This window comes from Neopelma chrysocephalum, unplaced genomic scaffold (genome assembly GCF_003984885.1).
Source record: "Neopelma chrysocephalum unplaced genomic scaffold, ASM398488v2 Primary Assembly neopelma1_96545, whole genome shotgun sequence".
NCBI classification, from domain to species: Eukaryota; Metazoa; Chordata; class Aves; order Passeriformes; family Pipridae; genus Neopelma; species Neopelma chrysocephalum.
The window spans coordinates 752,346-896,524 of NW_020925190.1; the positions used below are offsets into that span (position 1 = coordinate 752,346).

At 39.8% G+C, this 144,179-nt stretch overlaps 1 protein-coding gene and 3 long non-coding RNA genes across 4 annotated transcripts in view; 1 reads left to right on the plus strand and 3 right to left on the minus strand.

Annotated features, from left to right (window-relative positions):
* LOC113981450 overlaps nt 1–1,148 on the minus strand; it is an 8,936-nt gene extending 7,788 nt beyond the window's left edge. The window contains exons 1-2 of the long non-coding RNA XR_003538420.1: nt 1,135–1,148; nt 396–466 (exon numbers count right to left, since the gene is read on the minus strand). This is a non-coding gene — a long non-coding RNA (uncharacterized LOC113981450). The remainder of the gene's footprint in view (nt 1–395; nt 467–1,134) is intronic.
* A 3,410-nt stretch (nt 1,149–4,558) lies between these two features.
* Nucleotides 4,559–98,551, minus strand: DAPK1 (death associated protein kinase 1). Its single transcript, XM_027708835.1, has 26 exons — nt 98,514–98,551; nt 97,965–98,111; nt 53,653–53,874; nt 43,652–43,790; nt 41,634–41,763; nt 41,304–41,352; nt 41,134–41,160; nt 40,558–40,710; nt 40,365–40,410; nt 38,613–38,702; nt 38,109–38,201; nt 36,411–36,530; nt 35,226–35,324; nt 34,321–34,419; nt 33,108–33,206; nt 31,632–31,829; nt 29,337–29,534; nt 27,557–27,655; nt 19,720–19,797; nt 17,419–17,641; nt 14,982–15,170; nt 12,988–13,185; nt 10,569–10,707; nt 9,176–9,296; nt 7,571–7,759; nt 4,559–6,950 (listed from the first exon to the last, which is right to left on the minus strand). Exons 2-26 carry the CDS (start codon nt 98,024–98,026, stop codon nt 5,718–5,720), a joined length of 4,293 nt encoding a protein of 1,430 aa, XP_027564636.1. The 5' UTR covers nt 98,027–98,111; nt 98,514–98,551; the 3' UTR covers nt 4,559–5,717.
* Nucleotides 98,552–140,676: 42,125 nt separating this feature from the next.
* LOC113981446 lies at nt 140,677–143,993 on the minus strand. Its single transcript, XR_003538417.1, has 3 exons — nt 143,866–143,993; nt 141,493–141,646; nt 140,677–141,093 (listed from the first exon to the last, which is right to left on the minus strand). It is a non-coding gene; the product is annotated as an uncharacterized LOC113981446 (long non-coding RNA).
* Nucleotides 143,994–144,078: 85 nt separating this feature from the next.
* Nucleotides 144,079–144,179, plus strand: part of LOC113981447 — a 28,622-nt gene continuing 28,521 nt past the window's right edge. Inside the window, exon 1 of the long non-coding RNA XR_003538418.1 lies at nt 144,079–144,179. This exon is cut by the window's right edge and continues 54 nt beyond it. This is a non-coding gene — a long non-coding RNA (uncharacterized LOC113981447).

A 144,179-nucleotide genomic window follows, 5' to 3' on the forward strand; every position in this document is an offset into this window, starting at 1 on the left:
TTTAAGTAACTAAATATCCTTACTGAAGAAGAATGTATAAAACAAGCTAGAATTTCTCACCTGATATGCTTTTCTTTGGTGGCCATGGGAATTCCTATAGCACTTTCCTAGCTATGATAGTAACAAATAGGATAACTGCATGGTGCTAAATCACAACTGTCGAAGTACTTCTTCCTGTAACACTCCTGAAAGTTACTCTCCCTATTTTGCTAGGTACAAACTAACACTGGGTCTTGGAGAATGAACGGCAAATGGGAAGTCATGTGGTTACTTTGTATTCTGTCTTTATATCTGTCCTGTACACCCAAATTGACAGCAGTAGATTAGGTTTCATATTTTCCTGGGAAGGCAGCAACAAGTGCTTTGCAAAACACTTCTCAGCTGTGTCTTATTACCTGGGGTAAAATGGGATGGAAATCCTTGTTTTCCCAGTAGCACTTGCAAGCTCTAGGCCTTGATTCAGTTCCTGGTCAGTTCCTGAAACATACATAGAAACTGTGTTAATCCATCAGTTTAAATATTCATGCAGCTGCTTTCTAAACCTCTATAATCAGACTGATACTGCAGGTCATCCTTAAGCTTCCTCCAGAATCTTTACTGGCACTTGACTACCAGGTGTAGCAGCTGCAAGTGGTATTTCCTTCTGACCATGAATAACTGAGGAAATTTATCCTATCTGATGCTAAGTTGGTTATGGTGACTCACCTCCTTCCATGTTTTCCAGGCTAAGTTGCTACAACATTCTCCAGCTGCCAACGCAGTCCCAGGGGCAGCAGAGTTTGCAATGCAATGAGCAGCTTAGCTCAAAAAGTCAAGCCCAAGGTGACTCAAAGAGTCATACACACACCATCTTTTAACATCAGCAGTCTAACTCCCCTAATGCAAGAGTCCTCCCCTCTTTCCCATGTTTCCCTGACAGAAGTTTTGAACAGTGCAACTTTACCCTCCTCTCCCTGTGCACAACATGCTGGTGTCTCACACAGCATGCAAATTCCGATCCTCCCTCCCCCCCCAATCTGCGGAGGTGCAGCAGAAGCATCCTGACTATATTTCCAACACATAAGGCCCAGAGCTTCTGCCGGTTTGTTACACTTAGCTATGACCTAGCCCAAGCCCACAGGGAAGATGCCTCACCAAGCTGCACTCTGGATCCTGTGCAGATACAACAGAATGCATATTCATGAGTCTTGACACATAGCCACCAGAAATGTCTTCACCATTGCAGCAGGTGTTACACATTTCTGCAGGAGAAGTAAGTGTGGGCCCAGGCTGTCAGCATCTATTTGCCAAGAAATCCATGTAAGATGCAGCGTGTCAATGCATTTACTCCTGTTTGAAACCCCTTATCACCCTGCCTTAGATTCATCTTAGTCTTCCTCTCTGCCGAGGTGATGCAGTGTAGGTGTCCTAGGCTTGGTGACAGCAGGACCCAGAGTTTGGACAAGATGGTCCCGGTTTGCCCTGTCTCGTGGTAGGCCTGTGATTTTTAAGGTACAACCAACTGATTCAGCAGCATTCTGAAGAACAATCTTTAAATATGCATGTGTTGTATTTGGACCTCACCCAGAGTACTCTGGCTGGTGCAGAAACGCTTGGTCAGTTTGGCTGATGCAAAACTGAACCAGGTCCACCAAGATCTTCATCTGGATTTGAGGCAGTATTAGTCCCACTGTTCCTGTAGAGCTTGTTATGATAAATGGTATAGCCACACAGAGGAACACAATCAGTCCTCTTCTATATACAGCTCATCTGACTCTTGGAGACCCAAACACTTCTACATGAAAAGTCTGAATGGCTTGGCAGGAACGCTTTTGGAAACCAAGTACCTTAGGCACTGTTAGAAATTGATTTTCTTCCTCTCTTCTATCCACTACCTTGACTTCCGAGTCAGACAATGACTGAAAAGAAAGGTGAGTGAATTTCTGATCCTGGTGTTTTTTTGTGACCTGCTGGAATAAGTTTAACAACAAAAAGTTGAATAGAAATAAATTTTCATATTGTGCAGAGTGCTTTCAGGCTACCTTCAAAGAAGGTACTGCACTGCTCCATTTCCTCTGACTTAAAGAGAGGTTTCAGCCAGCAGCATGCTTCATTTACTTTCTCTGGAGTTACAGCTTGGGGATTACTCCTCCATTTCATTGGCAAACCTGAAATAGTGATGTGATTCAAGTTGAGGCACCCGTTTTAAACAATGATGTAGCAACACAGCATCTCTGCAATAAAAGGTTGCATTGAATTAACTCCTTAGAGTGAGGAATGCAGACAACAGAGTTTAGGACCTGGAATTGGTTCCAGCACAGCTTCACTGTTGCTCTCTGTAAAGACCTGACCATTTAGGAAACTGTGCTCTGGCTCCTTTCTAAGTCTCCTGGCTCTGTCAATCTCTTGACATTTGAGTGTTTCTATATTGCCATAGTCTCATAATTCTTTCTCAGTCACTTGAATCCCAAAGATTTTAAAACCTGTGGCTGTCTCCAGTTTACACCCTTTTAAGGTGACAAGAATCGTATATATCTACCTCTACCCAAGGCCACCCCTGGATGCCCTTGTCCCACCCTCAAAATCATTTGCCACCAATCTCTCATTTCTTTCCAAACTCAGCAGTCTGGTCAGCAGCAGAACTCCCAGAGACACTACAACAAGTAAAATGCAACACAAATAGCAATATTTTCCTATCCTATGCATGCTGCTGCATGCCAGGGAGAAAACACTGGAAAACTGATTTGCACCAAAATGCTTGCTCCCTCCCTATCTTCTTCAGAAAATTTCTTCAGAATTTGAGTGTAGGTGTCAATAGAATATATTTCTAAACTGCAAGACCACTTGTAATGCACCTTGGCCTCGAGCAGCTGTGTTGCAAGCTTGAGTTTGTCTGTATTATGGATTTTGAAGACAAAATGAAAGTTAGGCCTCATCTGCTTTATGCTCAGAGTTGTGTTTCAGCAGCTCTGCTCTGAAGCTACAAGGATGATAAGTATCTAGCTTCAGTTATTTCACTGTCAGGAGCTGAGCTTAGCATCTTCCTTGCATGAACTATACATTCTGTACATTTATGGCTAAACTTTTTGATTTTGCAAAGACCTGCATTTTCTCCATTTCTGGAGAAGTCAGGGAGGATCAGTGTATTTTTTAAACACAGTCCTGGAATGCAGCTCTGCTCCTAGCTGCATTCACAAAACAAAACAGAGAATCAATGAAAGTGAAGCAACTGAAGGGATGCCCACTTGTATCACTTTGCCAGCCTTTTTTTTTATTTAACTGTAATTTAGGAAACAAAATTTTTTTTTTAGTCAGTGGCACAGGATTTATAACAAAGCAATCCAAAGCTATCCTATGACTATGACTCACTTTCCTGAGCCAATTACCATGAAAACTGGAAATGATGCAAGAGGCTGTTACTGCTGGTCAAAGATCCATCATAGCATCCACTAAGTCATTTATACTCCCAGAGCTGCATTTTACAGTAAATGAAAGCAGAGAACTGTCAGGAACATGCTGTTGGGAGGGGTAATACAAACAAACAAACAAACAAAAGTAAAAGAAGTAATGAATCAGTGTTGGTAAGTCAACCATGCATCTTGAGCACACATAAAGCATCTGGGGAGGCAGGCAGGGGAGGAAAACTTTTCTGATTGAAAAGTAGAAAGTTTTATGACATGAAGAAGAACCCATCACGTACCAGAATCTGACAGAAGTACAGAACATGTCCACAGCTGGAAGGGGAAGCATGGTTGTGGCCATGAATTGACAGGCAAATATGGGCTACATAGAGCTGGGCTCTGCCCAGAACCACTTTGAGCAGCAGTGGAAGATGCTGAATGCAGTTTGTCAGAGGCAGAATATCAATGCACAGACACCTCAGGGTAGGACTTCTCATTAACCATACCTCTTACTGAGGACTAGACTTTAAAAAAAATGTTTAACTAAGGAGCCTAGTGATGCCCAGAAAAGTATTTAATAAAGCAAGGGTACAATATGCAAAGAAAGGCACTGGGAAACAGCAACTGGGATTTTAAGAAGGGCCCACTTAATTTCTTTGCATCATACACAGGGTAGAGGTATTGTGCAAAGCTGCCTGCACAAAGTGCCATATCGAAACTGTGCAGCTATCAGGGAGTGATGCTGGGAGTTTAAATAAGCGGCAGCAGCACAGTTCCTTGTGTGATGAGGGGCTCTTTAATGTAAAGGACTATTACTGCAGCACAGGCTCTAATGCAGTGTTCTCTCCCTCTGCAGCACAGCATAATCTGGAGGATTCCCGATGACAATGTCACATCTGCTGTTTTAATTTCCTTTGTAAAAAAAACACAAAGAAAAAGGCTATGTACCAATCTGCTTTGCCTTGCCATTTGTCAAAATGAATGCAAATCCCTATGCTGCACGGGGACCACCTCTGCAGTTAAAAAATAAATAAATATTGCTGCAGTGTACTAAGATATCCCTCTGAAGTGAAACAGGAGGTTCCCAGAGCTTCCGAAGGCACGCACTGCCTCTCCACAAGCGTGACTCTAAGGAAAAAAGAAGGTTCGGTACTCTTCAGCAACAGAATATGATGAACTAAGATGCAACAAGCAACAGTTTATTTGTAGAAAAATCCTTTAAAATTTTACTACATTGTAAGATTAAGGAAAAAATAGTCTTAATGTATGTACATACAATATATATAAACAAACACATATCGCACCATGAAAATTACATGCTTTTTAGAACAGAGAATGGGTCATATTCCCTCATATCAATTTTAAAGTTATCACTGCAAGAAACCTTGCTTCCTTTTTTTTTATCCCCATCAAAGTTTTCAAGTACAGGAAGTAAGTAATGCAGGATCTAATAGTAGAAAACCTTTGTTATACACAAATTACAACTGACAGCTAGATAATATTATTCTGCAGTATCCAACACTTGTGTTTTTTGAACTCTGTAATGATATGAACTTTTACCTGAGGTGCATGGAAATAATGAAGCATGATAATTGGCAAGTTTAAGAGATTTTCACATTATGATCTGACTGTAATTGAATTTGATTAGGTATCACATGTCTATACCCATAGTACTGGCACAGGAATGCTCTGTGTGAGTCATCACCAATGTCTTAGAAGTGCAGGAAAAATTAACAGGCAAGCACCACTTGCAATGATAAGCATGCAGACAATTTAAGTGAAACAGAGGTAGCATGTTCTTGTAACTCCAGCAGGGTCATTCAAATCAACCGCACCCTGCCTTCTACAAAAGGCACTCGCTTTTTGAGCTAAAAACAATGCGCTTAAATTTGGTCAGATTGATCACAAATGGTGGATTTTGCTCCTTAAAAATATAAAAAAATTTCAAGCAGGGGACACAGTGAAAAGAAAAAAAGGGTGTAAGAAATACACATTTAAGGTAATATGTGCTATTATTCTCCCCCTACCTTTTATGGGGAGATTTATATAAAACAGTTGCAGTGTATAATCCAAAAGTTAAGACTTTCCAGTTGAAATGGCAGTATTAAGCAGCACATTCTGTATCAGGAATAGTTTTAAACCACCAGAAGTACAACAGTCTTTTTAATAAAGAGCAACAATTCACGTTAGAAGCAGAAAGGTTATGCGCATAAAAGGTGGCACTAGAGAAGGATCCTTTGATGTAAAATCTCATAAATTAGTATGCACTGTAACTCTTATACTGTATCTTTGATCCTTTCAGCAGTTTAAAAGGACGTCCATGCAAAACACTTCTTCTTACCGTGACACTACAGAGCTAATTGAGTTATAAGATGTGCCACTGTTGCAACTGGAAGCATAAGCCTCTTGACCGTTAGCATCTAAATTAATTTTGAATACAGAAGATGCCTTCAGTAAAAAATCTGCTGCATCTCTGCGACCTAGTTCCCTCAGCTTAGACATCAGGATACCTACAGTACTCTCAGATGCATTACTCCATTCCTGCAGAAGGGCATGAACTGGACTTGAAAGAAAGTAATTTTGTATTCCATTATTTGTATTGTACTTTGCAACAAGATCAGGGAGGCCCAGGTTCATGGCCAGAAGGCACCAATCTTTGCCCATAGGATCAGGTGGATCCAGAAGTCGACTTAATTTTCTCCTGGTAAGTAGATTCAGATCAGAAACATGAATATCCATTCCTAGACTTCCCTGGGAGTAGACATCAAGACACCCAAAACATAGTATACTGCTAAAGCTCTCTTTATATCCCCCCATAGTGTTAGTTAGTGATGTCTCCTTTTGACTCTGTGCACGGAAAAAGTCTCTAGGCTGGTAGACCATTACCGGCTCATGATGTTCCCTCAGCTGCTGAGGACTAAGGTAGTATTTCCCAGTCAGAAGACCTGGTAAGGTTGTGGCTATTAAGTTATCAATGGTGCTGCACACAGAATCCAGAAGTAAACAACACTTGATCTTCTCTGTTTCCAGTCCTCTAACTTGGACCTCTATACCCTGACCATGATTGACCAGCAGCACTAAAATCTCAGTTCCGCGATTCATAATCTTTGATCCGTTTACCCACAAACGTATATCAGCATCTCCCTCTGTGCTCTGCTGATGAATCCACCTGCAGAGATTCACCTGAACTTTATGAAAAATTCCACAAGGAAATGGGGTAAGATGTTCCACAGGAACGATTCTAACACCACCATAAATCAGCACTTCATCTTCCTCATCTGTCCAAGACCTATGGAGATTGTCAGTCTTTATGAGAGCAGGAATATCCACCATTGTTCCACTACTAAGGTCCCTTGCACAAATATCCATGGCATCCAAAATCTGTATCAGTTCTTCCACGTCACTATCTGTCACCAGACGCTGGATGTCCTCTATAGTGTATCGGCCTCTATAGTGATGGAGGGCTTTTGGGTTCTCCACTGACAAGATTTTTCCAAGGACATTTGAACAGAGCCAGCGAGGATCCAGAAGCACAACATCTTGGACAGTTTCACTCTGCATAATGTTTATCTGTTTATAAATATGAAAGTTACTGTTTACATCTGTATTACATACTGTATTACAAGGTGATAGCCCACATTCTCTCCTTCCTGACATTCCTAACGTAACCAAATAATTTGATTAACACTGCTCACAGGAGAAAAACAAACACTGCATTTTAATATCTGGCAAGTGCTCAGAAAAAAAAACGATTTGGTTCTTGATTTCCACTAGTAATGGAATCATTAGAGCCCAACAGCTGGAAAGCCTAGACATGCACTGCAAGCTGTTTATGCAAAGGTGTTATTCTATGATTCAATTTCTAATGGACATATATAAATTTCTCATATGCAGTGAACACTTCATTGAAGGTGATGGTATATGGATCCTTTCTGGGCATTTTATATTCTTACAGCTGTAGCTATAAACTGTAATTCTTCCTATCTCAAAGAGATTATGTTGAATGAAATAGAAGCCAGAAGACAATAATAATAACAAAAAGCATTAATAACCAGTCTCTACTTCTTATGATGTCTTAAGAGGGAGAGAAAAAACCCCAACTTTAGACATTTGAGTAAACTCATAAAGCAATATTCTACCAGAAGAGTACCTTGCTATTGAAGAGATTCAATTTAGATAAAAACACTTACCTCTCCTATACTATGCAACTGCTGTGCAATATGCCGTAGGTCGTTTTCACTTGCTAGGGGATTAAGATGTTCCTGTACATCATACACAAACTGCTGCAAGGACATCAGCTGGTTGGGTCCATTAATTTTTCTCCATGAAGGCAGTGTGGAGATTATTTTTTCACAGAGATGAGTCATAGGTGGGCAAGTCTTAAATGAAGCACAGAAAACATCCATTTGAGAAAAATGGTACTATTGTTTTGGTGCTGATGGTTTTGTTGTTGATGCTGCTGCTGTTGTTTTTGGTTTTGGTTTTTTTATGGTAGTCTAATGCATTCATAATGTATATTTAGACCTAAGGAGTTCCCCTTGTGCTGGACCTTTATCATCTGGCATTCACTTTCCATAAGATCAATTTACTTCTTCTTAAAAAAATGAATTTCAGAAACCACTTTTTCACTGAAATAAGCAAACTTTCCTAATATCACCATGACTTGCCTTCATGCATTTTTAAGTTGCTCTTATTTCTGAAATTATCAAAATTTATTTAAAATCTGTAGCCATAAATACCTCTGCAGGACCAATTTACTTCAAAAGGTGAGAAAGCACGGTACCAGACAAGAAGCAAAAATGGTACTTTCATGTATTGACTGTCTTAGACTTCACTGGTACCTTCTTCCTACACTCTCAAGCCACAGCATGCACTTCTTATGCAGCAAAACCCTTCAGATTTCAAGCCAGTGATCACAACTATATCAATAAAGTTTTTTCAGAGAAGGAAAGTCTATTAAATCAAGAGACCATTGGGAATGTAAAGTAGGCTGAATTTTGCATAAAACTAAATATTTTCCTCAACCCACAGAATGAACTCAGTAATACATTCATTTTTAATTAACTTTAAAAAATACCTATCAGAAGTAGCTGCAGAAAATCTTCTTAGTGTGTAACACAACTAAGAGGGCCCTTGGTATGAAGAAATAGAAATCCATTTAGCACAGGCTACATAAAAATTTGACTTGGTTACCCTTAGTATGGAAGTCTCTGTGGATTCATGACGCTAACAGCAAACCATGGTTACTTTACCTTTGGTCTCATATACATATACCTACACATACATATACAACTGCAATATTTTTCAGTTTAAAAAGGCAGTTAAAAGTTAATACATATTCATTATCTTTATAACAGTTGAGGAAACTGTCCTACTCTGATGTTTAATTTAAGAAAAATGTATTTGCCTGAAATATATTTATAATATATTTCTCTGTTTCTCTGTAATATAATGCTGATTAAAAAGAAAGAACAAAAAAGGGCCAATGCTGGAATCCAATCACTGCCAATCAAAATACAAAACTATGACTTTGAATTGAAAATCTCAAATTGTTTTCTTTCAGTAGAGAGCATTTTGGTGACCTGCTCAAAACAGCTACAATTTTTAAAATAATGACTGAATCTTTGATGTCAGGAGTTTGTTTATCACCTGACCTGTAAAGCATGCTGCTAAAAATATTGGAACAGCACTTATTTCTAGATGCTTCAGAATGTAAGTTCAAAATTTACAGTAAATTATTAAACATGACGTTCACATTTTGGCTGATCCAACACAGGACATAAGACATTACTTACAGAAATTATCTGGCTTCTTATTTCTTGCAAGTGATTTCGGAGAAGCTTCATATCTTTAGACCCTGATGCTCCAGCATCCAAGACAAATAACTTTTCTGAAATTTGCAAATCATTTCCAAATCTAAAAGACAAAAATTATTGTTTACTTAGTCCCAAATCCAGTTTATTTCTTAATACAGTTGTACTTCAGTCTTAAATTTCACAAGAAATATTTTTCTTCAAGGAATGATAAAGTAATGATTGTGCTAAGATATTTTATAATAACAGACACCATAGCTGCTCTCTAATTGTCTTGAAAATAAGCAGATATTGAGAGAAAATTGTTTTCTCTCGGGATGATGGCTGAAGATGTGGAAGAAAATTATAACTGCATCACATGACTTGGAAATACAAACCAAAACATTTTACTAGAGAAGGGATTACAAGAATTAATTATTTTTAAGGTCTTAGTGTTTGTTGCTTTCTTTTTTCTTACTTTAAATAGTCCAGTTGTCATTGCTGTTGACACCAGCTCTCTTTCTCACTTGCTTTTGACTTTTCAACCACACAAATCTGTTTTCTGAGCTCTGGAGAGCTTTGCATTTAAAAGAATTCCAACACCAAAGACTACACACAGGTATTTTCTACCCATTTATTTCAATAGATCAAGATACTGCCCTACCAGTATTGTGCTGGAATTCCTACATCTGTTTGTTGTACAGTCCAGACAAGTGTCTGTGCTCACAGGTATGAATGGTTTCTCATAGCACGTGCTACCCACTTGTGTGCTTACTGTGAACACAAGTTATTGTTACTTTAAACAACAGCATGTTAATGAAAAATTCCCTATTTCCATCTACCATTAGTACGTGCTCTAGATATTAGCTGAAGAATGCTAGAAGTTTCTCTAACTTCTAGGTACCTCTTGGATGACCTTGTCACCTATGTGACTCTATAATGTCCAGCTTTTTGCAAACCATGTAGGGAGTACCTCCAGGCCTCATTTAGGTTGTTTTCATACCTATCCCTAAATCACTTCAGAGCAAAGCGTGGTCCTCTTGTAAAGTTGCCTCTTTTGCATCCAGAATTTTTAGCTGAGAACTGCTCACTTTTCTGAGACTGTGCAAAACCTGAACACCAGCACATTAGAAAGGAAAGCTGAAATGGGCCTTTGGATGGACCATAGTGTTTACAGGGTGAGACTTCCTAAGCCACAATTCATTTTGACAACACTTGGCTCATTTTAGTGGTAAATATTTCAATTTTAGCACAATACAGGCTTCCTGAACATATTCAAAATATCATAATATCATAAAGCTTAAGCCATATAAAAACCTTTTACATATGTATTTTGGTATTTTTTCTTTCCAATTAACATGTTTAAACACTACATATAAATGCATTCCCCACTTACCTGTTTCTGATTTCTTTCAACAATGACACGTCTTTGTCATAGTAGAACTCTCCCCCAATAGGCCGAGGAAGATTCACTATGTCAGCATGTGTGGCAACCAAAACAACATGCAGGGGTCTTTTCAGCTTTCCACCAAATGCTAGAAGAGAAATAAGAGGACTCCCTCACTGTGAGACATGCCTATAGAGCTGGCTGTCTTACTGAGCCAGAAAAGCAGAAATACATTTTACATTCTTCATATCAAGCACTTTTATGGTGGATTTACCAACTCTAAGCACAGCCATTAATAGTGTAACCGCTGGTGCTTTGGCTATTATCTGCTTATAGGACTGTCTATATATTAATAGCTAGACTATTTGAATAACATCAGATACAGTTATATTACGTTAGTTGTTTTTTTTCCACAAAACCAGTAATCAATAGCACTAATGATACATTTATTAACTACAAACTATGATAGTGTAAGGAAAAACTATTCAGAAATAACAGTTTTTTGAAAGGCTTTTGCATAATCTTTGGATGGTCCTTAATACTACAGTTGTAGAGTAGAGGATTGTAAGTAGAACACAAAATGTCTACAACATTCATATGTTGATATGAATGCTACTTTGCAGTACTTACACAAACAATGACCTCTTACTTAAGAGTTAAGTAGGAAAGTCTGGCAGAAACCATGAAAAAGAATGAGAAAGAAAGATACAAATGGAATGAATGAGGTGACAGTACGGAACACAGAGTTTTAAATCTTTTCTCAAACTGATTTTCCAAAAAAGAGAAGACATCATTAGACTATTTTTAAAAGAGACAATACACCCAATCCTGCTGTTTCAGCCTGAAATAAACTTCACATGGGAGAAATATGGTTACATCACTGCTCAGTTCTCATCAATTAAGAGCTACATAATCTTGAGTCTTTCTTAAAAAGCTGCATTTCCCCAAATCTCTGCATAGCACTTCCAGGTGAGTATTTTGTAGTTATCTTTTTTTTTTTGGCAGCTAAAGGACTTAGACAAAATAATTAGAAAATTCCAAAGGTTTTAACTTTTCTGCTAACATCAGTTAATAGATATTACTTGAGAGATCTGTAAAAATACAAAGCTGCATGGGTACCCAAATTGAGCTGATCAGAACACAGATTTAAGCAAAGTATCTAAATAATCTTGATAATCAGATCAGCAAGAAGAAAAAATTAACTGAAATTCTGACTCTGAAGAACTAAGTTTCCCTGCTAGACTGAGGAGCCATGAAAAACTTTCAGCAACTGCAAATCAACTGTACTTGCAGCTCTGACACTTTTCTGCAAATTTCTGAGCTTTTACTTCCAGAGTCAATTGATTCCTGGTTAGATCCAAATGCTCATATTGTGAACCTTGGATTTGATCTAAAAGAGAAAATAAAAGAATATAGTGCCTGAACTGAAAACTGAAGGTTGAACTTGGCTCATTATCATTATCTGGCTGAGATAATGCATACAGCTTCAAGCAGAACACAGAAAGAGAGAGGAAATACTCTTTGCACTATGTAAGTATTTAATACACTTGTCTGGTGAATCCCTAGCAGTGTTACAAATGTCCATGAGTGCTGAGTTAGGTCCACTGTCTGGAATAATCTTTCAGATCACAGAGCCAAGATGCATGTCAGAGCTTGGTTAATCCGTGAAACTGTCAAAGTCTGCTGACCAATACTCAGCTTCAAACAAGTTACTTAGTATATATACGCCTAGACTAACAGATGTTTTAAGAAAAAAATTAATTGGTTTGCCTGCCAAGTGATGTTCAGTATGTTAGAAAGCCTGACTATAAACCAAGTAAAATTACTTAAACCCCACGCAAAATTGGAGAATAGGTGAAGTTGAAATTTACAAGAAATATTTATTACTGTACATCCTGATGCACCAAGAAGTTATCATATTTGAAGTCCAAATACAATTCTAGTTAAACACATTAAAGTTGCACATACTGAGGGGTAATGCTGTTTTACAATACTGTTCTGTCCTGTTCTCACTGACAAGAGTCACTAATTTATGCTGAAAACACTGTTAACTGGGGCCAGATAGAAGCAGAATTTAAGTAATGTGTTGCTTTAAATGGTTCCAACCCTCTGAAACACTCTTCCATACAGCTTATCTGATATAAAACTTGATCTCCTATGTACAGGTCTAAATTCCAGTGCCACAAGAGGTTGCACTGAACCTCATGACCCTTTATAATTGGACTAAGTGGGGTGTACAACTCTTCCAGCTTCTTCCACAGACAAAATTAGCTTTTTGTAAGAAACCTTGTGTAAAGTTTGTTTGAATACATGGGGGTGAAGACACAAAACAGCAACTCAACATGGATGATGTACAAAGTTGCAGAGAAATACAAGAAGCTTTATTCTACAGTCATTTAATACCTCATTATCAGGCAGAAGAACATACCTATTGGCTCCTCAACTGGGACCAATGATTTCAGGAAACTGAGCCAAAAGGTCACTTGGTTTAATTGGATTTCATAAGGCTCCTCAAGACTAAAAAGCACTATGTGAATTGCAGTGTGATCATTTGCAGCAAAATAATCGTAACAGCAGAAGTACACAGGATTCCCAGAGAATTCCCAGATGCTGAAATCACCAACTCCTGAAAAACAGACAAAGATAAAGAGATCACATTTCATCAACAAGAAACATCTTCTAGCCAGGGAAAGACAAACAAGAGTTAACCTGATTTAAACTTTCACAAAGATAAACCCTATGCATGTGAGAAGACAAGACTGCAAAAGCAATCATGAACAAAGGGAGCAGAGTTTCAGAGGCTTAGAAGTTGGGTCCTCACAATCTGTTCCTCTCTCACATTCACTTCTCTAGGACATTCAGCTGGATGCCACATGGAAGCACCTGTGTTATATGCATGCAGTCATGCATTAAATCAGGCTTTGCCTTGCACAACAGCAACAGATGTTATAATTGCCTTGAAAATCAAGAATAACAGTTCCCATTCTTTTCCTGCTCACCTCCAAAAAGCTTAATATTTTTATTAATTTTTCTTCTTAACATGACACTGCTGATGTTAAAAACAGCTAAAGCACATTCTCAATGAAGCCACTTTGCTTTACAGAATTGTACTATTCTCAGTCCATTGGTAAATCAGGACTGAATAATCACCATGCTAAGAATCCTAAAAGCCCCATGCTTCTTTTTGCCATTTCCTTTAGCTTCATGTGATAAACGTATTAGTGTGTTCCACTGTATGGCACTTCCCAGATACACTTCACATCATGGTAAAGTCTGATGCACTTGTACTACTTCTAGTTAAATAAATGCTCATTAAGATGTGCCTCAAACTTCTAGAGGGAAAGAAGCCACCAATGTACTGTTATGAGTACAGATATTCAGAGTTCACCCTATGTGTACTCTTTCATTCTACATCAAGATAGCACAGAGAAAGAGATAAGAAAACCCTTCTGACAGTCCGTCACAACTCTGTTCCCCTGCAGAATTTGACATGGTTTCAAATTATACCAAAAGAAGAAATTAGCCTGGACAAAGAAAAAGCTTTAGCTACATGGCAAACTACTCAGCAGCTAGGATAAATGTTTTTTGTCACTGCATTTGTTACTGTGCATATATTGCATTCATAAATAGGTTTCTCTCTCCAAAATAAAAATCTTGATTAATACTAACTTAGCCTCAAAATTGTAGCTGCTATGACACGCATTTTCTTCATGAGAAGAGATCCTACTGGGGGAGATATTACCACCTATATAAATAACAATTGGTATGGCTGGTGGAGGATAAGCACCATTTGTGTGGTCAGAGTCAAAAGCCATATAAGTACTTACGACAACTTCTTTGACTGATCTCTCTTTAGTTGAAACCTGCTAACTGGTTTCAACTGCAAAGCAGTTAGCTTCCTTGGAAAAAACAAATGAAATCAGAAGCTCCACTCACCATGATTGATGAGCTTCAGGGCTCACCAAACATGCTCTAGCCCTGTCACAGGGTGAGAACAGTAGGTCCTTTGTATAGCTGGGAACCACTTAAATGGTGAGGACACTTGGCTTTACAGGATCAGATTAAATCTGATAAAATTCCGAAAGGACATAGAGGTGAAGGAGCCTTCACACTAGCAGTCACCTTGCCAACCTGCTCCTGTTATACCAAATCCCTCCTTTCTTTTCCCCCACTTACTCATGTCAAAAATGTTTCTACGTGATACTATAAAGATTACGACATGAGAGATTACTATGTATATTAGAGCTACAGAATATCAGGCAGATTTACTTTCTCCCTAAACAAATCAAATCCTTACAGTGTTGCATTGTCAAACACTACTATACCAGGTCAGATTTTTTTCCACTTTTATTTTTAAAAACAAGCAAAATGGCATAAACTATTTTGCAGCATGAAGGCACCCCAGCCCAGGACTCTGCTTACCATGCAAGCACGCATTTTGAATGTCAATCGCCTTGGTGGACTGGTCATCAGCAGAGAAGTGAGAGTGATGAGCAGGTGAAACGAAAGTTCCTAATACTCCTTTGGTCAGGCCTGGCTCAAACATCATACTACGGCTTCTCACGCTGACATTTTCACAACCAGGATAAAGATTCGTAATACTTACTGAAACTGGGTCAGGGAAAGGAAAATGTGATTACAAACCATGTGAAAATCACTACCAGATCACTTCAAAACAAGTATGTACGACATAAAAGCAGATTAAAAACCCCAAGGTGCTCTTCAAAGAAAGGAGATGACTGTGAAGCTGTGAGCATACACAACTACATCCTTATTCTGAATGATTAAAATACTAGAATGATCCCATACACTACTTACATCCATTAGCATATATACCACTGAGTGGTATATAGAGAAACCTCAATTATATGTGTATGAATGGTTTCAATAGTTAAAGTTCTATATTGCAAAAATATACTGGTGGGGTTTTTTTAGCTAAGGGCTGCAATTTCATAGCATGGACTATTATTATTGACATGGAAATGTTACGTATTCATATAGTTGATTCCTGTAAGTAATGATAAAAAATATCACTGTGTAACAACTGTTTCTGGGAACGTGGGGAAGAAAAGCAGGCCCCTAACCAAAATTGTTTTACTAATAAGCAATATTTTTAGTTCATGCTTAGTTCAGATTCCCAGAGTGGAAATGAGAAGTGAAAGGGCTTTTTAACTGACCTGCACCATCTAGTGGATAAGGTAAAGATTTCTTTCCTCCACTAGACGGCAAATTCTAATATTTGGGTTTTACTATAGAAAGAAATTACCTGTTAGCAGTAAAACTATACTTTCATATTTGATCTCCTACTGTAATATTTAAAATATTTGGGCTCTCGTAAATAAATACAGGGTAAGTACACTTATTTTTACACAATTTAAACAAACACATAAACAAATAAATAATGTGATCAAGTATAGACCAAGTTGTGCTGATTTAAATATTTATCTGATTAGGTCATTCAACACATAATATCATTTACATGTTATGTAATTATTTATATCCAAAAAGAACATCTGTAAAAAGTAAAAAAGAAACTTCCAAATGTTAAAATAACACCATAGTAGCTTTGTTTGTATAGAACTGCAAAACTTTCTGGCTTTATATCCAGGTAAGCTATTTTCAAGTCCATGCTTAAAACTGACCATTATTTCTACCTTGATTTGCCAATGTGACTGGCAGTCTTTCTGATTTTATGATGGTGTGAGCACACAACACCTCTCCTTTGGTTCTGTTACCAATCAACGTTTAACAAAAAAAAAATCTTCAGTCAAAACCTTCCTGCAAGTTCTTTATTCTGGTGTCACAGATGTGAGCCCCTTGTGTTAAGTAAACAACAAATGCAATAGCAATCTCTGTGCCAAGGATCTTGTCTTGTTAAGTTACTCTGTGAATGCCTTATAGCTTCCTTAGGTGACTAGAGAGAAAGTAGAGATGAAATCTACTGCTAGTACTGTTCTAACATGACTTAAAAATGATGAATGAAACCCAAACTTACAAGTATTATCCAGAAGTTGTTTTTTTTTTTTTAAAGGCAACTAAACTAACACTTATATAATAAGACTACTAAATATCAGTTTAAATTTGAGCTCCTTGACGTGCTTAGCTTGTATACATTGCGCAGCCTCTCAGATTAGAAAACGGACCTGGACAAATAGTTCACTGCCCTTTCCACTGTCTTTCTGTGGGTTTTTCCAAAGCTGGGTACATGCTTAAGTGCAAACCTAGCTAGTTCCTCCTCATCTTGTAGGTCTCCCCACTTAGCACAGGCCAACTGGTGCTACACTGGTAATATATTTCCCTAATATTTGCATTTATTTCAGTTTAGAAAATGTTCATCTTCACCTTGTTTGGAGATAACTTTAGACACCTCTAACCAGGCTAATTCAATCCTGTACCTTATGGAAAAGCACTCCAAAGCATCAGAGGAAGTTCTGAATTCTATTATTACTTAAAAATCACCAAGATGTAACAATTGATCAATTTTGCACACCATTTATTGAAGCTCCTCCAGCAGAAAAGAATCTGGTTATGACACAGGTGGTTACAGCCTAGGACTTTTTGTGAAAAATAAACACCATGTTTACATGTCCTGTCCTCCACTCTCCGAGTTCACTTACACAGCGTGTAAGCAAACAAAACCTTAACTGCTCGTGTACCCTACACGCTTGCTGGTCCTCTCCCTCTTATTTTAGGTACAAGCCTATGCAGAGAAGTCAGTCCCTCTCTGCTTTGTTTTGGTTTCTTACATACTTACGCTGTCCTGTCTTTTGCAGTGCAGCCAACAGTTCTTCCTTAGGAGTTACAAGAGGCTAAGAGGAAAATGTTTTCTCATGCAAATGTTTTCTCATCAAAAACATACCTGAAGGTTTGGAAGACAAAGGAGATGGGGGGAATCTGCTTGAGCTTGTGGAGGAAAGCCTCGGCCTACGTCTTCGGAAAAAGCTTCGTATCAGGCCACACTTGAGAGACTCCACAAGAGTGGTTTTCCCAGCACCAGAGTGTCCAAACAACTTCAGTTTGATTCGAGGCTGTGGATTCTGTGTGTGCCTCAACTGCTGGATAAAAAGCCCCCGGTGTGTATCCTAAAATTTAACATAAAGACGAAATCAGAACATGTGGCAGGGAACTTCTGCCTCCATGAAACTCAAAACACAGGGTTTAGGTACATTCTTGCCAGACTGATGTTAATCTGGTTCATCATGTAAGCAATCAGTTACTGGCAGAAGGGCAACAACAGGTAGACAAGACACAGCTCAATGGTCTCTCTCAAGAACCACCTTGAGGTTTCATGAAAATCACATAGTTTTCATGAAAATCTCATGGAGAGGTCAAAGGAGGAAAAACTAGCATCTTTCAGTACCCAGCCTCCTTACCATCAGTCTCAGCATAACCAATATCCATAATCTTATATAATATACATGCAGCACTGAAGAATTTTTCTGGGACTTCTACCACCTGAGTAATCTGAAAACCTGATGTGCATTTCTCCTCTTCTATACCTTTTTCTATTCTTCTCATATTTGGGAGAATTTTAAGGAAACACGGAGAAAGAAGAAACGTGGAAGAGCAAAGGAACTAGCTTCATCTGTCCTTTCTTCACTCCCCCATTGGGAGCTGAGAGAGAAGCTTTGTTGCTCTGCATTTGTACTGAATTTAACAGGTAGGATGAATCATTAAATGAGAGCCTATAGCCCCCCTGAATTACAAGCGTGCTGCAACTGAGATGAGGAATTTGACAGAAACAGTAGTGCATACAATTTAGTTTGTTAATGCAAACTAAATGCAAATACTGCACCCTCACAGCTAATACTGAATCCTCCACAAGAGCCACTACGACAGTAGGTTCCTGATGTGTGTGCTAGTAGAGACAAAACTCTTCACAAGCACTGAAAATTAAATAAGTGTCAGGTATACTCTGTACATTGTATATTGACCATTCTGTGTAGTACTATAATATTTTTGGTGGTTTGATCTAATCCATTAATTTCAATTGATCAGATTCTCTGTTGCAAAGTATAGTCTAATGAAGTATATGGTTACCATACATTTTTCCCACATATATATAGACAGGCCTTCAATAATATACTCCGCTATAATATAATATAATCTTATTTTATCAAGAAGAGAATTACAGTTAGTAATGTCTCTTTCAAAAGAGATTTAACTGATCTTCTCCCTTCGTTCTAGGTCAATTTGTAGTATTTCCGTATTTACACCACGACTAAACCACAAATTTACCCCCCTGCATGCAGGCACAGGTAAATATTTGGTGTGAGGATACAACTATGCAAAATGGAGTCTGTTACAACAAACCTTTACAGAAGTTATCATTGCAAAGGAAGTCTGAACTTTGCACTTTCTCATACCTTCACGGATATATATTTTACAATCCTAGCAAGTATAGATTTGCTGGCAGCCATAAGAGATTCTACTTCCGCCTTGGCAATGCCTGGTGCACACCATCTTCTATTACTACTTTGAAATGGTTATTTATTTCAGTTTTCCACAGATCCATCAGCATCATTATAACACGATTATTTTAATTGGTCTGGCTTTTGCCTGTAATCTCGAGGTAAGTAGTCTCTGAACCTTTCCAGCATGAATGATGCCACCTATCCAAATATTCAATGCATGTCAGATGTGGCAGATATACTGCCTGACAACAAGCCCAGGTCAGCTTTCTGTTCTAGTTGTCAGGAGATTTGGATATACTGAAACTGCAGAATTAAAACATGACATTGGGAACTTATGCAACTATTCATATGAGATTAGAGTTTTCATAAAGGGCACAAACCCTTATGCTTCATAAGCTTCATCTAAGTGAAATGGTGATGGTGGGGAAATAAGTCATCTTGTGGGATGTGCTAATTCTTAATAGTTTATTTTCTGCTAAACACCTTAGATGCTTTACTAGGCACTGTCAGAGACAGATATAGATCAGTGGTGCAGACTTGCTTAGCCACCTTCTTTAATACATACACACTTCAACTATTAAAAATATGAAAAGGATTAAAAAAAAAGACACAATTCCAGTAAGGAATTTTGCAACAGCTTTTTAGAATGGCTTTGATGAATATTTATTGTATGATTTCCCACAATCAAATTTTCATTAGTACTTTAAAAACATGAAAACTTCAGTTAAAATTCATGCATTCCCAACCTTTTTAAGTCTTGCAAGCAGATTGGCTACATGTTCATGCTGCTCTGCTCTGGCGAGATCTTCTGCTGTTTTCCCATCCTGTTAAAACACAAATTATTAGTAGCAGTTCCTTCCTTTTGCCCACGATAAAAAAAATTGTGTACAACATCCTGTAGCTGCTCAACACAGTAACAGAATTGCTGTCAGATGCAGATGAAATAGGGAGAAGAAAAAAAACCTCGGTCAACAACCAGTAATAATTAAGCCCCACCAGAACCCCTTGTGTTTTTTTAATTTATCAAAAAAACCTGGGTGCAATGCAGAACGATAACATTTCTTTTACAGATTGGAATCTGGATGCCACTGTAACAAGATACTTTGAATTCAGAGCCTGAGAGAAAAATCAGTACTCTGAACTCCTCTTCACATCCATTATAGGATGATAGTGATTTCTGGATATTACCCACTGAACAGATCTAGAAGTTCACAAAGAGGGGACACATTAGAATATTCACTCACACAAATAGCAGGTGAATGTTTGTTTACCAATGGATAAAAACTGACAGTGGCATATCAGTCACTGGAGGATTTCAGAAAGCAAGAACTTTCTAAGGGATGCAGTTTAAATTGCATCAGCAAATTCAAAAGGAGAAGCAAAGTTGCTTTCATCATTCTGGTCTTGCCACTTAATTACCTATGTTTCACAGATCAGAAGTTTAATATTAAAAAGATTGAAAGAAAAATTGTTCACTACTTTGACTCTTACAGCAACATTAATGCTATTATTTTAAATTTTGGTTAGAGGCAAGTAATTTAGGAGCACTTGGCTTATTTCACTTTCTCAGATAAGAACTCTCAATAATTAAGTAGCATTACTGGAAAATTAAGATTTCCTTTTTTTCTATCTTTGATTTTGCTAATTTTTCTTGCAAAACCTGCATTGTCTTAAGAAGTTCCTGAGGTTACTTTAGCTATTATCTCTACATATGAAATAAACATCTTCGGTACCTGCAGAAGCCATTTTCATACTTCCATAAAATTTGTTAGGCACTTCAGCTAGTGCAGTCAGAACAGGACCAGAGCTTTAGCAAAAAAAAATCAAAATTGTAGTTGGTGGCATGAACTGACTAAGTTTGCACCAATACCTTACCCTTAAATTCCTACATAGTTGATATGTTATTGCAGCTTTAGTAAAGAAACATCTCAACACATTTTTTAAAATCAATTTTCCTTAGAGAAGATGTATCAAAGGGGAGGAATCTCTTTGTCTGTGCTGACTCTAACTTCCAAATGCCAGTTAATCCTGAGTGCCTGTTGTATGAGAGGAAGAGTGGTCTAGCGGCTGGGCAGCTCGCCTGCCATCAGCAGAACTGCTTCAATACATGTGGTGTTTCCCAAGTTTTTGGTCTTGGGCATGTGCTGGGGAATTAAAAACCTTCAAACAGATGAGAAACCATGGTCCCCTTCTTGAGAATCTGTATGGAAAAAGGATGCAACCTACACCAACTAAAGTGTGAATTTTATCCCAATCCCCAAATTTATGGCTTCCTCTTAAGAGAAGTCCCCAAAGCCGAACTGGTACAGCCTTGGCATTGCACTCTTCCAGAGTGCAGTATGTTGCTGTTGTGACATAAGGTTGGAGAGGGCCTGGCAAACTCCAGCACGAAGCACATATGCAGTGCCAGATCCCTGCATGGGCATTGTCCCTTTGAATCAGAGCATGTCCCCCACCTTCGGATTGGTGCACCATAACTGGCTTGGAATGCCTTGGGTAACTTCACACCCTTGTTTGCTCTATCTCATTGGTCCATGGGTGTTTGTTCTGGTTTCAAGCCCGACTTTGGCTAAACAGCTGTACTCTGGTACACCCTTTGGCTAGCTCAGGCACAGCTATTTGGACACAAACACAATGGAAGTAACCATCTGGTGAGTATTTGGCAAAGAGTGTGGGTGGTAGTGGCTCAGCCAGAGTGTGATCGATGAGCAGGGTTGTAAAAGGATGGAGGTGACTGCTCCCAAAACTGGAACAATGGCAACAGGAATGGTTCCAATTGCTAAACATCTAAGTAGCTGTGTGCACAGAGCAAGCCTACCTGTACCAGTAGGATGGTATGGCCATGACCTAGAGCTGTCTTACACTTTATAACAGTATCCGAACTCAAGACTAATCTTCGTTCAGACTGTTGTGAAGGAAGAAAACCTTAAAAGATCACCCATCAGGGCTTTCATAAAACCTTTCGCTCAGACATTGCTTGTAGGTTGAGGCTTTTGCCTCTGGTTCTTACCTGAGCAACACTACAGCTATATGCCTGTTTGGCCATGTATCCCTCTGACTGGCACCTAACTTCCGGGTTTGACTTTGAACCTGTCTCTTCACTATGGCTTTGCCTGGCAAACACTCAAGCTTTGGCTGACCATGGTCACTGAGCTCAGTTCCTAACCTTGACTTAACTACAGACTTGCCTCATTGTTATGGACTTGTCTGGTGACCCAGACTCTTTGTTGAAGCTGGTTGTCATCACTAGACCCTCTCTGCTTGCCTTGCTTGGGTTCTATGGGATGGGGCCCTTTCTAATGAGGACACTGTCCCTACTTGCCTTGTTTACTCCTTGTTGCCAGTTCACCTTCCCTTATGGAGCAATGCCTTAGCAAAGGCATTGCCTGACAAGCATGATTTTTGAAGTACACAGTCACCAGTCCACACAGTAAACAGGGCAGGAAGAAAGGAAAAGAAATTACCAGAACAAAGTTTCCTTTTTTTGTCCAAAACTATGAACAAGATGATGTTGTTTAATTCTCTGCATGTCTACTGCAGGATGAATGTCCGCTATAGAGCACAACAAGATTTAGAAAATACATCCACAAGCAAAATAGCAAGTTATTTTCCTGTTCAAGGTTTCCTGAAAATTATAGAGTATCTATGCATTGCAATGGCAATATGTAAGCAAAGCTGAAATCTAAAAAGGGTTGGTTACAGGATCCATGAAAGCATATTTTACACCTGGTGGTAATATTTCATCACAATTGCTGACTAGCTCCTATGTTGCAAATCAGACAGCTATGCCTGCAAGAGCTGGATCTGAGTTAAACTGGCATTTGCAAGCATCTTCATGGAAAATTTTTCAGCAATCTGATAATTTTAAAACTTCCATAAGGAGAAGCCAAGAAAATGGTGCCAGTTAGCAAGTGAGCACAGTAAATTTTTGGGGGTAATTTTCAAACATTTGACATGATTGTATATGCCAGGAGCGGAAGATGCCGTGTGAGGCCTAATCAGCTGACCAGGGGGTGGAGTTGAGGTCATTGGCAGGAGATTTAAACTGCTCCAGGGAGCTCAAGCGACCCGGAGCGGGCAAATAGGGGTGTGGCACTGCATTGAGGTTGCGGCAGTTCGCGTGGGCAGTTCGCGCAGGCAGGGCACAGCCACTGTCCCAGCTTTCTCTGGTGGGTTGTGAGATAGGTGTGTGGATGTGGTTAATTTTTGTTTGTTTGTTTTTGTTTGGTTTTTGTTTGTTTGTTTTGTTTTCTCTGCAAGTCAACTCGACCCAGCAATGGTTTCCAAATGAGCGAAAGCAGTTGCTGCTACTATCGGAAGCAGTGTGCTAACCCAGACAGAACCCCCCAGGAAGGACGCAGCTGTTCAGGTCAGTGGCTGCACAGAGTGTCTGAGCCTGGCGTCAGTACCACAGGACAGTGTGAGAGACGCCCGCGTGAGATGTGAGCAGGTGAATGATTTGCTGTGCCTGGTGGCAGAGCTCAAGGGAGAAATGGAGCGGCTAAGAAGTGTTAGGGAGAGTGAAAGAGAAATAGACTGGTGGAGTCATATCCTTTTGACCCCAAAAGAAGTCCAGCAGAAGATGGTGAAGCCCTGCCCCTCCTGCCATCAGGCAGATGGAGCAATCCAAGTAGGTGGGGTGGAATGGAAACAGGTCCGTGATCAAAGAGGTAAAGGAATCCCCTCCTGACCCCCATCACCTCCCACGGTGCCCTTAAAGAACAGGTATGAGGGCCTGGATCCAGAGAGTCAGGTAGAGGACAGCCAAGAAAAGGATCTGTCTGGAGGGTCTCCCGGTTGCACCCTGTCTACCAGATGGATTACAACCACAGCTATAAAGAAAAAAAGAAGGGTAGTTGTAATAGGCGACTCCCTTCTGAGGGGAACTGAGGACCCTATGTGCCAACCAGACCCATCCCACAGGGAAGTCTGCTGCCTTCCCTGTGCCACGGTGAGGGACATTAGCAGGAGACTCCCTGAGCTAATCCAGCCCTCTGTCCACTGATGGTGGTCCAGGCTGGCAGTGATGACATTAATGACAGAGGTGCCAGGGTAATTAAAAAGGACTTCAAGCAAAAGGAGGGGCAAGGAAGACCTCAATTTTTTGAGGGACATGGGGGGGAACATAGTCACCAAAGATGAGGTAAAGGCTGAAGTACTTAACACCTTCTTTGCCTCAGTTTTCAACAGTAAGACAGGTTGTCCTCAAGACAACTGTCCTCCAGAGCTGGTAGACAGAGTCAGGAAGCCAAATAGCCCCCCTGTAATCCAGGAGGGAACCTGCTGAGCCACTTGGATCCTCACAAGTCTATGGGACCAGATGGGATCCATCCTAGGGTGATGAGGGAGCTGGCAGAAGAGCTCGCCAAGCTGCTCTCCATCATTTACCAACAGTCCTGGCTCACTGGGGAGGTCCCAGACGATTGGAAGTTGGTGAATGTCACACTGATCCACAATAAAGGGCTGGAAGGAGGACTCGGGAAACTACAGGCCTGTCAGCCTGACCTCAGTGCCTGGCAAGTTTATGGAGCAGATCATCCTACGTGCAATCATACAGCACCCACAGGATGGACATGGGATCAGACCCAGCTAGCACAGGTTTAGGAAGGGCAGGTCCTGTCTGACCAACCAAATCTCCTTTTATGATCAGGTGACCCACCTGGTAGATGAGGGGAAGGCTGTGGATGTGTCTACCTGGACTTCAGCAAAGCCTTTGACACAGTCTCCCACAGCACACTCCTGAAAAAGCTGCAGCCCATGGCTTGGACAGGGGCACTCTGTACTGGGTTAGGAACTGGCTGGAGGGCCGGGCCCAGAGAGTGGTGGTGAACGGTGCTGCATCCAGGTGGCAGCTGGTCACTAGTGGTGTCCCCCAGGGATCAGTGTTGGGCCCAGTTCTGTTTAATATCTTTACTGACGATCTGGATGAGATGATTCACTCTACCATTAGTAAATTTGCAGGTGACACCAAGTTGGGGGGTGTGTTGATCTGCTGGAAGGCAGGAGGGCTCTGCAGAGGGATCTGGACAAGCTGGAGAGATGGTCTGATTCCAACAGGATGAGATTCAACAAGGCCGAGAGCTGGGTCCTGCACTTTGGCCACAACAACCCCCTGCAGCGCTACAGGCTGGGCACAGAGTGTCTGGAGAGCAGCCAGGCAGAAAGGGACCTGAGAGTTTGGATTGACAGGAAGCTGAACATGATCCAGCAGTGTGCCCAGGTGGCCAAGAAGGTCAATGGCATCCTGGCCTGGATCAGGAACGGTGTTGGCCAGCAGGACCAGGGAAGTGATTCTTCCCGTGTACTCAGCAGTGGTGAGGCCACACCTGGAGTGCTGTGTCCAGTTCTGGGCCTCTCAGTTCAGGAAGGATATTGAGGTGCTGGAGCAGGTCCAGAGAAGAGCAACGAGGCTGGTGAAGGAACTTTAGCACAAGTCCTATGAGGAGAGGCTGAAGGAGCTGGGGTTATTTAGCCTGGAGAAGAGGAGTCTCAGGGGAGACCTCATCACTCTCTACAACTCCCTGAAAGGAGGTTGTAGCCAGGTGGGCGTCAGTCTCTTGTCCCAAGCAACCAGCAGTAGGACAAGAGGGCATGGTCTTAAGCTGTGCCAGGGGAGGTTTAGGTTGGATATTAGGATGAAGTTTTTTACAGAGAGAGTAATCAGGCATTGGAATGAGCTGTCCAGGGAGGTGGTGGATTCACTGTCCCTGGAGGTTTTTAAGATGAGACTGGATGTGGCACTTAGTGCCATGGTCTAGTAACCACGGTGGTGTTGGATCAAGGATTGGACTTGATGACCTCAGAGGTCTTTTCCAGGCCGGTTGATTCTATAATTCTATGATTTTCAAAGGTTACCTGACAATGTTCGTGCAATCAAATTCAAAATCAAAGTACTCCCAAAATAGGTCTTAGCCTAGGAAGGAGGCAGGGAATACAGCTCAATTACTTAACAGTGCCAGAAAAATGAACTCCTGAGAAATGGCATACTGAAAGAAGAAAAAGGTAATTAATTCTACTGCACTGGCTCAGAAAGAGTTGTTAGTAAGCTTTTCAGAACAGTTTAACACCCACCTAGCAAACTTATGCAAAACTGAAATCTTAAAATCACAACATGCAAGTTCCTCCTGTCCTCTCCTCCTTTTGCCTTCTCTCTGCCACCACACTCCTGGAATAATGCATCATTATGTATATTCAGTCTGCTTCTCCTGATAGATTTAGTATCAGCAATATTTACTTTGTTATCTCCTTCAAACTGATCTAAACTAAAGAGATAAAAAGTATTTTTATCTTGGAAGGGCAGTGTCCACACAGGCAATTATAGCAACACAGCTGTTATGACATAAATGAAGTGCAACAGCTCAACAGCCCATAGCCTTTTTAGCTCATCTCTACAGTATGTAGTAGCAAAAATACATATACACAATGGTCCAAAACAAAAAACCAAAAAAGACAAAAACAGGTGACAAAGGAAATCTCACCAAGTGCACTGCACGCACAGTTCATTACTATTGATTAATAGGAGACGTGGCAATTACAATCCAGTAGTTATCAAAAAGTAATTAGGTGCTAAACTTGCTTAAGCCACAATTCCAAGTGCACTGGTATTCTCCTGCTATGTAAGATACATGCTTAGAGGAAAAAACTGCAGTGCTAAATCTAGAGGAAAACAACAAAAATTTTTGTATTTTCTACCAAATATTACAGAAGTTTTCTCCTTTTTCCCCTCCATTGCAGCTGTCTCAGGAATAATTTGTTAGAACAAGAACTTTGAAAAACTTGAACTCAACTAAAATCTAATGACAACATGTTTTCAATATACAGACCAAAAGTCATTTCTGAGCAGAATACATTGGTTATGGTGAGTAGCAATGAAATGTGATCTAATGGATCAGAAAATAAAATATGGGTATTTTGTTCAAAACACACATAATGGTGTGTACGATGTCTATAATGTATCATGCATTTATGAGGTGTGCATGATGAAGGACACTTCATTCCTGCTGTGGATATGTCAGTTAGGAGGATGTTTCTCACCTTACTGAGAAACAAAAATACCTTCAGTGATACTAATTGGAAGCAGCAGTGCTGGATGATCTGACATGAACAATTTGTTTTACAAGGATACTTGCAGGCTAGTTAACTTATCCATGCAACCACACATCTCCCATCACAAAAATAGATCTTTTTGAGTCCATGAAAGCAAGAAAAATATTTAAGATACATACCATGCATTAGTATATATCTTAAATGTGATGTGAAATGATGTACATATTAATGACAGTGGCCCACTGCACTTATAGAAAATCTAATGATACATAAAAGTAATTCTTAGGTGAAGAAATTATTATGTGTAGACAAAGTAGTAGCTGTACTGTACCATAATCAGTTCCAAATTTAGTTGTAAGATGGGAAAAAGTAGACAATTGAGATATAACATATACTACTCATGTGGTATGACAGTCAACAGACTCCTTTTTTTTTAAATTTCAAAATGTATTATTCTTTTCCTACACCTCTCTATTAGTTCATTTCCTACTGTCATGCATAAAAGAAGCAAGAATAACAACAATTCTCAATACTTACAGAGGTTATTGCTTCCACATTGGCACCGGTAACACAAAGGAACCGGACAACATCAAGAATGCCATTGTTTGCTGACAGATGTAAAGGTGTTCTTCCATACTAACATGGAGAAAGAAGTGTCATTACATTAGTTAAAGAACTTCATTTCAAATTTTATTACTAATAATCAAACATATTATAAAATTATACATCCTGATACACAGCAAAGGTCTTGCAAAACTGCAAGAAAAAGTACTTTTGATTACAGCTTAAGCACAGCTACCTAAAGCGCAATTAAAAACAAAGGATACAATGACTATTTAAAAAATGGGAAACAACTTTATAGCAAAACCCCTCACAACTGTGGAGGAATCCTTTAGAGTTTTTTTGGCTATATTTGAGAATGTCTTTCTAATTCCAGAAAATTTAATTGCATTTTTCTTAATTAAATATGAACCACTTAAACAACACTAATTCTTTAACCTTTAAAACCCTAGGTTCTGTTTCAATCCAAGTATTACTGAAGATTACACATCTGCAGTCTCTCTCTTCCATCCAAAGGAATAAAAAGAATGAATGAAAGAAGGCAGCCTGAAAGGTTATGGGTTTTTTGGTGACAGAGGGAGGGTACTGTAAAGTATTGCTTCCCCAATTTTTTTCTTTTTTTCATTAATTTCTTCACTGACAACAGGTCGTCACAACACCCACTTCTGGTTTTAACTTTTTTCATTTGACAACTGATGATTTTAATTATTGAAACCAAAAGTGACTGCACTGGACAATCCTCAAGTCAAAAGCCTTATTACTCTTTTTAGCTGGCTAATAAACTGCCAGTGCTTTGGAAATAAATAGAAGTGTTAACTAGCAAAGTGTTATTGCCAGAATATGCACTTTTCCAGAAAAAAAAACACAAAGAAGCTACAATACCTGAATCAAACAAATTGTAGATAGCAACATAAAGATTCCTATAAGTAACTTTTAAACTTTGAAGCATACATAAAATTTAAATAGGGCAGAAAAAGACATTCAGACCTAAATATCAAGCCCTAAGCACAACAGCCTGTCAGCAGAGTTCAGTGGCTGACCTCGACCTATTCAAACTAAAGTTTCCTGAAACAGCTTATTTTTCTCTTAAAGATCTCTAGAAGGAAAGCCACAATGTTAAACCTGTAAAGCATCACATTTAGTTAATCCCATACACTGCAGCACAAGCACAACAGAAGCAGCAAACAAGGCACTAGTGTCTCGAAGTTAAGGGGCAGGCAATTAAACATTCTTTTTGGGAAGATTACAACAATTATGGATTGCTTGCCTTTCTAGTTGGCAGTCAGCCACCAATAATCACTGCAATCAATATTTTTAGACTTCCAACATTTAGCAGATTTTTCATAGAAATGTACCAGTCTTCAATTCTGTGTATAAATTACTGTTACATATGAAATCAAGGCCAGCAGCAATGCATTTCATCATCTGTTCTTCAGCATCTAGATGCAATCTGCATAAAGCAAAGCTATACGGCTAGGGAAGAAGGTTGGTATATCCTTCAATGTTAAGAGTTGAGCGGCAAAATATACTGTGATAATTCACCTGGGTTCTTTCTTCATGGATCTTGAATAATTTATTCAACTGAAACATCTTAGGTAAATTTGTGAGGCAAGTATTTTAATGCTTTGCATTTGTCCATTTTAAGAGACAGAAAAATCAAAGGAAAGACCTTTTCATATTAGAGAACTTTAAAAGGTCATCTAATGCAATAGATGAGCTATTAAACAATGTAGTACAGCACCCATATTCCATTTACCTTATTAGTGACATCCAAACTACAATTTGCTTCACAGAGTGCCATCACAATAGGTATGTTCCCATCTTTGCAGGCCACATGCAAGGGAGTGTTGCCATGTCTGTCCTGGAAATCTACAAAACATCCTTGACTGATGAGAGTTTTAACTACTTCTGTTTGACATCTTCTTACAGCAAGATGCAGGGCTATATGGCCATCCTGAAATCACAAGACAGCTTGTAAGTGAAATCTAATAATGCTAAAAATCAAAGTAATTTAGCAAATTGCTAATCAATCTCATGTAACTGGATGCATCACCTTGCCTCAGGAAATACAATGGTTTTTAATTTGAAGGTGGAGGCAGGGAGATGTACAGTATCTGTCAGAACAAATAAACCTTGGGATAAAAGCATATTTCTATTAAGCCACTGGGCTTTGCAGTGGAATGGATGAAATGCAAACACACATTCTGTACTAACAGCTTTCCTAGGAGATAGTGACCAACTGTAACAACCAGATGAATATCGTAAATTCTATTGAAAACTCCAGTGTTTACTGATAGAAGTTAGTGATGCAAAAGTCATGCAATCTGCTTAGTGGTCAGTAATTTTAGAGATAGACAACTGTGTAACAACTTAAAGAGACGATGTAACTGGAAAAAACAATTTAATTGTTTTAGAAGCAAAAAGTTTTTTCTGAACTTACTTTAATAACTATTTAGTTAATGTTGGCAATAAAGGTAGCTAAAAGGACAACCATACCAAAACTATAAGCAATGAAATTCCAAATTTATTTGTTGGGATTACACCATGAAAGACAAATACTTATTCTGAATCAAATGGAATCATATTTTTAAATAGTTTTTATTGGAAATGAGCATGATTTGTCTAATCCGTAGGAATCAAAGGCAACCAGCACATCCAGCTCTTTTAGGTTGATAGTTTGTTGCCAATTACAGAACCCAATGTTCCTACCATTTTTCAAAGAGTGTTACTCATGAAGTGGTAACTGATAAGGAGCTAATGAATCACTGTAGTGGGTTAAGCGTGGCTGGATACCAGGTACCCACTAACTCTCTCACTCTCCCTCTGCAACTGGATAGAGGAGAGAGAAAAAAAAAACAGCTAAGAACTCATGAGTTGAGATAACAGCTGGGAGAGGTCACTTACTGATTACTTTCACAGGCAAAACAGACTCAAAGGGGGGATATTATTTAAATTTATTACTCTCAGGATAAGAGCCAAAGAGTGAGAAATAAAACAGTCTTAAAAACACCTTTCCCCTATCCCTCCTTCCTTCCATGTTCTCCCTCCTCCCCCCCAGCAGTACAGGGGGACGGGAAATGGGGGTTACGGTCAGTTGTTGTTTCTGCCGCTGCTCAGGGAGAGGAGTCCTTCCCCGGCTCCCACGGGGTCCCTCCACGGGACACAGTCCTTGATGGACCTCTCCAACATGAGTCCATCCCATAGGCAACAGTTCTTCCCAAACTGCTGTCCTGTGGGTCACTCCTCCATGGGGTGCAGTCCTTCATGAATGAGCTGCTCCACCGTGGGTCCCCCACAGGGGCCACAAGTCCTACCCGGGCAAAACCTGCTCCAGTGTAGGCTTCCCTCTCCACGGGCTGCAGGTCTCCGGCAGGACCCCGCTCCATCTTGGGCCTCCTACAGGGTCACAGCCTACTTCATGCATCCACCTGCTCCAGCATGGGCTCCTCCATGGGCTGCAGGTGGGTCTCTCCACCCCAATGGTCCTCCATGGGCTGCAGGGGCACAGCTGCTCCACCATGGTCTGCACCACAGGCTGCAGGGGCCTCAGCTCTGGTGCCTGGAGCACCTCCTGCCCCTCCTTCTGCACTGACCTTGGTGTCCACCTTGTTGTTTACATGTTCTCACTCTGCTCTTCGCTGACTGGAATTCTTTCTGCTCAACAACCTTCTGTTCTTGAATATGTTATCACAGAGGAGTTACTATTACTCCTGATTGGCTTGGCCTTGGCCAGTGGCAGGAAACCCGTCCTGGAGCCGGCTGGCATTGGCTCCACAGGACAGGGGAAGCTTCTAGCAGCTTCTGACAGAAGCCACCCCTGTAGCCCCCCCACTGCCAAAACCCAGCTACAGGAACCCACTACAATCTGCAAAAACCCAAGCACAGAAAAATAATCAGTGAACAACCTTAAAGACTATTGCAGCCATCAACAGTCTCTGCGTGAACTGCTGAGAAAGAAAATTCACATCACAGAAACAGTACTGACTGGCAGCACTTGAAGCAATTCCAAGATATGTCTCTGTGACACTTGTGACCTCTGAACGTAACTAACCTTGTCTGTTGCATGAAGGTCAGCCCTGTGTTCTGCCAAGCATTCCACAATATCATGGTAACCCCTAGCAGAGGCTGTCAAGAGTGCAGTCTCCCCTTCTTTGTTTTTAATGTTCACATTGCAACCTGCTTCACAGAGTGCTTTGGCAACACAATAGTAGCCGTGCCAAGCAGCACAATGCAGTGGAGTTTCTTCTTCCTGCCAACATGGAAAATTAAAAAAAACAGAGCTGAACCAAATATGAGGGAGAACAATTCCCAGCTTTAAAATACAGAAAGATGACATGAAAAAAAAGAACAGTCTGCTAAGTAAGCCCTATAAAAAGATGTTGTAATTTCTAATGCTGACACACTCAAAGCAAGAATAACCTCACCTGACATACCAAGTGATTATGATACCTTCCATGTCAGCAAACCTACTTTAAATGTATCCATGCTCCTGAAGCTAACTGTCTTGGTCTCTCACTAGAAAACTGATCCTAATTCACAAGCAACTTCTACATCCTGTGTGTTGAGAGACTAATCCAGTGTTTAAAACAGGTGGATCGCCAAGGAGATGCAAATCCCACTAGACTTGCAGTTTGAGGCAGATCACCCTGCTTACCAGGGTTTTTGCTTGAACCTAGGAAACTTCAAAACATTCACCTTCAATCTCATTGTACATCAGAACAGCTAGGTGGAACACCATTAAGAAACTCAAATGTTTCACAAAAATATGCTAGAAGTAGCCCACTGAAAAGCAGGGAGGACTAAAACCCAACAAAGAAGTAACTGGATCAAATTCTAAGAAGTGGGATCTCCTTTCTGTACCTGGCAAATATCAATAAGGAGACAATTGATGCTGAAAATAGCAGAGGACTTGGACTGTACTCAAGGTTTCTGTAAAAATCTGAGCATAAAGAAATAGACAAAGAGCACGTCCTGTGATTCTTTGGCCTAGGGCTGCTTGAAAAATATAAAGGTAGTCCTAGAGGACTAAGCACCTGGGGAGGCTTAAAATTTGGGTCACAGTTAAATTTGGGTCAAATGGATTTTCTTTTTCTATTAAGCCTCTTCCTTCTTGTTTTTTGACAACAGAGCTTTAAACAAACTCTCCCAAGCCCTCCACTCATTTTCAAAAATGAGCTTGACACTGCAGAAAAATCCCATGGCAGCTAAAACTAAGCAGAAATCAAGGCGAAAACTAATAAAAATCTTCAGCTGAACTGACAGAGCACATACCACTATCCATTCCTTTGCAGTGCTGAGTTTCTCCATCTTTAAGCTTTCATTTTTGAGAGAACTTGTGTTTCATAACAGTAGCAGGTTCTTGCAGGTTTTTTGCATAGTCTTCATCTATTAAGAGCTATCAAAACCTCCATAATTCTGTTGTTTTTTTTCAAATGCTAACATGCCAGAGGCTACAAGGCAAGACTTAAAGTTTTGACCACTCATACAAAGCCTTGTTTGTTGAAAAAACCCAGTGTTCATGACTCACCTTGTCTTGAAAGTTTGGATTGGATCCAATGCTACAGAGAAATTGAACCACATCCACGTGCCCATACCGAGCTGCAACATGGAGAGCGGTCTCCCCAGACTGCAATTACAGAACATGCCAGTGTAATTTCATATGTCACCCCTAGATATACACTGCCTGTACATCGTGTACAACCTGAGTGCCTGTGTGCTGCATGGGATACTCCTCCCTCTCCCACAACTCAGATGTGCATGATACACCACCACCTGACAAGTAGTTATTTCTTCAAAGGCTTTCTTTTTACAGAACCTATTTCCCACGTTATTAGTTCCAAATCACAGCCACAATGGGATTTCTGAGCAATATGAAGAGGAAGCTGTGTGTGCAATTGGTGTTGAAACAGATGTCCTATTTCTATTCATACTATTTCCATATGCACCTCCCACCCCCTGCATATTCAAATGTAAGGAACTGGCCTAGCACACCTTAGTACATCCTGGTGCATTTTGGTCATTACGTCTAATTATTTACAACACTTTTTTGAAATTATATGAAAAAGAAATGGTATTTTTATTAAGAGAGTAATCTCTTTCGTAGTAGCCCTATCAGGACTCAAACACTAATTTTCCTAAAGTACTTTGCCTTGCACTAGTTTCCTCAACAAAGCAAGTGGTTTCACAAGTATAATTGCTTCTGTACTGGAGCTTTGGCTAGTATAAAAACATTGCTATGGTATAAGACTAACAGCCACTAGTTTCTAGGGCAAATGTTGCTCAAATAACACTGCTGAAGACAAGGTAAGTGCTCATCAGTTATAAATTGTTAGGCTTCCTTATACTCAACTTAATAACAGTCAAATTTACTTGTCAGACAAAAGTGATTTTCAATCAAAAGGAATGAAAAAGAGAATCACGATTTCACCCTTATTTCCAATGAGAAATCTAGTCGTCAAGTGAAAATTAATTTAGATTTGTACTTCCCCACCTACCCACCATGTACTCACCATATTTAACATGCACGCTTGGCTAATATTTGTCAGGAAAATAATCAGTACATCCAGCTCCTGTAAAGCTCTGTTATCATAGCCCTCTATGTCAGCTCAGAAAACCACACTCAAAAAGCCAGTCACATTCTTGGAATTATGGCCCAGTTGAAAATCATTCCAACCTCTCTCTTTGCTAAGATAAAGCTATAGAAAAATGCTCTCTGCATGAAAAGGGAGCTATTTTCTTACCTTATCCTTAACATCCAAAGGACATTCATTATCTTTGAGAAATTTCAGCGTTTCTACATGACCATGTCGAGAAGCCCAATAGATTGCATTAGATCCAGCCTGCCAAAAATATTTGATTTCAAAAGTTATTGATGAATTTAGAATCCTAATTCTAGATGTTCAGCTGAGGTACACATGTGCTTAGATGTACACAGATACACTGAAAAGCTATTCAAGCTTATATGAACACATTCACTTCTGAAAAAAATTTCAAATTGGTTCAACAACCCCACATACCGACAGTGACAACAAAAACCTCTATGCAAGGATGATTAACAGGATTACTAACTGTTTGCAAGGATAATCCTCTTCTCCCTTGTTAGGGAGTTTTTTAGAATGAACAGTCATGAGATAAAAACCTTTCCTCTTCTTACTTTGCCATGTACTAGATGGAGAAGCAGATAGTTCTTCAAGTTTGCTTTAAATGAAAACCAGGCTGTTACAGCACATTTTGAAATAAAAGCTTGTTGCAAAGCATATCCTCCATCAAATATGAGTTTTAGTTGTGGTATTCCCCATGGCTAAAGTGTGTATTTATCATTTCATATTAAATAAAGTTCACATTTTTGTTTTAGGGTGATCACTAATTCGACCTGCTTGAGGTAGTTTTGTAAGCATGAACTACATTTTAAGATTAGTGTTCTTTGAATTACTTCATCTTATAAAGTGATCAAAATCAGAGGATATACACTCATAACAAATGACATTACTAAAGATTTGTGTTTATGTTTTTGCTGTGGAAGACAGAAAACAGGATCTACAGCTCAGATTTTTTAATTTCCAATACAACTTGGTCTGAACTACTTGTCTCCTGCTAACTGTACTGAAAACCTTATAAAGAACAGTTGACAAAGCAGAACCCCAACCTTATCTTGAACATCAATACGAGATCCACGCTTTAAAAGCAACTGAAGCATCTGAATGTTTCCACAGCCGGCAGCAATCAGTAGTGGAGGTGTTCCATGCTAACAACAAAATACAAGCAAGAATGATATAATTAATTTTTGAAAGATTAAGGAAAGAGTGGAAGAGAAGGCAGGCATTGAATGTTATCTCTGGATTTCCACTTTCAAATTAAGTCTTCAGGAAATACTGTATGAAAATAATTTATCCCTTTATTAAAAAAAATTATTACACAGCAATTTTCCATATTTTTGAGATGAGTTCACACTAAATGATGTATCACACACTAAATGTATGCTTTTCAAATTAGGAATATTACTGTTAAGCTCTCATTAGACTAGTTTGGCAAGAACATTCCTCTTTGCAATTTCTTTGTACCTACCACACCACCTCAAAGCCACCAGCAACATCTAGGAAAGTTAAATGGGACTGCACCATTAAAACCAAAACCACAGTGATTTCTTAAATGGTTCAAGACCTCATCAGAGTAAAATAACAGACACTTTACTTTTATATTGTTCTTCATAAATATTTCTCAAAATACTTTGTAATGAAGGTCAGTGTAACCATTCAAAAAAAGTGAAAATCAGGGCGGAGATGATTTATCCAAGGTTTAACAGCAGAACAAGCACATGAAATTTGGTCTCTTGGCCTCAGCTCCGAGACTCCCAATAGTACATCAGCAGTGCACTGAAATACCATAGTGGGCAAGCAATTTCTTTACTGAAAATGAACGCTACCATCTAACTTCACGTAAACTTTTTTTGCACTTTGGAACTTCTGTTTCTAGCAACGCTTTGCAAAATCAGTTTTGGCAGTCTGGTTCTGCCATCTTCATTTGCCACAAGAAACAACAACTGCAAAAAAAATCAAAGCTGATATCTGATTTACTAGATTTCTTGATAATAGACTTGAGTAAAACCTTTCAAAGACCTAGGTAAAAAATTCCATTTTGGGCTCCATTTTAATGTAGTTTAAGAAGATTGAACACACAACATGATAGAATTTCTCCTAAAAAAAAGGCAGAATTATTTCCCATCCCCTCATCTTTTCAGTTCAGGTGTTACATTTCTATTTTACAACCATGTTGCTCTATCCAACAGGGTTATAGCTAGTCCCCCACGCACCTCAACAAAGACCCACACTACCTTGTTGGGTTGATTGACATCGTAATTTGTCAGAGATCCCAGAAGGTGCTGCAATCCAGGTACATTGTCATCATTGATGGCATGAATAATAGCTTTCATCACAAAAGAATCTTCCTCATCCTTGCAATTAAACGAGAAAGAAGAAAAATTTTTAGCTTCAAGAAAAAAATCTCTATCTCAACAGTTGCCAAGACGTCTAAAAAAATTAAAACCTAAAATTTTCAAAGTATTTTTTTATAAAAGAGTGCTTCAGCAGCAAGTTGTAATCCTTCATGAAACATATGGCTAACATGTACGTATGTTATTCGAAAACCCACACCAAAAACCCCCACACTTTTTCTAGTACAATTTGCTTCCCTCTTCTTCACATAAATCCTCATTACTCACTGAGATTCCAAATAGGTTCTTTTATTAGGTGTATTCTTTTTTTCCTCCTAGGACTTTCAATAGATGTAATACTTGCATGACAGGAAACTAATTCCATGCATATATGTGAACATTAAAAAAACCAAGAGGTACACAAATACCAAGTGAAGTATCAGGTTTTGTGCCATCCAAGAATACAACACAGGAGAGGTACTTTGGACCAAACTTTCATCTATTCAAATGGATCAGTTAAAAATCTAGAATGTAGATACCTCTGCAGGTATAACTTTATTTTTCTCCTATACACTAAAAGAACTAAAATTCACAGAGCCCATTATTTGGATTGGTCTTACCTCGTCTCTCCTGAGGTTTCAGATTTTTTTAGGACACTTAACATTAGGCTACAATCCTTTTTGCTGGAACACAGGAGTGAAATGCTGATCCAGTGTTAAAAGACATACAGATAGCTGAGGTGGGGGAGAGGGTAGGAAAAGGAGGGCAAAAAGATAGAATAAAGAGCACAGAAGCAGAAAGAGAAGGAAAAGTGGAAATATGAACACCACGTTGCACAGAAGGGACACGGGGAAGATAATATGCATAAAAAGGGCTCTGCAGAATTTTTGAAGTTTGATCCTGTCAATGCACAGAAAAGATGATATTACCCAGATCTAAACATATTGACACACATTCTTTTCTGATTACAGGAAATTTATGAAGCATGTATTAGAACTTGTGGAGTAAGCTAAGAAGAATGCTTTTGGATTTACAAGCATTTGCAATTGCAAAACATACAGCAGTTGCTCTTAACTACTCAACACTAGTAGGCACATGTAATACCAGAAACTGAATACTGGCCAACTTTAAAATTTCCTCCTTAAATAACTGCTTGTTGTGATACTGCTGTCTCATATTCATTGGATTCAGGAGGGACTCGATGATTTTGAGTATTCAGTTTAAAAAAAAAAATGAAATATAAGGAATATTATTTTACTGTACACAATGAGTACAGTAAAATTCAAATGCCACTTTTTCACAATACAGTTGCTACAGTACAAAACATCCTCCTGAATCAAATTTCAAAACCAAGACAGATGAATTTTTGACACTAGTTATCAGCCTCAGCATGGTAATCAATAAGGTAAATTTCAAGGTTTGTGCCATGCAGAAGATCATACTATGGATAAATGACCTCTGTAGCCTTAAAATCGATTTCTTCCTACACATGAGATTAATTAATTATGTACATTTTCAATAGCCCAATATTTCTATTAATTGGAAACTTGTAAATTTCATCTGCAGTAAAACATTCTAAACATATAAGAACACACTTACCAGAGTATCATCACTTCTAGCGACACTCATGTTACTTCTGGACAAAAAAGATCTTGATAATCTTTGGCACAAGGATATTAAGCGCACTGATTGCTTTGTAAAAACAATAAGAAAAAAGCCATATGTAAAAAAATTAAAACAGATACTTGTGATAAGATGCTATTGCAGACATTTTAAAGGACTTAGCAAAACAAACTGAAGTTTGGCTTCAACATCCCCATCTGCTTTGTATATTGCATTTGAAACTTCAAATTCTTTTGGCATTTATAATCCAAACAGAAGCACAAAACAAACAATCCACGCACAAGCATTTGTATGAAGATCATTTACAAAGAAGTTTTCTCCCGTACCACCATGCTCAAACACTTAATTTACTCCAAATGACAGGGGAATGTGCTTCTTCTTTCTTCTTCTCCACTCTTATATGCACTGATGGTTCCCTGGAGCAGGCAATGCTACTGCATTTGTATGTGCAACATTTTGATGCATTATTGAATGACTTACTTTCCATTTTCGTCGTGCTGCAAACTTCTTGAACTTCTCCATATTCACTGCAGAAGCTTTTCTGCTAAGTGCTTGCTGGGTGTCTTTAGGCTACGAGCAAATAAAAAAGCTGTTCTAAAATATCCCATAATTTCTGTATGTAAGACTGTCATTCAGTGATGGTTTCCACTCATATTATAATAGTATCCTAATCATACTATAATAATAAAGTAGTTGTAAACACATAATTTTAGCATCCACAGTATAGTGTGGCATACAGATGGAATTTCTTGAGAAAATGCCCTAAAGGAAACCCAGACCTAAGATTACTCTATACAATACAAAATACAAACATGTTTTTTTCATTTTAAATACAACAAAAAACCACCCATCAGAACATTCAGCTTTGTCCTTCACCTCCCTCTCTGATGGAGGCATTTGATTTCTAAGACAAATCTTGTCTTCTGGGAAGGTTTCCTGGTTGATTTTAAAGGCAGTCAAACTTTGTTACAGTCTCAGTGTAATCACCTGGATGCTGCTGAACATCCCTCACCCAGTAAAAAAAAACCCAAACACATCACACCTACCAGTGCAGCAAGCTCTAAGGCTGCATCCTTTGAACTTTCTCATGGCTGAAACTAACAACCAATGACTAGTGGAGCATATGAAATTTTCCATGTTATGATCCCATATTTGAACGTCATTTTTTAGAGAAATCATGGAAAGGCTTGCGTTGGGATGGACCTTAACGATCATCTAGTTTTAACCACCGTGGAAATATAGGTGAAGATAGTGATGGGAAAGGGGAAAAGAGGATAAGACCAGTGGGGTGTGAGTAGAATGCCTGGAAAGTTAAGATACAAAGCAAAGTAACAGGGTACAAAACAACCCGTCTCTTTGCAGGAGTGTGGGCCTTGGTCCCCGAGAGACAAACCTGGACAATTCCTGCTGCAGTGGTTTAAAATATCATTTCAATATGTTCAATACATTTCAACTATTTAAGATTACCTAAGCAAAAATTCAGCAAAGTGTTTGGCATACTGATGCAGAAATGTCTGCTCTAGGATGTTGTACTGCGAACTGGAGCAGCTGTGACACAGATAAATATTCTGCTAAGTGGTTCTCTAGGAAGTGGAATAGAGTCAAATACCCACTGTGCATCTCCAAGACCTCGGAAATCAATGGCACTGAAGGGGTTTACTAGTCACAATCAGAGTGGGATACGGAATTAAAAAAATTAACTGCCAGGTATTACTATACACATTAAAAAGGATGATAGGTGCCATTTTCTCCGTCTCAGCCCAGTAGCACCACAACAGCTTGCTCCAAACCAAACATTGAAACACTGAAGAAGTGGGCTACCACCACAGAAGAAGTGCTTTCTTCAGTCTAGGGGAAGGACAAAACAGAGATCGCTCTTTTTTCCCCAATCTAAATAAGGGGTTTAGAAGATGAAAAATTAGAGGAATTTGGACTGGATTCAGAGAATGTATCTTTGTCAATGCAATGTCCTCTGAAGGTTAGCTTCTTTGCCTTAGCACGTTTTTAAACTCAGTGGTGGACTACTTCCCTATTGCTAACTTACATAGACCATATATTAATGAAGCCTACATTCTGCAGGTGCTAGATTTCATACAGAGAGCTTTCCAAAACAGTAAGTTATATTAAACAATTATGCCAATCTTCCTTGTTAAGGAACTTGAAAAGTGAATGCATAGTATGAAATGAGGAATGATTAAAAACAGGACAATAGAGAATGAATTACACGCTAACCTTGATCCAAGGATGCAGCAAACTGTCTTGAATAGTCATTCTCTTCCTTTAAGACAATAAAAGACAGAACTGTTCAGATAGTAAAAAATACATACTGCCTTATGTTCATTAAACTAACATCTCAAAATATCATGTAATTTGAAATACTAGATACATATGCTGCAAAAGTGCATACACATATAAAACAACTCACTTTGGATCCTTGACTAGAAGTCTTCGTATGAAATCTTTAGCTAGGGCACTGGTATTACTGAAGAATTCTTCTTCAAATTCATAATTCACAGCAGACACATTTGCTAATGTTTCCTGTTTGGTTTCTCCAAGAAATGGAGATGCACCACTTAGACTGCAAGAAAGGCAGAACATTTCTCTCATTTCATATTGTAGCATTGCTGCTTCAACCCTCTGAGATCAAATAACAGCACAAAGTGAACATTTCTATTTTCCGCTTTAAGGCTGCAAACATGCTTTCAGGAAGATGTGATCTAGCAGAGCAAAAAGCTTTGCTGCAATTTCAAAGAATACTGGTCAAGATAAAGATTTAGGACGGTCACCTATAGATTTGAAGAGTTTCCAATGCTATCTCAATGCTGATCAATGGCAATTCTTTCAATAATTTCACTACAGGCTTTATTATCATACAACTTGAATCAGGATGTGCAATCAAAATGGCTTTACTTGTACAGACACCACCAAAACCCCAGATGACAGAATCAGAATTAAAAAACAACAGCATTTGCAAGAACCACCCATAGATCTTGGTACTTACAGAATATAAGTTATTACACCAATGCTCCTGGATTGAAGGAAAAACAGATAAAAAAAGGATGTGGGAGAGGAGAGAGAAACAGATGGAAAGAGAGAGAGGAGAGAAAAAAAAAGGTTAGAACATAAGAATAACCATGAGAGATTTATTTCAGGTAAGGTCCAATAACTTACCACATATCTGCTTCAAGACCAAGAGGTTCATAATTTACTATTTCAGGAGCTAAAGGAAAAAGCAGGAAGATCAGTACCTTGTCAAAGAACATATCTAGTTCTGACTCTGAGCCTATGTATGTCAGAGGTGATAAGCTAAGATGCTGATAGATGAATACCTTAATGTAAGTCTAAGTTGAAACTGAATGCTCCAAATTGCTTATTTAAATTTCAAAATGTCATGAATTACACACAAATTACATAATCTGTAAATCAGTAAACCAAGCTAAGCCACAAATTCTGCTTCAGAGACTGAGACAAAATAGTTTGAAGAAAAAACAGTTTTCTCACCAACAAACTCTGGTGTTCCGAAGATATTTTTGAATTCATTTCCAAAGTCAATTTTGTGGGCTAAGCCAAAGTCAATAATCTTGATTCGAGGCTTTGGTACATTCCTGTCCAACAACATTATATTTTCAGGCTTTGAGAAGGACGAAGGGGGAAAGAAAGAGAGATTACACATAGGTATCAGTATTTGTCAGCACTGAACACTTCTCTTTACCTCCTTTAGACCCTCAGAAAAATCCTGTCTTTTCCTATTATGATCTAACATATGCTAAATATCAACTACGGTAAAATAGAGTTTCATGTTGATGCTGGAGTGCTATGATTTCCACAGAGCCATGACTTTACTTCTTGTACATACCACAGTTGCAGTTTTCATGTGGACTGACCCTAAGTGAAACACACTGCCTTCAGTAAAGCCCCTCACTACAGCCATTCCAGCAGTGTTGGGAGCTTGCAAGAAACAAAAACCTAGTTACTGGGCTAGGTTTATATTAGTCCCTGAAAGAGTTTTCTTTCACACCACATAAGCAATCAGGCAGGTACATCTTATTGCCTTTGGATCTACCAGGGAAACTTTTGGAGTGGTCTGGCTCCCAGATTTTAAGGCTCAACATACTTTCAAAAAAGGAAAAAGAGCAGGATGTCCTGTCTTTACTACCTTATTTTGAAATATGGACTTTTGATTACTTTACACCAAAGATTTGCAAAACCAGAACAAAAAAGATAAAATGTCAAGATTATCAGCAACATAGCCTGCTTCTACACTGCATCACTTTAACTACCATACAGAACGAGCTACTTAATCTCCATATCCTGTCATGTCCATAAGATGGTGTGCTCTGAAGAGGTCCTGGAGCTACATCCATTCTGTTCACATTGTTAAGGACTTCTGAAGTCATTAAGGACAGCTCTTCTTAATCACTCTTCTTTTACCTCTCTTTCCCAAACACAGCAGCTGATATGTGCAAATGCAATTTTCTTCATTTCCTCCTTGCATTTCTATAGCATACTTTTATTGTTCTGCACATTTCAATTTTTGCTGCCTCTTTTAATTTACAAATTTTTGGTATCCAGTGTAGGGATGACTTGTTTTATTACAAACACCTTGGTAAAAATTCACATTTCACATTTTAAGAAATATATTCCTTATTAGCTTTACAATTCTTTTCTCTTGCCGACTGTCACACAAAGACCAAATATATCACTGAGGTAATGTAGAGAAAATTGGAAAAGGTGTGCTTACCCTGAAATCCATTCCTTTCCCTACCTCACCCCCAAAACACGGCAAACCCTTTCAGAACTACACTGCAATGTAATATCATGACTCCTTTTCCTATTATAGATATAACTGCCAATTTCAGCAGACTTCATGGAAAGTTTAGTTGCCTACCTCTGAAAGAGATCTTACGGAGGAAAAGATTCTGAAACATTAAAAAGCAGTAGCTGAGTTTAGATACTAAAAGCTCTGCTTTCATTACCAAAAGGATGCATTTAACAGCTTTTCTGAAAACAAACATTAAAGCCCCAAAAGGAAAAAACCAGAAAAGGAAATTATCTGCTGTCTTCTCCACAAAAATCTTTGTATTTAACTACGTACATTTTCAATTTAGTGCCTATAAATAATATTCATGTGAACATGTTCACATGAACAGCAAACAAAAAACCCCAAACCCATCAGTTAAAAAAGTCATCCTGTTCAGAATGTTTCATCCAGATCCCATTCTCATTAAAAAAAAATAAATCATAGTTCTCATTTTTATTTCAGGTTTGTTTTCTCAGAATAGTTTAATTTCGTCAGAAGCCTCCATTTCCCCTGAAGAATCTTACATTAAAAACAGACGGGAACTATTTACAGTAACTTCTTTCCAATGGCTGAGCTTTTCTCTGTCTACATAAAAACAAAGCTAGCAAAACACAGCTACGCCCAAGATCTGCATGATGGCTGATTTGTGGCTAGTATGACAAAGGATTTTAACGGATGTTGCTTACAGTTGTTGGAAGTTTTTATCAGCTTAACACACCTTAAGATCAAAGTGGGCGATTTGCAGAGAGTGGAGATACTGAACGCCATTAAGTATCTGTTTGAGAAATTCTGTGGCTTCTTCCTCCGTGAGAGATTCTTTCTCGGCTAAGAAGTCGAAGAGCTCTCCCCCTGCAACCCTTGGAGAGCAGAAGCAGAGTTATTGACAAGCTTGTTTTAACTAATGGGTTCCTTTTAGCATAGCTGTTCTCAAACCAGCCTTGAAAAAGGATCCATATACTTTAAAGGCTGTTAATACCAGAAAAGATGATGAAAATGACTTAATTCCATACCCCAAATAGCTAGTAACTCCCCTTCCTCTCCCTGAAAAGAATACATTAAAAAGAGTTTTATTTTCAGAAAAAAAAAAGTTTAAAAAACACAAACAAACACGGTTGACAGTATTTAAATTAAGTAAACCCCTCCTGTCTGTATCCACATTTAAAAGAATAAAATCAAATGTGAAGTAAGTATACTCAAAACACACTAATGTAGTGGGACATTATCTAGAAAATAAAACATGAATTAGCTCAGATCAGTAAAACATCAGATTTCCACACCCTCATTCAAAAATACAAAATTTAAAGCTTACTTTGAAATAATTACTAGCAGCTGTTCTACTATTCAGTTTCTAAACTCAAAGCATTTAAAATTTTGAAAATAAATTATATTCTTTGAAAATATATTCTATTCTTTGAAGTAGTGTATAGATTCAGTACCTATGTTGTATTTATACTCTAACATTACCACAGCTTTTTACAAGGAAAAGCCTTTAAGACTATTTCCAGCACATGTTCTAGCTGCACAAATAGAAAGAAAAGAGGTAAGAGAGGGTACATAAGCACATCTAGATTTTGCATGTGAGAGAGAGAGAGGAACAAACTGAAGATGACCCTCTTCTCAGCTCAGTCAAGCAGCTGTTGACTCACTCAACAGCATAAGAGATACTGAAGTGATAGAAAACAGGAAGTACAGCTATTCTTAAATAACAGGCAATAACCTTGTTTAAGGACATATAAGGAGATGATTTCCCACTGTGGGAAACTGTTCTCCCCATCTATAAAAGCAGCATTATTCCCTAGAAATGTCTTAGAGACTGCAAAGATGGTCATAATACCCCCTACATTTTGCATTGTATTGATATTAAAACAAATTCAGAAAGTGCACCCTAACTTATATTGCTTTTCTCTAAGGAAAAAATAATTTGTTCACAATTTAAAGCTCTGATTATGAAACATTATAGGATTCACATATGACAACAGCTAAACAGCTGGGGCAGATTTCTGGAAAAGCCTTGGAAACCGCACCAAAAGACTGTATCCAGATTACTTCTCACGTAGACTGCCCACCCAGTTAAACAGCAAAAGTGCCTAAAACAGCTGATGCCTAAAGCCTTCATCAGCCTTCATAGATACAAGAGAAGTACTCAGGACAGGCATTTGCAGCAATGCCAACTCGAAGCACCATGCTGTCCACTCCGCAGTCTCAAACAGACTGTGACAGTGTCACACAGGTATTGACATTTTATGGCTGGTCAGGATTGCTCTTACTCCTGCTGACATTTTAATGCAGTCTGTGAAACTTATTAGTCACCTATGAACATTAGCATTCCCAAGGTTTATATCTTTTCAAGATAGCTAGTAAAAGAAACTTAACTGCATTTATGCAAAATCAGAAGAGCTTCTTCAGCTTCTTCTAATCTGCAATTATTCTGATTTGTGCAATTTCATAGCCTAAAAGTTTGCACAACATTACAAGTTTGATGTACATGCATTTTTACACTTTTCAAAGACATGACATTTGTGAAGTGAATTGCATCAGATCACATACAGCTTTTCTTCAGCACTGCTGAATATCCTTCTGTCTTTGCCACAGGTTAGTTGTTGTGACATTTCTTTAATGATTATATCATAAGCCTTATAATAGCATGAAATAAAATGTTATCTGTATTTCACAGGTAATATAGCTAGTGCTTGCAAATCTTGAAGCTGGGGCCAGGGAAGCTATAAGGCCTGAAATGTTTGTTTGTTTTTTTTTAAACTGGAAGTTCATTAGCAAAAGCAGTAGATTTTTCTGAAATATTGTGTGCTTTTTTAGTTGCCTAAGTACTGTCTCCCTAAGTGACTTGGCAGCCCTTGCTTAATGAGTAGATGAGTGAGGAGGGACTGCCTGTGAGCATTCAAAGCTTTGTTCCAGTACTTCTGGTCTATGGAACTTTGGTGTGCCCCTTCATATTACACATCTTGCCCTTAATGTCTCAGTTGAGATTCTATGCAGGCTGACCTCAGAGAGTGGGCTATTGTGAATTCTCCTGTTAGTAACTCCTGAATTGGGGTGGGGGGCAAGTTCAGTAACCCGTGTTCTCCCTCTGGCAAGTACAGTGCACTTCTAGCTGTGCCTGCTGCTTACTTTACTGGTAGGGACATAAGGCATAAGAGAAAAGGGTTTCTATAGCAATGATGACTAAAATGTTAAACTAGCATGCATAAGCAGCTTCACTTGGAAGCTCAGAAAAGCTTGGCTTCCCCAAAAGGTCCCTCTGCTCCAGGCAACCTCCAGGCAACCTCCCTTTCTCACCATGTAGGGGCTGCGACCCACATCCCCATGGGAGCTCAGTAATGGTGGTTGTGTTTCTTAGCTTGCTCTTCGCACTCTTCAGGAGACTGCTTATTCCCTATCCTTTTGCTGACTCTGGTAGGTCTGATATTAAGCTGTGCTATCACAGGTATACAGAAAACCATACTATCACTGCAAGGCAATTACTTCAAGCGAGTCACGGAGTGTTAATAAAGGTCCACACTCCACATATGTTACAAGTTAAACTTCCAGAATTAATTCACAGAATTACAGTGTTCTCAGATATATCAACAGAGTCCGGTTTTAGAGATTTCCTAATCAGATTATATATGCAGAATAACTAAATGATCTTGACTGGATTTCCAGATATTGCAGATCAAGAAATGGGTTATAAGAAGCCAGTAAAAACACTGGCTATGTAAGTTATTGCAGTCTTCACAAACCTCCTAAAATGCTGTTGGGTTTTCCAGTCTAGTTCTGTGCCTTAGCCAGGTCAACACGGTCCCACAATATATAAACTCTGCACATTTTATTAACTCATAGTCACCTTCAGAAGAGGAGTCAGAAGCCAAGCAGAGAGTCCCATTCCACCACTGTACTTGTGTATATCCCATCTCACACACAGAAGCTGTGTTAATCTAAAGAAGGTGGTAGAGACAACAGCCCCTTTCACGGATCTTTTTGAATGTCATCTTCTTCAAGAAGTACACTGTTTCCACCTCCATTACAACGGAGTTTTATTTCTAAGTTAGCTTTGGGGTTGCAGGTGCACAAACACCTTGCTGAAATCTGACTGAAACCAGACCAACCCACAAGTTTTCTGAGCCACAGCAACTTGTTCCCAGCCTGCCCCTGGGGCTCTACAGAGGGGCACACGCAGCCAGCATCTTAAAGACTGTTGCCCCAACCTCTGGCTGGATAAAGATGGCTTCCTGAAGGGAGTAGAGGCAAGAGGTTCACCAAGCACTACGGCTTTGTCCTGTAGAGCACTTTGGAGTATCTGTACCTGGTATCCTCTGAAAGCACAGAGCTCCTTGCTGTTCAGTTTCTCTGTCTGCTGGTAGGAATTACCAAACAGTTTCCCAGTCTCTTCTTCTATGCCCTAAAGTGATGGACAACAACCTATACCCCTTCAGATTAACACAGTAGCTTAATTGCAAGTCAAGTCACAGCTGAATTCCTTTATGGCTGTATCTGTTCACCTTCACGTACTGTTTTCCTTTAAAGTGTTACTTTTTAAATGTTCCTGTATAAAACCTTTCTGTTTACATTTAAATTAAGTAATAGTTTTGCAGTCAGATTGTTCAAATATCTTGCTCAATAAAATATGAATTTGTGCTTTATGACAGCCACATCTTAATCCTAAAGGACGTAACATTATTGATCATGTTATAACAGATAAAGTCATAAGGGCTGAGTAAATCTATTTTCATGTTTATAACATGACTACCTCTTATATTGTTTTCAAGTAGCAGAGCACGTGTTTTTAGAAATATTTTGTATAAACATTTTCACTAAGAGCAAAGCTGGTATGTGTTGTTTCACTTGTACTTCTAGGCAGAAGTGCTAGTTTCATTTCCTGAAATGAGACAAGTAAATTAAAACTTTCGGTCAACTACATTCTTTTTTATAAAATGCAATAGTGGTAAAAGCATTTCCCAGCCTTCCCAAAAGGAAGGCTGACAGATGTGATTGCAACTTAAATATCTCCCTCTGGAAAGAAAATACATCACACCTGTGGAAAAAGGATTTCTGGATAGTGCTTTTGCAAGCTGCCAGGCTTTCTTAACTATGAAACAGAACTGATCACCAGATCTCAGAGGAAGTCATTATGGAAACCTGCTCAGGGAACTTAGAAACAATTAACCTTCAAACTTAGCATGGTCACCTCGTAATGACTCAGTCATATGCTATGATCACATTGCTTTAATGTAATAGCATCTTAATTATAATTAATGATTATCTAAGGATTTCTAATGAGTTTAAAAATCCACAAACAAGCCCCAAAATCTAGGCCCAAACCCCTTGAAGAAACATTTATCTTACTTAGATTTCAAAACAACATAAACGAAGTTGAAGAATTCCATCAGTTTTTTTCCATTTTTAAAGCAGATTCAATTTGATAAATTATCCAAATTCTTCTCTAGTCCAAGCATTTCTTCTGTCAAAGAAACGTTTTCCCCATAGATTCTGTGATCAAATGTGTCTTGTATGACACCTTGTATTATTTTGAAATGGAAATTGTCAGTCCAAGACTAGACTCATATATTACTATTTCTGTCTTATGTAAGGATAAGGGGTTTTACATGCACTTCATTTCACTTTATGAATTGTGAAGTTATCAACCCACTCCTCAGAAGCACAAAGTGTACCAACTGTTTTGAAAGAGCAGAATAAGGGCTGCTAGCTCATTACATTACCTACCGGCTGAACAACACTGCACTTCAATTTTTCTTTATCCAGGTTCCAGAAAAAGGAAGGCAATGAAGGCATTTTACAGCATCACTACACCTTGTAATTTTCATTTGTCCAGCTTCTATTAGAGACACCAACTGTCATTAAATCCTCTCTTTAGTGGGCCTATATTCTTCAATTATAGTGCATAAGAAACATGGCAAGCCAGAACATAGGCACCAAAACCCGGACTATGATTTAAGCAGTTAAATCCCACTAAGGGGGAGACTGAACGCTCCAGTAAATATTTCCTGCACCAAACACCACTGGTATTTAGGTTTCCATCATTGAAGTTCCTTTAGTATCCTTAATCTGGATAAAGCACATGGTTACTGAGCCCTTGGCCCAGCAGAGTGCCTTAGTATTTTCATGCCATCTACAACATTCAAATTTAATGTATGAAGAGCCTTTTGCTCAGGGACTGCAGAGTACAGAAACCAATTCTCCCCTCAAGATGTGCTCAGTGTGTGGCAGAGTCATACCAGCTCTAGTGTCTTTCTTTTCAGCCCTGTCAAGCCTTTGTTCTTATCTTTCTACACATCCCCCGTGCATCTGTCTGTGGGCCTGGAATTAGGATTTTGAAATCTAATGGTGGCACAAGATCTACAGATTAGTGTCACAGAGTTTGCTAATCTGCTGATACATCCCAGAAAGCACCAAATATTTAATCCCCCTCTCAAATTTCAGTGCAAAGCTACTCGAAAACAACTGTCTTATTTACTTACAGGTAAAATTAACAAAAATCTCAGAGCTATTTCTATCAAAAGACAACTGAAAATTAAAGAAACACTGTGAAGATTTCAAGCTTCTATGGAAAACAAGCTATTACTGTGTTCCAGAGTAAAAGTGTATCAGGTTAAATTAATACCCCAATAAGATAGAAGAGGAATTCAGAGTTCATCATTATTTGCTTTTATTTACTCTTCAATGAGAAATTCATGATTTTGTCATAATTTTTATACAGGGATCTATCATTGTCTCCTTGCACTGTTCTGTTTTGGCTAATACTATGAAGGTACCAATGAAGTGGAAACACTTTCTGAGAGACTGGGATGCACAGGACTAAGTTTTATAGAAAGTTTTTAATAAAGCATAAATCCCAGTATTTAAAGCACAATCACTTGTATGTTAATGTTATTCCTCTCTTTCTGAGCTAATGCTTTCAAAGCTTTCTATTTTTTTTTTAATTTTAAAAACAGATACTAATCACTCAGAACCATGCTACAAGAGCTAATCACCTTAAATTAAGATTTCAAATTCAGAAACGAAGGTATGTTTTTTGCAGAAAAAAATATGAATACCTAACTCCATCCATAGCTTCCAAGTAAAAGGAGTCAGCTATTGCTATCAAGCCATTTTAAAAGGTGAGAACACCTGTATTGCTTTTGCACATTCTTAGGAATTACTATATAATTTAGGATGAAAGCATTTTTTCTTTGTGTTGCACCAAGAATCTATAACGAAGGTTCTACAAAGCACCAACAATTAAGTATATTTTGCAGATCTGCAGTCTAAATAAAGACATAATAAAGTGCAAGGGAACGCAAAATTGAAGAGAGAAATTATGCATCCAAGGCCGGCAAAAGAGGAACGAAGTAGGTGCAAAACATGCTTAAGGAAAGAAAATAATTATCACTGTGCAGAGATATCTGTGTTTTCTAGTCTGCGAATACTGATAAAATGATGGTTTCACTAGAAATAGCTTAGTATTGCTAACATATAACAGACACTAATTGCTGCAGCCAGATAGAAAAAAGTACTACTAATTCATTTATTTGTGTGACAAAACAAAAAAAAAGAAAACTATTAAGGTTTTAAGTTAGATGACGAAAAGACAGTGTCTTCCAGTTTGTATGTAATATGTATAACATTCCTTTCAAGATGATGAAATAGTCCACTGAGTGGGAATTTCAAAGGTTATTTCTAAATCACAGAAGGAGACACCTGTTACTAAGACCCAGAATTGTGAAAACATTCCTGACTACTCCAAATACACTGAAAGACTGCAGTAAAGCAAGGCTTTTGAAGGATCTCTCATCCTTGTTTGTGACTGCTAAATATTTTAAGGAAGGATTCGATTTTAAAAGTTTCAGGAATTAAATGGTCCACAGAATTTGTTTTTCAGTTTCCTAACATAAGGTAGTTGAAAGAAAAACCTTCAAACACCTATGTGGATATAGGTATACATATTTTGATATGTAGCTCTGCTTTGCATTCAGTGTTGTGAGGACCTACCTTGCCACTGCAATAATTAACTAACTGCCCACATACTTCTGCATGTAAATCGTGACCTTGAATACAATCATAGAATAGCCTGGGTTGGAAGGGACCTTAAAGATCATCTAGTTCCAAACTCCCTGCCACGGGCAGGAACACCTTCCACCAGACCAGGTTGCTCAAAGCCCCATCCAGCTTGGCACTGAACACTTTCAGGGATGGGGAATCCACAGCTTCTATGGCAACCTGTTCCAGTGCCTCACCGTCCTCAATGTAAAGTATTTCTTCCTATTATCCAATCTGAATCTACCCTCTTTCACTTTGAAGCCATTCCCCCTTGTCCAGTCAGTTGCTCACCTCTGAGAAACAGCTGACTAATAAGGCAGAAAAACGTTTAGAAGGCTGTTTGCAATACAGCAAACCTCTTGCTAAAGTAGGAAATTAAAATCAATAGTGAACAGCCCACAGACCCTGTTGCCCTGGGACTGTGCATGTTGACATCTGGCAACAAAAGGGCAGTTGCAGTGGCTCAGTTATACAAAATGGTGTCTTTATGTGGTATACTGGCTCAATATTGTAGTGAGAAAGGAACACAATTCCCAGGAAATATACAATGTTCTAATTAGAAGGGGAAATGGATACCTAGGATGGATTCTGAGAATGCCAAAACAGGTTATTCAATGAGCTTTCAGCTTTATTTCTGTTTGTACAAAATTCTTCCATAAGAACAAAGACTGTCAAGAGGGTAGATTCCTAAGCAAAATATAAATTTAGAACGTTAGAGAAAAGGGATTACACATTTAAGTGTCTAAACCTGAGATTAGAATGACAGTCTTGTCTGTTCAATAGCTTTACATAATATCACAGTCATTTTGAGAGATACAAAACTTTGTAGCAATTAGTATATTCAGTTTACAAAGGGCTTGCTAACCTCATCTTTACCTCTTCAACCGTCTAAACAAATAAATGCATTACCTTTGTGAAATCCAAAATAGCACTTCTTCAACTTGAAAGACTCATAAAGCAGTTTGGAAAAGCGGAAAAAAAAATCTCCAACTGAAACAATACAGGGATTGTGAACTAGGCAAAATAATTAGCTAAATTTTAATGTAAATAGTTTGCTGAGCTTCATGCCATCAAGCTTATGAAATACTAACACAGGTTGTCAGAAGCAATATCTTCTTCTATTTAATAGACAGTAGTGGGTATACACTGACACCTTGGCAACCTTGCTGCCAAAAGAGCTCCTATTCCATGTACAAAGTGGGGAGGGTGGAACAGTCCCATTACTCCTACTACTGTCCCCAATTACCAATATTCGTCATAGCTTTCAAGTACAGACACTGGCCTGATCTCATCTGGACAGATTACAGAGCAAAAAGCGATGCAGAACAATACACTGACAAAAAGGTTATAGAGTAAAAGAATGAGAGAGTCAGTATCAACTGGGGGGGAGGAAGAAGCATCACATTAATTTTGCTGTGTATGCACAACACACTTAAAAGAGTTCTAAACAAATACCAAAAGTAGCAAGAATATAAAGAATTTCTACTTTATACAGGATAATTTAGCTTTTAAAAAAATACTTTAAAGTATTCAGATGTGACAAACTAATGGAAGTGCATATTTCTGGAACTAGAAAAACCAATCCAGATAAGTATTACAACAAACCATCATGTGCTGAACTAGAAGTGTAAAAATATGTTTATATAAACATAAAAAAGCAGTATCATGGATGTATATACCATAGAAAAGAAGAATGTATCAGTTTTCTTTTAAAATCTATACTGCAAATCTACACATGCTACTGAAAGTACACAACACTGAAGTATCTTTATGAGGTAAGTAGAAATACCATTTACCAAAGCTAATAAACAGGAAAACATAACCTACATAAGAAAAAAACACATGAACAAGGAAAAGACACAAGTTCTGCCCTGTTCTGCCAAGTTCTGACACTGGTACCAAATATTTTGCTTGCATGAAATACTTACTCTCAAGCATATTTAACTGATACAGAGCAAGTATGGCAATAATACAGTGTCAGGCATTCAACCTATGTAAAGACATGCACACGCCACCAGCAGGCATTTGCAAATTCTTAAAGGTGAATAATACTTGGGTCTACACTTGCAGTCTATGAGGAACTGGAAGCCATTCTTGAAAAAATGCAGAAATAGTCCCTCCTGACATATTTATCTCAATCTAGCAATGACATTGAATGAAAAATCGGGAACTAAGACAATATGAAACAATGTGAAAGTGCAGTTCACATTTCAACATGACAGAACTGGAAAAATTCTGTTCCGTTTGATGTGGGTTAAAAAAAGAGAAAAAACATTCACTGAGGCCACTTTACACCAACATGAAAACACAGCAAAATTTGCAAAACTACCTCCACTAAGAATCTCTATTTCCTTCTGGTCTTATCTTCAAATTACTTTATTTAGTTCCAGGGTATTCTTCTGGATCCGTAACATCAACAATGATTAAAGTAACAAGCATAGAAAAATCCTAAATACACAGTTGTTTTTTTTTTAAACCTTGTAGTGCATTTAGAGTGAAAAATACTTGCAGAAATCAGGAGGCTACAACACTGACGTAGAAATAAAGAATTCTAAGGCTATTACCTATCTTCTTGTGGGACGATAAGGAACTTCATTAAATCACTCAATTTTCAAAGTATCTGTTTTTAAAAAAAAACAAAGAAACAAATATTCTGCTATGCCTCCACAGGTCTCTAGAGCTACTTACAGTTCCAGAATAAGAATGACATCTGTTTTGTTCTCATAAACATCATGAAGCGTAATCACATTAGGATGTCGAATCTCTTTTAGTATGCCAACTTCTCGCTCAATATCTTCCCGGCTTACTCCACGCCGGCTGGATTTTGTTCTCCTTTTTTTGATGAATTTAGCTGCAAACTGCTGACCAGTACTTTTCTCGCGGCATTTTTTCACTACAGCAAACTGCCCACTAAAATAAAAAAAAAATTAAAAAATGGATATTTGGTTAAAGAAAATTTAGAGTTAAGAGCAGCCTCTGTTTACTGTGGTGGGAAAAACTAGCTGTTAACTCTCCTTGACTAAAGTATATTACTGCTTTTTATGCTATCTAGAGTAATACTTAAAAAAAAATCTTAGAAGAGGAAGAAAAGGTAAGTTAAGATATGGCTTTTATATCACACAAATGTACACATTTCAGCATGTCTATAAGTAAAAGATAACATCTATGAGCATCATTGGATTTTTGACGAATACTTGCAGTGGGAATTACTGGGCAAAAGAATGTTTTCTGGATTTCTCCTTCCATATGCATGTTGAAGATTTTTTTTATGTGTGTTCTGCAAGTGAGACAGTTCTTAGTTTCTTACAATTTTACTTTCTTACAATTTTACTTTCTTACAATATGATCCGTCAATATTCACTTTATCCTCAAGTTTGTTTTTTAAAAAGTTTTTGATACAACACTGCATTTCATGACACTGCTTTGGTTTTTAGTTTCAAAAGCACTGACTAAATACAGTAATATCAATAATTACAGTTATTGTACCATCTTGTTAAGGATAATGACTTTGAAGATAAGAAAAATACCAAGTATTTTGCTGAGAAGCAAAAACCCATGTTTCTGTTACAAACCAGAAGAAACTCAAAGTAGCTTCTAACTCCAGTATGTTATCATTGATGTATAAGCCTGCTGTTGCTAGATGTACACACTGATTTAGATCAGAAATCTCCAGGAATCTAATGTTGAACTAAATCCAGACCAGGATTTCTAATACTGCTGAGTTTCCCTCTTATGTTTCCCTAATCTCTTGCTGAAGATTCTCTAGAAATTCTGTTCTTGTTTTTTATACCATATGAAGAAATGGTAGAATAACTGAATTATAATAATGAGAAAATTTTCTTAAGTTAGCCTACCCTGTTAACTGAGGAAGTGCTGTTCTCTAAAGCAGACTTAGAGCAGCAATTAAGTCAAAGCTGACCCTAGTAGGCTTGACTACCTGAACAGCTGTATAACACTTAGGCATGTATAATTGCACCCAGTACCCGGAAGAGGAGCTAACCTGTATTAGTGGTTAACTAATTACAGTTGACAGAGAGATCTCTAGGAAGATACATCACCCACAAAATGGCATCACATAACGACAACGTGCCAAGTGGGAATCACTCAAAGCTACACATTTCATGACATCATTTCTATGCCAACCCCTATGAATTCCTAGAAAGGGATTGTAGAGTAGCCACTACCAGTTGAGAAATCTCTGAATGCAGCCATGGGTAGTGAGAGAAGTAAACTCAAAGAGAAGCAGTCAACAGTCTTAAGACGAGGTTTGGTTTTATTTAAATGTTACCATCACCATTCAAGTTTCATTATTTATTATTTAATGAAATCAGTTCATGAACCTGAGATGACGTTATGTTGCAAAACAAAAATCCTTGCATTAAATTCCACCCCCCAGCAATTCTGCACAAAGTTGTCAAGGGTCAGATTTACCACATGGGGATCCACACATTATTGCAAACCGCAGTGGACAGGGCATGCTTTAGACCACATCATATCCTCTTCTCTATCACATGTAGGCTGGAAGACCTGCTTCACTTGCCCAGACTTGGTCTGCTAGTGTTATTAGAGATGCTCTTAGATACCTAAGACATTCATATTTGACTGGCAGAGAAGGCATAGATCTCTGGAATATCTGTGTCATCCTGAATTGGCAGCAGAGAGCTAGACAAGATTAAGGTACATCAGCCTTCTCTGCTTGATTAAATTCAACTTCACAAAAAATCTTCCTGCAACAGCGCGTCTGAGTTTGATCTCCAAGGTCTGAGCAATTATGCACTGTGGGATAACCAGTCAGAATAGAGGTATTTGCACTGCTGCTTAGAAGTGAAAACACAGTCTTTCTGGCCTTTGCTTACTGTGAGAAAGCAGTGGTTCTCTCACACTCTTCCCCACAGCATGCACACCTCCAGAGAGATATAAAGCTTTATTTAAAAAGCAGCCAGCTCTTCAGGAAGTTCACAGTTTCAGAGAAACAACAAAGCTGAGCAGTAAACAGACGTAGGCATCGTTACAACTCTGAACAGGTAATGAAGCTCATGGACCACAAGGAAGAAAAAAGCTGCTGTTTGTCTTTTGGCCATCTGACTGGCTTTCAGCCTAGAAGTCTAAACTGCCTGACAGAGGAAGAAAAATGTTTCTACTCATTGATAGGCTTGAATGCTGAGTGGCTAATTACCTTCTTATCAATGCTTATCCTGTAAGTTTAGCAAAACCCACTGTTTCATTATGAAAAACCAACCAAAAAAAAACCCCCACCAACCCAAAAAGAATCAAAAAATCCCAACATAAAACCAAAAACCTCCCTGCACCTAAAAAAAACAAAATCCCCACAATGCAAATTAAATAAATTCAGCAACCACAAACTCCAAAATAGTAAACCCAAAATTACTTCTAACAATAGCTCTGGAGTAAAAAAGTAAAAAGGTAACTCTGAACTACACAAACATACAAAATATTTTGATATCCAAGAAGATTTAATTATAAAAGTTGGTGGGGATTAAGAGTTGTCTGTGTTTCATTGACATGATGATTTTTCCATAGTATTACTCATATTTGAATTACATCATTCCCCAAAGCCACTTCATGCTTACAAAGCCTTTAAGGCTTAGGTTGTTTAATCTTATTTTGGCAATGGGTCAACTATGATGTTACAGCACGAGGCTGACCTACTGAAACAAAGGGGACCACATAAGACAAGCAAATCTCTTTCCTCTTCTGAGCTATGTAATTTATTTTTTCAGTCTTTTACTTTTTTCCTCTATCCACAACAACATGTTGGAAGGATGTCCTGATTTATCACAATTCAATACAGAAGTATTATCAGAGGACCAATATATTGTTTAAAAGCACATGACTTTATAGATTGGTCTCATCCACCATTTATAGGATATGAGGCTCCAAAAACCCTTGCTATTGCTCAAGACTGTAAGAAAGTTATCAGCTAACAACTATCTAGAGTAAGTGCCAGTTATACACCAAATAACCTTCTTATTGTTGTTGTTGTGGTATTCAGCACACAACTGCACAATTAGTTGTTTGTTATTAAATGCTGTACACGCAGATCACACTTAAGCTGCAATCAAAGAGGCTATTTCATGCCTAGGATCCCTAACTCTCTTTTACAACTCTCTCTAAACTCCTGTTTTAAAAGCAGAGGGGATGTGTAAATCAAAGGTATTTACTGGGCTTTCCCCTGTAGAACTGCAGTGACAAGCTGTTATAAGTCAGCTCTGTATAGTCTAACACTCATCGAATATCCAGTAACATCCTCCCACAGATCCTACAGTTTCAGATTCAGCATTCATTCATACAGTGTCTTCAAAGCCAGAAAAGCCCTTTAGTTTTTTAAGTTCCTTTTAAGTAGGTCTGATTTAATGTAAAAAAAAAGACTGCCGTTTTATAGAAGACAATTACCCCAGCCCCCCCCACCTCCCCCCCCGAAGTAAATTACAAATTCACATTTAATAAAATATCTGATATAATTTTTTTCCCACACGGCAGAATCAGGTTAAACAGCAAAGCAGGATGACAGTTTGATATGAGAACAAATACTTCTGTTAACAGTAATTTGTTTTGTGATCTTGTAATTCTTGCTCAACTAGCATTTAATTACTATCCTAAACCAACTCTTTTTAGGACACTAGGCATATCTCCACATCCACATTCAGACCTGCTTCAGAACAAGTACTAACCCATTACCTAATCATGACAATTCTGCATCCCCTTTATACCATAAGATGACACACACTGCCCTTTACAATACATATATGTATATGCAGAAGTTATGCAGTTAGGGGATGGAAGCACCAATAAAGCAATGTCAACCTTCATTGGTCCTGGCTTAGTGGTATCACAAAACAACTACTCATTAGCATGAATTAAGGAGAGTTTTAAATAAGGAAAGTTGTTTCAGAATCAAAAGGAAAACACAAAAAAGTCCTTTCATTTTTTCCTCAAGGTTGATCACAGTGATTAGGGTGGCAGACCTGTATTCCTTCCCAATCCCAGCTATCTGCACCAGCTCTTCCCAGCTAGTTCTTCTGTGAGGAGTGAAACTGTTGCCCCAAGAACTCTCTGAACAAGGTCCAAGTTGGACAAAGAGGTGCTCAAATAACCCCCAAGGACAAATTTTCTAGTATTTATTGCCACAATAGGTCAAGAATGGCATAAATTTCCACGCCATCTTTTAAGGACCGGATTCCAAAGTTTAATGGAAGCAGGAAATAGGAATAAAGAAAAGTCATTATGTTGCTATCAGAGTAGTACGATGTCTTGGTATGTTTCTGACACCTTTTTTTTTTCTATTTTAAAAATATGGTATTCAGTACACAACTCTGAAAATACAGATCCAACTGCTTTCACTATTTGTTCTACTACTTTCCTTTTTAAAATTACACTAATCCAACAGAAAGAGATTTACATAATACTATTAGAATAGCTTGTGAAAGAAATTGCAACTCAAGAGTGATTTGTTTTCTCCAATAGAACACTTACTAGCATATCGCGGACACTTCTGTCTTTCCTCAGAGATCTGCTGCAGGGAAGGCCAACCAAGCAGGGGATTTCCAGCCCCAGCAGCATCCTAACCTTAGCCAGCTCCACAGTCCCCACTGCTATCCATGAACCAGTGTCTGCCACCAAGGGCATCTGAGCCACTGCTGCTCATAAGGTTAACTTTCACAAAACTTGCTGGTGAGGCAGCAGTATCCAAGTCTTTTCCTAAGAAAACGTGAAGAGTCACAGCTACATTAAGTCACTCTCTTCCTTCTAAACCTTCTAAAATAACAACTTCAGTTCAGCTGCAAAGCCAAACTAGAGACAAACTTTTTGCCCTCCTTCCTCTATCTTTATGGTCTTGCAAAAGTGGGGTAAGTCTTGGTTAACAGGCTAATAGAGCACTCCATGCAATGAAACTGGGAAGCAATTGTATTTCATGTAGAACACACTCAAAAGAGAACCTGTTTCATGGAATAGCAGCTTTATTGCTAGCTACCAGGATTATGCCCGCAAGAAAAAACCCTCATTTGTCTTAACAGATAAAGAAACCTAAAGCAAGGTATCTTGTCAGGTAGTTTCTCTAAGTGTGCATGCACATCTCTTCCCACAGAGGACATGTTAGGGAACACAAGGGCCCTTTTCCCAAATCAGATTTTTAATTGTGCAGCCAACTTAACAGTACAGGCAGATAGCAAATGAATGCAGGACCAACTGATAAGCTCCTACCATATTTGTTTAGGCTCTGAAAGTTGGAAAGTCGGAGTACAGTGCTCACCATTTTTGTGCTCCTCCCTTGCCCTGCAGTGTTTAATTCTCTAGCACAGAAATTGAGAGAATGCCAGAAGAATTTTTTAGCTGCCAGCCCTCCAAATACTGGAGAGCTTTGGAAAGAAATGGCAAAGAACATGAACATTAGAACATCACAGCTGTATCTGAAAGATACGTGGATGCTGAACAGATGATTAGTTTATTTATATACATATTTTTCTTTTTTTAACAGCTCCAGAAAACCAGTTTTCAATGTCAGTAACAAGTTTACATATTCAGTGCTGACACAGACATACAACTTTCACTTGCTCATGCAACTGTCTGCTTTGTGTTCATGATGGAGAAATGCATTTTCACAGTCCACAGTGAGTGCAAGTGGCAGCACTCAAAGTACTTGGCCCCTTGGTAACATGAAGGAACAGCATGGATATTCCTGGTAGAAGAAAGAGCTGCAAGCACCTGAAGCTTATAAATCACCATAAGCTTGTTTCAGCTGCACATAAAATCTTGTAACAGGAAGGGGCATGGTGGCCATAGCATAGCAATACTTAGTAACTTTGGGAGACACATGAAAAATGCAATCCTAAAGAAAAAAAGGCAAAAGAGGAGTCAAACATGATACAGCATTTGAGCTAAAGAGAAAATAGTCCTCAAATTATATATGAGTGACTAAGCAGGAGAATAAGCCAGCTGAAATCTGATGGTGTACCACAGAGGAATTGTCTTTTTTCAAGTACTACTACAACAGAAAAGCAAACATGAGGGCTCAACTAAATTTGACTAGGAAACTATAAAAAGTAGTGCTGCAACTACAAAGGTAGGAGAGCAACACGTGTTAGGCAATTGTGCAGCACATTTCCAACATGTGTAAGTCAAAATGAAGCTGCAATTTACTCAGTAAAATGCATGCTGATACACTTCCCTTAGAAATATCTTGGAAAAGCAACAAAGATAAAAAGAACAAGGACAGCAAGGAAGGGGAAGCAAAGGGGAAAATCAGACAGATTTATAAAGCAAATAGATGTACTTACAGCTGGTATTTCCCAATTTCTGAGTTCCCTGTTATGCAGAGATATGTTTATACACTTATAAACTCCACATCTTTTAAATTCCCTTTCCTAATTTCTAACTTACAATATCTTTTGTTGTCTAATTACCAAGTTCCCAAAGTACCCCGATTCCACTACAGTGACTCAGTGTATGTGATCATAAAGGTTTGTTTATCCTTCAGTATAAATACATCAAATATTTAAAGTTATTTTACCAAAATATCCGAAGTATAAAAAAATACCTCTTCCTTTATATAATATTTCAAGCAAAAAAAACCCCAACTTTCAAAATAAATTCTATTATTACCATATAAAATATTTCCAGTTAGAAAAAACATTGCATTACCAAATACCCTTTCTGTCTCCGTAGATCAACTGAAACTTCTACTGCCCTACCTACTGAAATACAGTTTGAACAGTGTAACTGTAAACTTATTAAATTAATAGAAGCACTCTGATACAATACTCTGATACAAGACGACAACAGGAAGCAGTCAGAATCTGACGTTTCAAACAGTGTAAAAAGCAGGTGGTCTACGTTATCTTTTCAAGCATATTTACAGACTAAACTACCTACCATAACTTCGTATAACTGAAGTCAGGTTGCAGGATGGACCAGAACGTAAAGAATTACACTGTTGTGGTTTAACCCCAGATGGCAATCAAGTAGCATGCAGCCCCTGCCTCACTCACTTCTCAGCCCCTCCATGATGAGATGGGGAGGAGAATCAGAAAAAAATGTAAAAACTCATTGGTTGAGATAAAAACAGTTTAATAGCTGTAAGAAAGTAAAGTAAAATACCACTGGACAATAACAATAGCAATGAAAAGAAGAGGGAGAGAGAGAGAAATAAAACCAAATAAAAACGAGAGATGCACAGTACAATTGCTCAGCACACAGTGACCAATGTCCAATCCCTCCCCCAGCAGTGACTGGCCTCCCCTTATGGCCAACTGCCACGATGTTCCATAGTGTGGAATATCCCTTCAGCCAGTTCGAGTCAGCTGTCCTGGCTGTGCTTCCTCATGGCTTCCTCACCTGCTCACTGCAAAACAGAGCATGGGAAACTGGAAAGTCCTTGACTCGGGGTAAGCACTACTTAACTAAAACATCAGTGTGTTATCAACATTATTCTCATACTAAATCCAAACCACAGCACCGTACCAGCTACTAAGAAGAAAACTAACTCTATCACAGCTGAAAACAGACACATTGAAGTAGAGAATTTGTCCAGTATATTCTTTTCTCCAGCATTTTATAAGCTTGTGCCTCATACTTTTGTGGTTTTGTTACTCATCATGCCTTTTAGCTATGTATTTATCTCCTGCAGAAATCCTCTTGTGCTGTCAACCTCTGCACATTACACTGATAAAACTGGAGGTCTCTGTTGCTCTGCAGATTTCTACAATTTCATTAGGATGCTAACAGATTTCTCTAGATGTTTATTAAGCTTGCAGAAAGTGATTTTCTTCACTGTTTTCCTAGAAACCTAGAGGAGCTACTAGCCCTAAGGAAGGATGTAACAGCATGATAAAAAATTTTATGACAAATCTAAGTAAGGTATCTCAGAAAGATACATATCGTTTATGTTTATTATTATTTCTTAAGTGCTTCATATTACTACATGTAGTGTATGAAAAATTTTAGGAGAATAATTACATTGCAGGGAGGGTTGGGGAAGGAAAGAGAGAGATGAAAAGACAGAAGATTACTACTTCATCTGTGTACAGATATGCATGTGTATCCAACACTGAGTGGAAGACTATGCTACAAAGTGTTTTAATGTTTATTATAGAATTAAGCCACTTTCTGGGCCACACATTTAAAAAGACAAGTGACAGCCACTGCCAAGGCTCACTGCACAGACCATTTATCCATTTACAGATTGGGTCAAGAACACATCTCATTGAACACAGCTCCCCAGTACACTAATTACTGTTAAGCATGAGCAGATTAATCAGATGGCTCTGGCTGGCTCATGGAAAAGAAGATAAAGAAAGACAGCCACTGTATTGTGCCTATATGTTTAAAGTAAGACCAAGCACACCTGTACTCCTTTCCATGTGTCTTCCGCAACATCCTCACCTAAAGGAAAGCGGTTGAGCTGCTTGGGATTTTCTTATTCTACTCAGATAACAACAATAAAGTTTTTCCAACATAGTTAATGTCAAACAAGTTAAACGTTTGAAGCGTGAGAGTATGCACACACCTCACCTGTGCATATGTTTGCTGAAATGAAAAGCACTTATTAACTAGTACAGTCCATCAGGCAGAGATGATGGAAAGTGGATCCTATATATCAGCGGTTTGGCAGTAAATATCAACAGCAGATGACTAAAGAACTGTTCGCATTTAGAAACAAGAAGCTTAGAAAAAATGTAATCCCATAATGATTAGACTGAATTTCATGAAGTGGAACAAAGGACAAGTTTCAGCTACTCTCTGTGTACATATAAATATGTACAGTATCTCTCTATACATCACTATGAGCGTTGTAAAAACAGGATAAAAGAATAGATGATATTTTGGTTTTAGTTTATTTTACACAAACTATATCATGAAATGAATAGATATCTGATATATTTTATCGTAAGCAGTGAGTTTCTGTCCTTGAAAAGGGTTTTAATTAGAAACATAGTACCTTGAAAAAGAAATTAAAAGAGTCAAAAAGCCTGCAGTATTTGCATTCTGATAATGTACCTTGTTTGAAGGCTAATGCATAGCCCTTGCCAAGTACAGCTGCTATGTAACCAGATGAGAGTGCAGCCCTCTCTTTTATCCAATGAGAGTACCTTCAAATTTTTTCCCTTTAAGGATGGTTTTGTTTCAATTCAGGGCTCGAAACTGAACAGGATTTCAGTGAAGTGTGTTCTGACTGGGTTACACCTATTCTCCCCGTGGAGCTGCAAATAGTTCTGCTCTGTGTGATTCCTAAGACTTGGTGTATGACCTTGGAGTGGGGAGAACAGTAGAAGGAATTATGAAAAGTTAGAGATGCTTTAATATGTGACTCAATGTGAAAACAGTTATGAAAACACTTGAACAAATAGTGACATAAGTTCTGTTTGAAACAGAGGCCATTTGCATAATTTGTATTTTCCTTATGTAGTCCACATCTTTCATATTTGATTAGACATGACTGAACTGTGGTTTGCTTCACCACTTTAGAGGGATGTTTAGGTAAGTACTTGAGTCACGATGCATCACACATTAATAGAATCATAGAATGGTTTGGGTTGGAAGGGAGCTTAAAGATCATACAGTTCCAATGCCCCTGCCATGGGCAGGGACGTCTTCCACCAGACCAGGTTTGCCTGAAGTCCCATCCAACCTGGCCTTGAACACTTCCAGTGAGGGACATCCACAGCTTCTCTGGACAACCTGTTCCAGTGCTTGACCACCCTCAGAGTAAAGAATTTCTTCCTGATATCTAATTTAAACTTATCTTCTTCCACCTTAAAGCCATTTCTCTTGTCCTTCATTACATGCCCTTGTGAAAAGTCTCTCTCCAGCCTTCCTGTAGGCCCCCTTCAGGTACTGAAAGGCTGCTAAAGGTCCCTCCAGGGCCTTCTCTTCTCCAGGCTGAACAGCTCCAACTCTCTCAGTATACAGTATACAGTATACAGTATACAGTATACAGTACAGTATATTACTTCAGCCTGCCATTACGGGATAGGAAGATTACAGTATAGGAACAAGTAAATGTTGTTCAATCACAATATAAAAAAAAGACATTAGGCTGTTAGGGAGCATCCAAAAGAGGGCCTTAAGAATGGTGAAGAGTCTGGAGGGGAAGCCTTAAGAAGAGCAGCTGAGGTCACTTGGTTTGTTCAGCCTGGAGAAGATTGAGGAGACATCTCATTGCAGTCTACAACTTCCTCATGAGGGGAAGCTGAGGGACAAATATCAATCTCTTCACTCTGGTGACCAGTGACAGGACTCAAGGAAACAGCATGAAGTTGAATTTGGGGAGATTTAGTTTGCATATTATGGAAGAAGTTCCTCACCCAGAGGGTGGTTGGGCACTGGAATAGGCTCCCCAGGGAAGTGGTCACAGTAACAAGTGGTCACAGAGTTCAAGAAGTGTTTGGACAACGCTCTCAGGTACATGGAATGATTCTTGGGATGTCCTGTGCGGGGTCAGGAGTTGGACTTTGTGATCCTGTTGGGTGCCTTCCAACTCAGCATATTCTGTGATTCTATGAACATTATTAATGTTCCAGGCCATTTTAATTGCCAAAATAAAGTTAAAGATAATAAATTACAACTAAGCATTAAACCAGAAACATGTATCACAAATGTAATATAAACAAATCACATGAAGAACATCACCTCTGATGACTTTATCTGCACTGAACTCAAATTTATCTCTCTTTAAAGATATTGTTCAAAATAATGTGGAAGAAGAATATGGGAGTTATAGCAAAGAATGGAAAGCTCTGTACAAACCAAATAAGGATCTTTGTATACACAATACTTCAACAAATATTTATTACCTAAACTGAATCGCCACACAAAGCATGTAATTGTGAGACAGTCAAAGCTTATGAAGGCATTTCATAATTGTTTAAAAATATTAAACAATGAAGTTTACCTCGGACTTAAAAGAAGGGTTAATACCATAAACTCAAATTGGCAGATGACTCAATAATGTAATAGAAATTTCACTAAGCCCTTTGGAAGCTGCCTGTTCAGAAGAAAATACTATGCAAGAAAGATACATCTTAAAGCCTCTGTTTTAAGTCCTCAAGCTCAACCTCAGATATTGCCTAAATCATGTGTTTCTATATACTACTTAGTCTTAAATTCAGCTTAACATTTTTATTGATTTTTCATCTTTTCTAAGGGCAATAAAAACTTCCGATGGCTCAATTGCCCTCAATTTAGATAACTGTAAACTGAATTTAAGTTCTGTTCTCCCAAGTTGTCTTCAAATTTTTTATGACATTAAAAATAACACACATGAAATCATTACTTTGTGATCAAGACACAATACAACAATCTCACACAAAATGTTATCTAAGTGTCTATGACTTAATGCCAATGGATACGTTAGAAGATTTAAGCAGACACTCAGAAGTCTTCAAACCATTTCTCTGGGTAGATTTCTCTTTTCACACCGATACAAAGGAATTATTTTGGAAAGCACTTGAAGATTCATGGAAATAGCTCCCATCTGTTAAATGTAATACCGTGTCTGCTTTCCAATGAAGACCTTTGAATAAAATGTTTTATCACTTTAAACATACAGCTGCAACCATGTGATGAGTTTACTGCACCTCTTGATTAGAATAATGGCAGGGGCAACAAACCTGACAAGTCCAAGAGTTAAGAGTTTGGAGCATGCCACCTTCCACTACTCACTCTCACTCCAATGGTGACTGGTTTTCCTGGTTACAATACATTGGATACACTAGTCTTATTCTCTCTCACCAGGTGGCCTACTGTAGCAAAATGCTGAGATAATGAAATATGCAACTTTTTTTTTTTTTCTGTATAGTTAATAGTCTCTCTTGGTCAAAGGTCTGCAATACTAACGAAACACCACTCATTTGCCTTTCACCTTTTTTTAAACACTAACTTTTGAATAAGCTGTATGGTTTCATAGGCTGTTTATCTGTGATGTTTACTACCTTCAGCCCTCTTCATCCCATTCATGTGCTCTTTTAATACAACTGAAAGGTTTCCTTCTCGTGATTTTCAGCACTGACAGTCCAGTGCATTTATTTCCCTCACTCAGCCGGACTTTTATGATCTCCACCTTCATCTCCACCCTCAGCACTTGCAAGTCCACCTTCTCTTGTACCTAAATCTAGGTATTTGAGCCATTGTGTCCAAAACTTGTAAAAAATTACAAACTCCACCTCACTACTTCCACCCCTGCTCTCTTCTTTACTTCTCTTCCTTGTCCTTACACATTCACCTGACTCCAATGGGATGGTCAGGTACTCAGATCTCGTCCTCAAGCTCTATTAAAGAAATGAATCAGTACTCCCACAAAGTCTCCCTAGGATAAATGCCCTTCTCCAAATCACCCTCTTTCTGCCTGAGCATGACACTTGGTTTCCTTCCAACTTACCTAGCTGACTCTCACAATAAAATGGCAAAGTATACCAGAAACATAAAAGAAAAAACCTCCAAACCACCCTGACAATTATGCTTCTGATCTGGATTAATGAGAGTGCTGCATCTCAAAAAGGACATTCACACCGACCCAGTACCTTTAGTGCTCAGTAGAGTTAATTCATTGCGTAGACATAAACAATTCTTCAGAACTTATTAAGTTCTTAACTATGGATGTATGGATTCATAGCGTGTCCAAGGTAACAAACACAGTTTTACGCATTCTTTATTATAATCTACAAAAAAGGAATAAACAGTAAACTAAGTTAATAATTTGAAGCTTCTACATACCTCATTAAAAATATATATCTGCTACTTTCTAAGTTATTTACTCTCTTTTATTAAGATAGCTGAAGGACACTTATAGCAAGTCCTTTAAGGAATAAATAAAAAGTAAAAACATATATGAACAAAGACTAAGTTTAACTTAATCAGTTAAGTGGCAGAAGGCACATCATGCAGTTACCAATCAATCTGGAACACTGGCAGAAGGATTAATCTACAAATCTTCCTGTATAACCAGCATCAATATAGAAACTATCTGCCTTTCCCTCCCCCATGTCCTCCCCATCTCACATGTATATTAAAAAAATAATTCTGTTCCTTAGGCAATAGTAGGAAATTCTTGGACATTTACCTACTCATTTGCTTTTGGGTCCAGGCCAGTTCATTTTAAGCACTGCTGCATTTAAAGTACAAACCATCTGAAGTTCCTGTATTTGCCAACAGAAATTCTACTATGTACGAAGCTTCACATCTCTTTGCTAATAATAATCCACTATTCTACCCAAGAGGTAAATATAATTCCTTTAGGTTTGCTTTAGATTTTTTTACCTCCTCTCTCTTCCACACCAAATTATTCTATCTGTATCAACAGTCTCACCGTAACTGAACTAAAAGGAAAAATTATTCAGAAACACAGTAAAATAATTTTTCTTTGGCTTCCTGCATGCATGTAGCTCTAACTCCGAGCATTTAAATTTTTTTCAAAAGCTATTCCAAAGATAGAGAGGGCTGTAGCATTTGTATACTCCAATCTGAGATCATAGTACAGATTTAATAGCTGGAGGAAGGGAGAAAAAAGACAGTGACAAGCATTTTATTTTTCTTTTTATAAAATTAATTTCTAGCCAAATTCCTCTAACTCTCTAATGTAACTCTCTAACTCCTTTCCTTACAAGAGAAATAGAGCCTGTGATATAGCAATTCAATCTATGCATCTTTATGTTAAAATATACTGAACTGAACATGTCTGTTCTTTATTAGTTTGATATTGGTTTAGTTTAACACAGAAATACATTGTATTAGAACTTTGTGCTAACAAACAATCACAGTGTACTTGTGAAAGTAATGGATGAAAATCACCAATGACAAAAACAGTTCATTTCATTAAAAACACAGTGTTCTCTTCCTCTAGTAGGATTTGAAAGTGTTATTGTACAGCACTAGAGACAGCAAATTAGGAGCATGACTGCTGAATAACTACATGGGCTCAGGTTAAGCATGCATTTTATTTGCATAAGTGCTCCTTGTGGAACAGGAATGAGATTTCCAGTTAGATTTCCAGATGGAATTCGAGAAGAGGGGACACATCAAGTTTTTGGAGGGCTGATTAGCTAACTTTTTCAGAACTTAAATGAGAAATAAGAGCAGATCATTAAAAAGCTTGTATCAAATTAATATGAGAAATAAGTGCCACATCATCTTATTCATCTATTGGATCTCTTTCATTTCTTGAAATAAAATAGCAACACTACCACCATCTCTTGGGATTCCATCCATTTGTGTTCCAGATTCTTAGTGGGATGCACCTTCTCTCAAAAATCATCAAATTTTCCTTGCATGTTTTTTAACACATTTTCTGCCTATAACCACTTACTTTGATCTGTCATGAAAAAGCCAGTAATAGGCAATCCACAAGACTGGGTTTAGGACTTGAACCAGTTCCAGAAGGCAGGAAACTATGTCAGAACCAAGGAGTCAAGAGAAGAACATAGCAAGAAAGAGATTGATGTCTGGCACCAGGGGTCACTTTACAACCTCCGAAGAAATTCGAGGGGGGCGTACGGTGGGTGGAAAATGGAGTGGAACAGGTGAGATAATCCTTGAATCTATAATTAGAGAGTTGTATAAAGTTATGAAACCTGTGATTTGGGGTGCATCCTTTGAGATTTTTTCCGATGAACCCAGTGCTGAAATAAATGTGTGTGCTTTTTGGCTTTCTATACTCAAAATGAGTCTAGAGACTCATTCTCGGAGAGAATACCATTAACCTTTTTTTATACCTATAGGCAGCTGAGTTGATCTTCTTTTAAAGCAGAGAAATTGATTGATTTCTAGAGGCGTCTTCATGTTCTAGCTTTATACTTTATATAAACCACTTCACTTCTGCAACTGGATGCTGTGCACGGAAACTCTCTCCTGTGTGTAAGCTTTGATCTAATGCCACCTCGATTTCTGACTTCAGAAGTCAGTATTTTGAAGCAGTCCAAAGTCCACATGACTACTTCAATGATCTCTATGAAAGCTATGAAAATGATTACATTGAAGACAAGGTTGGAGACTGTTGTAACCAATGCAGATACTTTTAATGCAAGCAGTATGCTCAATAAATATTAACAGCGATAATAAATACAACTAAAACAAGGAAAAAAAATAGTTACAAGTCCATATCAGCATTGCTAAAAAGAGTAGTTTCCTAAAATTCAGTTTCTATGTCAGAACAGAGGGGTTTTTTCTAGGTTTGGTTTTGACTAAATGTTCATGCATTTTTATTCTGATGTGGACATCAGCTTAACAGTCACTGCAAACTAGAGTTGAAATTCTTTCTTCCCCTTTTACAAGGTTTGAGAAAAAAGGAGTGCACAAAGTACAGGAAACTCTTTGGAAATTAAAGTTTTAATCAAGGGGCACTTCTGCAGACTTTTGCACTGCAGAATTGGAACTGTCTTACATAACCTGGCCTTGGCACTCTCTGTGCTTTTGCTTTATATATTACGGCTATGTAACACTACATCAGAGATAAAGCAAGTGAGGTAACTTGGGGACACTTTGTGGAGAAATGAAGTGTCTCAACACAGCTCCAAAATAAGCAATGATTTTTGAATTCGTAAGTTACTTTCTAAATGGAGCTTCAACAAGTGTATTTTCCAGAAAGCTGGTGTTCTCATTACAGTTGTCAAACAAGAGCATAGTACCTCTCCAGAGAGCAGTATTCAAGTCCATCCCTCAGCTGTGCTCTGCTCCTGAGAGTTATATATAAGTAGGAAATTTGAGCTTCTTCCCCATTGCTACCATCAGCAATGAGTCTCTAAATTCAGTTCCTCACCTTGCCTCTACTTAGGACCTCCCTAGCAAAGGACCTCCAAACTGAAGATGAGCAGGGCCCTGGAAAAAAAAAGCAGAACCAGTGACCCAGTGGCATTTCAGTATTTCCAATAAACTTACTGTGCACATCAGTTCCCTCTCCATTCTTCAAGAGGTATTTTATTGTACCCTCTTTGCTGCCGTGACTTCCTCAAACAGAAATTCACTTCCTAAAAGCATTAACTCTTTTTGTAGGCTTGGGCATGAGTAGTCTTGACATGCTGGAAGGGTACAAAGGACTTTTGGTTGATTTTAACTCTGCATTGAAGCTGTTTTTGGAAAGTTTTGGTCAGGCGTTTCTGTATGATATAGTATTCTAATAAAAAAAAAATTGCCCACAGGTGACAGTCTGCCTTATGGAAGATATATTTATTGTAGTTACTTCACACTTTTGCACACAAAAATGAATGAAAGACAATCCTGAAATATTTTACTTTACAATCCATGGCCTACTTTGGTCTTTAATTTTCTAGATACAGACTTTTCAAGTAAAGACTTCAAATAATAAACAGCACAAATTCCTTAACTTTTCTTGTATCTTTTGCCTTCTTGACAAAGGAAACAGATAGAAATGACTCAGCTCCAGCAGTGCAAGCAAAGCTGTAACTAATTTTTCCTGCATTTTTCTTACAAAGCCAGTTCACAAAGGCATTTTATTTTTGTCTCAAAAACACAAATGCCTCTCATGCATTTCTTTCCTTTTTTCTGTCATAAAGCACCATTTATCTGCATAAGTCGCATCTACTTGAAATAATACCTGAAGCAAGGTTTCTCTTAGTAGGGATTGCTATTGCTTCTTTCACAGAAGCACGAATCCCTAATAAAAACACTATGTCAGATGACCATGTGCCTCTCAACTGCTTTCTGCATGGACCCCCTCTACCAGTGAAACTGTAAGCAGCCTGCCTTTCCAACTGTCAGCCACCAGATTTTCAGGCTAATACAACTGTCTCAGGGAGGCCAGCACAATGTGCTCTCCCCCAACCACATGCTTCATTTTCTTCTTTTTCATGTTAAAATGTCAGACAAAGAAAAATTGCTCTGACGCGGGCTTTTCTTGGCTCTTTACACAGGGAAATGTCAGTGAGGAACTACACTAGAGAAAGAGACCAGTGTGGTAGTGCATTTGCTACAAATGACCTTGCAAAATAGTTTGATGAAGAACAGCAAATTTTAATTGTCCTTTTTTATACTAGGGAAAGAGGTCTTTTAAGAAGGATTTATTGTACCAGGTAAGAAAACCTGTGCTGCCAGGGTGGGACAAGTAGCATTTTCTTCTTTTACCTCCCATAAAGGTGTCATGCCCAGTCAGAGAAGGCAGTAGTAGCTGCTCCTTAGGAAGTCAACACTTGAACATGGCTCCTTGAAGCATAGCGACAGCTTTGTGTTTTTTAGGAAGGCTACCTCCCTGCTAATAATGTCTCAGTAACCTGCTTCAAGTCCACTGTGTATTTCTGCTTCTCAGTTGTTCAGCATGCAAAAGTCAAACCAGAACCCTGCTATCCCTCTACCCTACTGTATTTCTGAAACTATTTTAGTTGCTTAGTCAATTTCACCAAGTTCTGAAACACTGGATGCCAGAAATCATTGTTTCTTTCCTGCACTGATGACGAGCTGGTGAAGCCAGCTTACAGACCACCCCTGACAGACTTGGGAGCCTTGAGGCAAGCCCCTCCGATAATGGAAGGGAGATAACTTGCATATGGGGTCAGTACCACCTCTGGATCACTCCCTCCCGCTGGGGCAACTGCTGAGAGTCCAGCATGCACCAAGGAATGCAACAAAGCATTTGGCCAGCAAGAGCCAAGTATCCAGCAGGCAGCACTCCACAGGCAGTTCCACCCTATCGAGACTATGGCCCTTGGTGCCAGGTGGCACCTCCCAGAGCAGGGGGAATGTTTTTATTGCTGTGTAGTTTTAGAGTATGGAGCCAAAAACCAAACCCCATTTGCCCAAAGAAAGTAAGACCAGGCTTCCAGAATGTCTTGGCTTCTTGCAGTGCTCTTGACTGCCTTGCACTTGGAAGTGAAGCTCCTCACAACATGTCAGGAAAGCAAATGTGCTGGTGTGCAAATAGCATTCAGGATGGACTGGCTGCCACTGCAGGAAAGACTGTTTTGTTATGGCAACCTGTAGAGTACAACCATTCTGACCAGGTGTAAGCAACCATGTGGCATACTCCTTGGCAGTTACAAAATAACTGATGGAAGACATTCATGATCTTAGTAGCCTGTCCAGAAAATGTGGCAGCAACCAAGTTTGCATCTGCAGAGCAACAGTCATGTGTCAAAGTCCGCCTTCCCTCATAGGTCAGATGTTTCACTCATATTCACAGCAAGAGCTGCTTTATCCTCACAGCTTTATCACGGCTGAATGCTGACAATGTACCAGAAGCAAAATGAGTTTTTGGAGGCAAAACAAAAAAAGATTGCCAGAAAACAAAGACTGCTCTCTTCCTGTTTCCTAGAGTGACACCATTGGATTTTTTTCTAGCAATTAATGAGTTTGCACAGGTGTTACTCAAGTGTAACCATAAGACTGCCTAGCTGGCAGAGTGCGTTGGTGGTGACAGAAAAAGGAAGCTGAGCTCAGCTGCCTCAAGTGCACAATAACTACTGCAGGGTTGGCAGTCAAAAGTCAACTTGTAGGCTTGACATAGAAATCTGTCAAATGGAACAGGGAATCCCTCAATACCTTCCTGTCTGAAGCTGTACAGTCACACCCAAAGAGTCAGAAAAGCTTCTGAATCAATTTTCATTATCTTGGCAACAACAACAGTGAGTCTCAGCTTTTTTATAAACAGCTTTCAGGCTTAAATTCACTTTCATTCTCAATGCACTCACTAGGTACAACTGAAGATACTTATTGCTCTTTTTGAAAGCTTTCTCAAACCATGGAATTAAAAAAAATCAAAACAAAACAAAAAACTTCAGCATCAGAGAAAGTTTTTTTCAAACTTTGCATCAAAGAATCTTTGAGTAAACAAGATGAAATCCCAATATGTGCGTCGGCCCAGGCTTCTCCTTGAGAACAAACAGGGTAAGTACAAGCATTGCTTCAAAGAGCCAAACACAACCTTTGTCAGGGATGCAAATACAAACTGACTTCACAGTGAGTATAAACTCCTCCCAGCAAAGGTTCCTCAATCCAGGTCCCTTTAGAAGATGCAATACAGCAGTAGCCCCATGGGAAAAGAAAAGTTAGCGTGCAGCTGTAGATCAGCCCTGCACACAACTATTTCACCATGGTGCTAAAAGACGAGAGTTTATCAGACATGGGAACATAAAACGATCAAACTAGGTGACAGAAGGCCTTGAAGTGGCACCAACGTGAAAGATAATAACATGCCCTGCTCAGGCTGTAGGTGCCAACCGCTAGCACTACCTAAGCATAAACACAGCATTCTCACAACTGCAAGTACAGGGCACTGCAATTACATGAGCACAAGTGACACTCAAGACTTTGGGATGCATCTCATCAGGTCCTATAGACTTTTGTACATGCAGGTTCCTCAGGTGGTCCAGAATCTGATCTTTATTACAGTGGGGAGGACTTTGCTCCCTCAGTCTTCATCCTGCTGTTCATCTACTTGAGAGGTTTAAGAAGAGAGGTTGCCATTGAAGACTGAGGCAAAAAAAGCTATTGAGTAACTCAGCCTTCTCCTCATTCATTGTTACCAGTTTTCCAGCATTGTTTATCAGGAGGGCACACCTTGGCCTTCCTCACCCTACCCCTACACAACCAAACTTCATCTCTATGCCTTTCCCAGGTCATCTGTCCTTCTTTCCATGGCCTATGCATTTGCTTCTTTCCCTTTAGTTTGACCAGCATGTCCCTACTCAACCAAGTCTGTCTCTTGCCTTCCTTGCCTGATTTCTTGCTCTTGGGTATTTCTAGCTCTTGTGTTCTCTGTAAGACTTCCTTAAAGATCTACCAGCTCTATTCCACTCCCCTGTTCCCGAGGACAGTCTTCCATAGGATCTCACAGAGGATTTCCCTGAAGAAATGTCTGTTTGCTTTCCTAAAGTTCAGGATCCTAACTTTACTCCTTACCTGACCCATATCCCTCAGGACTGCAAACTCCACCACTGCATGATCACTTCTGCCCTGGCTGCCTCCAATCTCATGTCCCCAATTAGCTTGGTGATCATCAGATCCCGTATCACATCCCCTCTGGTAGGGCTGTCTATTGCCTGGCTCAAGAACTTATCCTCCAGGCATTCCAGCAGTCTCCTGGATTGCCTACAGCTCACTGTGCTACTTTCCCAGAAGATTCCCAGGTGTTGAAGTTCCCCAGCAGGACAAAAGCCCGCAAGCATGATGCCTCCTATAACTGGAGCAAAAAGGCTTCATCAAGTCAGCTAGACTTGGAAAGCCAGTACCCTAAAAGAAGCCGAAGAGATGCCATAAGGACAGGCAAACTAGAACATGAATATACCAGAGATTGTTTCAACTTCTTTTCTACTCCCTGTCTTTTGAACAAGATAGGGTGTTAGTAGATACTTCTAGAATTCTCCTTTTCTATTTCCTGTTTTCATTATTGATAGCAAAATATTTTTTTTCTTCTCAGCAACTAGTAGTTATGCAGCATAACTTTCTGAACTTTCAATTCCTTTAAGATTTCCACCAAAGACAAAGATAAGGCTGTTTGCCATGCAGTATGATGTAACTAAGGAGAGTTTTACTAGGACATACATGCGGTTAAGTCAAAAGCTCTTGTACTTTTCCACAGTGCTCAATTTCTTCAATCTCAGAAAATTAACTACTTCAGTTTAAGAAACAAAACTGAAATAAATTACAGCTAGTTTGTTACATTTGGGATACTATTTTGGAAGTATTAAATTTGATTTTTATACAGGGCAGTTACAGAGATGGATCACCTAAAATTAAATATAAGCTTACTGATTTAAGACAGAGAGAATACACAAAACAAGTCAGAAAACTTCCTCCCTGAATTATGAAGTTGAGAAGACAGAATTGAAAAGATTACACTATGTTACACTACTTTCCAGAAGAAATACCAAACCATCTATGTTAAAAAGTGCAAAGTTAACTCCAAATATTTTCATCAGCTTTCACTGCTAACAAGTTACTCCCAAATTCCACACAAAACAAGCAAAAGAGCCACCTTGCAATGGTTATAGAGGCCATTTCAAATGAGCAGAATGGTCAAAACCCACAACTGTCCCTGTAACTTACAATCCAATAGAAATGCCTAATATAATAAAGATACCCGTTTACTGTGTCATCATTATCCCAGGAAAGTATTGATGTGCAGCTTGGATGGTCGGGAACTTCTGCAGGAAGGCTTGTACAGACAACAGTGAAGTTGTATGAAAGACCAACTTTGGTGTCTCCAAACAAAAAAGTGATTAACTCAACTGTTGCTTTATTATGAACAGATAAAAAGGACACCTTTTAGCCCCATCTCTGAAATAGTTCTCCATTCAGATTCAGACTAACCTTCTCTCACCTAAAAAAGAAATGGAATGCTCATCCTAAACACCTGAAGCTCCAGTGGTTAAAAGCAATGCAAATGACAAGGAAGAGACAGTACACTGACCTTTAAAAACCTCTCAAAAGCACATGCACGTGAAAAATGTTAAGATACTTAAATTAATTCTTTCCTGAATATCTTGCTGCCCTATGTAAAAAAAGTTACCTTCCAATTTTCAGAATGAAGTTTCTAAATGGCTACTGAGAAATTAAATTTCCATCACAGTTACATATGAATAACCAAGATGAATATTAATAATTAGCAATGTTTAAATTAATATAGATGTAAGAATTCACTGTAAGATGTCTTGTGATTCTAATGATCCCAGCTTCACTGTTGTTTTGTGACTGTCTCGTAAGCTGAAGTTTTGCATTTTTTGGAATTTTTTTTATATTACAACAACTGTTGGGTAAAAACATTTATGATTGCTTTTAGAAAAAAGCAACCACAGAAGTCAACTGACAAGAATTCACAGCGTATTAAGGTGAGCTTGTTACCACAGAAGACAACTTTCTGAGGCAGATAAGACAGTCAGGATGCTGGAACAAGACAGCCGAAGAGCACATCACAGGCAAAGGAGATGCTTTCAGACTAAAATACTGAAGATGTTTCCAGCCTTTCATAACTATAAACATCCTGAAAAATTCCAACTTCTGTCTGTTTTTTGAGTGATTAATGACAGCATGGTGCATTTTGACACTTGAAGATAAAGTCAAGGAAAACATCCAACAGGCAGCAGGAAGTGAATATTGTGTTGAGATTGAATAGCTGCCAAAGTGCAGAGGACAAAAACCAAATATAAGCAAAGACAACATCCAAGACAGACCAGAAGGCAGTGATATGTTTTTTCTGATGGCGTACAGAAACAACTGAAACTTAGTACAAGGAGGAAGAAAGAGAAAGGAGAACAATGAGAAGAACATGATTTAAACAAAGCTACACATATAAGCAAGCTGTCAAATGTACTTAAGAACCTGGACTGAGTTTTACAAAGATTAACCACTCTCTCCCTGTGCAAACCTGAAATATGGGGAAGCTATTGAAAAGATAAGGTGAAGACCAGCACCCGAGGCAGCACCTGAAACTTGCAGCTCTTCTTCACTTTTGCTGAATTAAGCACGCTGTTCCACACCATACAAGGACAAAGCCATTACAAATATATATAGTAAAACTAGAGTAAACCTGCTCTTACGCCACCATGAGGCTACATGGTGTATCTGATAAATGTGCATTAACTACCATCTCTGTGCAGGTACCTGCAACCCAAACACACTCATGCACACTTTATAACCACCAAAAGGATTATAGTAACCATATTCATATAGTTCATCCTTTTCCCTAAAGCATGGATTCAGTTCTCAGTTCAATGAGCATCACATTATGTTATCTTGCTTTTTGAAGTGCTTCAGGTCAAGCTGCAGTTGGGAAATTGTTTCAAAAGATCCTTCTTTTTCTCTGTGTCAGCTGTTTAACAGAATGTATGAAGGACCACCAGCACACAAACATTATTAAAGAAAACGTTACTTAGTAGACAGAAGAAAGTTGTGTTGAAATGAAACATCTTAAAGTCTCTTTAAAAATTCATAGTCACCTCCCAAATGAACAAGAGAATTGAGTGAAGGAACAGAACTTTATTATTAAGTCATTTTATGCAGCTGACTAAACACTAGACCTCTCAAAACCTGTCAATTACAGCACAGTCTATGGGGTAAAAATGGAAGAAAAAACAAGCACAGAAACCCAAACTCCATACGTCCTGTATGTCTCTACAAACGGGCACAGCCTTTTTCCTCTTTCCCTCCATTCCCCTTATTTTTAAGAAAAGAAGTGGGTAAGGTCCCTCTCAAATATATTCTCATTTGTCATTACTTCTCATCACCTCTAAAACACCTACTACTGGGGTACTTTAGGTTATATGGTCAAGGGCTGTGGGCCATAAAACTGTACAGCACAAATTACAGACCAAAAGAATTGCATAACGTGAATAATATTAATTTGAAAAGACATCATTGATAACACATGGCACACAGTAACATAACACTCGAAAGTGCAGTCATCTTCTTGTCCCTAACTTTTTTTTAACAAAATAAGACAGAAAAACTAAAACTAGAGAGACCCCTGGTGGCCTAGTGGTTAGCGTGCAGGACTTTCACTGCTGCGACCACGGGTTCAAATCCCGGTCTCCTGGCCTGATGGAGGTCGTTAGCCCTGTGTGGCCATCCATCTATGAGAAGGACACTCTAAACAAACCTACGTCCTGAGGACCTCACTGCCATTGTCCAAGCTTGCTTGGCCCCGGCAGATGAACCTTAGGATTAAAGGGTGGGCTCAGTTCAGCGCAGGCTGTGTCTCACCTAAAAAATCCATTGCGCAGGCTGGAAAGGTAAAAGACCTTTCCCCAAATCTTCGTTCGCGAAGATGGGCCATTATTATTAAGACAGAAAAACTGGTTAAAACTGGAAGTCACAAGCAAAAAAAATCAGTATAGTTTCCATATTAATTTTCAACCGAAAGTGACAGTCAGAAGAGTTCTCCCACCTCAGCTTTCTTTTTCTCTGCAAAACACAGGCATGATGACAGCATAAAGGATAGTAGTAAGTGCTACAATTCACACACAATTCAATACAATTTAAAGCTCCTTCTTTGAATTCAGGAAGATTTACACAACGATGGAGAAATCTCCCACAGGGGTACAATCACTGCCCAGGAAAAATATAAAAATTAATGGCTTACAATTATTTTATCTAGCTAATGAATTCAATAGCAGCTAGGAAACTATGTTCTTCATTGCACCATACTTTGTATATCATCATCTTCAATAATCCTTAAACACTTCAACTTGACAGTGAAGGTCTTGTTTTAGCAAATGAATTTTCCTGTCACTAGGCTACTCCACAAGCTTGAAAAAGTCCTGCGCCCCCACTTAATTTGGGACTTGTTTTAGTGCAGATAGATAGTACATATACAAGGAACTCAAAAGTAATTTCCACCTGCTTTACAAAGGAGCCAGAGAAAACATTTTTTCACTTGACTCTCATTTCTGTTACTCTTACACACAGCTTAAACCAAAAGGGAGTCTTCACTGTGTAGCTCCACATTCATCACTGTAATGAACAACGGCAGCTAACACAGGTGAAGGATTCACTCTGCAGCAGCATACAGCTTCAGGTTTTTTTAGAGATGGTTCTGATAAGCTAGTAGGAAAGTACCACCAGTACTGAAACGGTGCCTGAAGGTTTGCAGCGAGGTGCAGGTAAGGAGGACACTGATGGCATAAGCCAATCACATTCCCCCCACATTTGCTTCCTGCTGTGCTTTGAAGATTTTCAGAACTAGGGGGCTAATAGCTGTCATTGTGTCTCCTGCTTTATTTTGTCTTCTGGTCTCTTATTAGTTACCTGCTTCCAAATCAGAGCATTTCAAATGTACACCATCCCTGCAAATAAGCCTTCTAAGGAACAATGTGCAGAAACACACACCTAGGTAAATTTTATTTGGGGAAAGTATGGATTCATGATTCAATCAAGCACAGATTCAAGAGTTTCTGTCTTTCTAAAGTGCTGTGAAGCATGAAGGATATGGGTTTTCAAGAAGAAAAGGTAGCACTGACAATGGTATTTCAGACAATGAAAGCAAAAGAAAGGAAAAGTCTTGCAGCAGCTAAATCCTCCACAGACAGCACCAGCACACAGCCCTCCCTTCCATCAATGTGGTCTTCTTTCAAAGGAGCACATGACTTTAAAGAAGTTATGACCACAGGGTTATCAGACAATATATGAGATTTCTCCATGATCATACTCTGCTAAGCAATTAGGTCAAACTGTGCTTTTGAAAATTAGGTAAGCGCAACTGAAGGTCAAGGAATGAAAGCATGTGGGGGAGGAGATGAAGCAGAAAAGTAGAAGGATTTAACTCTCAAATACATACGAAGCCCTTGCCAGAAAGAGGAGTTGCACTGCTGTTAGAACTTTATAGTGTATGAAAGAAACATTCTTGGCACTGAAAAACTGGCATCTGTGTACAAAAAGTTTTGCTCCAAGTTACAAGCTGTATACAAAACCAAAAAGGAACTCCTTCACATTAATGTGCTCACTAGTACTGTCTTGTTCATTCTAAATTATACTTTTGTCAACGGACTGATGTGGCTTAGTTGTCAGGTAAATAAGTATATTTTCATTACTGTTAACCAGAACAAAGAGATTACATGCTTTTACAGAGTTCTGTAATTCTTTTTTTAAGAATAGATTCTCTTGCATAAGCTGAAATTCTGATGTCCGATTCTTTTTCTTATATTCACATTTGGGTTTTGGAATGCAAATTGTAATGAGAGAAGTACTTGGGGTCTATGCTGGCAGCAGATGCTCAGAAAAAAAGGCACACTGAAAAAGCTGGAAGCATTCCTGAAGGTTTGATGATTCTGTCCTCCTGGAAACCCATGAATTACTGCAGATACAAAACAGAGGCATACTAAGAGCTCTACAGATTGCTATAAGAAGTTGACTGAATTATTTTTCTGAACGTAGCCCAACAAAGACTAAATTCTCTTTCCTGCTTTTTCTAGTGCTTTGAATGGTTAGAATAGGTGGGTAAGAGGCAAACACTGACAGGCATAGACAAAACCTGCCCTGCTTCCTGTATGTATATAAACAATTCAGCTCTGTCTTTAGTTTCATATTATCTACCCACCACTCACTTGTACAGTCTGGGTAACACCAGACATGCATGCTTGTCACCGTGCCAGCAGATAAGACAAGAAATGTAAGTTATCAATGTCACTGAAACTTTATACAAAAGACTGAGCAATGGTCAGACACCATTTTTCTGCTCTCCAATCCAGTTATTGCCTAGCAGGAACAGCAGTTACATTAACAGGGAAAATGAAAAAATGAAATTGTTGGCTATTCCTCTGCAAGCAAAAGCATAATATCTAAATGCTGTGACTTCTGTGTTTTAGGAGCTGTAAAACTTCTCACTGTTCAGGAAATTAAATATTTTTCATGGTTCCTTGTTGAGAATTCATTTTACCATATGATTATGTTTCACTCTTAAATTTTGTCTAATACAGTTCAATGTGAGATAAATGCACAGCTATCATACAGACAGATTGAAAGCCTGAGAGTTAGTTTTTAAACAGTCTTCTCCATGGTATGTTCAAACTTTTAATTTTTCTTTTTAGTATGAGATTAAGCCATACTGCAAAGCTCAAGAGCTTTTAGCTTCCTAGTGTGCCAACAATAGCAGTGCTAAACCACACTTCCACATCCACACTCTCTCCCACAGTTCACAAAAAGAAATGTAGCATTAGATTGACTGAATCTTGATATTCTGTGGTTCTCTCTCAATGCACACTTCTGAGTCACTAATCTTTGACATGTGCATCATTAAAAGGCAAAAATAACTGACCTGTTCTAGAGGACTTAGAAGTTGCTCCTTTGCAGTAACAGTGGGAACAAAAATAATTCATTGAATGTGATGACATGACAAATATAAGATGAACACAATTAGTATGAGAGCGAACTCAATCTAAACACACATGCATGATTCTGGTAAAACTTGGGGATGGTAAACAACAAAAAAAGTGAAAATGTGAGGTGGTCTCATGCCTCAAATGCCTTAACTACAAGCACTTAAGTGATTATCAAACCACAGAATGCAAAGAGCTAGGCAATACTCAAGAAAATACTTCTGACAGAAGTCTACTCATAGACACGGTAGTTTAAAATACCGATGTGAAGTCCGTGCTGAAATGTCGTGGTATTTAATGTATAAGCTGGGGGAATATGTATGGCTGTAAAATTTCCAAGGCAGCTGGATGTCAGCCATTTCCCATTAACAATGACTGGGCTAGAGCTTGTAGAAATCCCTTTGTTCTGAATATGTGTACATCTGCTAAAGCCTTTTCAGAAATCACCTTATAATATGAAAAGCAAAGTATTTGCACTTGTAAACAGCAAAAGCACCACACTTACCGCCATGTATAGTATTAAAAAGTAAATGTACACACACAGATACTTAAAAGAATCAATGCCTAAGTACATATCCATATAAATAAAGGACATGATATACAAGTACTTAATACCAGAGGTAGAGTCTTAATGCTTCTACTGCTCTTTAGTAATTAATTTTCCCCTTCTTTTGGACTTTTCACGAAATTTTTAAACCAGCTCAGCAATTAACACTAAATCATAAGTTAATCTAGCTAAATGTTAAAAGACACGTGACATAACTCTGACTCAGAACTGAATATAAAAGCTCAGTCATCACTTCCTCAGAAGATCTTAAACCAGGAGCCTGGGATGAAAATGAGCAGAACAAACATTTGATTTTAGGGATGTCAAAGATTGTTCTTGCTGCTATTTCATAAAAAGTGTTTTGAGTTTCATGCTTCTCATTTTAGCAATGAGTTCTGAAGCATGCCTGAGTGGGTGTTTGTCCTTCAATGTGAGGAGGAAGACTTAAGTGACAACGCTTATCAATTCTTACTTATGTGATCCACTCTTTTATCACAATGAAAAGGTGATTTATTCCACCCTTTCAGAAACTCCCTGTTTTATAGCATATGACCTATGATCTTAACGAGCAATACTATTATGTCTATAAGCAGCATTCCTATGCAGATTTTGACTCTAGAAGATATCTATGTTGAATGGCCACATATAAAACCACACAAATGCATGATATTTGCAGCACAGCTGCACCTGTTAGATACAATGAACAATGTTTAATGTAAGAAAATGCTGCTTTTTCCATATACTTGAAAAATCATTTAATGTTTTAAGTCATAGGGTATGTAACTTTCAAACGCTTGCCATAAAAAGGGTGAAACCTAGTCACTGAAAGCAGAAGTGAGGATTGACTGCAAAGCCCCAAACAGATTATGGCTCAGCTTTCCCAAGAAATGATACAAATTAAAGGTGTGGAAGAGATTTCACACTATTTCATTACTTCCTATTTCTTCCATGTATGAAGAACCACTGTAAAAGTCACAAGTATTACTAACCTTTCAGTATGAGTGCACAAGTAGAAATAAACAACCTCAAGCTTATGCTCCACTGAAGATGGCAGAATAATTTTTTGTGTAGAAAAATTCTGGGTTTTCTCCTTCAATTAATAATTTGTTTTTAGCTAAATACATAAGAAACTCACCAAGCTATAAACACATGATTTAAACCAGTGATGAAAGTACTGCTTTTTCTTGACTTAAAGGCAGCTTTTTAAGACAACGCATCATTATAAACAAAGCAGTTTTTGTCACAAACACAGATCTCATAACAAGTGCCTTAGTAACTGCCCATAAACATTATGGTTTTATGAGCCGCTATTTACAGCCAAATTGTCTGCTTCCCCAGATCTTCAGCTTTCATTCACAACTATTCACTCCCACATACAAGCTTGGGCACCTAGTTGTGCCTCTGACAGCTGTGCAAAGGAGGGCTTGTCTGGCTACCCTATGCCTGCTGCCACAGGAAAACATACTCAGACTGTGCTGTAACCAGTCTTGCTGTCCAGGGTTAATCACAATCAGGTTTTGCTTCCTATTTCAGAGCAGCTGGTCACACCTGCATGGCACTGACATGGAGCACACAGTGTGGTTCAGTAGGCCGAGCCAGCATCTGTCCCAAACACAGGCTTCCCCATCCCGCTGGCCATGCACTCCTATACTGGTGGCTGGCACTGAACCTTCCCTGACATGCCCAGGTGTGGCAGTTTGAGCCACATTAGAAATCTAAAAATCCAATTTTCAGGCTCTTCCACCCCCTCCCACAATTTATGCCAACACCGAAGAGAAACTTTCAGGCCAGAGGCTTCTATAGGGGATGGGGAAGTATATACATTTATTTACACAAATAAATACTATACAAGCTAAAGACAACTATATATATATTACATTTCTATCAACCAGTCCTTTCAAGCCCCTCCTTTAAGTTTAGTCCAGGAAAGAGCCTTTTCAAGGCTGGAAAGTAGCCAGTCCCTCTGTTGGGAGTGTTCTGGGCCTGAACGCTCCCCCTCACCAAGTTCCAGTTGTTTGTTGCAGTCTCTCCTCCTCATGAAGTCCAGGAAGATAGCTCTGAGTCCTTGCTCTCCTGCTGCTGTGTGATCTCGATCTCTCTCTCTCATACCTTGGTTCATAGGCTGCTGCAGTGTGGTTCTGCTCATCAAGTGTCCACGTCCTGGCATGTGGATTTCTCCTCGGGTTTTCGGTTGTCCTGCATGGCAGAGACATCCTCCGGGCCCCTTTTTCTCTCTCTCTGGGCAGGGTCCGTCTCCAATTTCACTTGGGACTCTTTCTCCCGAGTGGCGGGCCTACCTCCACGGCCCGTCCACTTGGCTCAGCTTCAATGCTGAGCCTCTCCTCCACTTTCCAGTGGAGGGAAAGGAAAAGCCCCCCTCCACAGCTTAGCTGTAGAAAAGGAAGGGGGGAGAAGGCTTGGCTACAAAAGCCTGCCCCTCTCCTCTTACCTCAAGTCAGATTCAGGTGCTCACGTGAGTCTCTTCCCTCATTGCACACACTCAAAATGCTGCCTCTAACTCTGCTCTGGGCTAGGCAGAGCTGGGGGGGGCCGCAGGGCTCCCCTCTCCCCCCGGAGGGGGAAGACGGAGCCCAGCCACCCCCTGGCCTTCCACACCTACACGCAGCAGACACCAACAGCCCAAGTGCCAACACAGAACTTGCCAACCACTTCCGGTGGGCTGTGTATATATGATTTTGAGCAGAAGCGAACAACATGAGTGGTGATTGGCTCTTCAGGGAACACTGCCCTGGCACCCAATCACCTCTGAGTCCCCCTCTTCTCGAGGGGGGGCCAATCTCAAACCATGACACCAGGTGACCCAGTTCAGGGAGCTCAATCTGTAATCCTCTCCTACTTCCAGGCTGCGCTCAAGATGGTGCCAGCACTAGCAGTGGAGAAGCAGCAGGAGAATGCAGCTCAGCAGGTGAGGAACAGGACCATCCCGCTCACTGTCCCTTGCATTAGGCTGGCTTAGCCACCCTAAAAACACCCAGGTGGGCTGGCAGGCAGCTAGGGCAGCACTGACCAGAAACTAACACACCCTTGGAAGAAACAGTAATGTAAAGGTTTCTTTCTGGAGGAACAAAAGGGGCAGTAGAAGTAGACCAGCTTTGTAAGATAGAATCTGGAATGATTTGTTTTTCAGTTAATGTTATAACTGGCACGAAACCAGGAAAAGAGATCCTTCTTTTAGACAAGAATGTGAAGTAAATAGTATCAGAAGGCCCTTTCAAATAAAAAGCAATGAGAAAAGGTGATACATAAGGAACTAAGCCATTCCCTGACGTGCTTTCCTTTCCCAGGGAATCAATGGCAATTCTATTCAGATGGCCCTGCCCATAGTGATGAGCAAATACTGCCAGACAGACGATATACCAACGAAGTTCAAATTCCCATACCAAAGTGTTTGAAGTCTATGTTTGAAGGGGGAAAAAAAACCATAACAAAACAAAACCCCCACCACGCACACCCAAAAAAAAAGCCAAATCCCAACCCCAAAAACAACGCTAAACCAAAATAAAACTCCCAAAAGATAAAGAAAGCTGAAGGAGACAAATTGAAATATCTGTCTCTGGGATTACATCTGCATCACCCTCATTAAAGGTAACAGGAGTCAAGTGTCCAAATAAAGGAGTCTGAGTCAGCAAGAAGAAAGGTATTGAAAGAGGGCTAAAATTTGTTACAATTCAAGACTCCCACAAACTTTTTTTTTATTATAAAATAATAAACTGCCACTTTTGTTAATGAAGTTATTGTAAGTGCTGAGTTCTTGGCCTCAAAGTTGTTAGACCCAAGTAAGATACCCAGTAGTACTATTTTCCCCTGTGGATAAAGGGGAAAACCCACACCTCAACATGCATTACACTTGGCAGAATAACTTAATTGTAAATCATGCCAGAATAGAATACAACATTGTCAATTAACATAAAAGTTAGCTCCACCCAGTTATACCTATATAGCTGGGCAAAGTAAGCACGTTACCAAATAACAGACACCACCAAGGGTACATATGATTTTAAGTTTTAAGCATTGGCCCTCTTAGTCTCATCTAGAAATACAGGATTACAAAGTACCATCTCAGCAAAGAAGTCCAATCCTCTTAAGTTGTAGACAACTCTTCAATAGTTAATGAGTCTAAAAACTTCAGAAAAAGGAGATGATAGGAAAGAAGAGATGAGATGATTGTTATTGTTTACTTTGGCTGAACACCAGGTATTTTCACATTGCCCAATCTGAGGTCCCCTCATCAGGATCACAGGAATTGATGTCAGTCTTCCTGTGTCTCAAGGGTTGCTGATTTCTTTCCAGGGCCTCTGCATCAACTACGTGGACAGTCTTCTTACTAGGTTTCTTCCCCCTCAATTCTCATACCCAGGCTTCAAGTTCATAGGTAGGTTCACCATCCCACTTCTTCATGTCTTCCCCTTGGTCACGCAGAAAGAACCATAGCTCACCACGTGGTCTGCTCTTGGGGATTCCTTTCCTTCTGAGTGGGACAGAAGGAGACTGAGATCGATCTCTTGGGCTGCCTCTGCGGTGATTCTCACATTCGGGGCACTTGTAAGGCCTCTCCATCCTCTTCCCAGTGTGGGTGCGCTGTTGGCAGACATCGGAGCTGTCTCTGAAATCTAACTTGCTGGCCCGTGGTATATATATAAGTATGGCCAGTCTTCGCGAACGAAGATTTGGGAAAGGTCTTTTACCTTTCAAGCCTGCGCAATGGATTTTTTTAGGTGAGACACAGCGTGCGCTGAACTGAGCCCACCCTTTAATCCTAAGGTTCATCTGCCGGGGCCGAACAAGCTTGGACAATGGCAGTGAGGTCCTCAGGACGTAGGTTTGTTTAGAGTGACCTTCTCATAGATGGATGGCCTCACAGGGCTAACGAGTTCCATCTACCCGGGGGACCAGGAATCGAACCTGGGTCGCTGCGGTGAGAGTGCCGCATCCTAACCACTAGGCCACCAGGGGCCCGTGGTAGTGAGGAGACTTCCATACCTTCTTCTATACTCCGTATCCAGGCACACATCATGTTCACAGTTGGTTCATCCATCCTTGGATGGTATATTGTTAACAAGCAGTTAACATACGATGCAGGGGCACTTGAATTACTTTTCTCCACATGGGCAGCGTGCAAGAAACAAGCTCTGGAGTTAGGAAGTTTTTATCATCTGGGTCACTGTCAATCTTTTCCAGCATGGGCAATTCCTGCAGGTACTGGATGCCTTCCTCTGCAGTAGTCCACCTTCTTGGGGAGCTCATTAGATCTTCCTTGAACGGATTCCTTTCTCTCACATCGAAGAGGATCCGGAGCCAAAGACTGTGAATAAATCTCTCCCTTCAATTTCTCCTGTTCAATTTTCACAATCCCTAGCAATGGATCCTAGTTGCTGTGCTTCATGACTTTCTAACAGGTGACTTCTAGCCCCGTAACCCAGCATCGGAGCAGCCAGGTAAGAATTTGTTCACCAGGCTGGCAGCTGTAATCTCTCTGCAAGTCCCAAAGTTCTGATGGGCTCAGGGACCGGGCAACTTCGCTTTCCTGTCTAATTTCCTCTCTAATTGATCGACCTTCTTCTATTGATGAACTGATTCTTTGTGAACTGGCTCTTTGCCCCTCCTCCTTTTCTTCTCCTGTTATTACTTCCATTAATTCTTCTCTTGGAGGTGCGGCCAGGGTAGATCCTTCTCCTTCTTCCTCCCTTACTAATTGTGGAGGTAGGCCTGTAGGTCCTGCAGATCTCCTTATCCATGTGTTCCTTTTCACTACAGGGGCAATAATGACTTCAGATGTCGTAGTTTGGGTCCCTGTCTCAGTCATATAGTCTTTTTAGAGTATTGAACAGCAGCTCGATAGGCACAGACTAGGCCCCAGTACAGGGTGAGGAGTTGCTGGTTTTGATCAGAGTAGGCAGGGCATTGTTCCATTAAACGACGTGTCAGTTTGTTGGGGTTGAATACTTGTTCTGGTGTGAAGTCCCAAACAACGGGGGTTGTTAGACACTCTAAGAACCTGCCTAAATTCTTTCACATTCCTTGCCATCCAGGAACTGGCCCCTTTAGAGAACATCCCAGTAAATTGGTTTTAACACAAGGCAACAAAGACACCACTACCTTCCCCACTCCCCACACTGTTTTAAGAGCATTGGTTATAAGCAGTAAAATAGCCAGACAGCTCAGGTAAGGATTAGTAAGGATCGCGGGTGCCTTCATTACAAGACCTTCTATGTCAAAATTAAGAAGGGAAAAAAAAAATTGATTTTATCCCCTTGTAGGTCCTTTAAGGGATAAGTTCCATATCCCAGCAAAAGTGCTAAGTAAAAGTACTGGCATAGCCACTAGCCATGTTTATGTTAAATGTTCCCGGGTTAGCAAAAACAGATAAGTGAGGCAGTGTTTATATAAACAATCCTTCTTGGCAGTCGTCCAGGGTTTCGGCACCAAATTTGTTATTGTTTACTTTGGCTGAACACCAGGTATCCACTGGGCCTGTGCCCAAGTCCCAAGGAGGGAAGTGAGGGGGGCGAGGGGGGGAAAAAGAGGGAAGGGAAAAACTGCTAGATCGGAGCTGCTAAGAAAGATAGAAAAACAAGATAGAAAACACTATAAGCAATATGCATGGAGAGAAGAACTAAAAATAAAGATACTTCCCAACAACCAATGATCTCCTCCCCCGATGGAACTGCCCAACTGCTCCGCACAGCTACCCCGGAAGAGAAGAGAGCGAGCTACCTCTTCCTTCTCTTTTTATATTTTAGCTGACGTAACATGGTATGGAATATCTTCCTGTTCGAGTCAGGTGACTTATCCTAGTTTCCTCCCCAGAAAAAGAAATGTTATTTAGCTACACAAACCCACTACAACGATCCATATCACTTCTCTATAATCACAAGACAGTTAAAAGTCACCAGATTTTAGAAAATGAGCAGCCCTTCTATGTCCCGTAACAGTCACAACTTCAGAACACCATAGGTCCTGCAGACTATGTGACCTGGGAAAATGTCTCTCTGCTTATCAGTTCTCATAGCTCACAAGCAGGTAGTGAACACTTCTACAGGCACACCCACCCAGTACCTGAAGTCTTAAAACAACCACTTACTGATACTTGAGAGAAGACTGAGGAAAGGTACAAGAGTGCAGAAGCCAATTTACATCCCAGACAGAAAGCAGGGTTCCTCAAGTAAACTTTGAAAACTTAAAAACATAGTATTAATTGCTCACAAATAAAGGCACAGTGGAAATAAAATATTTTCAGTACACCAGTTCAGTTACAGGCTTTTAGCAGCAAGAAGTGCACAGACAGAATGCTACTGCCGCAAGCAATTTTATTTCTTTCCAAAAGCTCACTCCTATGCATAATTCGGCAAAAAATTCACTTAATGTACAGTTATAATTTACACTGACTGTGAACTCTTCAAAGCTTTGGATATGTCCTTGTACGTTTGTGACCACTTAGTAGGCTATTTTTCTTTCAGTTTTCTTTCAGGATATTTTCTTTCAGTTAAACACAAGCAAGACCATCTAGGCTTCACAACAAAGATTTGCACCTGCAAGCAGATAGTACTGGGGAAGACTTGCTCTAGTAGAGTGGCCCACCACCACAATGCAGGGACCCTGCTGCTGGTCAAGGCACACACATCGTTGCAGCCATGCAATGATGCTTCCTTCTCAATAGTACTGCCTCTTGAAGGGGAAATTGTCTGGCACATTAGCTTGCACAAACAGGAGGGAATAAGGGGAAGGAAATAAAACATCTCAAACCAACAGAATAAGGTTGCAGACCACCACGTGGATTAATCAGTATACTGTTTTACAGCAATCCGAAACCATATGAACTATTCCGGATTTGGGTGAAAAGCACATATTATAAGACACTCACCCAAAAATCAGTGTGTGCCACAACCAAAAAAACCCACCAAGCTCCAACACACCGGAAGTATAGCACATCTAGCACAACAGGACAACATCCTCAAGGACTACAATATGCCTGGAAACTCTGAAAGAGTTAAAACTGATCCGAGATATCCACAATGACTGTATCCTTATCAGCTTTCTCCTTCTCCAGAGCAGTATCATGTGATTCTTCCCTCTAATTTTACAAACTCAATCTTGATACAGTTTAGGTTCCCTGTTCACACTGATTTTGTTTCAACAAGTCCCGTAAGGTCACTCTCCTTCAGGCAAGCAGCCTTTCAATTTCCAGCCTGCAGAACCTTCTGTGAACACTTGAAGTGGGTTGAGTCTGGCTGGATACCAGGTACGCACTAAAGCCACTCTCTCACTCTCCCTCTGCAACTGGTAGAGGAGAGAGAAAAAAAAAACAGCTAAGAACTCATAAGTTGAGATAACAGCTGGGAGAGGTCACTTACTGATTACTTTCACAGGCAAAACAGACATCAAAGGGGGGATATTATTTAAATTTATTACTCTCAGGATAAGAGCCAAAGAGTGAGAAATAAAACAGTCTTAAAAACACCTTCCTCCCACCCTTCCTTCCTTCCATGTTCTCCCTACTCCCCCCCAGCAGCACAGGGGGATGGGGAATGGGGGTTACGGTCAGTTGTTGTTTCTGCCGCTGCTCAGGGAGAGGAGTCCTTCCCCGGCTCCCATGGAGTCCCTCCCACAGGAGACAGTCCTTGATGGACCTCTCCAACATGAGTCCATCCCATAGGCAACAGTTCTTCCCAAACTGCTGTCCTGTGGGTCACTCCTCCATGGGGTGCAGTCCTTCATGAATGAGCTGCTCCACCGTGGGTCCCCCACAGGGGCCACAAGTCCTACCTGGGCAAAACCTGCTCCAGCGTGGGCTTCCCTCTCCACGGGTTGCAGGTCTCCATCAGGATTCTGCTCCATCTTGGGCCTGCCATGGGATCACAGCCTCTTTCATGTATCCACCTGCTCCAGCATGGGCTCCTCCATGGGCTGCAGGTGGGTCTCTCCACCCCAATGGTCCTCCATGGGCTGCAGGGGCACAGCTGCTCCACCATGGTCTGCGCCACGGGCTGCAGGGGCCTCAGCTCTGGTGCCTGGAGCACCTCCTGCCCCTCCTTCTGCACTGACCTTGGTGTCTACGTTGTTATTCCCACGTTCTCACTCTGCTCTTCTCTGGCTGGAATTTTTTCTCTGCAACAATCTTCTGTTCTTAAATATGTTATCACAGAGGCGTTACAATTACTCCTGGCTTGGCCTTGGCCAGCGGCAGGAAGTCCATTCTGGAACCAGCTGGCACTGGCTCCACGGGACCGGGGAAGCTTCTAGCAGCTTCTAACAGAAACCACCCCTGTTGCCCCTCTGCTACCAAAACCCAGCCACAGAAAACCACAACAATACTGTAAATATACATTTAGTTTATAAAGTTTTTTTGTTTCACCAACCATTTTAATTCTTCCAGTGTATTAAAAAAAATCATACCGCTCCAAGCTTAGTGGTGCAAGGTTAAATGTACTGAAGTCTTAAGTCTTCTTTCTTAGGAAGCTTCTCCCCCCAGTTTCACCACCTTAGCTTAGCATGTCTTCTTCATTTTAGAACAGAACAGCAGCAATCTCTTTGAAACTGAGGGACAAGAGCTGCAAGTATCACGTAAAGGAGGACAGAGCAAGATTCGCATCTGGATATGGGAAGAAACCTGCTCCTACAATTCATCTTTGGCATTAGGCTGTCCCATAACTGCATTAAAAACAAACAGGATCGTCAACGAGCAATTGACCAAAATATGCAGGCTTCACTCTTACTGTATCAACTCCTAGATGATAAGATGTATTAGACTCCTTGGCACAGGCCTTTGTACCCAGTTCTGCTAAATTTCACACCATTTATGTTATGCCAAAGTTCACTGCATAAGGAAGACATGCAACAAAAGAGTTCAGGCTTGAAGATCTTTAGGCTTTGTCCATACTTCTTTCAGCTGACAGCTGTCTTAGCCATGAACTCATGATGGTTAAGTAAGATTTACTATACTGCATGGCAAGTCAGTGAACGCTTTTCAGGTTTAGCGAATAATCCTCCTTTGTGTCACCTATTTTCCTGCGTGGGGGTCAAAATACAGTTTGAGAAATAACAGTCTTATTTGAGACAGAACTGCTACACAAGCCATCACCATCCAGGAAACAAGCTACTGAGCAGCTGCTTTAACTGGCAACTTTTTCCTTCAGGATATAAAATTGTACCAAGTTGCACAGGTGTGCTAACCAAGCCAGTTAAAAACAGAAAGACACCTGGACATTAAGCTGGAGTCTTGCAAGATATATGCAATCTCCTCCAAAAAACTGGTACACATTCGAATACCTCTGACTAACTGCGACAACCATTCGTGAAGAATACAGAACTATTGCACCACCCATAGTTCTCCTAATTTCCAGCTTAAACTTCCTTGTTGTTGGTTTATGTTCTTCTGCCTTTGTGGTAAAGTGACTCTTTATCTCTGTTCCTCCTGCATATTTAACTTGAGGTAGATTTATGGAGGCAGTCACAACTCCATGCTGAGATTTCACAGTGGTTTCAGCTGAGCTGAGAGTGTACTGCTGCCATAAATTAGATATAAGGTGGGTTTTTTCCTTCCCTTTGACAGAAGCAGTACATCAAAAAAACCCAACCTACATAGAAACACAGAGGAGAGGAAAGTGATATTGGTCCTTTCAGCCACCGACAGTGCGGCCTGAGCATGGCACAAAGCTCTCATGAAAACACAGTGTCAGCCTCCCTTTTCCTAGGCTAAAGGGGCCAACTTCTGTTTGGTATGCATAGCTCCACCAGAGAAACTCACATACTCAAATATCCTTAAGGGAGACAATGGGGAGGAAAAAAAACAAACACCAAAAAAACCCCACAAACACAAAATAACAAAAAAAGAAAGCCTGAAAGACAGAATCAAAGTTTCAGTACACCCCTAACATACCTACTCTGGTACTGATCACTGAGCCTGGCCACAAGAAAAATCAGATGGGCATTTTTTATCTGCTTCCTGATGAGTTTAGATTTACAAAGATTTGTGCATTTAAATGGAAAGCACAGAATAATCAGCAAGCTGTAGTTTTTATTACACTGTGTTTTAAAAGACGTACAAAGCAGTCATTATTCTCTCTCAGAGTGAGAAATAAAGTAAGCAGGACCAAGTTATAACCAAAAAAGCATCAGCACTTCCTGTGCTTTTCATGAAGCCAGCCTCTCGACACATCAGCAATTGTCAACACTGGTACTGTATGATGAGCAGTCTCTCGCAGCCTGTGCCATCACCAGCTTTTAGGTTACCATGCATTTGTGAAAACAAGGCATTTTGAGGGAGGTAAAGTGACTTGAGATGCCTACTTTTTCCAACATGTTTTCCAGCTAAGAAACCTTCCTTCACAGTACCCATGCAACCACCAAGGCCAGGACTTGCAGACAAGCACAGAATAACCAACTTCTCCTCTGAGAGTTAACAAGACTGATAAAACATGTATGTGGTTCACAAACAGTACAGTACAGTAATTTGAACTGATTATTTGCTGTAATTTGAATTTCACAATTTTTAATTCTTCAAATAAAAATAAAAGAGCGCACAAGGACACCAACCAACCAGGTTTACCAGTCAAACAGCAGCTTTGTGGCCAACATTTCTAGGGTTCCTTTCAAGGTCCTTGTCCCTGAAAAACTCATATAGTCCACTCAATTTAATTAGTTATCATGTTCTGCTGGAATTTGCACAAAGTAGTTATAAAAAAAGTGAATCACACACTTGCATTATTTATCACTGTGTCTGTAAGAATAACACAGGAAATGGCACTGCAGAGGTCTGCACCTTCTGCCTCTACAGAGCTTAACCATTCTACTGCTGTACGAGAAGGAAGGTTAACACATGCCTTTTAATGGGGTAATGGAAATAAGGTTACAGCAAGAATATCCAAGGAAACCAAAACTGGAAATTCCAGTGTACCACAGTTAAAATTTTTATAGCTTACATAAAATACTTTTCACATTTCTCCTTCCCTTCATATTATTTCTAATTCATAGGAGAAAATGTTATACTATAACATTAGTAAAGATTGTTGTCACAGGTTTTAAATGTGACCATTTTAAAAAGAAGTATCACCTCAAAGGAGTTTAACATTCTGTACATCTCACAACAGAGCCTGACAATACTCACATAATTTTAGCACATTGGCTAGTTAGCAAGATTAGCTTAGATTGTCAAGCCTGAAAAGTGTCATGAAGGTCAAATTCTAGTTGCCGTTCAATTTGTTTGGTTCCCTCCCCTCCCATGTTTTTACTTTCCTCCCAATACAGAATTGCAATGTAGTTAAGGTTACAGTGTTTGGGTAGATGACGGACAGCCTCCGCACTTGTAAAAAGCACTGCTACTGAAAATTGGTGTGTGAATAATCAAAAATACATACATGCATAAATATAGATGTGTGTATATATATATATATATATATATATATATATATATATATATATATATGTACACATAAGTATGCAGGTTCAGCCTACATGCTCCCTGCTTACTATGGGAATAATTTTCCAGCAGCTGGGAAAAAATTAAAAAAAAAAATCCTTTTCACTCAACTCTGAAACATAAGAGAACATTTTCCAGAATGTAACCACACATTTGCACAAAGCTCTATTCTCTCTTATCAACATCTTCAGCAACATCTTCTATGCATTTTTCTCTCACAACTGATAAAGCAACTAGGTACATTAGATAGCAGGGTTAACTCACGGCTTTTTACAACTAACTTCTCTGTTTAGTAAGGTACCCAAGCAGAAGCAGAGCAGTCTCCAAAAATGGCAAGAAAAAAAATTCATTGTAGCTTTCATTCAACAAGTTGCGTTTCCCTAGTGAGCCCAACAGGTCCAAACAAGCTTGATGTTCAAAGCTGTTAAGATACCTCTTCCTACTTTATGAACCAACAAGAATCTAAAAATTACAAATCAGAATGAAATGCAAATACTGTTCTTCAATTCAAAAACTTAATTTCAACAGTCTGCACCTCTTTTAGAAAGCACATGAAAGTTTAAAAGTAAATAAAACAACTAAAACGAAAGTGTGGTGGTAAGGGGTGAAGGAAGAAAGAGCTGTCTGTAAAAACAAGAAATAAATCCTTTCAATCCACATAGACAAACACAGTATATATCTATACCATAGCTTTGATTGGGTACCTCTCCCTAAAATTATTTAAGCGACACCATATTTCTCACAATACTGAATGAATTCCCAAGGCCAGTTCACAGGAGATTAAAAAAATATTTTTAATAGTTTGGTGTGGTTTCGAGATCTTTACTTGCTTTATCACCGTGGTGAGGTTATTAAAACTGATCAACTTGAATTCCTGCCTTTTGGGCAGACTGAGGTGAAAGCACTGCAACAGGGTATTTAAAATACGCAGTCACTCCACCTGAAACTGCCCCAGAATTAAAATGACAAAATAGCTTTAGTAATTTTTTTGCTTTGCCGTGATAACATTTACCACTCCTTGAAATATCATGGTTAGATGATTACATAACACATCTGTAGATAGCCTGCATCTGACCAGTGCAAGTAATAATACATATCATTTCAAATTTATAAGATGAAAAAAAAAGTGTGTGCAATGTGCCATACACTAATCAACAGCACAATTTTCTTATATGTTCTAAAGACAGCATTGGATCAATAAGTCTCACAAGACTGCTTTCATACAAAAGTTTAAGATAAACCAACCTAAACAGCCACAAACATGTTGGAAGAAATCACATACAGGCAAGAAAAATAAATAAGGGCGATCCTGTCAGCATTCACCATCCCAAGTTTCTTTTTTCTTATTCTCCCCAGGTATAAATGAAAACAAACCAAAGAATGGAATTAAATTCAAACAGTTCCGTAAAAGGACAAGGACTGTTTATTACTTCTTCTGCAAAAGCACTGTGAAATACCAAAAAAATAGAAAATGCTTTCTTTTATAGCCCAGATACATCATCTTCTCTTCTTGTTTCCCACAACTCTAGATTTTATTTTAAGCAATACTTAAACCTCCTTCATTATTTTCAATCATAAATTTCACTTACACAGCCCATTTGCTTTCTTCAAAACACCTTTCTTATTCAAATGATTTTTTTAATTCTATGTCAGAAGTATTGTAATGTAATAAAGACTTGAAAAATTTACAAGGGAAAACAGTGAAGATTATTAAAATATCTGAGTATTTGCATTTTCACTGAGCTTTCTCAAAAGGCAGAGTGGCCAATGAACTTCAGGATCCTTTTATTTGAACACAACTTCGTCAATAAAAACTCACCTCTTAATTTATTCACCTTGTCTGCTTCATGCCTGCAGCTAAGTAAGAGGAAAATAAAAGAATTCTTCCATAAGTGGAAAATAGCTTCATTTTGCAAAATTAATCTTCATCATTGCTTAGCTCAAGTATTAAATTACAATTTAGGTTCCCTAATGAATACAGGAAATTTTAAAGTCAAAGGTGTTTTTAATATTCACTGCTTTCTAAGTTTTGACCCTCAGGGTAACTACATTTATATGCAAATCTAACAGTCAGAAACCTACCTAAGGTGTAAAGGAGGAATGGAAAAGGACAGATTTACAAAAGTATTTTGTGTAACCCTAGAAATTTAAGTTCAAAAATAAGTTAAAAATAGTGGAATAGTCCTGGTCTCTTAAAATAATGTTGAAGTGAAAGCTTTGGCCCTTTTAAAAACCTGTGTTCCATTTTTAAAGCAAAAGCCTTCTCAAACATTTCACAGTGTTTTCCCATCCACTGGTATTTTCTCACAAAAGTAGATAAAATTGATGAGGCTCTTACATTACTTTATTTTTTTTCAAGTAAAAACTAGAGTAGACTTTAACATTCTTTAAAAGTTGTAAAATATTACAGGTTCAGACCGCATGCCTAGCTTATATAGCATTAGGATGAATGATTAGTGCTGTAATACCCTGTCTGTATCATATTAATATACCAGTTTTAAAGTGAACACCATTACCTCATACTCTACTAATTTGAAACACTCTATGTGTTTTGGTGTTTTGTTGTTCTTTTACTACCTAACATTTTCAGTGTTTGCACTTCCCATACTGTAAAAATGAAATGCCTTGTCTCCAGTACTGTGTTCCAGAGCTAACAGGGGACTTCCAAAGCACATTTGTTTGGAAAAAAACTCCACAAATTTAAACATTTCTTATGTAATTGGCCTAAGGGCAATTGTTCTATGTCATAAATATGTACTGGGGACCAAATTTTGCATTGATGCTTTCTCTTTAAAATAAGTACAAGAGAAGTATTTTTTTAACATTTTCTGAACTTGAATAGTTACATCGTCTTCTCCCTGAAGAAACTTTAAAACCCATGATATATCCATGTCTTTATTTTCTTCTATAAATCAGTACCTGTAAGCACAACAATGGTTTTACTTTTAAGAGTCCAGAAACCTAAACCTGAATTTTGGAACACTATGTGTTCTTGTCAAAAAGACTGGAAGGTACATAAAACAATTTTAGGTGCCCCCCCCAAGAATGTTTAGACCACACAATATAAATTTATGGTTTAGCATCATAACACATCCATGAAGTCATCCAGTAAGTTAATATGACTTCACTGTCCTACACAGCCTGTTATTCTAGATGTATGAAAATGTCAACCCAGCACACTACTGTGAAAATAAAAGTACACATTCATCAAGTCACATCAAAAAGCTTGCACAAAAATGGGATGAAGTTTATTTTACATACAGTCCAATTAACTTTCTTAGAATGTGAGGGGCTTTTTGGTTGGTTGTGGTGGGGTTGGGTATTTCAGTGGCGTTTTGGGTTGTGTTTTTTGGTTTTTTGGGGGGGTTCTTTAAGAAATAGTGATGGATTTTTAAGTACCTGCCTATTCAAGTACCTTTTTCACGTGCCCCGTGTGCACTGAATGTCCTATGTTAATTTAACACTGATCCTGAGCTTGGACATCATCAAGACGAACACTAGAAAAGGATTCTGCCATACTGGTGTGGTAGAACTTCACTGGATTCCCTCTTAGAGATGGGGGAATGAAGCTGAAAAGAACTAGCATGTAACACAATTCGGTGTTAAAGTAATAGTTTAAAACAAGGAAAATACCGAAAAAAACAAGGCATGACTAATAGTGCGAGCTTGGAGGAGCTCACAGCCACACAGTATTAATGAATCAAGGTTCAAGTAGGCAGCTCTGCATCTGCAGAGCTCTGCTCACATCCTGTGATCTGATTTCTAGCTCCAACAGTGATGCCCAGACAGTGGTCTTCGCCACAGTACTATCGATGAAACACAGAGCTTCTCTCACTTCTTTAATCTTGTTATTAAATCAAAATCCAACATGCAATACACATGGAGTCCTTCACACCATTAACAATGCAAATTTCTCTCCTTCAAACCCAACACGTTTCCAGTCACCCGCCTGTACAGCAGCAAGGCTCGCACTGCCACGGCTGCCCGGTGGCAGCAGGGACGTCCGTACGCGCCGCACAGCACCCGGGCGGGCATCAAGCTTAGAAGGTACCGGTTAGGAACTGTCCAGGTCCAAAAATCCGATCAGACCCGTATTAAAAAAAGCAAACGCGGTAACTCCAAATCCAACTCCCTTTCGCGTCTTCAGGCACCCCAGGAGCACCTTAGGAGAAGTGGAGGCAACGCAGGGGCGCGCCTGCCCTCGTCCCTTGCCCCGCCGCGCTCAGCGGCCAAGGCTCCCCCCCGTACCCACCTGCCGAGGTCCTCGCCCGTCTCGTAGTGCTCCTCCAGGTTCTCCTGCCGGAACACCGTCATGGTCGCCGCCCGCCGCCGGCTTCAGCCTCTGCTCGGCGCCCTCATCACCAGCGCCCCGGAGCCGCCCCGCCCTCGGCTGCGCGCCCTGCGGAGCAGCGCAGAGGTGAATGCCCTGCCCGCGGTGCCTCCCGACGCCAGAGGCGCTCCTTGCCCTCCCTACCCCCGGAGGAAGCGGCACCCACGGGCCGGAGGGCGCCTCCCCTGCCTCTGCCCGAGCGCCGGGAGAAGAAAGCAGCCCCCGCCCCTTCCCCGGTAGCGGCAGCCGCCCAGCTGCTGCGGTGGCCGCCAGCGCCCAGCCGCCTGCCCGCTCGCCGCATTCCTCCGTGGCTCCGTTGCCCGGTCAACCAGGACGTGCCGCCGGGCCTGCAGGGGGAGTATCCCCCCGGCATCCCCGCACCTGACCCTCGGCGATGCGGAGGTCCCCTGGGCGCGGCTGGGCTGGGGCCGGCGGCACAGGCTCCCCCCTCCCGCGGCACCACCCGCTCACCCTCTCGCCGCTCCTGCTGCGACTCCCGCCGCTCCGCGACCTGGGAAGCGGCGACAGCCGGCGCGCTCCCGGCCGGCGCGCAGGCACCTCGCGGCCCCGCGGCGCGGCCAATGAGGAGCCGCCCCCGCCCCTCGCCGCGGCCTCCCGCCAGTGTCCCGCCGCCGCCGCCAGGCGCCCCGGCCAGGTGTGCCCGACCCGCTCTCCAGTGCCCCGTCCCTCCCGGCGCGGCCTGGGGAGCCGGCGGCGGCGGGACCCGCCCAGCGCGGGTCTGAGGGCGGCTTCCGATACGGCCATTGTGTGCGCGCCCGCCGGCCGCGCCCTCCCACAGCCTGCGGCACCCCCGGGCAGGGGGGCTGGGGCCGGGGGCAGCCAAGGGGCTGGCGGCCGCTGCCATCCGCCCGTCCGCTGCCGGCACACTGCTCTGCCGAAAAAGCGGTCCCGGCTCCCGTCCCGTCCGGAGCCCCCGGGCCGCCGCCAGTAGTGGCGAGCTTATCAGGGCAGTGCAGCCTGGCACAGGCACCTGCCTGGGGCACACCGAGCGGGGGCCGCTGCCGCCGCTCGGGCACTTCAGAAAGCGAACGCTTACGTGCCGTTTGCAGGTATTCGCTTACCAGGTCACAATAATGGGCTTTTTTTTTTAATTATTTTTTTTTAATACAAGATACATTCAACTATCCTACAGAGCATTACACCTTTTGTTAACGTTTCCTGTCCTCGCATGTGCTGCTATTGCTGCTCCGGCTCAGCTTTCTCAGCGCATGATGTTTTCTGTAGTGTACTGGACCCATGCCAAGTTGTAGCTTTGAGTACTGATTACATTCTGGAGACAAGTTTTTTCCTAGTTGCTCTGTTTTCCTCCCATCCATTTTGTTCAGTCTCGAAAGAGTACATGATGTCAGGTAACTGGGCAGTTTTTAAGTTCCACTTGAACTCTTGAGGTCTCTCAGAAAAAGAATTGCTCATCTAAGGTGAAAAGTTTGATGCGCTTATATGATTTTACACTTACTTGACTTAGCACTTCACAGAACCTGGCCTTCTTCAGGTACAGGGCAACAAGAACAGAATCCCCAGTATTTTCTGAGTGAGTCACAGTATGACCTTGGGCAAGCACTGAAATTTTTTTTTCCTCGACTGAGATCATCTGTAAAATGGAGAGTATTTGGGTGGATTGTTAGATGTGAAGTTACATAAAGCCACTTGCAAAGAGGGCAGTACAGTGGCATCTCCTCAGGCTGAGTTTAGATCAAGAACTATACACTCCTCTTTCATTTATAGCCAGACATGCAAGAGTATGATGTTCTGCTTTTCCTTTAGCCCATCTTCTACACATTTATTGCTAAGAGGTTTTCAAAGTCATGACTCACACACTTTAGGCTGTCAGATTTTCAACACAGCTAGAGGCTTTTAACAAACAGTGGATACGGGTTCAGAAGTTCATTTTGGTTTTGGAGATCGTTCCTTTGTTGAAAATGAGGACAACCACTGTAGCCAGCCCATGGAATTTCCAGCACTCCAGCCTTGCTTGATCTTCAGATGTTTTTCACTTCTATGTTTTGATACATTTTATAGTGGTCCTGACCTCATACAAGAATAAAATTTTCTGTACCTTTTATGTATTTTGCATTGCAAGCATTGCTCATACATGCAATTCACTATTGCTCCTAATGTCCCAGGCCTGCTTCTGAAGCAACTGAAGCAAATGAAATTTTGCTATTGACTCAAGTAAAGCAGGTGCACATTAGAATCAATACACTATAACTGAGATAACTACCAAGATGCAAAGGAACAACAGAAAAATTAATTGCTTAAAATGTTTCTCTTTTTCCTTTTATTTAATAACCGTATCTGAAGGGGGAAATCTTGCAGCTGTCACCAGTCCATCTAGGTCTGGGATGCCTGAATTCTGTTGTTCAGGCCCCTCAGTGGACCTGAAAGTTATGTTCAAATATTCTTGTGGCAGCAGCAACAGAACACATCACCATTTTGTATGCATGAGGAGGAGTCATGGCCCACTCCAGTGAAGACAGCCGGAATGGCATGTCCATGCTACGGTACACAGGTACAAAAGAAGAGGTTTGCCAGATGAAGCAGAGGAATACTCAGCTCATTGTGTATGATGCAGTCAACTTTTGAACGGCTTGCTGATTCCTGTTGGCACTCATCTTGCAGTCTGGGAATACTTAGCCTAGGCAAAAACCCAGCGCTATTGCTATAACTTCAAAATGCTCATAGACTTTCATGACGATTATATTGGATTATATATGTAGTAAATGGGATAAATAATTTTAAATTTCTGTCCAATGGAATACAGCAATTGTGGTTGTGGTTTACTCTTATAGGTTTAATAGCAGAATGGATGAAATCCAACCCTAATAAACTCAGTAGCAAAATCTCTATGATTTCACGGTTCCAGGATTTCAAGCTAATGTGTATTTTTTTGCTTATTGTAATAGAACAGAAATAATAAAAGTGAGGTTAACTCCTTACTTACATCATTGTAAATCAGGAGTGATACCAATTATTTCAGTGTGAAAGAGGCTCAGGAGCAAGACTTTTAACAACAAATGCATTTTCAAAGGAGTGATTGGTGCCTGTCAGCTTACTACGTCAAGTGGCTCATACACATTTTTCTGTGTAGAAAAGCATTTTGTTCATTAGTAAATATTACAAAACAGAGAGTACCTGTATCCTCAACCAATGCTAAGCGAAAAGAAAGCTACATTGTTTCTTCAAGTCAAATGGTTTGTAGCACTCTTCATAAACTTTGCTCCTGAATTTCCCCGGCCTTTTCTATGTGAAGTTAACAGACAAGGAGGAATACTAAGTATTGTTTCAGGATAAATCTTTTCAAAATCACTGTCTGCTTAGTTTCTGACATCCAGGTAAGATGTCTCTCCTAATAACGTAAGACACTAATATGGCAACAAATATAAATTACTTAGGCTGGCTATTATTTCTTCTGTGTATAGTTTTCTCTTTAAGAGACCAGCATTTGTTTTCTACGTGACTATAGAAGCAATTTCCTGGGTTGTGTGTGATGTTCTCTGTGCTGATTCATAGGTTTTTCATCCCTATTTTAATTTCTCACAAGGCAGTCTAGTACTGCCCCTGAAAGTTGCTCTTCCTTATCCATCAAAGACACCAGAGATGACACCAGAATTGGAAGGCCACCGTTAGTGTCACAGAGCCATTCAGTTTTTATAAACTCAAAGCACTTTTCCTGCAAAAGGAGCTCCAGATGTGCTGGTGACTTTTGCGATTAGGTCTGGCATCCTTCAGAAAGTAGACTGAATACATCAATTCCTCTCACAAAGACCTGAAGCTGCTGAAAAGGTAGGACCTGTGGCTTCACAGGGTAATACTTTTAGCATTGTAACTAGACTCAACTAAGTGGTGGAGAGTAAATTTTCAGGCTAGGAAAATAATTTTCTAGCCTTTCAATCAATAAACAAAACATTATTTTGTTTAAAATTGCAAAAAGTCATTTGATTGCTGTATTTTGGAAGACACATACAAGTCAAGTTCATAGAAAATTATCAACATCGCTCTTCTGAAAGCATCTCAGAATAATTAGTGCTTCTTTTATTCTCTAGGTATTAATGTCAGTTCATCATTAAAAAAAAAAACCAAAAAGGTGTTTCATTTTCCAAGAAATTTACAGCTAATCTAGGATCTGTCAATTAATTTGTTTATTGATCAGGGATCCCATGTATGTAACCCAGTGAAGCCCCTATTTGGCAAGTCATTTAATTGAATGCTTATCTTGGACCAGTGAATAGTAGATTAACTACTTGACTGCTTAAATGCATATGTTTGAGCATCTTTCTGAAACTAAGCCCAAGCCTGGAGTAATGGGCAAAAGCACTTACAGAGTCTGTGCTACAAAGATGTATGCCATTCCTTCTGTGATGATGCCTCCACAGGGAAACTCTTCTCCACTGGAATATGCAAGCTACCAATAGAAAAAGGAAAATTCATGTCTACAGTGAATTACAGTCTTCAGGTCTTTTCCTGAAGCTGAACTATGATTATGAAAGCCTCTGACAAATGACCCAAGAATAATCACCAAACAAATTCAGGGCTAAATAGCAAATACATGTTATTGTATGTTTATTTAATAGATAACAAAGAGCAAATGATTAAATTTTTGGCAGAACTGTTTCCTTCTGAAAAGAAGGTTTACTTCAAGTCAAAACATTTTGACAAAGATTATGTTAATGTGTAATTTCAGTAAGGTAAATGTATATTTTGTTACATTTAGTTACAATATTACTTTTAATAGTATATCTTTTTGTTGCATATAGGATTACATATCCCATGAGGCAAAAATATATGTTCTGAAGTAGCATGAATAAGTTCTTTTGGTTTTTGGCTTTTTAATTTTGAGCTCAAAAAGTTTGATTTCCTACAAAACAAAGCCAACCAAATATGTAACTGCATGTTTGGTAAATTTTCTTCAGTCAAACCAAAGTATATTCTACACTCACATTAGAGAGAAATCAAGAAAGTTCTTACTGGAAATCCTTAATAATTCCCACGCTACTTCAAGAATTTTACAGGGAAATTGAAGGACATATTTGTTCAGTATATTGCACTATAAACCTTGAACTTGACTGACATCTCAGTATTGTGATATGTATGTATAATAATAATATTTCATAACATTTGCTACAATAAAACAATAAGCTTTGCATTAGCTTTTGTGCAATATGCATTGGATTTTCTGCCATTCAGCTTTGAAATATAGAAGTTCATCAGACCTATCAGTAATATATGATACAACAAAACCATATTTACTCAGATCAGTAGGTATCCAGGGGTAATGGATGACAGCATGAGGTAGCACTTGCTGTCCTGTCTTTAGGCATATTTAATTTTTTTTTATTTTTCTAAGGAAGGCTCTACAATCCCAGTCACAAGGCAAATAAAAATATCAAAGTATATATATACAGAAGAAAAAAGAAGGCTAAGTAATATGTTTAATGACTTTCACTCAATGCTCCCCAATGCTTTGCCAACATTGTTTCCTTTAATTATCCTTTGCTACATCTCTGAAACAGTGAGGTATTAAGTAATTATGCTAGTAGATATTGAATAGATACTCAATGGTCTCATCAGAGATGAGAACCAGCTTTAGAGAAAGCTACGTGGAGGGCAGAGATAGGTTGGTAGGATAGTGCCTGTGGCAGTATCTTTTGGTGCTGTAATCAGCCAAACCTCTCTCACCACTTTCCTGCTGACATTAGCTGTTAGAAGGGAAATGTGCTTGCTGACACTTGGCCTTGGCTAACTGCCTACCAAAGCCACCTGTGGGTTCAAATTCCTTTGGCATAGTATGCTAATATGGTTGTTATAACCTTGTCCTGAGAAACAAATGCTGAATAGTATTTAATGTAATCATTTTACAGATAAGGCATTGGAAGTGCAGGCTGCATATGAGGTTTAACTCCAAAACCAAGGATGGTATTTAATGGTAGAAAGTATTTTTTCTTTTCATGTCAGCTAAACGTGACTAAAGTGTACATGCAGAATGTCTGTAGGATCTGTCTGACTTGCACAGTATCGGACTTGAAATAAATGATGTTGACTGAAAAAAGATGTTATCCTAACACTTAACTTCTTATTCCAGTTAGACTCTAAGAGTGCCTCTGTCAGGTCTTATGACCCAAGACACCTACATGATGATGTTTCTTTCCTTTGAGGATGCACTGTGAAAATCTGGATGTAAAGCCATTTATGCTTTTAATTAAATTAATGCTTTTAATGCTGCCCCAGATTTTTCTTGTCTCAGTAGGTCTGGCATGACAGATATACTGCTGTGGAGTCCACATTAAATACCTCGCTACTACAGCTAGCATTATTATGTCTTCTGTTTTGAAAGAACATTTGCCAAGAGAATCTCAAAATCTGTACACTGATCCAAAACTCTATCTTCACACTGGTGCTTGCATGTGCCTGTCACAATTTTTGTTGGAGAATAGCTCATAATGCAAGGCTTGACAGAACAGATATAGCAGGTGATATTTAAAGGTAAAAGTGCGGGAGATTTCTTTTGTTGGAGTACATGATCCAGGTACCTCAATATACTGGGAAACCAAGGGCAACAGTTTAAAAATCATGAAATGGGCTGAATGTATCAGCTGCCTGGCACCCTGACTAGTTATAGGTGGAGTGTAAAAAGAGTAGCACTCTCCATCTATTCATGAAATGCCTATGTGTGAAATAATTGTCATATAAAAAAGATGTGTGTTTAACTGTTTTGCAGCATTTGCTCAGTGTATTTGGGCACTTCTGAAAACAAAACAACTCTAAGCATAAATGTACAACAAACAGGAGTTGCATGGAATTGTCATCTAGATGTTAGGGAGATAAAGTAATCATGTTTGGCATGCTTCATGCCCATACATTCCATCTGCCTGTCTTGCTTACAGCAGGCAATGAAACAATTGTGCTCTAATTTGTGATGAGAGAAATTGAAAGTTTGCACTCAGTTTCCTTTGTGTGTGATTCCTTTGCCAAGGTACTGCCCACGACATACTCTGGCACTGCAGAGTGCTCTTGTGTGTTTGTGTGTGTGTGTGTGTGTGCGCACCACGCAGAGAGCTAGGCAGAAGCACAACAAAACTTTTGTAAAATGGTGGATTCATCAAGAAAAAGGATATGGAAAAAAAATACAAGAGGCTTCTGTTATGTAAATGACACATAATCTTGGTGAGCTAATTAAGATATACTGCATATTGCTTAAGTACTGTATTCCAGGCAGTTAAGTTACCTATGGTATAGAAAAAATCTGTCCTAATGAAATTCCAGTTTCTGAGGTTGATCTCTAAGTTTATGTGGCATTAAGAGTACTGGCTGTGATGCCGAGCAATCACCTCCTGAATTTTGTTTCCCTGGCCCTCCCCATCCACTTTATTTTCCCTAGTTGCATTGTTAGGTAACAAGGTAACACAATCTAATCATGTTCGACCTTGCTATGGATGGCTACAACAACCTGCCTGGGACCAGAGGGTCATGACAGCTTATCTGATAGCGCCTCTTTGCTAGGGGTAAGCTGGGAGTAAAAATGGTGGAGGTAGGACTTTGGGACAAAATTATAATTTCTGAAGTAAGACAGAGTGCACCTGTGGTGTTCAGGACCAGTAGTGAGCACTTCCCATGTCATGTGATTCAGGGTGTGTTAAAAGGAGGGCAGAAACCATTCTTCTCAGCTTAATTAATCCTTCCCAGCATCTCTTAATTTACTGCTTTATCCCTTAAATTGATTTATTGTTGTATCACAGATAAAGCTGAACAAGTGACTTAATGAATTCAACTTCTAGGATGATGGTTATTTATTATATGTACTAGTGATTATTTGCTTTCTGTGCAATTTTCAAAGGAAATGCAGGGGTCATATACCTACACACTCAACTGTCCCAGTAGGATTTTACATCCTGAGTCAAGGATCTTCCTTCTCCAAATACCCTAGAGTCTTGTCAGCTATAAATAAAACAAGCGTGACAAGTGGGGCTACTGCTGTATTGCAAAAAACCAATATATTGTTTATTAGTGATTGTCACAGTCCCCCATTAGGATGAAAACTTCTTTCAGGAATCTGTAGCTGAGATTCATCAAAGCAGATCTGGAGGTCTAGCTGCTAGACACAACATCGTGAACTCCTAATCTGGTGGAGTAAACCACTGCTTACAGGCCGGAGAGTTTGCAATCACTCCGCTGGGTTAGCACATAAGCATGCGGCATCCTGATGAATGATGGGTGAAATTCTTACTTATGTGTTTAAATAAAGAGATTCCTTTTCAAATCCAGACTCATGACTTCAAGACATAGGGAGTAGCATGGGCCCACCATTAAAATACAGAATGTTATTCTAGTATTCTCAGACACGTTTCATTCCTAATTACATTACAAAAATTATACTTTATTTATATGCATATTGCTTAAATAGATACCATTGTATCCACAGAGAATTACTAAATGGGAAGTAAGCACTAAAAATATGTTATTCCTGAATTAACAAAGACATGCATTAACAATTATGTATCTTATACCCGAAACCGTATTTAGCAACTAATTTGACTGACAAGCAAAGAGAGAGTTCTGCCATGCAGTTCTTTTTTTTTTTGACCTTCAGCTATCATGCTGTTGCAAAGATCTAATGCATAATACTATGCAAAAACACTTTCAAAGCACTTTTTTTTTTAACAGTACACATCAATATTTAGAAGACAAAAGTATTTTACAAGCTGTCCAATGAGAGAAAACTATAGTCAGGATACATGAAAGAAACAACAAAGACATACCCGGAAATTAAGATTAAATATACAAAATTACTATTAAAATCTGGTGAATATTGCTCAAGGGGAGAGGCAGTCCTGAATCCAAGTGAGGGAGGTGGGTGGGTTAGTGTCTCAGCTATACAGCCAGGACCTCTGACTCTGGAGCAAAAGCAGTGGTAATGGAAAAGGACTGGAATTGGAGGAGGAGGAAGGAGGAAACTCATGTCCCTTCAATGGTCTTGGTAAATCTGCAGCTGCATTGCTTTTTATGAGTAGTGAGAACATTAAGAAACACTAGAGAACACTAACCTCTATTCCAAATGAAGTGAAAACTATTCTGTTTATTATTAAATGTCAGAAAGTTATCCAGGGCTAGTTCTTCAGCTGGTGTGAATCAATATGATAAACTGGTTTGGTCCCCCAAAAGTAATGGAATCAGGGTAACTTAAACAACATCAGTATTTAATATGAATTAATTCTTTACCTCTTACTATGACTTGACAGTTTAGTGTTTAAAAAAGCATGCGTGAATCCAACCCTGGAGAAATATCCATACAGCCAAATGCAGGGCCAGATACTCAGTGTGAGAATGGTAACTGTACACTATTTCAAAATAATTGCATGGAAGCCAGGATTTATTTCTTCCCCCTCTGGTACAAGCCTGTTGAATTAGATTACATTGTATTCCAGTGTTCAGACTGTGATGTGTGTTCTGCAAGCTCTGCTTGGCCTGTTGACCTGCTATGGAGGTGTCAATTTTGAAGTTGCTGTGGTGCAAGGGAGAAGTGACACACTGAGTTAATGCAATAGTACTTTACCTAAGAAAATCAGGGTTCTACTTCAAATTTGACATTGCTTTGGCAGTGCCAGGCTAGCGTAGGTTCTTGTTCCCACCCCTCCGAACAGACACAGTGCAGTGCTGTAGAGCTGACACCAGCAGTTAGTGCATATGCAGAAGAGACTGCAGAGGGATGGGTGCTCACAGGCATTGTCAGAGGGGACCGGACTGAAAATATTTCAGGTAGCACGCCCTGTGCTTCCTCAGCACACTGAGAATTCACTTGGCTTCTCTACACATGTCAAAACAATAACTATTACATCCTCCACCCCAAAACATGCAGATCAATAGAGGCTGGGGGTGGGGAGGTTTTGCTGATTATTGACTGTAATGAACGAGAGTGGGTGGTGATTGCACATAGCAGAAACCTAGAAGAAAGGCAGTATGATATAATTTCACCCTGGGAATCTATTGCTATGGCAACAAAGGAGAGATTTTTCTTTCTTTCTTTCTTTATTTTTTTTAAATAGGGTTCAATACAAAATTATCACAAAAGCAGAAATCAGATTTCTAAGAAACCTTTTCTTGTTTTTGCTTGTATTTTATTCAAGCGTATTATTACTGATATATTTGTAAGCATGAAAAATAAATGTTTGTGGCCACTAACATTTCTCCTAAATGAAATAAAGTACTGTTGTGTTAGCTTCATTGACTTGGTGTGAAGTCCCAGTAAAAACCCTGTTCAGGCCACAGACCACTTGCAGTTTACATTCCTTTTACAGCTATTGAAGTGTTCCTTCAGATTTAACAAAATGCACCTGAGGTCAGGATTGGGCCTGCACCATTTTCTATTTTATATAGATGAAGATTGGAACAATTACTTTTGCTTAAAGCTACCGAAGTAGCTTTTGATGGCCATTACAAGACACTCTGGCAGTGGCATTTCACTTCAGGAATCGCAGCACTTCGGGCTGGAGAATAGGTGCTTGGGGAGGCAATTTTCTACATTTTCTGTGTGAGAAAGGTTAAAGCTTGCAGTAACATTAACTGAAGGAGCAGTGCTAATCACCTCTCTAGAGGAAGAATTAAAGCCTTTTGTCAGAAGGCCAGATGAATACTGCATGGCTCTGTGCTGGAATCGCCTGCCAAAAACCTGGAATCACCACTCTGTGTCTGCTGGAGACAAGCTTCTGGTACAAGGAAGAGTGACCAGTTCTTTCCCTCTTCAGGGTTTAAATGAGCATTGTGAGATACTAGTTAGATGAGCCAAGGATTAGCCTGTACTGGAGATCTGATCCCTGTTTCCTCTTGATGACTCCTTCATTTCATGATTTTAGGCTTCATCTCACCATTTTCCTAATGTCTGCACTATGGTAATCACATTTGCTGTTTCTTTGCTCAGATACGATGTTAATTTCCATTGCACACTCATGTTTACGCTATTTTAGCTCTACACCAGGCATAATTATATTTTTTCATTATATTGATTATGTATTTTGCAATATCTGGTTTTCGTATGATATGAAAATGATCTTTTCCCACATCTTTTTTCGTACATAGAACTTGAAAAAGAGATATCTGCTGTTGTGAGATACCCTGAACTCCATGCACAAAAACCTCTGGGACCATCAATAATATTGGTAGTCAAAATACAAATTTAGTGAAGAAAGGCAGCATGCCTACAGCAAGAGACATTGAATCAAACAAAGCAATTTCTGTCTGTATGACTAGTTTGTACAAAACACAAACAAACCAAACTCAAAATCAAAACAAGAAACAGAGAAGAAACAAATGAGAACCAGGGACTGAATTTGAGAGGAGACAAAACTAAACACAGCGATGGGATCCTAAGGGTTTTTTCCTCCAATGTGCCAATAGGAAAAGAAAGGATGCTGTTCTGTTTAAAATTTGGTTTAGAAGCACCTACCAGGCTGGGAGGTGCTGAAATATCGATGTACCATCTTTTCATTATATTTATCTTACATATATAGTAAATCAGATTGCCTGTCATCGCTCATCTTTGGACCATTTTGGAAAGCTGGTTGGGACCTGTACTGTATATAAGAATCTGTGGTTGACATTGACCTTACTCAGACGGCTCTGAAGCACCCACTTCCTCATCTTTGTTCGCAAGCAAGGCTGCAAACAAACCTTAGCATATGTGGGGTGTCCTGAGATGAGAAGATAGGACAAAGAGGGAAGTCTTCTTAAGGCGTATATAGATCTGGCAGTCTTTGGCTGGAAAAACCATCTGTAAGGGTCAGTGCTGCTGAGAAATTTTTCTGAGACCATTTTTTTCTCTCTCTTCAAGTGTCTTGCCTATAAATTATGAATTTGCAATCATAGGACTCTGTCCCGCAGACAAAGATTCTGCCACATAATTACTGCTCACAGTAATTGCAACAGATGTATCTGGATGGAGAGTGACTAAATTACATTTCCGTGACACAGAAGAAATGCATATTGGTCCCAGAGTTCTTGCTGCACAAAGAACAGGGACAGCCTCATGTGCTTTTTTGGCCTGGTATCTGCTTTTAATACTTATTTGCTCTTCTTGTTCTCACAACATCACTACCAGCTTTCCTGCTGGCAGGCCCTCTGGCAGGAGCCCCGGACCCTCTGATGTGAGGAAACCTTGGCACTGCTGCTAGTGTCAAGCGGAGTATCAGCTTCTATCCCTTTGAGTTGCTAATGGAGCTTAAAATGAGCATGGCTCTCCTATGTGTTTGTACAGTAACTTCACACTGTTTTTTCAGAATTGTCTTTTTTTTTTTTTTTAATACTAATCAAGGCGGATAGTTATTAGAGAGACCTCTGTGAATACCATGGAGTACTTTTAGGTCGCTGTTAGTTAAGCCTAACTTATAATGATATTTCTTTTAAACCAGCTGTGTTTAGTATGAACTGATTTTTGTTGAGTATCAAATGCTTGGAATTTATGCAGCAGAGACCTCCCACCTTGTATGTAACAGAACAATAGCAATTTTACTTCCTGTTAAACAATACAGATTTACTCTGCCTTGTATCTGTGTAGGCTGCAGTAAAAGTGCAGGTTTTTCCTATGGAAAAGTCTTATTGAATTGAACAAGAAAAAAATCAGTAAGATTCCATAGAAATTTAGTATCTAATAGCTATGAATGGAGAATTACATCCCTGTTGCAGTATTCTCTTGGTTGTTCTAAGCATTCTATAGAGAGTTTGTCCTTCCCTATTAAACTCCATAGTAATTTCTCCTAAATGCTGGACTGGAAGTAGACTCTAAGCATTAGGAAGCATTATAATTATATTAGACTATTAGAAGTTATCATTTAGTCTGCCTTACATAGGTGTCATTCTTCTGGGACCACAAAACAATTCAAAACGTGAATTATGGTTGTGCACTTACCCAGCAGCACCACTGTAATGGGGAGGGGGAAGGTGGGGAAGGAGTGAGCGTGTGTGTAGTTACGGCTTTACCCTGGTAGAAAGAAGAGAAATAGGAAGGATGTTCACTCCAACTCCAAATCAGTAGTATTACCCACATTATATGGCGCAGCTATGCTACTTCAGCATTGAGTATTGTTCAGAGTTCAGCAAATAAACATACTGTTAGATTGATGTGTTTTAATAAATATTGTGGTGTGAGTGCTGGAATTGTGTTTACCTGTGGGCTGCAGAAGGAAACTCTAGTGTACATTCAGGGATTGCACTCCCATGAATGACTAGGGTCTATGTGATTCTAGTATCACAGCAACATCCATGAGTGATGATCTTTGTTTCTGAGACTTGTTTATATAAAAACTACTGCTAGTGGTTTCTTCACCACAGTGAAAAGAAAGACTGCAGAAGTGGTCCCACCATCTTCAGCATGAGCCATGGGGCAGTTCTTCGTGGTGGGAACCATTTTGTGCTAGTTGTCTGTACAGTCATTAGCACCCACAGAGTTTTAATAATGAAAAGGCTTAGTTTTGCAATGGTACAGAAAATAAAGAAATATCACTTAAAACAGTACTTCCCAAATGTCCTCTCCTAGGAATATGAAGGAATTTAAGGAGTTATTATGCTTGCACACAGTAATGCTATGTAGCTAGTCCTCTTTGTGCTCACCAGGTCACGCTGCATTCACCGCTCGGGAGAATGTAACTCAGGAGAAGCTAAACTCCTTCAGCACCTGGCAGTGAGCTATTTGCTCTGTTTATGCTCATGTCCTGCTTCTCAGGTTGGAGAAGGGAACCTCAGTTCTACACACTCCTCACTGAGCTTCACTTCCTCTCTCCCAAGTGCAGTAGGATTAAGGAACAGAGACATGACTTTAAATCAGGACTACCAAGCAAGCAAAGGGGTGAGAATGATGTAGTGAGGCTTTTTTTACTGCCTCTTTGGCAGGTAAACACAAAGAAGGTGATGCTGGAATTTGGTCTTATGTAGGAACACAGGAAAACAATGCTGTGTAGAAGAATAATTGTAGTGCCCTTGTAGAGTCCTTGGTCTTAAAACTTTCGCTCAAGCTACTGTTTTCATTTGGCCCTGAAACTTCTGTGCAAGAGAAAAGGCTTTCATCAACAGTTTCTCTATGAAATGTTAATCTACCACAGTGTCAACTATTTCATGGAGAGGAGACCAAGCAGGATAAGACTGGCTAGCCATAAATTTCTGTTTATTTCAGTTTCTCTGCTGTCATTGGTATTAGTTCATTCATTTGTTCAATGTGTAAAATAACCAGCTGTTGTGGTTTAGGGATAGTACTCCCTAATTCAGTGCCCCCAAGAAGACTGTCCCAAGCCGGAAGACACTCGCTTGCTCCCCCCGCAGTCCCCTTCCCCCTTCCTGATCTAGGGATGAAGCTGAGACTTGGAGGCACAAAAGGGTGAAAATCATGGGTTGAAATAAGAATAATTTACTGGAAACAGCAATTTACTGGAAACAACAATTCACTGGAAACAGTAATGTGGCTTGGCCACACTCCCTCCTTCTGATCTGGGCCAGAACCAGGACACCAGTTCTTAAAGCCATTATATTTAGACAGTATTGGCCTGGAAAGGAAGAATATACATTAAAATCTTCAAGTTCTGTGTAGGGCAACAAAAACATACTGACTTTTGTAAAATAAAACAGAGGGAGTATTACATTAAATAGCTCATAAATTTTCATAAGAGGGTAGAGCCTTTTTAAATTGAAGTTACTGATTCTGACATTTCAGATCATAACTACAGAACATGGAAAGAAATGTAAATGTTCTTGTCAGTGCTACAAGAAAGATTCCCTTATGCATTCTTGTGCAGAGATAGGTGGTGGCTCCACATGTGCATACATTAACCTCAGTTCCAGGATTTCAGGTCAGCTGGGCTATGGGTAGTTAAACATTCTTCAGTGTGCAAGCCACATCCACACTTCACACTTTCATTTTTGTTGTTAACAGAGAGGTCAGATGCTGTGATCATGCCTGAACCAAGTATTTTGCTTCCAGGGAAATGCTAACATAGTTTACTGCTGAGCATTCTGGTGTGGTCATAGCTCCAGATTTTTTAGCAGTTCTTTCCCCTTCACCCCAGTGTGAAACTGGTAAAATAAACACTTTTCTCATGCAATTTTATCTACACGGGTGTGTCTTTTATATCTGCTGCATTAATTACGTTTATGAAATATTTTAGAGAGTTGTGGCACGTAAGTCACAGTTCCTTACAGTCTGAACTACATTTATTGGTTCTTAACAAGGTAGGGGCATCCTGAGGAAATGGTAGAGGTGACAGAAATCTTCCACAGACCAATGTGTGCCCTTGATGACTCCACTGGGATTTCTTCACTCTGGAATTACAGGTGCGCTATCTAGAGTCAGTGCTGTGTAACTCTCTTTTATTTTGAAATTTGTTCTTTTATTTCTATAGTATATTATTTTTATCTCCCTTTCACCCAGTTTATTTCCTGTGTATTTCTTCATCTGGCTTGGTTTCCTGTCCTATACCTTCCTATTTTTGGTTGCTAGAGGCTCTTTCTGCCTTGACCACTTTCCAGCATCTGAGCTCTGTCTCGGGCAGCTAGGACTCATGCACTGCCTGATCACACAGACCAGGGCCAGAGCTGCAGCCTAGTACAGCCTTGTGCTTCCTTCCTCTAGCCTTAGACTATGAGTTAGGAACTGCTCTTGGTCTATCAGATCTGGGAACAAGGAAGTTGGAACCTTCGCCTGTGATCCTCTTCCCCTTTTCATTAATCCTAGAAATCAGAAAGTACACTGACACCATCTGTCTGGATTTTCTGTGAAAATCCTAATACAAAGCATGTCGAGCCCTTTCCTATTTTAATTCTGCTTTTCAGACACTATTTCTAGAAAACAATGATGAATTCCTGATCTCTAATTTTCTGTTAACAGAGCTCATTAGAGCAACCTTGCAATACCAAACACCTGACCTTTCCTCTTCCTGACATTTATCAGTCACTCTGAAGGTGTAATCTGTTTACAGCTTGTGAAAACCTATTTGCCTCATAGGAAGCTGGTGTCCTTGATCACAGAATGAGGGCACACTGTAGCACCTGGCTCTTTATGAATCTAAAGGGAAACACAGGAGCAATGCCACTGACAGATAAATGGGAATGAGAAAAACAGGTGTTTTAATGATGATGAGACTATGGAAAAAAATTGATGCCTCATGAATAAAGTAGATGGCATCCAGGAAGTTGGTAACAAAAACAAATCTATCAAATGAGTCAGATTTCCATTGTGGTTATATATGTTATATATACGTGTTATATATGTCGTATATGTTTTGACAGCCAAAGGGTTTCTGGAGAATCTCTTGCCTCAGATGTAGTTGTAAAGGATACAAAGAGCAACCTTAGTTCAGGATTTGCAGATTAATCAAAACATGGAGCATCAGATTTTCATGTGACCGTTCATACAAGAATGAATTTGGCGCCTCCAATAGAAGAATAGAAAAGATCAATGATTAATAATGGTATTCCATGTTCTTGATATAAGAGGTTACTTCTGGTGTTTCTACAACATGGTGTTAGTTGCAGACCACAAAAGAGAGGAGGCCTTTTTATGTAGTTTCTGGATAGAAGAACAAAATAACAGAAGTTGTACCCATAGTTGCCACAGTTTACCTCTTGATTCTTTTAGCCATCATGCTTCTCACAGGTCTTAAAAGGACCCAGTGGACCTTCTGTAAGGAAAGGAGGACAGTAATGTCCATTTCAAGTTCTTTCCTACTCAGACATTTGCCCTTCTTGACTGTTGTGACTGGCTGCTGTAGAGTGTAGATAATGGCTGTAGTAACAGAAATAATTAATTTTGTTTCAACACTTATGAAATGAGTTGACAACCCTTGCCTCACCAAAACAGATGTTTTCCTTTCACTCATTAGGCAGGGTGAAGGAGCAGAAAGGATGGAGCTGGAAAGGTCTTTCTTGTCCAGGATGAGACTATTTGTTGCCTGTTTCCAGACCTGGAAGTCCATGAGGCCTGTTAGCCTATTAGAGAAAGTATGCTGATAAAAGACCCCGATGCCTGTTTGTAGGGCTGCAGGAAGCCAGCACCTCTCCTTGTAGTTAGGCTTGAATATTTTCGTCATTTAATTTGGGAAACTTAGGAAGTGAGGGGGAACCACCACCATGTGTAGCTCAGTTATACAGTTTAAATCATTCAGTCCAACATGCAACTCCTGCTTTCTTCTCCCTTCAGTTAGACTACACTTTCTACATTGTATTTTCTTCTACTTTCTGTGCAGTTCAGACTGGGAGATGCAGTTCACTTCCAAATGAGGTAGGTTATGTTAGGCTCTATACTTCTGCCCCAGCATGAGAGAACATTTCTCACTGAGGAAGCTGCATTTCAGGGCTGCTAAAGTTGCCTTTGATTAGTACCTTTGCCTTCTAGTGGTGAGTCACCCTGTTCTTCCCTCCTGGGAAAGCTAATCTTAGTTGTTGTTTTGGGACAAATAGCTTACAACTGCAATTATTCACTAGCAGTGAACTCAGTGCCTTTCTATTTACAGCAAATTTCCTACACTCTGTTGTCTTATGATAGATCCAAACTTAACAGAATCACAGGGGATGGCACCGTGCCCTTCTGTGTTAAAAAGAACTTAAGAAGAAAATTATGTGATACAGGAAGCAGTGAGGTGGGAAGGGGCAATGGAAGACTCTTGCATGGAGATGTTTAAGACACACATTTTCTTCAAAGGAGGTGAAAAGGACTCTGAAGCCATAAGAAGCAATGGGCCATTCATTATCCTATCACTATCCAAACTCAAAAAGTCCTATGTTCCAGATTAGTAGAACACCTCTTAATACACAGCATAACATCATCCTGCTGGAGAAGGGGAATCCCTCTAAGAAAGGTAATGCCTTGAAAGAAACGCTGTCATGGTCAATAATTAAGTTGACTATGTAAACATAGATAACTGAGTATGCCAAAAAAGCTTTGCTTCTTGCTGGGGAAATTATCAGTGATTAAGGAGTGCCTACACCTCTGCTACAGGGAAGCATAAGATCTATTTAAATGTGTGCAATGAAAAACAAGACTGAGAACCAGAAAACAATCAGTTGCTCAGGCTGTAGTGACAGTGGGATCTATCAACTTAATTTAGAGGTTTGTTCAACACCCTGCATATCATAGAATCACAGAATGGATCAGGTTTGAAGGGATCATAGTGGGTCATCTGGTCCAATCTCCTTGCTCAAGCAGGGTTATCCTAGAGCACATGGCACAGGATTGCATCCAAGCACTTCTGGAATATCTCCAGTGAGGGAGACTCCACAACCTTTCTGGGGAGTCTGTTCCAGTGTGCAGTCAACTGCACAGTGAAGTTCTTCCTCATATCCAGGTGGAATTTCCTGTGCATCAGTTTCTGCTTGTTGCCTGTTGTCCTATTGCTTGGCACCACTGAGAAGAGCCTGGCTCCATCATCTTGGCACCCTCCCTTCAGACACCTATAGATATGCAGGAGGTACCATCTCTGTTGTCTCTTCTTGAGGCTGAACAGGCCCAGCTCCCTCAGAAGAGAGATGCTCCAGCTCCCTAACCATCTTTGTATTCCTCCACTGAACTCTCTCCAGGACCTCTATGTCTCTCTGTATCATAGATTCAAGAACGGTTTGGGTTGAAAGGGACCTTAAAGATCACTTATTTTCAACCCCTGCCATAGGCAGAGACACCTCCCACTACACCAGGTTGCTCAAAGCTGCATCCAACCCTGGCTTGAACATTTACAGAGATATATTTGAGTATTGCTAGATGCTGCTGTGTTCCATGAATGAGTTATTTATATATTTTTCCAGTTTAAATATGCTAAGGTGGCAATACAGTCAGAAGACCTAATAGCAGCGGAAGGAGAGATCCCCAGTTAACGTGTTTGTGCATGGCACTGGCCTCCGGGCTAACAAAGGTTTGTCAGTGCTGGTTTGGGGCATATGACTCCCACCCAGCCCATGGGACTATCATGAGTTGGTTTGACTTCCAAGAAACTATACCCCAAATGTGTCTTGATGAGATTGTGCAATGTGCAATATTGTAGGGTGATTGCTACTCCAGAAACCGTGTCATCCTGCTCTCATATCTTGCTTCTGAGTCAAACTTAGTGTTACACTATCAGATTTGTTTACTTGGTCCAGGATAACAGCTTGTTAAAGAAAAAATTTATTATATTCTGTCTTCACCATTAGCTATTGACACAAGATGCAATCCTGAAGTTGCTTTACATTTTTATACAAAAGAGAGAAAAGTGGTAGCAATGGGAAAGGTGCAATCTGGTCTTCAGACTTGCTCATTTTGTGTTACTGAGATATTTTACTTCCTGAACCTAAAGATCTCTGTTGTTCACCATTGTATACCACACTTGTGGGGATTACTTACAAGGAAACCTAACATTATAAAGGAATGAAACATATTTCTAGCAGCATTTAATTCACCTTGATGGGTAAGAAGTAAGGAGAAGAGCCATTTCAATGAGGTCAGCCTGCTTTCCACTGGCGAATATAAGTTTCTGAGAAAGTTTTGGTGGTGGGCAAATGGCTAAAAATTGCTCATTTCTCTTCCCTCTAAACTTCCCATAAAGCACCATTTACTCCTTAGCAAATATCATTTATTCATCTTTAGAACTATTCCGCTCTTGTGGGTTCCAGATTCCCATTCCTATGTATTTCAGGTGCTATTGGGCCCAATAGTTCCCAAGTTTAGTTCTTTCCAGAACATGAAACCAAAAGTCAATCAAACTATAGAATACAGAATCTAGCAGCTTTTTCCCTTTATTTTTATTAATATGCTACAGTCACTTATAAAGCAGTGCACATCCACTTTGATGAATATGGACCTTCTGGATGGCCAGACAAGTCTTAATCCTTGCCCAGGATATCAGGAAGCAAGGTAAAACACCAATGCTCTCAGGCAAATTGCTAACAAGTTTGTTTTAGTGTCTATATGCAGGAAGGTCACATGACTTCATGTTTGCAGTAGTTAAATGCTACCAGGCAGAAATTGAAAGGAAATTCTCTATAATTCCTGTAATTCAAAACAGCTTGCAGCATTTGCTGCCAGCACAGATTGTTCAGGTTTGGATGTTGACTGAAGGATTAAAAAATACAAGCTATGCAAAATTGATCATTAACTGATGAAAAGGACTAAATGTGTCCCATGGAAGGCAAAAAACATGCACCTGCTTTCTACATCATTCCCACTGTAGCTCCATTCTCCTTGCCCACTTACTTTCCCATTCCCAGGCATTTCACTACAGCTGCATCTTGCCCTTTACAAACTGCCCTTCTTTCCTATCATTTGGCTGCTTTAATAGAGAAGTTGCAAGTCATACTGGTTTGCAACAGCTCCCGTGATATATGCAAAAGAGGAAAACCAAGATCAGAGTCACATGTTTGTGTTTGCTTGTAGCCTAGGAAGAGATTTGAACTCAGGTTTGCAGAAGGAACTGGCAAACCTTTTTTGTTGTTGCAATTTACAGTATGTCTCAAAAATTGTCATGGCTTAAAGCCATGTTGAATTCGTGCTTTCTTTGATAAGAAAAAAAATCCCAGAACCCACTGTCCTTGTAAGGGTCTGAAAGAATACAAAGCATAGCATCAAATGAAGACCTTTCATGTAGGCAGGCAAAAATAAACTGCTTCCTTACTGTTTGCTAAGATCTTCTGACAAAAAGAGGCACGACTTTTATGAAAAACTGTTCCCTGTTTCTAAAAGAGCTCTGCATGTGTTCTTGTTTAGTAGCTCAGGACACAAATTAAGGTGGGTTAAGACTTGCATTTTGCAAATTGTTCTGTATTTGATCATCTATGGTTAACCCTGACCATCAGAACTGCACTGCCAGGTTAGTGAAGACCCCTGTGAAAAGTTTGGCCTGTGTGTTTTCCTTGAGCTTTCAAAAAGGCACTTCTGAGTCTCTCTGGAGGGAAGGGATAGGAGTATCTGCCTCAAAGAGCAAGGCTGCTGCCCTGCATGTCCAGTCATGGTAAGGAGGTATTTGCTATTCCAAAAATGCCCTGAAAGTAAAGCACAGCAATGTAGCTAATGTTCCCCTTCCTCATAGGTCTTGCCAATGACAAGAGAGAAAATCTTTCATGAGTTGAAATCTGACAATAGTTTTAAGGCTGGCTATATGAGCAGGTCTCAGAAAGTTTCAGCTCTCTTAGTAAATTATTTCTGCTGTGTAAGGTAGTCGTGGATCCCACTGTAGATTTAACAGGCACAAAAAAAAAGATATCTGGATAGCAAAATATATAGACAAACTGTCCATGACAAGTCCCTGACCTTCTTGAGTGAGGATTTATCTTAGAGATTCAGAGCTGTTATTTTCTTGTCTGTCTTGCTGTGCAGTATTAAGAAAAGGTACATGCTAATGCTGTTTGACTGTTTTTAAAGCAGAAAAAATACATGAAGAATGACTATAAGTCCAAAACACTTCCTACAGTACTATTGATACAAAGGTCAGAAAACAGTCATTGGACTACTATGAAGTGGCAACTATTGTGTGACTATTTAATCTATGTCATACTGAATATTTATTTCCAAAATCTGAAGTAAGGCTCTACAAAAATTACAGAATTAGTTCAAAATGAAACAGGATTCAATTCAGGTGATTTCAGACATACTTTTACATACTGAAAATCAATTGATACAATATTCTGCCTACTGTCAGAATAGAATGACTATTTAGTAGATTAAAGCAATCATCTAGATCATTATTATCAGTTGTTATTATGTGCTTACCTGGGCTCTTCCTAAAGATACCAAGTGTTATTTTTGAGTAGCTAAATTTTCAAATACTGTACTTCTATGCGTTTCATTACATAAATATTTAATTTGAAGAAAATGAGCACATGAAATAAGATAGTTTTAACACTTTTTCCTGAGTGCAAGTCAGAGTAAATGAACAGAAAGAAAACATAAGGACAAAGGCAGGTCGATCCCTACTAAGTGGTGAATTATTGCCCTATAATTGCTACATTTGGTAAATAGAGCATTTAATTAATAAGCCTAGTGTAAAAGTGGAAAACTCTTACATAAGTACAGATTTATTTTATACTGTTTGAATTCAGAAAATCCTTTTATTAGTAAGATTCTGAGATAAAGCCTGAATCAGAGCTCACTGGAGATGGAGGATTTGCTTTTAAAAAAACAGTGCTCTAACCTCTACGCATTAAAAAATGAGAAAAATGCAAAAGATTAGGAGACCGCAATACTCCTAATCTCATGTTTTTAACTACTCTGTCAACCAAGGAAGAGTTATTTCTACCTAAACCTACTGTATTTTCTACTCACTTCTGTTTGCTCACAATAAAGAGTTCTTGCTGCCTGGATAGAATGAGCCCTTTGCTCCTTTGGTCCCTATCTGTCTTGTGGACATTTCCTCTTTGCTGGAGGGAAGAAAATAATGTGGAGAATCAACCCTCCATTCATTCTCTTTTGAAACAAAGAGTCTGTGCAACCAACAAACTTAAGGCTTCCTGTTGCAAGCATGAAAGACACCAGACACTCTTCTTCACTTTCAGGCCCCTCTCCTGCAGACGGAGATTATTTGATCCCTCGCCATTCATTTAGGTTGTTATAAGGTGCCAGCTGTGCAACCCTGTCTCTGTATGTAACCCTGCCATTGAAGATGGCAGGATTATCAGTTTCTATCAGAGAAGATGCCTGGAATTCCATTAGTGTTCATAGACATGCATTCTTTCAGCTTCCTTCACAAATCCTTGCTTTGGAGAATGAATATCCAATTAATTGTGTCAAACTTGTTTCCAAAACTTAAAAGAGATTGAGGCTGAGTTAATTTACATTTAGACAATTTATGTTCTCTTCTGACTTATTTTTTAATCCTTTTTTCCTGTTTTCTATGTTGTGCACTCTACACTGATAGTCAATCAACTCCTATCAAATTAAGTAAATGCTCAAAGTCTGGCACACTAGTTGTCACAAGAAACAGAATAGTTGTTATGTGAGCTAGTATTTAGGCATACTTATTTATTTCTGTTTTTTTTAGAAAATGAGTGGCACATATATACAGGAAAGCACAAGTTACGTTTTTTTTAATTCGTTAGTAGGGGCATTTTATATAGGTTCAAGTATTGTCCAGTGAGATTTTTCAGCACAGTTTGACAGCAAATAGTGAAATATTTGAGAGACAATATACTTTCTTCTTCTGTTGAGGTAAGATAACTTTTCAAGAAAAGTGAAGCTGATAGCATCTTTTCCCCATAAAACACGCTTAGTTTTTGATCTCTCAGGAAAAACAGTTTCCTGCAATTAGAATGATGGTAAATTTCCTATACAGATGTTTTTTCCAAAAAGTCATAGTGGAGTGGGCTTATTTAGGGTTTTTTTGTAATTCCTTCTTATCACATACCTTCAGTTTTAAAACAGGCAATATATTTTATTTTCTTCCTCCTGGAAACAATATCCTGTACTGTCATCAAAGAGATGATCAGCTTGTTTGCAGATACACAATTAAAGCAGACAGAGATACTTTTCTAACTCTCACAGAATTTCAAGAGGCAACTTTGCTCTCCGTATGAGAAGTATGTCAGCAGCTTATGTCTGCATAAGATACCACTGGTACAGCAATGTATGCTGACAAACATAGCATGTTATTGCATAGGACAGGACCAGCACTCCTTATATTGCCGTCCTTCTCTTCCAAGAATTCTTGCTGTATTTATCACTGTCCCATGTCCTGCTTCCTCAAACACCAACCTGCAGTCTTCAGAGTTATCAGAGGATATCAAGTAATGTATTCCTTTACTAACATTCCTTGTCTTTAAGAGAGAAGGTGCCATATTGGGAAGAGTATTGGTGACAGTAAGAGTGTAGAGAAACACTTTCTGTATCTCATTTCATAATGGAGCATCTGTTTTGTCACAGATACTGGGTAAATTTATCTTACATCCAGGATGCTGAGAAAAAAAACCCAAAACAACCAACCTGGAAAATTGTAAGTAAGCATGGTATGATTAAAAAAAAAGTTGCCTTGCAATGAAACTATGCAATCTCACATGTCAATACCATAAGAAAAGATCCCTTGTTTCCTGATGTGCTTTAGAAATAGCCATGAAAGAGATAGTGCAGTTCCATCTATTTCTGGAGATGCAACAGCATTAGGAATTGTTCTAATATTTCGAGGATTGGCTATAAAGAAAATGGAAACTCCCATTTTTACAAGGAGTGACATGGAAAAGACAAGGGGTAATGGGTACAAGTCAGTCCTGGGGAGATTCCAATTAGACACAAGAGGAAAATTTTTCACAATGAGAACAGTCAGCCATTGATATAATCTCCTCAGGGAAATGTTGGATTACTCAACATTGAACACTTTTAAGATTTAGCTGGACAAGGTACTGGACTATCTCGTCTACACCATGCATTTGCCAAAAGCTGGACCTTGAGGTCCCCTCCAAACCTAGTACTCTAAGATCCTATGATTTAATTAGGTAAACTCCATCTGCCTACACAGGCGAATTCTTCTCATAACCTCCTCAGCCCTTCACTTGAATCCAAAGAAGCATTTACATATGACTTGCTAACGAACACTTCCACTGAAGCATACCATTAAATAATTGGAGCTGTGCTAAAAATTATTCTGTTATACGATACACACTCTGCATAGTAACCAGGAAGCAGTCCCACATGAATCAAAGTTTGGGAACACTGTCTCTAAAAACTGGCCTGATTGATTAATGTGTGTTGCTAGCAGCTTTCATCTGCTTGTAGTAAGGTTGTATTTTGATGTCACACCTTAGTAACGTGTGGGAGACAAGTGTATTCACTTTATTAATATTGACAGAGACTGCTGACTCCAGAAAAAAACTCCAATGAGAGAAATAGCAGGTAAAACCAATCTTTTCTTAAAAACTCAAAAGGATTAAATAACTTCGCAACTCCTCAGATCTTCCAGCCTTTTTTCTGGAAGGCCAGAAAGTGAAAGTTACAAAGAGGAAAACCCAGAACACAGCCCAGTAAAAAGAAAGTTTGTGCATGTATCAGGGACTGGGGAGTACCATAGGGAAGCCACAACCTGCTTCCACCTTCTTGAGCCACGAGAAGGGCAGTGCAGAGATCTGAGCAGGTTGTCTACAAACCAGGATGGATGTCCAGCTTCTCCTGTGCTATGCTGTTCACTGGCACATGAACAAGCTTTTGCAATGTGCTTCTCAAGCCCATTAAAAGTTCTTGGCTAGGTGGATGGGTCTTTGCTAGCACAGGGAATCCTCACCAGGCTCTGTCCCCACTCACCCTGTTTACAAAGCAGGGATTAAGCTTTACCTGAGTAATTGAAGCCTGTGACTTTTCATCCTGGAAGACTAGTTGAGATCTCCTCTTGTTTTTTAATCCTGTCTTTGCTGTTGTACATGATGTCTTAAAATCTATATTATATAAAACTGTAGTATAACTTGCTAGTACTTTTAGTTTGCTAAGCACCTTTGTATTAGATTCCTAAAATGCTGTTTAACCTTTCTTGTCAAGAATTCAAACGGAAAAAGGTTTTAGCAAGATGAAAAACACCTTATCTGCAGAAATGTACTCAGAATAAGACATAACAGGGTCACACCACTTCATGTGACCAGTCAAAACTACTCGGAGCCCTTGAAGCCGTTCCAAGGAAGACATAGATGACGAGAAGGACGAGGGTTGGGAGGAAGGGATGGTTGTTTTGAGACCACTGACTCAAATTTGGGAGGCATGGTGAGGATGGTCTGATAGGAGGGATGGTTTTGGGGATGTGTGTAACCAATGAGGTAACCTCCAGATATTGTCATTATATGGTATTACAAAATTGCACGCACAGGCCTATACTGTCAGTTTATGCAATATATTTTGTGGACCTACAGCGCCTCAACTAAAGAACTGCTTTTTGCCTTTCTATATTCAAAATTGTCCAGAGAACTATTTCTCCAATTCTAGGCCACATATCCTGGCTAGGGTTACTGCAAACTGCTGTGGGAACCATTTAGCTTTGTAAAGCACAGAAGATGTACAAAAAACAATGACAGAAGGTGAACCACATTGTCGACCATCACATGGCACTTTCAAGGATGGGGTTTCTTCTGGCCTAACGATATCAGTAGCAGCAGCAGACCTTATGGAAATGTGTCATTTCACAAGATGGGTGACACAGAGCAGAAACCAAGGTAGCAAAGGCTTCTGTATGGCAACATCCTAAAAGTTGTAGCTGTTCTCCGATCATCCTGACATAGCATGCCTGGAGGTAAGAAAGCCTTGTAAGCATTTGCCATGAGAGCAGAAACCATGGCACCATTAACTGCGGCTGTGTTTCATCAACACAACTTTGTATTCTGGCCCATTTTTAGCTTTTCCAAGTTTAGAACGACCACTTGGCTCATGTACACCTCTTGGCTAGGCATTTCGTCCTGTTTGATTAAAAAAATATTATTTTTGGAGTTACAGGCTCCTTTTTAACCTGGATATTCCTTCGTAGTATTCTACAAGAGGTTTTCTTCTGCATATAATTGCAACAACATTCTACCTCTCATATTGTTATCCATTGCTTACTAGACAGATGCAAGGACTAAGATGTTCACTGGGTTAGGGATTTCTCCTTTAAAGACCTACCAGTCTCATACTGGCAAATGGAAAAAAAACAGCTTTGCCTTCAAGAGATATTTTTATCACTTGAACTAAATTCTTTGTACAAATCAATACAAAATGTTATCATGGTAGATCTACTATGGAAAAATCCTGCTGGACAGAAAGCAATTCAGAAGAGTAAGGTAATGTAAGTTCAAGAAAGGTCTGACATTATAGGGAGATGAAAGCCACACAAATAATTTGCCTTCATCACAAGTGCTTCTGCTCTACATGGTACAAACTGCTTTTTTGGCTGAAAATGTAGCTTGAACATGAAGTCATATCTGGACAGACTAAAGGACACAGTTTCACTTTCTACTTGTACTGTCTCTGTTCTATTTTTGCATTTCAGAGATGACTTTCTCATGAAATAGCTGTGATTTTATAGGGTTTCATGCTGAAGTGCTCATCATCTCTCCTCCTGATTTGGGTCACAACAATGGGAAAAAAGTTAGACAAGACCTCATGAAAGAAAAATTGTTTGAAGAGCTACTTCCTTGCTGACAAGAAAACCTTGCTGCTAAGCCATGTAACTTGCACAAATATTTGTGGAAAAAAGCAAACACCATCCATAAGCCCTAGCTACATATAGTGCATCTTCCCAAACTAATACTTTGCTCTCAGACTCCCCATCCTTAAGGTCTCCTGCCTTGCTCTAAACCGTGACTCCAATACAAAGTATGTTCCTCTTTCTCCATTTTCTGTATTTCCCTTTCCATTTTCTGTACTGCTGAAGTTGGACCCACCATACATTCTTTCTTCATTTCCAGGACCTGGCCTTTTTTTGATTGACAGTTTCCCTGTAACCCACATGAATACTATTTAATTTCTTGAAAGCTGTAGATAGAAATATTTGCAGCCTTGCTCAGAGTCATCCTGGTACTTGCAGGGCCACATCCTCTCTCCTGTTCTGTGGATGCTGTCAAATGCAGTAGCTATCAACAGGGCAGCCTGGCTAGCCAGGGCAACAGAAAACTGCAACACACTACCTTGCAGTTGTGGCAAGCCTACCAAGAGCTACGCTTACCAGGCCCCACTAGAAAGTAACTTTTCCTTTCCAGGCATGTGGCATATCTAATGAGAAAGGATCCAGATATGAGAAGAACCTATGTTAAAAAAAGAAAGTTGGGAAGAAAATAGTCAAAGAGTAATATTTCAAGCAATCATGAGCTTGTATTAGACCAGTCCTAGCGAAGATGGAAAACAGATCTGAAACAGACCAAAATGAGGGAATGCCTTGTTTTAACTGCAGTTTCTTTAATCACTGATACAGGGCTGCTGTTACCTTCTGTACCAACACTAACTTTTATCTTGCGTTCTCTTTCTCAGGATTTTACAAGGCTGATTTAGCATAATCTTTGCAATGGGACTGTGGAGCGGACCCCAAAAGCATTGAAAAATGCCTTACACTTCTTTAATGAAACAAATTTTTATATGTCTGCTTCACTGTGGAGAATTACTCTTTTAAATATGATGAAATATACCAGGCGCTATGGTATGTTATTGAAACTTATATTGCCAGAAGTTTCTAGTGTGTTGGTCAGAGTGACATAACAAAAGCAGCTATTTATACTTTCAAGCACTTCTTTCATCAGTAGCTTAATCACCTCCTACTTTTAATCAGGGTATTTATTTTACAGAGGAGGAGTACGTACAGGAATCTTATCTGAAGGGAAAATATGAAAGAAACCTGCAGGTTTGTGACAGCTTGGTCAGAAATGTAAGGGAAGCATAGAGAACAGTGCCAGTGAAGGAATTCCACTCTAATGCTGAAAAGCCATTTCAGCTTCATGGCTTCATGGTGAAGACTTTTTTATTTCCTACAGAGATGTGATCTGTTTCTCGGCAGTTATGACAGTGTCTTAGTTAATGTCTGAGATCAAATCAACTCCTGTCCATTCTTGAATCACACATGTATAGACGATTTCCCCTCCCAGCACCATCACCAGCAAAAGATCTTTCTCTGAATTGGCTGAGAGTATCTGATTAAAAATGATGAAAAATCAAGAAAGGATAGTCATATAGTAAATAGCTCCTTGAGAAAAAAAAATGCATGAAAGCTAAGCACCTGGGTAAAAATATTGCCAGATGCTCCTTGCAGCACACCATCAGAAAAAAATGCTAACAAAGCGTGATGAGTAATGAATTCCTAAGAGTTTTTTTGTTTTGCTAATTCAGAAAAATGTGTTTGAAAAGTCAGTACAATGTAGCCACATATTCCTAAGCCTCTAGATGATTTGATTATAAGTGTTTCATCATAATTGGTGGATGTAGATTTCCTAGGCTGTAGTAAGGCTTTAGATACTCTTCCTCACAGTATGCTTCTGGACAAGTTGTCCAGCTGTGAGAAGACATAGTGTGTTGGATGAAGAACTGGTTGAATGGCAGGGCTCTAGGGTTTGTAGTGTGTTGGGCTACATCTGGCTGGTGAGCAGCCACCAGTGATGTTCCTCGGGGCTTGGATTTTGGGCCAGTTGTGTTCAGCATGTTTATCCATGATCTGGATACAGGACTTGAATGGACCATTAGCAAGTATGGTGACAATACCAAACTGAGAGGTACTGTTGACTGAGAGGTGCTTGAGGGACAAGTGCAAAGATCTGCATAGATTGGAGCACTGGGCAATTATCTCTGGGTGCATTCCTCCCATTGTGGGGTTCCATTTCTGAAGGCTTGAGGTGGATAGGGAAGGGGTTACTCCAGCTCCAGGGGTTTCTTCAGGGTCCTGGACGCATGGAGGGGTTAGGTGCTCACCCCTCCCCCCACCCACGTGTTCCCATGGCAGCCGGAGAGACAGCACACAGCACGTGGAGAGGAGGCGAGAGAGCGAGTTTATTGTAGGGTAGGGGTTTATATAGCTCTTGGGAGGGTCAAAAGGGACCATGTAAGGTAAGGGGTCTTATAAAACACCAATCAGGCAGGGAACAGCCAAATAAGGAAGGGGTTAACAAGGTCCAATGAGAAGACTTCTTGATATCTTCTCAGGACATTCCTGAGACAGAGATAAGAACTGGCCGTGGGGGTTTTTGGGAAGGAGAACATGAGCTAGCAAAGAGACTACAAAAAAGCCATTTTAAAACATGCTTAAACCACATATAATGCAGGTTTACTGCTACAATTATCAATGGCATGAAATTTAACAAGAACAAATGCTGGATTCTGCCCCTGGGATGGAGTACCGCTGGACACAAGTACAGACTGGGAGAGGAGTGTCTGGAGAGCAGCCACTACACCCTACAGAAGGATCTGGGGGTGCTGGTGGGCAGCAGCTCAGTGTGAGTCAGCAGTGTGCCCGGGCAGCCAGGAGGGCAAACCCTATCCTGGGGTGCATCAGACACAGCATCAGCAGCTGCCAAAAGCAGATCATCCCGCTGTACTCAGCCGTGGTGCGGCCTCACCCTGAGTCCTGTGTGCAGTGCTGGGCCCCACAGTCTGAGAAGGACATGAAAGTCCTTGAATGGTCCACAGGAGGGCAACAACACTGGTGGAAGAGCTGGAAGGCATGTCCTGTGAGGAGCGTCTGAGGACCCTGGGTTTGTCTAGTTTGGAGATAAGGGGCTGGGGGGTGACCTCTTTGCTCTGTACAGCTTCCTGAGGAGGGATGTGGAGAGGGAGATACCAGTCTCTTCTTCCTGAGATGCAGCAACCCAGGATGGGAATGGTTCAAAGCTGCACCAATGGAGGTTCAGACTGGACACTAGGAAACATTTCTTTACCAAGAGGCTGGTCAAACACAGGAACAGGCTTCCCTGGGAGGTGGTTGATATCCCAAACCTGTCAGTGTTTAGGAGGCATTTGGACAATGCCCATCATAATTTGCTTAACTTTTGGTCAGCCCCAAATTGGTCAAGCAGTGGGACTAGATGATCATTTTAGGTAGACTCCAACTGAAATGATTCTATTCTATTCTATTCTATTCTATCCTGATTATTTTAGTCTTGAAGATTTAGGGACTATTTCTAAGGATCTACAAAGGTGAGGGAAATATGTCCATTGTCAGAGGGCTGGAATTTAGTACACAGGACCTCCTATCTCCATCTTAAATCTTGTATATGTTTTCATAAAATTCTGGTTTAATACATCAAAATTGTGCAAGATTACCTTGAGTTATTTTAAGAGGGAAAGTTATCCACTCTTGTTCTTTAAGGCCAAATAGTTCCTACTCTGGGCAAGTATTTTGAAAAGCTCCTTTTGCCAATTTTGTGACATTCATTCTGACTATAAAGATTAGAAATTGAAAGATTAGTAGGTGTTACTTCTTTTTCAGCATGGTCTTTTGGCTTACACTCTAAAAAAATTTAAACAAGTAGAAAAAAAAAAGGAACTATCTATACTGCATCCACTCTATATACTATATTCACTTATAGAGTGGGACCTGAGTGAAAAATTGCCCCAAATTAAGTACAGAGAATAAGGCTGGGGCAGGTGTGTCTGCATATTGGCCTGACTTGTCTGCCACCAGCTAGTCCTCTCCAAAGCAATATTTTGCCATGCCTTGGAATAACCATAGGACATTAACTGCTCTAAAGGGGATGCACAGGTGAACATAAACAACCTGGGAGGATAAAAGAGATTAGTTACACGGATTTAAGCCAAGCTATGCCTGCTGTCCTCAAGGCCAGAGAATGGTTCCTAGCCAATTATATGTACTACTACAAATGTAAACAAGGCTTGGTTTAACAAAATAAAACCCAACTCAGGTCTGAAACAGCTACCAAAATGGTAGACTGCTCTCTCAGAGTTGTTCTGCTGCCCAGCTCCAAGTAATAACTTTCTGCCAGTCCTTCAGCAGGAACTCTGCAGCAGACTTCAGCTGCAGACTGTTCTACAGCTGACAAAAGCTATGTAATGTGTTCTCTGTGTTACATAGTAGTTTGTTTTTAATATTGCAGACTGGCTAGCCTACAGCCTTAGGGAAACTTACTGCAAATTTCCTGAAACACAATATAAAGGCACTTTTTTTTATCCTCTGCACTTCACATGAAAGAGTACAGAGAAGGTTAAAAGAACAGCCGTATGAGCCAATTATAATGGTTACAATTGAAGGAGATGAGCATTTTAGACTATTTATAGCTGATATTTTTCCCCTTTTAGAAACAGAGCTCTTTTTTTCAATTTGCAAAATACAGGTTAAAATGCTTGTTAGCTCGGAAAGATAATGAAATACGCACAGAATGCTATAGGAACTCTGAGGGCTTTCATAACTCAGAATTAGAGCAAATCATAGGCAGCTTTCCACACTCATTTGGTGCATTACATGCAAAAATTCTTAAGTTTATGATATATAATGTGTAGAATTTTTGTATGAGCATCTCCAGCCTTGATAAATTGGGTATACAACAATTGGATATACTGTGAACTTGAGACCAAAGGCCTCCACTACTAGTTAAAATGTTTTGCTCAGATTCCACACATTTGGAATAGCAAATGATACAAGTAATTAGTTGCCTCTGAAATATGATGTATGGTGTGGCAGTTTGAGCCACATTAGAAATCCAAAATCCAATTTCCAGGCTCCCCCACCACTTCCTACAATTTACCCCAACACCGGAGAGAAACTTTCAGGTCAGAGGCTTCTATAGGGGAAGGGGAAGTATATATATTTATTTACACAAATAAATATACTGTACAAACTAAAGGCAACAATATATATATATTATTAAACTTCTCTCAGTCCTTTTAAGCCCCTCCCTTTAACTTTAGTCCAGGAAGAGCCTTTCAAGGCTGCTGGGTAATGCAGTCTCTCTCATGGGAGTGTTCTGGGCCCCTGAACATTCCCTAACCAACCTTCAGCTGTTTCTGGAAGTCCTTCCATCCTCATGAAGTCCAAGAAAGTAGCTTTGAGTCCTTTCTCCTCAGTCTGCTGTGTGATCTCTCTTTCTCAGTTTCATACCTTGGTTCGTAGGCTGCTGCAGTGTAGCTTATCACAGTAAGCATTGGAATCTTCATTCCTCCAAGTCAGTTTTTGGCTACCCCCGGTCAGCTTCGGCAGAGCAACTCCCGAGCCTCTCTTGGTCCGTCTTCAATTTCGCCTGGGATTCTACTCCCAAGCACCGAGCCTACCTCCTCCAGCCCGTCTCTTGGCTCAGCTTCAATGCTGAGCCTCTCCTCCACTTCCAGTGGAGGGAAAGAAAAAAAAAGCCCCCTTCCACAGCTTAACTGCAGAAAAGGAGGGGGGAGAGGGCTTGGCTGCAAAGCCTGCCTCTCTCCTTTTACCTCAGATGCTGTGAATTTCTTCCTTCACAGCACACACTCTAAATGCTGCCTCCAACTCCGGCCCAGGCAGAGTTGGGGGGCTGCAGGGCTCCCCTCTCCCCTCCCCAGAGGGGGGAGAAGAAGGAGCCCAGCCACCCCCTGGCCTTCTCCACCTACATGCAGCAGACACCAACAGCAAAACTGAATGCCAACAGCTTCCGGTGCTGTGTATATATGATTTTTCAGCAGAAGCGAACAACATGAATGGTGATTGGCTTTCCAGGGAACACTGCCCTGGCACCCAATCACCTCTGAGCCCCCCGGCTCCCAGGGGGGGCCAATTTCAAACTATGACAATGGTTTAATCAAAGAATATTTGTGCAACATTTGCAGAGTGTAGTGTGTTATGGTCCAAAGCTTTTTGTTTAATTTTTTATTGAAGGCTCTTTAAGTGGCCAAAAAGCAATAAGATAATGAAAAAGGACAACCGAAATGCCATGGCAACATATCTTTGCCATTGGCAATAATGGCTGACGATATGCAAGTAATTTTTAAACCACAAGAATACTAGAGGGGCACATTTCTATTATGCCAATCTTTTCAATAGGCTTGCGCTCCTCAATAAACACATATTTTGAGATAGTATGGTTGTTTTCTCTGGCTTCATGTTGTAGTCTTTATTTCTTTATGTGCTTCATTGTAAGGTATGTTAATTGTGCTGTTAAGAGTGTGAAAGCAGGTGGCATAAAATACTTTAGGTGAACTGCAGATCAGACCACGTAGCTTTTTAACAAATAAGTTGTGCCTCCCTCCTCATAGGACTTTGAGGAATCCTTAATGAAGTGAAACATCAAAGGTCAAAGTCTTGCTTCATTAATTGCAACTTTTTTAAAGTGAAAAGCATGGGAATTCTGGTAAGTAAGATTCGGGTTACTGGATTAGTTAGCTGTAGCTACACAAACTTGGGAATTCTTGGTTTTGAAATACAAACTTTGCTGTATATCTCTAAAACTGAATCCTTTTCCTGAATATGAGTCAGCCTTAGTGCATTTGATTTGTTAGTCAGAGTGACAATGGGACTTCTGCCCAGGCAAGAATATCAAAGTATGTTTTTAAACTGCCCCCTTTTTTCATAATTAATATGTATTACTTATTTCAGGATCTCCCACAGCAATTCTGCTCTCAGAGTTGAGTGATTGCATCTCGAACTGTGGGCAGCTGACAAGGTCATATAATCTGGAGTCTTCCTTCAGGTAATTAATATAATAAATATGATATGATACAATATGTGATGTACTACATACACATTTTTTTCCTAATATGTTGTTACAATCTGCTTAAATATGCAGAAAGAACTTTTAGATTCGAATATTCCCTTGAGCAAAATTAAAACTCATACGAGTTATCTGTCGACACCAAAACTGTTTTTATTAATTGCTAAGAGATGTAAAGAGAAAGAGGAAAAAATAAGAAAAAGTTGGAAAATGCTAAGATTACTTTTAGAAGCAGAGAAAAGATTACCACCAAACTACCTTTTCCGTTTAACTGGTCTGGAGTCGGGGGGGGGGGGGGGGGAGGGAAACAGTTTTTTGCCCTTTTTTTTTTTTCTCTGTCTCTGCCGCTTTTTCGGTGTTATCTCTTTAGCCGCAGGGGGTCATTCACAGCTTCAGTTCTCTGGAATGCAACCAGGATGTGGGTTTCACTACTCACACCGGCTGTGTCTCAGGCTGTAGAGGTCCAGGCTGTAGAGGTCTCGGTTCAGCTGTACCTCTCAGAAGTATGGTCAGAGTGGCACGGTGGGTCTCAGTCCAGTCCACTTCAAGACGGCAGAGGTCCGGTTTCGGGCAGGAAGCTTTCGGTGGCAGGAGAAAAAAAAGGTGAGGGCGAGGCGGGGGAGAAACTCTCAGCTGCTACAGCCAATTGTCTTTCCCACTCCTCTTTCCCTGCTTTTCCCAAATTTCTCCTCAACCTTTATAGTGTTCAGAGGAGGCTCTGCGTGGCCTCCTGGCACGCAGCCCTGTTCAGATGTTTGAAGAGATAAGATAACCATGAACAACAACAGGATCTTTGGCAGGAAGACTCCAGTGGGAAATTCTGGTGAGAACTTCTGGTGGAAAACTGACACAGAAGTTTCGGTAGGAAGTTTTTGACAGGCAGAAACAATGGCGAAACATAATTTTTGGCATTTGTATGTTATCTGTCTGTTACATATGTCTAGGGTTTTAATAATCTTCTTTCTTATTATTTTGTTGGCTCCTTTCTAATATATAATTTTTGTTTATCTCAAACCAAGAAAATCTGTTTCCATATTTCATGATGATTCCTTAGAACATCAGAGAAATTAGAAATTTCTATTACAGTTTGACCTAATATATAGCATGGATACAGCTGCTTTCCGTGTACAGGGAGTACAGAGATTTGACCATGGCTGGTGCTGTCACTCAATGCTACTGTGATATGGGAGCCCGTCACCATGCCCGTGCTCACTCTATTCAGATTATGAAGGCTGAGGATATTGCTGCCAGCAAGTGCCGCAGACCAGCTGTCAAGCAGTTCCATGATTCTGTGTATTTTGCTCCCACTGATCTCTGTAAGTGGATTTCTCAATGTATGGATTACTGAAAATGTATATGTTCTGGCACTAGAAGTTAAAAACCAGTACCTTTGTTTAACCCCTTCTGAAAAAACCCTGAGAAACGCACCTTAGGTAAAAGTCACTTAATATTACTGAAATTGTTTTACTAGGACATGTATTCATTGAAGATTTATGTTGACAAATGGAATTTCTGTAGCATTTTCCACTTGCATCCAGACAGCTTCGCTTTGAGGGTTGCACCCTGTGTACTGCAATTGACTCCAGGGATAGTGTAAAGTATAGATACTGTTCTTAATGCTCTTTTTTGCACAGAAGAGTGCAGGGCAATGTCAGCGCTCCACCCCACAGAAATGTAGTTCTGTTCCTTCCTAAATACTGATTTTCCTTCAAAACAGAACAGACTCAGTTAATGATCTCATTTGCGGAAATAAAAGGTGCTTTTTCTCACTTAAATGCACTTAAAAAGGATTTTAGACTGTTATGTGCATCCAGTTCAGTCTTTCCACTGAACTTATTCCTCTCTGCAACTAAAGCAGCCTGTCAGGTACCACATTTTTTTCAGGATAAAGAATACTAGGAAGAATAACTTAAAAAGTCTTTAAGAAAGAAAAGGAAAGAAAAAGACAAACCATGACTCAAGGTAATATTTTCCATGGAACTTGGGAAGTGAAGGAAGTCAGCTGCCTGTGGTAAAGATAAGAAAGAAGCCCTTATATTTTAAGGTTTGAAGTTAGAACAGGTTTGGTTTGTTTGTTTGTTTGTTTGTTTTCTACCAAGGAAAAACATGGATTTCCACAAAAAACATTCTTCCTGCAGATCCACAGATGAAAGTGTCTAAAAACTAGTATTTTCAGTGTTTAACAAAAAGATTGAATTTACTTCAGGGGAATCAGTACTTAATATCTGTATCTAATGCTCCGGTGACAGAAAATATCTGTGAAAACCTTTAATCTACTCTGCTCAGCACAAAAAACCAAGACTGCTACACTCTCTGGAAAGAGGTCTTCACACTATGCTGAATACAACTCCTCAGAAGCCTAAATGGTATCTCAGAGTATTTTTCTGCTTAGATTGTCAGGACACCTACTATTATGCCTGTGTCTTTGTCACATTACCCAGGTAAGAAATGGAAAGAAGAAAATTCTTTGAAAATCATAAGTTATGTTTAAAACAATTTAATTTACTTAAAAATAGGACAACCAATTCAGAATAATGAGGAAACAACCTGGATGCTTGGTGCTAAGTACCATTTTTTCTCAATCCCAAACACACAGATGCATTTAAGAATCATGTTTCATGTGAGACTTTCTGCTGCAGCCTGAGCTCACCATTCTTCACCAGTGCTACTTGATTCCTGGCCTGTGATGTGCTGCTCTGCCTCCCACCGGCCTCTTTATTTCTGAGAAGGAATAAAGTGCAGAGACTGCATAGTGCAAGACCAAAATGATTTTCCTACCTACATTAAATTGATTATTTGAAACAGGCCCACATGAAGCATCTTTACAGCTAACAAAGCATTATTTCAATGTGCCATCTGTACTTTTCCAAAATGAAGAAGTTTGTCTAAACTAAGTGTTGCTTAAGGAATGCTTAAGAGGCCATCCAGCACTCAACCTATCTGGGTCACACCTATCCTGAGTACCATGGGGCTGCTGAACTTACCATACACTTTGACTCATATTTAAGAGAGATGAGTATTTTCCACTGGCATTAAAAGGAAGCTATGAATGACCCATGCCTTAGATGGCTAAGGCCACTACGTATTTAATTGTGACCACATAGCTATCTAAAGTGAAGCTGCATATTCTAAAATCAAAACTTAGACATGGGAGGCCTTAGGTTCTACTTACCTGCCTATATGAGTTAATATCAAATGCAGGAAAAGAAATTTCCACAGGCTGGAAACGTCTCTCTCGCATTTCCAATTTCGATGTTAATGTCTTAAGGCTGTGCTTTGCATGTTACAGACTTTGCATGCTGTCTTGTCCATGGGAGCACTAACATTAAGTAGCAAAGCTTATTTTTGCAATTCCATTCCTCACAAGTTATTTTTTTGTTTTGAAAATGAAAATGATACTACTCAAACTGGCCTATTATGCACTTAAAATGTTTTGGAAAGCTTCTACAGTTTTACAGAAAAACATAAAACCTTTCCCCCTGTATTAAAAGCAATTAACAGATCCACAGTTTCTATTTTAATCTGGGAAAGAACAAAATCATCATTGATTTTTATTTAATATAAGGCATTAATATGTTACATCATATTTCCATATTCACATGAAAGCATGGCTTTTTATAAAGGACATCTAATATTCTGCTAGGATTAATTACAGCCCCTTCTGTATCACATGTCCAGATAACTCATGGACATCAGATGCTTATACTGCCTTACCACCTAAGCAAGAGTGCTCATTCCTGAATTCATGTTCTGATCATTATCGGGACAGTACTCTTAAATAGCATGAAAAGTACTGCTGATCTTGTCTTGCTAGATAGCCCGTCCTTTGAAGACTCTTCCAAAGTACATCCCCTCACATATGGCCTACACTTCTGTTCTGCTTTCATTAATGAGGTATGGTAAGTCTTAGCACACAGTTATCCAGCCAACTTGACAGCCTGGTACATCCACTTTATTAAAGGGCAGAATAGTTACAGTTTCCATAGCCACTAAACTGACCCGTATTTTAAGTGGTTTAAATTCTCCAGGGCTAAAAGATATTTCTGTGTTTTCCTCTTGTAATAATGAAGAACATGTTCCCCTTAATGATGGTCATAGTAGACATTTTCTCATCCATTGTTACCTGGAAGCAGTTACATTAAATCAGTTTCCATGAAATAGGGGAAAAGAGTAGAAAAAGATCAAGATGTTGCCACACTCTAATACTACGAACAAGCTATTGAGGAACACAGAAAAAGGAGGTGGAAATAGAAAGTAAGTAATTCTCAGCTAAAATCACATAATTACAGAATATGCTGAGTTGGAAGGGACCCATAGGATCATTGAGTCCCACCTTTAGCCCTGTACATGACCATCCCCAAGAGTCACATCATGTGCCTGAGAGTATCATCCAAACATACCTTGAACTGTGTTAGGATCGGTGCTGTGACCACTTCCCTGGGGAGCCTGTTCCAGTGCTCAACAACCCTTTGAGTGTAGATCCTTTTTCTAATATGCAACCTAGACCTCCTCTGACACAACTTCAGGCCATTCCCTCAGGTCCTGTCACTGGTCACCACAAAGAAGAGATCAGTGCCTGTCCCTCCTCTTCCCCTGAGGAGGAAGTCGTAGGCTGCAATGAAGTCTCCCCTCAGTCTCCTCCAGGCTGAACACATCAAGTGATCTCAGCCTCTCCTCATATGGCTTCCCCCAAGGCCCTTCACCATCTTCGTTGCCCTCCTTTGGATTCTCTCTAAGAGCTTAATATCTTTCTTATATTGCAGTGACCAAAACTGCACACAGTATTCAAGGTGAGGCCTCACCAGTGCAGAGCAGAGCGGGACAATCCCCTCCCTTGACTGGCTGGCGATGCTTTGGCTGTTCCCCGCCAGGACACGGTTGGCCCTCCTGGCTGCTAGGGCACTGCTGACTCCTATTCAACTTGCCATCGACCAGGACTCCCAGGTCCCTTTCCGTGACACTGCTTTACAGCATCTTGTTCCCCAGTCTGTCCGTACATCCAGGGTTGCCCCATCCCAGGTGCAGAATCCAGCACATTCCCTTGTTGAACTTCATCTGGTTGGTGATTGCCCAGCCCTCTGATTTGTCGAGGTCTCTCTGCAGGGTCTCCCTGCCTTTGCAGGAGTCAGCAGCTCCTCCCAGTTTTGTGTCACCTGCAAACTTTAACTTAGTGTCCCTTCCAGTCCTGTGTCCAAGTCATTTATGAAGATGTTGAAGAGCACTGGGCCCAAGGTGGAGTCCTGTGGAACCCCACTAGTGACAGGTCACCAGTCTGATGTTACCCCATTCACTGTTACCCTCTGTGCTCGACCCATGAGCCAATTGCTCACCCACCACATGATGTGTTTATCCAGCTGTGCACTGGGCGTTTTGTCCAGAAGGATCCTGGGAGAGAAACTATCAAAATGATTAAGTCAACTGGGTTCCCTTGATCATCCAGGTGGGTTATGTATTAGCAGTGATCGGACTCCAGGAACAGCTTCAACTACCACCAGGTGAGGGACCTTGGTAAGTTGAGAACCCTTCACACTAGCAACAGAGGGCTATGGTGTCAGGACCTGCAGCTTTGAATTGTTGCATCAGGAGAGGGTAGAGGAGACCTGTACACCATCTTATTGATGCCTAAAAGTCAGAGAAGAAACTCTCTGGACTCATTTTGAGAATAGAAAGCCGAAAAGCACACGCGTTTATTTCAGCGCTAGGTGCAGTGGAAAAAATTCCAAAGGATGCACCCTGAATCACACAAGTTTCATATATACAACTCTCTAATTACAGATTCACAGATTATCTCACCTGTTCCACTCCATTTTCCACCCACCACACGCCCCCCTTGAATTGCTTTGAAGGTCGTAAAGCGACCCCTGGTGCCAGGCATCAATCTCTTTCTTGCTATGTTCTTCTCTCGACTCCTTGGTTCTGGCATGGTTTCATGCCTTCTGGAATTGGTTCAGGGCCTAAACCCAGTTTCTTGGATCTGTTTTGCCTTCTTTCTTGTTTTCTATCACTCTCTTCACAAGTGCAAGCAACCACCACTGCTTTTATCAAAATTCTTGCCTGTAAAGGATCTTCACAAGAAATGATAAACTATGCACTTTCCCTTGAGAACTTCCAACCTTGCTAAAATACATGAGTTCTACGGCTAGTACTCTCCTTTTAAAATGCTTACTCTAAAATACATAAATTCTATAGCTAAAAATTTCTAATAAAATACTTAACTTTATGGCTACACTATCATCCAGTGTCATTGATTAGAGCACAAAGCAATTCAGAAACAACATAATCTTAATTTCTGAAGTATCATTCAGTATGGAAGCCCTACAGCTATTGTCTACCAAAACATGCTACATATACTAGAGCGCAAACGTTTTTCAGTACTACATGGGCAGATTTCTGCTAAGACATCTGAGGTAAGATAAGACTCTGAAATACTGAAAATCCCAGGGATTTTACCACAAGAAACCAAAACCAGTGAGGAAATGTATCATGACATTAAGAGAAACAGACCGGCAAAGATTTGTGATGTTTACCTTCACTGACATCTGATCCCAAACAGCACCCTTATTAGCTCATTTGCATTAAGTGATTATCTTACCGTTCCTTAGCTAGACTTAAAAGTTATGTAAATCAGTGTAGAGAAGACACAAAATTTCATCAGGTGCTACTTAAGTTTACTTCCTGGGAATTCTGCCTTCAGTACAGAAGGAAAATAAGACTTACTGGTTTTGGTGGTGATCATCTGTTCTGAGCTGCTTGCACCACAGACCCATTCTGACGTACAATACAAAATATTCTACTGACATTTTGAAGCAAATGTTCATCAGAATAAAATACTGTATTAGGTTTCATTATTATATTTTTAATATAGGATAGTATACTATACTAGCTAATACTTTTGTTTGAGACAATGCTCTAGTTGTCACAAAACTGGGAGAAACCTAGCTTCAATTAGGGCTCCCAAGCCCTGCTTCGCCCTGCCTGGCCCCTTGGACAGGTCAAGAACTGGTGCTGGCTGACTGGGGTCGCACTCAGATAACAACAAACAATTGCCCGTTGGGTCTCCAGTGAAAGCATCCTTCTGGCCAGTGTTAACAAGCGCCTATGTCAGCTCATAATCACAGATGTAGTTACAACATATGTTAAACATTCATATTTTCACTTCAGCACAAAAAACAATTAGTGGACTTTACACACTCTGACAAGGTCAGAGCCGAAACAATAGGACCACCATCTAAGGCAACAACAGACAGAAGGGCTTTCTCATTATACAGGCCTTACAGGACTATTTGGCAAGTTTTATGTGTACAGCAAAAAACTGTAGGGAAGATGCCAGCAGGCAGAAGGAAACAGTTTGGTTCAAGAAGCAGGAAAGAGTAAGTGGGCTCCTCAGGGAACAAAATTATGTGGGTGTAATGAACCATCTACTGAGGCTTGTTCTCCTGGATTGAGGGAAGCAGGACTTTTGTTTGATCTCGACACTTACTGCTCTTCCCCTATCTCTGACTGATCACACTTGTGTAGATACTGAGCTCACAAGTGTCTACAAAACAGAAAAGGAACTAAATTTCAATGTTTCTGTTCTCTGCAGACTGAATCCACTCTTGCCTTCATTTGTCTATCTTCACTTGCATAATCAATTTGTCTTTTCAGTTCAGATTATCCTCAATTTGTGAAAGGAGCCGTCAGAGGCATAAGTACCATGCCTGCCCATATCACCCTGCCAATAATTATAGATCTGGATTGATTTCTGTGGACTGTGTGTCTTGGGCAAAAGTGAAAAGAAATAAACTAGAGGTATTGTATTAGCCGAGATCACAGATTTTGAATGAAGCTGGTTGGTGCAGTAATTTAGATTCACATTTGTTAAAAATAGCTGTCCAAGTTATTATGTCAATCTGTTAGGACAATGTTCAATTTGTCTATCTCCTCAGCAAGGTTGCTTGGAAACAGGGAAATAGTTGGAGAAATCCATTTGTGAAAGTGTGGTAACACTTGAGAAATCAATACACCCACTTTGGTTTTATTCAAAGATTTAGAATCTCTGAGATTAAAAAACCACAACAAAACAAACAAACCTATTTCTAATAATTTTAAACACATCTGGTGCAACCAGCAACTTGCAGATGGGTCTTTGTTAAACACACAGTCATCTGTCACTTTCACAACTGTGTGTACACTGGTATCTCTCTCCTGGTGCAAGTAACAATCACATTCAAGGCAGAGTTTCTCTTGCAACACGCAAACTTAGGACTGAGGCCTGACTGGCTTCACAGAGAGAAATTAAAGCAAATTATTTTTAGAAACAGAACCATGAAATTGCAGCATGAAGTGCAGTAAGAGCATGGAAATATCTGTCCCTGGAAGACAAACAGAAGTCTCTTGGTCAGAGTAGCTCATTTAAATAATGCTACTAAAGACATAAACATGTAGATTTGTTGTCAGCTCATATACTGTTTCACATTATGCATGATAAGGGTAAGGAGGCAAGAACAGACAGCAACAGAGAGATGTCTGAGTCAGTTATATTAACTGGCCAAGGGAAGAAATGGACATGCAAGATTTTTCAGAAATACAATTCCAAACAGTGAGTCTCTCATTTGACTGTGCTGAACTCTGTGCTGATGAATAATGGCCTTTAGGGAACACTTACAAAACATGAGCATCAGTCACTACAAAGAGCTTTTTGAGGTAAACACCTAGGTTGCAGGATTTCTTTTAATGCAGGGGATTTAACGAACTTTTAATTTTTTTCTTTATTGGATTATACAGAAGTTTAAGAACCCAATACAACCTTAATTATGTGAAAAAAAAATCACAAAGGCTATCCCGCTGAAGTTCTTGGGACACATGTACGGGTTGAATGGGCTGCTTGATCAGGTTCCCTAACTCTTTGCCAGCTGTATCTTGCCACAGCTGACCCTGCTCCACACCGCTCTCCACTCCCCGCAGTTGTGCTCCTCTGTTTTCCACATTTCTCAGCATCTTGCCTTCATAGACACTAGACAAGCACAAAAAAAAAAAAAGAAAAAAAAAAGAGCAGAACAAACAGAGGCGGCTGGAAAATGTTTCACTGGGGTCAGTTGCAACATTGTCCAGTCAGAACTTTAGGCAGATGCAGGCTGAACAAAAAAGAGTAGGAGTAGGAGAAAACAGTGCCTGCTGGAAGAGCAGGGTGAACAGTTTATATTGAATAATTAATATGATACGCTTCACTATTCTCATTCCTTATAGATTATCTGACAGCAGGCTTATTATTTTCCTGTTAATTTTCTGAGGGGAAAAAAAGATCCAGTTTGGTTTCTGGCAGTGAGGTTGTTTGCCATCAGTGGGGACAGAGTGAGCATTCACTATGCAGTCTGATCAGCTGCATTGGTTACTTTTGACCATAAAAACATACCTGTTTTCTGTCACCTTACACGGAGAGTGACATTCTTCAAAGACTAGTCCTGCTGCAATTGAATTTTCTGCAGGATCCCATTGACTTGAATGATATGAAACAATATTCTGCAGTCATATGCTCAAATCAAATCACTGCAGCACAGGTACTGACACTGAAAATAAAAACAAAGCCTCAGAGGAGTTTATACTCCACAGGCATGAATTTTCCTGTCCAAAAGGTTACATATACATGGAGGACACGACAATAAAATGCATAGGTCAATTCCTCTTCTTTGTTAGATCTGAGTATGAGAGGTATAATTCACTTGTAGCCAATAGTTGTTTTACATTCATATATTTAACAGCAAAATTTGACACAAGGCAGGAAGGCCAAGAACCAATAACAAACAACCTTTTGGGTTTTGTGGCCTTCAGCTAAGCTAAAATGACTCAAACAATACAACACGCAATTTCAATAACCCTACAGGGATGCTGTTCACGAGCAAATGCAAATTATGGTGAATTTATGCATCTCTGGAGATTTACTCAAAGAGAATACAGAGATGATTGCCTTTGGGATGAATGAAAGCTGCAGTACTCACTGTGCTATACCCACATTAGCTTCTGTGAGCAAGACATGAAGAATGATGGCTACAGAAAGAAGAGAATTGTTCTCAGGAGGGTTCCAAAAGAGCTCCTTCATGGGTGAATGCTCGTCAGAGAAGCTGGGGTATCTTCAGGGCAACTTGTCTCTATGACACTCATCCCACAAGCATAAAGTATTGACTCGTACAACCCCATGGATGTAGGCCTTGGATTTTGGCAGTCTTCAGTATAGGTTCTGACTGTGCACTGCTGTAGCACTGTTTTCAAGAGCATTTAATTCATGGAGAAAATTCAGCAGCTCTAATATGGACACGAGCATATGGACTCAGATGAATGTAACCTCTTCACTAGTGATGCATATGTTCACATGCTAAGGTGTCCAGGGATACAGGGTAAATTTTAAGCATAGGCAGGACAAGAAACAGCCATCAGGAAATGATTATCAAGTCAAGAAAACACGTAGATTAGAATGTGATTTTTTTCAGGCAAAATAACTTTAATTGTATTTTATTTACAAATTGCCAACACGAGGATCACTCTGGGCCTCTTTTAATCAGGTGTAATAGAAATGCTAATACTTTAGGAGGTTGGGGGGGGTATGTGGTGTGTGTGTGAATTATAGTCCCAGTCACCTGAGTTCCACCTCACTCCTAATCAGCTATCACCTCTTATGACCACTCTTCATAGTCTGCTTTGCTGCTCAAAGCTGGTGGGAGGGTGTGCTGTAGTTTACTCCCTGAAAGGTTCCATTCACCTCGCCAGAGTGTTATTACACTTGAAAACAGAGCAGTGCTAATTAATTTGAGACAGAGAAGTGGCTACAAAGTAAAAGAGTTTCTTTTCTGCAGTGCCTTGTCTTTGTTGTGATCCACAAGATGGTCTCCCACAAAAGGGGCCTTTCAGAGGGGCACTCCAACTGTTCAAGCAGAGGGCTTTATTCAGAGGGATCTTTAACTAGCAGCTGTAAAGAAATGATGGTGTGGAAAGTTGCATAGAATACACTTGGGGTTATGATACTGAAAGCAAAGGAGGAACTTGAACAGTAAGGCAAGATAACAGAAGAGGGATATGAGTAGGAAATTACAGATGAGTTTTCAAGATGACTTCATTGAGCCATTCACTGAAACTGATCTTTATACAGCCTGCTTGACATTTCTAGCCCAGGCATTTTAAGTCGTGTGCTAAAAGGAAATTCTTTTCTGGTCTGCCATGTATTTCCAGGTATTTGTTAAGCGAAAGAGGTGCTTTGCTAATGACTAAGAGATGCCAAACTTTACTAGCAATGTTAAGTTCAGGAGTCTTAATTTGTTAAGTTTGCAACTCAGATATGCGTACATATATATGTACAGAGTCTAAAACTCCCCAGGAAAAAAAATCTTAGACGAGTTTCACAGACTTATTAGCCCTCCTTCCTTAGATACCAAAGAGCAGTTAGCCATTGCATTTAGAGTTGGCCAAGTTAATGAAAAATTGCTTGTCAACATGAGGAAGCCCCATTAAAAAAATCCATTTACCTCAGGAGCTTTGGGGAGGGGCCCTTTGCCGCACTGTGCTTCACAGATCTCTCCAAACATAACTGTACACATTGCTGTATTACAACAAATATGCAGAAACATATGTTCAGTTTTGAGTTGTCCATTTCATGGAAGGACAAAAAGGTAAATAGCATTCGGCTACATTTGTACATTTTTTTTTTCCGTCTTGAAACTGAACAGTACTGATCTTGTTCTGATCTTGAACCAGGAGTTTAAAGGAAACCTAGAAAATAACCTACAGAGTCATTTACATGGAGAAATTCAGAAAGCTGCTACTTCCCTGTGCTCTTCCCCTTGGTGACAGTTTTATTAAGAAACTGCAAAAACTGAAGGGAATAGCAAAGATGACAGCAGCACTTGGGAAGGGCGTGCTGCCCTCCTCAGGCAACCTGCCGCGAGGAGCTCGCTGCTGCTTTGAGACCAGCCACCAACTCAGGAGAGGCTCCACTACAAGAAATAACTCTATTTAATTTTAACAACCATGACACAACGCGGGAACAAAAAGGCGGCCATCACAGCCCGTGACGCTTCCGCTCTCCCTGTGAGGGCGAGGGCGCGGCGGCGC

Coding starts and splice junctions, on each gene's coding strand:
- DAPK1 (XM_027708835.1), bottom strand. CDS start 98,026: ATGACGGTGTTCCGGCAGGAGAACCTGGAGGAGCACTACGAGACGGGC. Junction 53,875..97,964: donor ACGGGCGAGGACCTCGGCAG/GTGGGTACGGGG, acceptor TTTTTATTTTAG/TGGGCAGTTTGCTGTAGTGA. Junction 13,186..14,981: donor TCAAAATGCGTGCTTGCATG/GTAAGCAGAGTC, acceptor TCTGTTTTTCAG/GAGTTGGTGATTTCAGCATC.